Here is a 144,179-nt window from a genome sequence, read left to right as displayed (position 1 = left end):
ATCTTTGCAGATGAAATCAAGTTAGGATGAGGTCATCCTGGATGAGGGTGGGCTCTAATCCATTATGACTGAAGTCACTGTAAGAAGAGGAGAAGCGTTATAGACACAGGCAGGGAGAGCCATGCGAAGAAGGGGGCAGAGACTGAGGGTCTCCAGCAACAGCCAGAAGCCAAGAGAGATGCATGGAAAGGATTCTCTCTCTCAGAACCTCCAGAAGGGACCGATCCTGTGGACACCTGGATTTGGGACTTCTGACCTCAAGAACTGTGAGAGAATACACTCCTATCCCTTCAAGCCACCCAGTGTGGGGTCATTTTTTAGGGCTTCCCTAGGAAACGAATACACCAACCTATGACAAAAGTCAATGTTTCATTCTTCTGAATTTCCCAAGAGTCTAGGGCTCTTAGGCTGTGTGCTTCTGAGACCCTTACTGCAGGGGTCCACATCGTGCCTGCAGAGGGGTCAGACCGGGATGACGGGAGGGATCAGGCCGAAAGGATGAGAGGAGGCAAATGGACTCTCCTGGAGTCCTCCTGGGTGGTGAAAATAACAGTGTGGCCAGATTTAACAAACAGGAGGGAATGGAAATGCCTGACGCTTCGGTAACATTTACAGATCTTTTCTACACACACCCGCAAAACCCGGCACTTACGTGAAACTGAGCTTGCACAGCTTTTAAATGCTAAGGTGTGCTGTTCGCCATCTTTAGATGAATCATGGCACGAATTAAATAGTGACAGGGAGTTCATAGAACTTTAAAATCTGTTTATGTCAAACTATACATTCCAAATCTCTTGACTGTTTACATTTCTATTCTATTTCCAAGAAACAGAAGGAAGGAAGGAAGGGGAAAAGGAGAAAAATCATTGAGCTCTCTTGGAAATTATCTTAATCCCTTATCAAAACCCAATTCCAGTTTTCAAACCTTCAACTGTTTCTGTCTCCTTTTATCCACCTTTATTGAGCAGTTGCCTCTTCTCTAACTTGGGTTCAGTCTTTTTCTGTAAGAAATAAATCTGTTTTTAAGTGTTTGACCTTGAGCCCAGAAGACGGAGGAAGGACGGAGGGAAGTCAGCACAGCCTGATAAAGACGCTGCAAACTCACTCCTGTGGCCGGAGGGAGGCTTCATTCCTGTCTTGCCACCTCGGAGTTTCCCTCCTGGCTTTTCATCCCTTAGCCCAGAGTTGGCGGATAGGTACCCAAGACAAAAACCCATTGTGGGCCTGTGGCTGGAAGTGGCCACAGCAATTTGGAGTCTCTTTTAAGGATTCCCTCCCGCCATTCTGCAGACAAGCGTTGCCATGGTAACTCTCCAGGGGCATTTTCAACCCAACAGAGGCATTCCAACGCACCCACTGAGAAGGTTGGTTAAGAAAATCTATCTTGACAAATAGTTGGCGTTTTAATTTGAGGCAGAGTCAGAAACTCTGCCCACAGCGCTGAGTGACCCTTTGAGCAGGAGAATGAAAGTGATCAAAGTAATCTGAAATGTCTGTAATCAGACTTCCAACTGGGGTGAGCAGGGCCCAGAAGCCCTTTTTTGGGAGGTCTCTCCATAAAAAAGAGGCCCAGTTAGCAAAAGACCCTGTGAGTGCGGTTAAGAGCAGAAGTCAATGGTGCTGATTCCTTCTGGAAAGGGAGACTAGCACTCTTTTCTTTTACTCTCTTACTCACGCATTGACCCTCCCCAAGTCCCTCCTAGAAGCTTCCTGCCTTTCCAGGTTCCATTTCCCTTAGGCCACACACCATATTGGATTTTGGATTCATTTGAACATGGAGTTCAATCCCTGCTGTGTGACCTTGTTCCTTAACCTCTCTGGGCCCCAGTTTCCTCATCTGTTAAATGGAGATAGTAGGGTGGAGGATAGCTGGGAACAGTAAACGGGAGGACGTCCATCCCTGTCTCAGCACAAAAGGCGCACAGAGCTATCCAATAAACATCGGTTCCTTCCCTTCTTATAACTTTCCTTTTTCTTTGTGGTCTTTGTGTGAAGAAGAATGACCACAAACTAGAAAGAGAGATGTCATCCCTCAGTTCTGTGGATGTTTGGCTGAAGTGAAAGCACTTGATGGGAGTTACTGTTTAAATGAGGGGAAGAGATCACAGGATAAAGGCACGATATCCCAAGAGAGTCAGAACAGGATGAACAGAAATCAACAAAATCTAGCTCAGCCACTTCTAGCGAGTCCAGACTGCTGAGGGTGGGGGCAGGAGGAAGTACAAAACTGTCCCCAGGAGCCCAATGTGAATGTACTTAATGCCACTAAACTGCACACTTAAAAAATATTTCATGTTATTGGATTTTACCATAATTAAAAAAAAAGTCATTAGTGATTTCCTGAGGATTTTATTCCAGATGGGAAAAAATTAATAATGCAATGAATGCATTAAACGAAGAAATAAATCCGTTTAGGTTTTTCGTTAATAATATGCATGGCACCCGTAACCAGGATGAACTCTGCAAAGAGAAAAGGCACTATACATTTTCAAGGGCCAGGGATAGAATGAAGAGTTGTTACATCCGAAAGATCACAAACCACCTCTCAGATCCCCTTGAACTAGGATCTGAGGCACATAAAACACTGGGAAGTCTTTAGGCTACCTTTAAAACACACATTTAGTTTTCTCTCCAAACAGCCCCATAGTCTACCCCTGAAGGTACACTGATCTGCGGAATTGCAGTCGTTAAACAGCTGTGTCTGTGATGTAGTTGGTTTTTGTCAGGGCTGGAAAACCTGAGGGCATCCGCTTCTTCTGCTACCCAGGCACCCAGTCCAGGGAACTCCCCCGCCGCCCCCCCGCCCCAGAAGGCTGCTTCTTACCTACCGGATGGGCTCCAGTGAGGGGCTGGGAAAAGTTCTGCCGTAAAGGTGGCTTGAAGGATTGTATTAAATCACCACTTAGAAAGGCAAGTGCAGTCAATTATTTAATGAATCTTCCACGGCATGGTTTGGGCTTTAGTTTTCTTCAAATTAAAAATGAAAAAAAAAAAAAGCAATTTCAGGGAGACTCCGCTTGACAGTTTTTCAAGTCTGTGGAGTTTCATTTCCAGCTCTACCCCTAGAAAAAAGCCTGTCAATCATGGAACTCTGAGCTGAAAGGAAGAAAAGCTTTCCAGGGGAGCTCTGATCCGAGGTACCGTGACAGGCACCGCAATCACTGCCATCACGAAGGGGCTTCTGCTGTTCTGGGAGTGACCGTGGCCAGAGATGTGAGACCACTCATCCCATAGAAAGGGACAGTGAACACTGGCCTTGCGGGGCAAGGACGAGCCTGCTCCGGCCTCAGACTCAAGGGCTCCTTTGAAGGGGGAAGGAAATGGTATCTCTCAAAGTCCTTATACATGACAAGTGCTTTATATACCTTATCTGAGTTCCTCACATCCAACCTGCAAGGTAGGTACAACCCTGGGCATCTCACACAAGTGGAAAAAGGCTCAGATGGAGTAAATAACTCACCGAAGTTAACCCAGATGGTAAATGGGGCTCCAGAAGGACTCCAGGGCCCTCCCTGCCTCCACCAAACCATGAGCTCCTCTCAGCACCCTCGGAGGAGAGACCACAGCTGCCCGGGAGGGAGGAGGTTTTCAGTTTGAGTGGAGTAAAGAGGGGCTGGAAAGAAGCTACAAAATGCTGTGCTGCTAAACAAACAAAAACAAAAACAAAACACCAGCAAAAACCCAGTCATAGCCGAGTCCTAGGGGTGAGGCTCACTGCCTATGTTGAGTCTTTAAAAGGGAGCCATTGAGGATCTGTGAGGAAGGGCATGCCAACACCAGACCTTTAATAAGGTTCCTCCAGCTGCACTCGGGGGGACATGGGCAGTGATGCCGGCTTCAGGGTTAGACTTTCTCCCTTTCTGCGTACAACTCCGCGTGGGAGGCGGCAGCAGAGCGAGCTGGTCAAGAGCTCTGCCAAGCTTTGCCTCTTTGTAGCTGTGTGTTTGGGGCAAAATACTTTCCCTCTCTGAGTTTCTATAAAATGGGTTAAGTATATGTACCTCAGAGGGTTATTGTGAAAGATACAGGAGAAAAAGGGTACTCACCACTCAGCAGAGTATTACATACCTGTAAGTGACAGCCATTATTACCAAGATTAGGAATTCATTCAAGTGCTGTACTTCCTCAGGACACATTGGCAAGCAGGTCTGACCAGAATCAAAGCTGTAAAGAAAGGGAAATTAATCTCTGGTCTCCTTTCACCTCTACCCACCATTCTTAGCTCCCAAACTCATGTGGCAGCAAAGCCTGCCTTGAAGTCAAGGGAGCCTAGTGATAGACTGTATCTTACTTAGTGTGAGACACACACGTTTTAGGGCTGCCGTGTCCGTGTGTTGGACGATGCGGGGCTTGGCCATGGTGCTCACTTGTTTGGGCAAACAGTAGTCTAGCACTTGCTGTGAGGGTATTTTTAAGATCTGCTATCAGCGGACTTTAAATAAAGAAGATTACCCTCAACTGTGGGTGGGTCTCCCTGTTAGTTTGTCCAGGATGCCATACAAAATACTGCAGACTGGGGGACTTAGACATTTATTTCTCATAGTTCTGGAGGCTGGAAGTCCAAGCTCAAGGGGCTATTAGGCTTGGGTTTTTTGGTGGTTTTTTTTTTTTTTTTTTTTTTTTTGAGCTCTCTCTCCTTGGCTTGCAGACAGCTGCCTTCTCTCTGTGTCCTCACATGACTTCTCTGTGTGCCCCTCCCCGGTGTCACTTCCTCTTCTTATAAGGACCAGTCTTCTTGGATTAGGGCCCCACTCTGTGACCTCATTTAACCTTTGTGACCTCATTTGACCTCTTTAGAGACCCTATCTCCAAATATAATCTCATTGGAGATTAGGATTTTAACATATGCATTTGGGGAGGACATTATTCAGTCCATAACCATCTCATCCAATGAAATGAAGGCCTTAGGAGCCAAAACTGAGGTTTCCTGGGGGAGAAGAAATTTTGCCTCAAGACTGACACAGGAATCCTGCCTGAGTTCCCAGCCTTCTGTCCTGCCCTATTGATTTGGGGCTTGCCAGTCCTACAATCATGTAAAACAATCCCTTGAATCAAATCTCTTTTTTAAAAATGTTTTTAAATTTAATTAATTAATTATTTTTTGTGAGTGGGGGTTAATTAGTTTTTTTTTAAACAGAGAAAGTGCAGATTGAACCAGGACCAGGACCCTGTGCATGCCAAGCACCCACTCTACCACTAAGCTATACCCTCCCCCCAAATCAAATCTCTTTATACAGAGCATATATATGTGGTATGTAATATGTGGTCTGTAATAGGACACACAGATCATAGACGGTACATAAAGGATCAGCGCTGTGCTCTCCTGACTTCTGGCCTCTCCATCAGGGTTCTTCGGGCCATGCTGTGCAGCAGCTGAAGGTTCAGGACCTGAGGACTCAGGACACACTTCTGGAATGGAGTGGGATTGAAGAGAATATGGGGACAATGCCAGTTCTCCAGAGCAGTTCGCTGAATAGAAGGCCTTATTCAGTGGGGACTGGCCCTCTGAAAGTGAGTTCCATTTGATTAAGTGGAAACTCTTTCATTTTATTTCCCTAGATAACATGTTTTCTCAGTCTTTAGTGATGGCTCCCTCCTGCCACCTCATCTTGTCCATTTTCCTTATAAATGATCTCAGTTGTGACCCAGAGCTACTAATTAAGTCAGTTAAACACTGTGAGGTTTCTGCCTCCAGCAGTGCTATAGAAATCGAGGGTTTTGCTGGCAAGTGACTCAACCGTCTGAATATATTAATTACTGCATGAACTGTTAGAGCTTTGAGAACATCCTAAGAACATTCTAAGAATACCTTGATAATGAACCGTCTCCACCATGATTCACCTCTTCATGGTCAGGAGAACGTCTCATTCCAAAAGAAGCCTCCATTTGTGTTAAGTCACTCAACTAAGCTCTCAGAACAAGCACTCAAAAACAGACCACGTAAATGTGCTCACACATCCGTACCGGTGAGGACTGGCTAGGTTCCACTGCAGTGGAACAGCTCCCCAAACTCTGCAGCTTGAAACAACAAAAGTTTCTCTCTTGTTCACACTCTGTATCCCCAGGGGCTCTGTTCTGGGTCATCTGCAGATTGGGAGGAATTCACTGGACTGAATGGTGCTACCTCACAGTGGCATCAGGGTAGCTATAGGTCAAGGTCACATGCCAGTGAGGCAGGGGGGCCGGGACACCTGGAAGAGCAGCTAAGGTGGGGAAAGTGGTCGGGCTTTGGGGACAGACAGGCCTGGTTCAAGTTCCAGCTCCAGCACGTCCCTTGCATGTGACCTTGGATATATTCTTTATTTTCTCTGAACCTTAGCCCTTCTATCCAGTGTGATTAACCACATCTCCTAAAGCTGATGTGAAGATTTGGGACACGATACTTGGAAAGCGGAAAAGCATTGAGCTCTGGGCATGATAGGGAACAAGTGCTCAATAAATGTGAACAGTCTTTTATCCTCTCTGCTGCTCCAGTGTCCTCCAATCCCACACACACAGACACACACACACAGGGCAATGAGAAAATCCTGAGTTTTATAAAAGTACCATTCTTTTCTTAGGAGTCTTTAGACTTGTGTTTCCAACTTTTTGGGTCACAACCCACAGTCAAGAAAAACATTTGAATAAAACCATGTGTGTGCTGGAGGAGACAATGGGTACAAGCACTGAACTGCACCTCACCAGGCAGAACGTGCAGGGATCACAAACCCAACATCCCTCTCCTGTGTGTCCAGAGAAACTCCTTTGCAGATGGGCCAAGGAGATGACCGAGAAGGTTTGTAGCAGCACTGTTTGCAAACACCCAGTCTGGAACCATCACCATGTCCGCCAGTCCTGGGGCAGAACATGTATCATGATGCAGTCATAGGAAGAAACATGTGCAGCAGTGAAAATGAATGAACTACGCCAACGGGAATAAATCTCACAAATATAACATTGAGTGGAAGAAGCAAATCCCAGAAGAACTGTCATGAGGACCTCAAAGACAGGTCACACTAAAATCTATTTTTTCCTGATGACAAATGGGTGGTGAAGTTATAGTGAATGCAAGGGAGTGAGTATCATAAATGTCAGGATAGTGGCTGCCCTGGGGCGGTGGGGGGTGGGGGAGGAAAAAAAGCGAGGGAGGTCATTCGGATGGTTTCTAAGAAGTACCAGCTCGGCCTTAGTTCTTAACCATGGTGATGGGGATTCAGGATTTTGCTTTATTAGTCTTTAAAATACATCAGTTATATACACTGCTGGGAGTTTAATATATTTCACAATAAAAATAAAGGTTAAAAAAAAACCAGAAATACATTTTAGGTCCTACCCCAGTGCACACATTTATAGATCCATGTGTGTGTATTTATACTGAAACAAAAATTTCACAAAGAAATCTGCCTTCATTATAAGAGGTGTATTCATATGTTTATTTTATTTTATTTGGTTCAGTTCTATTTTTTAATGCTAGTTGTAAACTACTCAACTGATTTCAGAACCCCCTAGTGGATCATGACCTATAGTTTAAGAACACTGCCTTAGACTAAAGATAAATACCAACATCCCGCCTTGCTTAGATCAGAAAGGCTATTTGAAATACTTGAAAAAGCCCAATGTGGCAAAACCAGATCTTGTTCTTGCAAGGGATTTACTGCTTTTCATCAGCAATTTGCATTTCAACAGCAAGGCTTTTCCTCCAGGGAGCCAGTCCAGTAAGTGGTTGCTGCTTACTGTACTGCACAACCAGGCACCCTCATCATCTGATTCAAACAGCTGAGAAAAAAAGAAGGCTAGAAGCAACAGTTTGGGGGCTGTATTTCTAGGGTGGAACAACAATGTTTCCAAGAGACAAACCAAAGTGTATCATCAGGGAATAGGCAATGGAAGCAACTGACGGCTGCAGCAGGAGTGGGAATGGCAGCAGGCACATCTAAAGGATGAGGGGTGCTGAGATGAAAATGGCGCTCTGACACAGCCTCCCACGGAAGAGCGTTTTGTTCAGGCGCTGTCCTGTTGTGGTTGGCACATTATGTGGAGGGAGCGGCTTGGGGTGAAAGACTGCTGGCTGGCCAGGTAACAGAGCAACAGGAGGAAATCAATAGACAGCCAGCCAACAGTGTCTAAATTACTCAGAACGTTCGTCTCCAGCGCTTCCAAGTTAGCACTGCTTTTACTGGTTGAACAGGACCCCAGGCAGAACAAGCCAATCCCACAACTCAGATCCATGTGAACTGCACATTCGCTCTAAGGCGCCCAGGTACCTGCTTGAGTGGTCTCCTGCCTTTCGGGATCCTGCCTTTCGGGATCCCTGTTGCCCTCTGGCTTTCCTGTAACTCCAAGTTCAGAAGTGGTGACTCCATCAAAGGCCAGAGGGGGAGCTTACGAAATGCTATCTCCAGGGACCCCAGCCCATCTAGCAAAACCCCATATGAACTATTTCAGATGGTCTCTCCCTCGAGCTGGTCCCTGGTCCTCCTCCAGAGAGTGACCAGAGGACAGCTGGCTATGGCTGCTTGTAAGTACTTCGGGACACGTTCTCTTCAAGCCATGAGAAGGTAAGTGGATGAAGCATCCAGGAGTCCCTGCCAGGAGAGGTCAGAGCTACCTGCTGCCCTGTTCCCACACGAAACCACAAGAAGATGGAGCACAGATTCTGATAGGTCAGGACCTTTGACATGAGGGGGCAAAAAACCCATCTGAGCTCCAGACAGTCCTGTAGTGATGCCAGGGCACCTGACCATAGAGGTGCCCCTCCTAATCGTTGGGGTGGGTTGGGCTAAGACAACAGCAGGAATGAGAGAAAATGAGAAAGAAGAAATGACAGAACTCTCACGTTCCCCTGTGTTCTTGATAATCACTGAAACTTCATAGCCAGCATAATAAAACTTGGGTTCCCAGATCCCTTTCATTCCAGCATTCCTCTTCCTAAGCAGGAAGGAGAAATGTTTGGCATTATTGGCACTCTACGAATCCGTTATCTTACGTGTAGAGGAGCAGACCCGCCACAGGTGCAGTCAGTCTATATTCTCAGGGTGTTCCTTTTGCACCAGAGTTTACAGCAAGGCAGAATACTAGGAACCTTCTGTCCTTGGAAAGAATCCACAAGGGAGGTCTGCTGCAATGACATGTTCCCTTCATCTCCAGGAACCTGTTAATGCTTCTTGTGTTGTGGACAGGAGGCTGCAATATTGCAGCGATGTGTGCGTGTGTCTGTGTGTGTGCTTGCGTGCATATGTGTTTGTCCACATACTGAAGACAGAGAACAAACTTCCAAGAAAGACCAGAAAGGTATGGAAACACAGTCTGTGACGCAAATGTGCACATGGTCAGGAGCCGGGTACCACTTTCGGGGGCAGGTTTGAACTCACGAGGTCCTCTACCCTACAGCTGGGGCCCTTGGCTCTGAGTCCAGCCTCTTGCTCAGTAACGCCTACTTCTAACCTACTTTGTGTAAAAGATACATTGATACGTTTTAGGTAGCCCCTAAAAGGAAAATCAAAATTTGAGAAGATAAAGATGCCATAAAAGCTTTATGAAACAAAGACGATGTTTCACAGTGAGTACACACTTCTTGGTAATAACAGAAATTAAGCTGCTGTGGGTTTTTCCTATCCTACTTGTAAATGTGCCCAGAGGGTAACAAGCCACGAGCACATCCAATCACTCTGATAATTGAATAATAAATAAGCATCGAGTCAAGACAGACTGTGCGAGGCAGCAATGCCAACAGGCTGGAGCAGCACCTCCCCAAGTGGCCCAAAGGCAGCCTGAGACAGATCAAAGAGGAAATACGAGGACAGCTCTCTATACATCTCCCGACCTTGGTGTTTGTCCAAGACATGTGGTGCAAACAAACTCCTGAATGCACACCTCCGCCCTCCCTGAAGCGCTAAGTGAGCTGCTGAAAACATGCTTGTCTCAGTGTGGGCTTCAGAGAGGCAGCAGCGGGCAACTGCCTGGATGGAGTACTCAGACCATTGGAAAATTGGATGGATTCTGACTTCAGCATCAATCAGCTGCTTCCCCAAGGGAAAAAAAAATGTGTGTGTGGTGGGGGGCAGGGAATTAGGTTACTGAGTTCGAAGAATTAACATAATGGAAGGAAATAAGGAGCTACAGAAAGTGTATGAATTCACTGCCATCTATAACTCACTCCTAGAAAATTTTTTTTTTGCTTTCTGATTCCTGGAGGATTTGGCCCAATGATTCAGGGCACTTGTGAGGCTCCATTTAAATCTGGGGTAAGGAGAGTGGAGCTCTTTCACTGAAGCCAGACCCAGAGTTGACATGTGAGTAAGGAAGTAATGGCTGGTACATGTTATCAAATTCATGGCTTTCACTTTTTGGGGGAGCTCAAGTAGGAGACGCTGCCTAATTACAGGGGCAGCCTCCCTCTCCCAAGGGCTCCTATCAGGGAGGCCACGACCACCTTTAACAGAAACGCCCAGAGCTCACCTGTCATCATGCTCCTTTGGACCCTGGGAGACAGGGAGGGGCTTGGGGCCAGCAAACTGATGTACGTTCTACTAATGTTATTAGCATGTCCTTCAAAGAAGTGGCAAAGTGCTAGGATATCACTAGAAATAGAAGACATAGTCTCTGTTTCAGCCCACAATGTAAAACTACACCGTGAACAACAGTTCTGTGAATACTCACAGATTGATCCAATGGTTCTCGTACCCATTTTACGCATTTAGCACTGTACTCTGTACACGGAGCCTTCAGTAAAGGTTGTGGCTGATGAATGGAGGAGGAGAAGGAGGAGGAGGAGAAGATGATGATGATGACGCTTTGGAATGACTTGGTGCAATCTTTTCTGTAAAAGGGATGGATTAAGTGATCAATACTACTCCTTGTAATCTATAAAAAACCACTTTACTTTCCTATTCAACCAAAAATTCTATAAATGTGACTATCGTACCTTTCAAGGTTGTGCATGTAATAGCTGAATAATAAATACCTATGGACTTGTAAATCAACTGTAAGTCAAAAAAAATAAAAATAAAATTTAAAAAAGCAAATACCTATGGACTGATTTTATGAATCCACTTAGGGAAATTGGCCAGGCCTCGTCCCAGACAGAGGATAGGCCCTTAAATAACGAGCCCTTTGGGTTGCTTTGCTACATGCACCTTCCTGCTGGGAGGAGAAGCCTAAGGAAGCAGCAGAGCGGTGACGTCAGGGGTATCGGAGCCAGCTCCTTTCTTGAGAAGGGAGACTCACACATCCGTTGAACCATTAGGAGAGTGAAAAATCAGCTTTTGTTTTTCCTAAAGAGCTTTGACTTCCTGTTTCCTCTGTCAGTGAAAGTGAGTAAATTTTGAGGGCTACTGTTCATTCATTTATTCAGTTTCTTTTTTAACTGAACATCTGCTAGGTACAGCAGCACCACCAAGCCGATTTAGACACTGTCAGGGCCTCGGGGAGCTTGCAGTCTAGTAAGTCCAGGAAGTCTTCATATTTTACTACAACTCAAGGCAGGGTAAGGTAAATGCCCTCACAGAAATGCAAATAAAGGCTAGTAGGTGTTTGGAGGTGGCAGAGATAGAGAAAACTATCCTCTCCGTGGCTGCATGGGGACGGGGAGAGGCAAGAGGCCCGTTAGAACGCTGCTCGCCTGGGCTCCTGGCGCCCATGTGACACTGTGTATACGGGCAGTGTGTTGGCCTTCCTACTGGCAAACCCCTCTCCCTCCAGCGTGACTCACTATTTGCTGCCTCTTTAAGAAACAGAATGACTTTTGGCCTTTCTGCTTGGTGTTTCAGGCTTTTAGATCACAAGTGGTCACAACGTACATGCAGTCAGGAGGCTAAATCTCTGATTACGGGTCAACGGTGCAAAAGGAGAACAGGGTGGCATGATTATATGCTGCATGTCTGCAGTGTCTAACCTGGAAAGTGCTGGTTCTTTTCTAGGTCATCTCCTTTGAACACTCAGGGTGAAATGTCCCAGTGATATCAAGAAACAGCATCATTTCAAGCCCTGCCATTACACATGCTGAAAGTATCAGCTATCACGTTGGCCAAGAGCAAGAAAAACATCAGCCCTCCTCACAGAAACACACACGCATACAGACCTGGCGAGGTTTCTCAGTGTCACACCTTTGTGTACATTCCTGACTTCTGGTTTTTGCCATTAACCCCAGAACCTTCTTGATGAAATTTTGTTAACAAACCTCAAAGAACTGCCTTCTTTACAGCAGTATGGGTGCCAGGGTCTCTTCCGGAATTAAACGGCTGCTTTACCTGACAATGGTTCATCACCTAGACTTGTTAGAAGGAGCTATCTGGTGTTGGATTTTCTTTTTTATAGGAGAGAGAAAATCAACCTGAAAGGTTACTATCACCATTGATGTTAAAATGCCAGTGGAGGGTGAAAAATAACAAACAATGCCAAGAACAATTTTCCTCCCCAGATGTCCTGAATGAACCCCAAGAATACAGAGCACTCACCCTTCTAGTCAAGGATGGGCAGATCATATGGCGATAAATAATATCTAGGAGAGGCATTTTCTCCTTTATTTTCTTAATTATGTAAGTAATTAGATACTCAACGTAGAAAAATAGAAAATACAGATAGTGAAGAGTTAATCAACCAACCAAAAGTCAGACCCAGAGAAGATCACTGTAAATATTCTGGTGTATATCCATCTCTATGGACTGAATGTTTGTGTCCCCCCCAACCCCCACCAGTCATATGTTGAAACCCTAACCTCCAATGCGATGGTAATAAGACGTGGGGCCTTTGGGAAGTGATTAGGTTTTGAGGGCAGAGCCCTCAGATTAGTGCCCTTAGGAAAGAGAGAATCAGGAAGTGGGTTCTCACCAGATACCACACCTTGACCTTGGACTTTCCGGCCCCCAGAACAATGAGAAAGAAATTTCTATAATTATAAGTCACCATGTCTATGTTATTCTGTTACAGCAGCCCAAACGAACTGAGACATCATCAAAACTTTTTCACATATCTGTGTTTATTTTTAATGGAATTAAATCTATATTTAATATTGTGTGACTGCTCTTCCCCATAACATACCATGAATATCTTTATATATTTATATATGTGCATGCACACACATGCACATCATCATTTTGTTATTTTTAATGGTTAAATAATATTCCATTCTCAAGATGGATTGCACTTCATCTATTCAGCCCTGGATATCACTGGACATTTAGGCTGCTTACAGCTTTTCCCTATTGAAAAAAGACCCTAATGAGTATCCCTGTACATATAGTTGCATATTTGTCTGTTAATTTCTTAAAGATAAAGTCCTTAGAATGGAACTGCTAGGTACATGCACATTTTTGAGGCATTTGCTAAATATTTCCAAACTGTACTCCAGGATTTGTACTGATTTACACTTTTAGCAAGTGTCTAAGAGAGTCTTTTTCCCTAGATGCACAAGAGGTACCTTTTAAAATCCTGTGTATCATCTTTGCCCTTGAACTCCCAACCAGGACACACTCCTCTTCTGGCAGCAGCTTACAGAAAGAGCTCTGTACCACTTGTGGGCACCAAACAAAGAAAGATGGGCGGGCAGCCATAAGCTAGAGAACAGCTGAAATTGGCTGTCAGGACATAGTGAAATTTTGCTCAAGAGAAAGAGAGAAAAGAGGGAGCTGTCAGCCTCAGAGATATTTGGCTTGGTTCTTTTTCCTTCCTTTCTGCTTTAAAAGCAGCAATACTTCTGTTTATAAAGCAAGGTTTCAGCTTCCAACCTTTCTCCAGATTCAAAGATAATTGATATCTGTGCGTTTTCACATAGATAATCGGAGCAAGTCCTCCTCCCTACCTGATTTTGTGCAGATGTGATTATCCGCCTGGCTACGGATTAGGACACTTTCCTCAACAGCAAGGTAGAGTGTTGGACCTCTGATCCTCAGTCTCAAGCTCCCTTTAAATATTTCCCTCTTTCACTTAATATTTAAGAGATTGGAATAAATATGTATTAACCCCAGGACCTTTGGTAGAAATTGCCTTTTTGACATAATTCCTCCTATCAACTTTCGCTGTGCCTTGTTTGGTTTTCTCCTAAAGGAGGATGCAGCACAAATGAAAAAAAACTGAAATGTGGTCCCAGCTATTCTGCAGATGCCATGAAATTAGCTGCATTAACGGAACCATGTTTATTGTGTGAGTGACTCTGGGGTCACAGTTGCTGACTCGTGAGGAGGTACCGACGTTTGGATGGTACTCTACAGGGCTCTGTCATGGTCAATTTGATCTGTCAACTTGGCTAGGCCACGGTACTCAGATACTAGGTCAAACATAACTCTAGATATTTCTGTGAAAGTTTTTTTTTTAATAAGTTTACCATTTAAATCAGCAGACTTTGAGTAAAGCAAATTACCCTCTGTAATGCAGGCAGGACTCATCCGATTAGTTGAAGGCCTTAATAGAAAAACTGATCCCTGAAGAGGAAATTCTGCCTCCAGACTGCCTGCGGACTGCAGCATCGGCTCTTCCCTGAGTCTCCAGTCGGCTGGCCTGCTCTGCAGATTTTGAACTTGCCAACGTCCACAAATTGTGTGAGCCAATTCCTTAAAATAGCCCCCATCCAAAAATATACAGAGAGAAAGAGAGAATATAGAACACATAGAAGATTTTATACATATAAAACTTCCTGTTGGTTCTGTTTCTCTAGTGAACCCTCATGCAGGTCCATTGCCAGCTTGTGACAGACCTTTCTGGTCAGGGTTTCCACCTCTTCTGACATCACTCTCAGAGCCAAGAAGCAAGCACAGCTGAACACCATTCTCTCCCACTTGTCAAAGACATATTCAAAGACAAATGAGAATGCTAATAGCAGCAATGCCCCAGGTACTGTGCCAAGCTCACCGCCCAACACTAGGAGCTTGGCCTAAGGGCCCTCGTCGACAGAGAGGAGGCCGCGGCCCGGGGAGGCTGGGCCACCTGCCTCTCACCTGGTAAATGGGACTCCAACGAGCAGCTGTAAGTGGCAGGCCTGGGGGTGGGAGCCAGGCTCCCCTGACTTGCCTGATTCTCAAGTTCAGGAGGTCATCTTGCCTTGTTGTAAAAGCAGTTTGGCATCTGAAAAAACATTGAGTCCCAACTGGGCATGAGCAGAGCTCTAAATTCTCTTTATTTCCGAGCAAGTGAAAACTACCCAGAGACCAAACACGCGGAATGAGATTCAGGTGGGAAAGAGAATCTTCCTGAGCCAGGGCATCAGAGCTGTGAGTTCCTCCAGTTCGAGGACAATTTTGATGCTCAACATCTCCCACAGATTGTCTCTGCAGCTGTCTTTATCTCCAGCTCCGATCCCTCTCTAAGGCCATTACTTGCCGAGCTGGGCTCCCGACCTGCTTAAATAGGCCCAGACTCAGCTCTTCCCAGGCTCCCAGTGTCCCTGTAGGGGTTGCACTGTGGCTGGGGAACCTGTTGTCTGTTCTGCCCCTTGGCTAAAGATATCTCTATTCTCCCCACTCCTGCTGCTCCCTTTCCCTCCTCACTGTCACAGTCTCCTGGCTTCATCCTCTCCTTTCCAGGTAAAAAGATGTGGAGACAGGAGCCAAGGTGAGGAGATTAGGAGGAGGAAGACCAAAGCTACTCCTTTCCTCTCTCCTTCCCTCGCAAGTCCAGACACAGTCAAAACATAACAGCATCTTTCAGCCACGTGAACAGATGCTGCAGTAACTGTCACAAGAAAGCATCAATGTGTTTTAACACTCATGGGGGAAGAGCTATAATAAAGCCCTGTCCGCCGCTGTTCGGAGTCACAGAAGGGAAAATGACAATATGACAAGAGGCCCTGGGCTCCTACTGGATTTGAGGCAGATTATAATATGAAAAACACCATTGGCCTTTCACAGATGACACTCTAAGTGTTATGGAAGCATGTTCACCCAGAAAAATGGTCAATATTTTACAACATTCTTTCCTATTTTCCTAGGAGAGATGTACAGAATTATTCCGCCTCTTTTATTTCTACTGTTTCCCCCTCCCCCTACCTCCTGCGATGCCAGAAGCAGCTGCTGTTGCCTTGGCAACATTACAGAATAAACTTGTTGCTTTTGAACCATCTGTATCAACCTGGGCTATGGTGAGGCTGTTTGTTTCCTTTTCCTACTTGTCATTTACCGAAAGCCAGACTTTATCATTCAGACTCTGACCTTCCTGAACAGTTACATGAGGGCCAACTTTCATACTCATCTCAAAGTTAGGAGGGCTGACGCATTCTTTGGGAGTCAGGTCTTTCCCAAAGAACCCTTAATAAAATATACACCTGTTATTAGGGAGACGGGACCCACCAGCACACTACAATCCAACGGGATTAATCAGCGTTCTTGGAGAAAACAGAATCCCACGAAAAAACAAGTGTATTAAAGTAATATGCTTTTTCCCCTCACTATAGACATATTTTTATTATCTATTTGTCCTTATTCCAAAAGGGATACAATACAGTGATTATAAAAATAATATTTGCATCTTAAAACAGATTTGGCAAATACAAAGCAATATTTAAAAATTACCAATAACCCTGCTACCCACACACCGTTACTATTTTTGTACGTTTTTTTGTGTGTGTGCTATGTTATTTTAAAAAATAAGATGGATTTGTTTTGTAAATACAATTCTACATTCTGATTTTCCTAATTTAATATACATTGGGCATTTTTGCATGTTACATAAATTATTTGAAATATGACCTCTCTCTCTCCCTCTTTCTCTCTCTCTCTTGCCTCTCCCTAATCACTCTCTCTCTAAGCACTGTTTTATTTCTTTGTTAAAGAACCTGGTCATATTTCCTGTAGAGTTTCCTACAACCTGGATTTTGCTAATTGGTTCCTCAGGTTGTCATTTATCACATTCCTCTGGCCCCTATGTTTCCTAAGAATGGGTAGCTAAATCTCAAAGATTCTTGTTTGTTACTTTGATAAAGATGCTTTGTAAGCAGCGCTGTGACCTCCCAGGAGGCACCCAATACCTGGCTGTCTTTCTGTGATGTCAGCAGCCATTGATGATCACTGCCCAGATCCATTATTTCATTAGGAATTTCCAAGAGGTGATATTCTCATTTGACCATTATTTCTTCATTTGCTAATTGGAGTACTTCTCCAAAGAGAAACTTCTCCCCCTTGACTACTTAATTATACTGAGATATAGTTCATAGAAGAAAGGCAGGATAAATGCCTAATTTATTCCCTTTATTTGCCAGTTATCAAAATTATGAATTAAGTGCCAAACATCATCCAAAGGGAACTAATTAGTTTCTCTAGTATCATTATGAATGGACAGATTTAAACATATTTGATGTGTTTCAACCCACTGCAGTTATTATTCTTAATCATGCTCCAAGTGCCCCATCTTCAGCCAAAGGGCGCGTCTTCACACTGCTTTCTGAATCCTTATGAAGATCCTAGCATTTGTTTCTAGCACTTTTTTTTAAAATGCATCCTTACTTTCTGTTGTGATGAGATGTTCCAGGTTCACGTTAAACATGTTCTGCTCCAGCTCTAGAACCAGTCATTTCTTCAAAGAGATCTACTTTCTTTGCTTTTAAGTGGGGAAATTTATATAGAAACTACAATCTAGGTTTTAAGTTATTCAGTTTTCAGCGTCTTTTCTGTGGATAGAAATAAGAAACTGCTTTTGCTCTCCCCCTACCTTCCCATTCTGCTCCACCCACTCCTTAACATAATACCATTGCAATTGCTGCCATTTGAATTCAAGATTACAGTATTTTTATTTAACCTCATCAATCTTATACCTGTGGCTCCTTTCTCTTACACCAGTGACACCAATGTAGTTACTCATTTGCTTCATCAACAATATATACACATCGATGGCCAAAAAGCACATGAAAAGATGCTGAACATCACTAATTGTCAGAGAAATGCAAATCAAAACTACAATGAGATATCACCTCACACCAGTCAGAATGGTCATCATTAAAAAGTCTTCAAACAATAAATGATGAAGACGGCATAGAAAAAATGGAACCCTGCTACATTGTTGGTGGGAATGTAAACTGGTGTAGCCACTATGGACGACAGTATAGAGGTTCCTTAAAAAACTAAAAATAGACTTACCATATGATCCAACAATTCCACTCCTGAGCATATATCCAGATTAAAATATAATTAAAAAGACACATGCACCCCAATGTTCACAGCGGCACTATTTACAATACCCAAGACATGGAAACAAACCAAATGTCCATTGACAGATGACTGGACAAAGAAGATGTGGTATATATACACAATGGAATACTACTCAGCCATAAAAAAGAATAAAATAATGCCATTTGCAGCAACATGGATGGACCTGGAGATTGTAATTCTAAGTGAAGTAAGCCAGAAAGAAAAAAAAATGCCGTATGATATCACTTATATGTGGAATCTAAAAAAAGGACACAAATGAACTTACCTACAGAACAGAAACAGACTCACAGACATAGAGATCAAACTTACAGTTACCAAGGGTTAAATGGGGTGGGAAGGGATAAATTGGGAATTTGAAAATTGCACCTTTTGGGAAGTGATGGAAATGTTAGCTATCTTGATTGTGGTAGTGGTTTCATTGGTATATACATCTATCAAAATTCATCACATTGTACAATTTGAAATATGTGTAGTTTACTGTATAGGGAACATATCACGATAAAGGTGTTTGAAAAAATACACACATCAAATTACCCCAAAATTTAACAGTTCAAAGCAACCATAAACACTAATTATTTCACAGTTTCTATGGATCAGCAAATCAGAAGCAGCTTAGCTGCACAATCTGGGTCTGAGTCTCTCATGAGTCTACAGACAGAACATTAGCCAGAGCTGCAGTCATCTGAAGGTATGAGTGGGGCTGGGAGATCTGCTTCTAAGGGGGCCTACTTACATGACTACCAAAGAGATGCTGGATTTGACAAGAGACTTCAGTGGCTCTCAGAGGGCTGCTGGAGGGTCCTGACAGCATGATTTCTGGCTTCCCCCAAAGTGAGTTATTCAAGAATGCAAGGTGTAAATGGCAATGCCTTTGGTAGTCTAGCCTCAAAAATCACACTTTGTTTTGTCTATCTCTGTTGTTGTAAGTGAATCACGGTTGTTATAAGTGAATCACTATGTCTGGTTCATATTCAAAGGGAGAAGACTTACTCTCTAGCCACTGAGAGGGGAATATCAAAGAATTTGCAGGCATATTTCTTTCCGCTCTCTGGTTGCAACTTACTTACATCATAAATGTAAAACATACTCACCCCTTCCAAAGACTCCTCAGATGTCTTATTCTTTTACAGCATCAGCTTGAAGTCCAGGATCCTGTTACTAAACCAAGTACAGGGGTGGGGGAGACATCTATGGTGTCCTAGAGTATAGCTCCTTGAGTACAGTTCTGCACAATCTGAAGATCTATGATCTAAAAAGAAACGTTAATTGCCATCTACACACACACACACACACACACACACACACACACACACACACACATATACACAGAGACACAGCTCAGCTAGGCAGTTCTGTTGGGGAGTTTCTCATAAAGTTGCAGTAAAGAATTTGACCAGGTGGCAGTTATCTGAAGGCTAGACTAAGGCTGAGGGATCTGCTTCCAAGGTGTCTCATTGCATGGTTGGCAAGTTGGTACCAGCTGTTAGCAGGAGATGTTAGTTCCTTCCCATATGGGCCTTTCCAGAGGGCTAATGGAATGTCATCACGGCATGAAGTCTGGTCCCAGAGCAACTGATCCAAGAGAACAATGGGGGAACTGCAATTCCTTTGATGATCGAGCTTCAGAAATCCCATATCTTTATTTCCACGCTTTTCATCAGGAGAAAGTCATCAAATCTCGCTCACATTCAAGGGGAGAGAGTTTGGGTTTCACCTTCTGAAAGTAGTGATATATTTTTAAACCACAACAAACGCTACCACCAGCAATAAAATTGCTAAAAGGGCTTAAATATTTTGAACTTCTTTCTGCCTTTAGAGCATATTTAGTAATGATATATGGTCATTTTACTATGTTCCAAAGTCAGTTAAAATTGTCCTCTCTGTGTGCATATGCCACCAACTTGAAAAAGTTGATTTGTTTTTTGTTTTTTTACTTTGGGGGATTTTTTTTTTATTTCTGTTTTATAATTTTATAAAATAATTTCAAACTTTCAAAGTCCAACTACAGAACAAGGTATATTCAGAGAAGTCTAGCTTCATTTCTGTCCCCACCACCCTCTTCCCTTCTGTCCCCTATAAGTAACTTATAGTTTTAAATTTATTCTTCCATTATTAAAACATAAACAAATAAATACATATCCCTCATTCTAAGATAAATATTTATATATTATACATGTGATTCTACATATTTCATTTTTTATCTACCAATATAACCTGAATTCATTTCTTAGCAGTTTTTGGAGATAACTGTCATTTCTTTTTATGGCTAATGGCCACCATTATATAAATATAGTTTATTCAATCAGTACCCTATGGAGAAATAATCTGGAAGTTTCTAGTCTTCTATTACTACAAATAGGCCTGCAATGAATAGCTTTATGCCTATGTCTTCCTATATTTTTTCCAGAAACATTTTTTTTACATTTTTCTCCAATTTTATTTATGAAACTAAAATTGGTGGTTTAAAATTTTAACTTTATTGAAGTGTGGTTTCTAAAACATGCTTTTTAAAATTGAAGTATAGTCAGTTTACAATGTTGTATCAATTTCTGATGTACAGCATAATGTTTCAGTCATACATATACATACATATATTCATTTTCTAGGAACGTATTTTTATACCTATAATTTATTCCATGTTGTGGATAGATGTACCTTAAATTATTTAAGGCTACTTCTACTGTGGACACATAGATTCTTTCTATTTTTCAGGTAGTGTATGTGATACAACAATGAACATCCTCACACTTAAATCTTTGATGACATTTCTGGTTATAAGATCTATATTCCTAGAAATTTAGTTAGTAGGTCAAAGTTTATGAATCTTTTTGGCAGTTGATGCGTATTGTCAAATTGTTTTCAAGAAAAGGGTACAACAATATAACTCTCAGAGGCAGGAAATCCCAGTATCTGGCACTGGAGATATCTGGGTCAAATCCTACCTTTACTATTTACTAGTTGAGTGACCCTAGACAACTTAATTTTCCTGAGCCACAGCTTCTTTGTCTGGAAATGAGAACGAATATCTGATGAGGCTGCTGTATAGAGGAAAATAAGATCTTTGATTATAGATGAACTGGACTGCATAGGCCAAGTATTTAGCACAATGCCTGACATCCACCAAGCATTCACATGTGTGTTATTCTTCTTCTTATCACCAGCAGATGAGAATGTCAGTCTCAGTGAAGATTCAAGAGCCCTGGATAGTATTGTTCAAAAATAAAAATGTGCCAATTTGACATGTAAAAGATGCTGTCTTGTTTTAATGCCTGTCTTTGATTTCCAGTTCTGTTGAACATTTATCATTCATTTTTGAATTTTTAAATTCCTTCTTCTGTGTACTCTGTTTATATTCTTTGTCTATTTTTTCCTATATATCTTTAGTTTTTTAAAATGCATATCCAAAAGTTCTTTATTAGGAATACAAATCTTTTGTTGTCGTAATTCCTGCAAATATATCCATTAATATTTTGGGTTTTTCCAATGTCAGTTCTTAGACATTACTTTGACATAGAGTTTAACACTTTACGTAATCAAGTATTTTCCTTTTGAGGATTACTTCAGTAGAGTTTTTAAATCTTTATGAATACTTCACTATTTCAAAATTCAATTGTGTGCTCATCCATGTCATTTTAGTATACTGGGGGCATATATCTTACAGATAGAAAAGTGCACTGATTGTAAGTTCACAGCTCGAAGAATTTCCACAAAATGGATATATGCACTGTATTGTTTGCTAGGGCTTCCATAACAAAGTACCACGAACTACACAGAAACCTATTGTCTGACATTCTAGAGATTTTTGAGAAGCCTAGTGTCAAAGCGTCAGCAGGGCTGGCTCCTGCTGGAGGCTGTGAGGGGGAATCCGTCTCCCTGGCTTCTGGTGGTTGCTGGTCATCTTTGGTCTTCCTGAGCCTGCAGATGTATTGCCTCATCTCTGCCTTCGTGTTCACATGGCATTCTCCCTGTGTGTATGTCTATATCAAAACTCTCCCTTTGTAAATGAACACTAGCCATGTTGGACTAGAGCTCACACTAATGACCTTGTTTTAACTTGATGACCTCTGTAATGACCCTATTTCCAAATAAGGTCACATTCAGAGGCACTGGCAGTTAGGGCTTCAACGTAACTGCTTCTAGGGAAACAATTCAACCAGCAACATTCATGAAACTAGAACACAGATCAGGAAACAATCCATCTACCTGACGTCCCCATTCGGCTATAACCCCTTGGCAAGGTTACCGCTCTTCTGATCTCACACACCATCGATAACCTTTTCTGTGTTCTTGAACTTCATGTAGATGGAATCACACAAGATGTATTCTCTTGTGTCTGGCTGCTCTACCTCAAAGCTGTATCAGTGAGATCCATCCACGGTCTTGCATTGTTGTACGTAGCATTAGTTCATTCTTTTTTATTTTCATGTAATATTTAACAAGAGGAAAAATCATGTAATTTTTCCATTTTATTGTTGATGGATACTCAGGTTGTTTCCAGTTTTTACCTATTGTGAGTACAGTTGCTATGAAACTATACTCTGAATATGTTGCAATGAACATCCTGGTGGGCACATGCACACCACCTCCTTTGAGCATATGGAGTGGACTTTCTGGGTCATAGGGTAGCCACATGTTTGGCTTTAGTAGATGCTTCCAAACAGTTTTCCAAAGCGGTTTCCAGCAGTGTATGAAAATTTTGGTTGTTCCATGTCCTCATCAGCACTTTGGGTTGACTTGGACATAATTTTTGTTGATGAGATGATAATGATGATGATAACAGTTTCTCATTAAAGTCATTATGAAAAGCACTCATTGGGCTGGTTATTTTACTTATATTATCTCACTTAATCTTTAAACTACTTTTCTAGGGAGCTATTAGCTTCATTTGACAGACAAACACAATTAAGCATCAGTGAGAGTACATAATTTGCCCAGAGTAACTTTAAGTAGCAATGTAAGCTTTGAATCCAAATTGGTCTGATCACCCATGTTGGAGACTTTGTAGTCCAGATAAAACGTAAATCTGGTGGCTATGGAGGTGAAGGGAAGCCCTGGGCATCACATGCAGCAGGAGGGGATTGGCATGGCTACTGCAGAGGGGCACACCTAGCAGCAAGAGGCGAAACACAGCCCTAAATCTCTACCTGAAGGTTAGTTGGTGCCACCCTATTTTGGGGACATTAAACTTGAGCATCTGTTACTAGGGTCAGCTTCAGACATTTCCCAATGGATGATTATTTTGAGGACTGATTCTGAGAAGAGATGGGTATGCTTAATATTTTTAAATAGAGTGATGTAAACCAGTTTTAGAATAGACAGTTAGAGCAAGAGATCAGGTCTGGGATTAAGGAAAAGCATCCCTAATAGCAGGTCTGTGGCACTGCTCTCACCACTGGTGACTCCTAAACCCTTCAGCCCTCATTCCCAGCCCAGTGTCCAGGTAATACCAGGGATACCTACCCTCAAGAACACAGTAGTCCACTATTATCTTGCTCTGCTTTGAGTCAAGCACTGTGCTGGTTTCTTCCAGATGTATCAGGTAGTCTTCACAGTTACCTTGAGAGAGAAATAAATTTCTATTATCCCCAAGTTACAGGTGTGGGAACTGAGCTCAGTGGGGTTTTAAGAAACCTGTCTGAGGTTACTCAAAGGGAGAAACAAACAGCACAGAAGTCCCATTCTAACAGAGGATGGAGAAAGGGGAAGTCTGGTCCCTCCTGAATTATGAATTGTGTCTTTAAGGAATCTATGGAAGTATATGCTCACTTGAAAAGAAAATAAAGATGGCAATAAAAGAACACTGAATGTTTTCCTGCTGAACTGGTGAAAGCATGTTCTGGAAAATGAAAACTTTAGAAAGAAAACTCTGGTATTGTGGGCCAGCAATTCTTATCAATGAACCATACAATGAGTGGGTCCAGGGACTCATCTCCTATAAAAGTATCACATTTGTAAGGTTCTAATCAATTCCAATATTGCCATCTTCAAGTTTTGTGACTGTGCAATTATTTTAGAAAGTACAAAGTTTCCACTTTAATTGGCACTTGGCTTATCTGTTTCTTATTGGTTTGGTTTTAAACTCAAGTTAAAATAAACAGCTGGTTTAAATTCAAGGTAAAACTCTGTCCTGGTTTCAGGAAACCTGTGCATTTTTTCCCTCTATATTTTAATCAGTAGTTGGTTTAACTGACTGAGCAGGTACAGACACAGGTGTCCCAGGTGTGTGTATGCTTTGCCTACATTACAACCTAAGCACTGTAGCCAGAGCGGAGCGGGAGCCAATTAGGAAAGAGCAATGGGCTCACACTCTGGGCGTAATTCACACCCAAGGCTGATGCTCACCCAGATTCACTGGGTCTGGGCTGACTTCCCATCGGAGAAACAACCAAAGAGGACGGGAAACATAACACATGCAACTCCCTGCTTCCATTACAAGGACTCACTAAGCAATCAGAGCTCGTCCCCCAACACCCTAAGGCTCTTCAAGTACTACTACGCAGGGGCCAGTCTTCCAGAACCGGTGGGCGTGCTCAGCACCCACACCAGCCCATTCTGGAGAGAGAGGGAGTGCAGTCTGAGGACTGGAATGCCCTCTGCCTGCTCCAGCACAGAAATGTGCTGCTGGCATTCGCAGAGACAAGCAAATGATGTGGTATGTGTGTTCTTAATCTCTATTTTAATGTCTCCAACAATCTAGTGGTTAATTAGCAATTTGCTGCCCACCAATATGCAAATGAATGACAAGCATAAGCCCTCCGCATCTGTAATTATTTTGCTGATTTACAAGCCACTCTCCTCTCTGTGTAGGTTTTTCTGTGTGTGCATTCATGCATCAGGGATTTCATTATTTTTAGAAGCATACTCTGTACATTTTTATGCTTTAATATTTTCAGGCTTCAGTAATTACAGTATTATGGATATAGATACATGTTTTCCCCCCTCAGCTCCAAATGCATTTATTTGTCAGGAATTCTTTTTCTTTGATAAAGAGTGGAGAGTAAGATTTATCAAGGGGCTGAAATCCAAATTGCAAAGAGAGAGCACAAGATTGAAAGATGCATGTTTCTGCTGCTGCCAAATCCTTATCTGGAATCGGAGGAGTCTTGTAATATTTGATTTTCTCCCAAGCAGCTCTGATGAATCGAGCCACGATCTGCGTTATCCATCTGCCTACTTTGGAGCAGGGTATTTTACTATTTGGCAGTTTAAATGCTTTACGTTTTTGCCAGCGCATTAAGAAAGGCTCTCATGTTAAATTAAGTCAATTAATAAATGGAGACACATTAAGCAATCAATTTTGTCAGCCTATCTCCCCAGCATTATGTATGGTTGGCTGTAATCACAAGATAAATGCAATGTGCTGATCTATGGTAATGTTCAATAATACATTCTCCGCCAGGCTCAATTCATCAGGGAGTTTCGGTAGGGGAGGTATTTGTTATTGGCTGTCTCTGCACCTCAAGGATAACATTTCTGTCCTTTTGATTGGCCGCCTCACTGCTGCAAGATTCTAACCGTCTTATTTTGATGATGAATATGAAGGCACGCTAAGCCGGGCTGGAGCATAGTGTCTCAGATTCTGCGCTCCTTCCAGAGCCCAAGGACTTACAGCTTCCTCTGCTGCCTTCCTGTGCCAACAACCCCCCAAAAAGTTGTGATGCTTTTCTTCACCCAGTGCTTTGGGGCTGTGTTAGATCTCATTCACCTCCGCTTTCAGCACTACAAGGCTAAACGGGTGTTCTCCGCCGCTGGGCAACTGGTCTGCGTTGTAAACCCCACACACAACCTAAAGGTGAGTCGCTCTCTATCCTTTGATGTGCACGCGGCTGGGGATCAAGTCCTTCCTCCAGGGGCGTCAGTGACCCTGACCCTCCTGCAAGCCAATGGAGCTCAGGGCAAAGGCTTGCTGGCAGGTGCCAGGACAGTAGGATACCCAGAGCCAGTGCCTTGCTCATTCTCTTGGTGGCTGGACGCTCTCGGTGACAGTGTGATGTTTCCCTGCCTGGCAACTAGAGTGAGAGTGTTGTTTCTTTTCCCTAAGCTGTCAGCCTAGCAGTGGGGTGGGGGTCAGAAGCGAGGGTGGTGGAGGGAGTAGGGATGTCCCCCTCTCTCTCCCAAATATTTGTGAGCAAGTGTTTAGGAGACAGGATTTGAAAAGTTACCCAAACTGCAGTCTGTCCATGTGCTGGAAAGGCAGGCAAGCACATGGATTTAGGACGCCCCTCTGGCTGCACTGAAGCAGCTGCGGTCGGTCGGGGGTGGGGGGCCAGAAACCCCGAGGCAGGGATCTGGGAGGTGGGGAGGGGGCTTCTTCTGCAAAGTGTTTTTCCTTGTGCTCAGACTCCCAGTGAGTGTGGGGGTTGGGGATGGGTGAGGAGGAGTTTGTCATTCTTTCCTTCCTGCGAGCTAGATGCGCCCGGTGCTCTGAGGACAGGAGGAGGCAGAGCTGCTTCTATGGTATCATAATGAAACTGGCTCGGAGCGGCTGCTGCCTGAAACACTCACCGCGGGCGCTGCGGGTGCCTTGCTGCTGGGGCCACTGGGCTACGCGTCTGGCGCCGCTGCCTCTGCGTTTGTGCCTTCAGGTCAATGCCCTTTCAGAGAACAGCCAAAACAGGGGATGGGGGACCACTGTACATCACAGCCAGGACTGAAGGGGAAGTGAATGAAGAGTCACTGGCTTGGGGTGGTGGAGAAGACGGGAAGGCAGGGTGGTAGAGGGAGGTGGGAAGGTGCAGCTGAAATCCCCCAATGTGAAAGTCTGAGCCGACTGGCTCTGTCCCAAAATAAAGGATGGACTCCTTGAGAGTTGCATTCCTGTCCTCATCATCCCCAAGGCTGAGTGACGGGGGAAGGGCACGTCTGCTGCTGAGCAACGGAACAGCCTCTGCAAGAATAGATTTTTCATTCTGACCACTGCTGTTGGGCAGGAAGTGTTGCTTGTTGGTCATCACTTTATAAACTCCTAGAGTCAGACTCTCTTCAGCTGGAGCCCTGCAGGCCAGTGCTGATGGGTGACTCCACCACCCCCTCAATTCCTGGAAGTCCCCAGGGGGGACAGCTGCCTGGAGCCCCTGGGGCCATTCACCAAGGCCAGTCCTGAGTGGAGGGCTGAGGGACGACCCGGGGATCACTATGGTGCTCCTGATCTAGGACCTGGCTTTCTGTGGTACCCAAGCTGTGATAACACCATCTCACTCAACCGCTCCCCTCTCCCCCCCCCTCTCTTTCTCCCCTCATTCCCTCATTTCTTTTTCCTTTCATGGCTTAGTTTTATAAATGAGAATTCCCCTCCCCGCCCCAGTCATCCTTGGTAAAGCAAGTGTATGATGTACATATTAAAATACGATTCTGAATTCCATTTTATGGCCACTTTTGAAACCACATTCAAACTCCCATTATTTTGTCACTTTACATTAGTTAGTTCCCTGTGGCAAGAAATTTTGTTTATTCCTGTTTTGCATTTTAAAATCTTTCCATGTTGTTTGTGAGGCTTAGCATTTTCAAAGTTTGAAAGTATATGGTTCATGGGCTGCAGCTGATGATGGCAGCGGAGACCGGGTGCTAAGATCTAGCTGTGGGGGGGAGTGAAAAGCATCTATCTGTGTGCATGTTTCAGTGATGTCAGCCTGGATGCTGATAGGCAGTCCTGCCACCCAGACCCAGGAGTCCAAAGTCAGTGTTGGAGTCTTTGGGTCGGCACTGACCAGCTGCGTGACCTTGAATGACTCAGCCTCTCTGAGCCCTCTCTTCCTGACCTTCCAAATGGACGTATGAATCTCTATCCTGCCTCCTCCATGGCTCTGTGAGGCTGAAAAGAGATACTCGAGGTAGCTGTGCCTTTTAACAGCCTCCTTCAAAACAAATTATGTTATGCACAGAATTTGTAGGGTTCCAGTAGGAACTTCAAAAGTTATCACTTAAAGCCTTCAGCCAACTGAGAAACCATATAAGAAGTAACACAAAAATAAGTGACATATGTTCAAAGGGGCTATTTTCCATGGCTCACTTTTTCACACACATCCTCATTTGACTTTCCATTTCCCATAAAAAGCCACTTAGAGATTTTGCTCAGATGAGTGTCACTGCAGGTAAACAAATCAAATCGAGTGCTGCTATTATTACCAGCAGGACACTCAGGATTTACAGAGGCTGTGCCAGGCAGGGAGAGACCTCTGCAGCCCAGGTTGCCTCTGGAGGGCTCATCCAGGCTCCAAGTGGCCCATCAGGTGAGTCTGACCTGCTTCTCAAACCTGAGGGCCAACAGCCACTTGCAGAACTCTTAAAGGAACCATCCTATAGAGGCACTGCTGCCCCATTACTTACATGAAAAAGGGCATAAAACCTCAAAAGAAAAGCACTCCTTCTAAGCATTTCTTTCCATAGACAGATCACGGAAATATGCCTTGAATGTAATGAGCTGTGATCCACACAAGGGAGAAAATGTCTTTTTTTAAAGGAAAAAAAAAAAAGAAAAGCCACGGCAATGTTAACCCAGAATAGCTATTGATCTGTGGTGCTTCCCCGCATGATGACAGGCTAGTACATGAAATGGTGACCTGAGGACAGAGCGACTGCAACCTTACTTTCAATTTCCCAGGTTGCATGTAGCTACAAAGAAGGCTGGGAAGCCTGTGTTTTCCTTTGTGGAAGCATTTTTGCACTTCGTCCTTTCCTGGGCTTTCCTGAGAATGCTAGCAGTACTTCAGGACCTGAGGCAAGTGCTGAGTTATAATCAAAATTCACTTACTGAGCAGAGAAAACCATGTATTTACCATGCTTCTGGAGGTCACCTTCATTCTCAATCTTATTATGGCGATTACCCAGTAACCTGGGATTCCTTCAAGCAAGCTGATGCCTGTCCTTCTAAATGGCAGGCAGGGGCTTTCCCGGGAATGCAGACACCCTGGGTAAAGCTGCCGCACTCCTTGAGCCCACCCTAATTAAACGGGGCATTTAGACTAGCTGGCCTGGAACAGGAGAGACTTCTGCTTCCCAGAGAGGAAGAATCTGTATCGGAGCCATCTCTGTGGATGTCAAGTGGCATGCTGTGTTGTCCTGTGTGTGTCTGTCTCTACCTGTAGGATGGCTCCTTGAAGGGATTAGGGTTCTGCCCCCCTAATCTTCTGATGCCCCCCACTTCTTCTTCCCACCCTGCAAAAAGGGACCAGAAAGGAGCTGGTGATCTTGGCTGGCTGCCCTCTGCTTCCTCGTTCATGGAGGTCACTGAAGTGGGGCCCGTGGGTTTCAGGCTGGCACCAGGAGGGCTCCGGCTCCTGGTCCTGATTTAGCACTGCTTTCTCCCTCGTGTCTTTTGCTTGGTTCCAAACCAAGAAAGACTTTCTCTCCTGGCTTCTCTCCCATCGACACTAGCTACTTGTCCAATGTCCTGCCCCGGGCAGCCCTCTTTTCTTCTTCCCCATCTTTGAGGGTGGACTAGCCAGTCTCGGCACCCAGGCCTCTTGGGGAAAGGGTCTGCAGTGACAGCCAGAGCCCACATGGGGCCAGTCCTCAGCGCTTCCCAAGCAGACATCACTAAGATGAAATTGGCTGGGCCACTTCCTCCCTTAACCACTAGCACTTGATAAACCAGTTTTTGAAAGAAGTCTAGCAAAACGCTTTCTGGCAAACTTCTGAAAGGCCCTTAGCAAGGCCAGCATCATTGCTGAGACTCCCAGTGCCCTCCCTCGCATCCAGACCTGAGAATGTAACCTCCCCACCTCTGCTGGGAGGCTATCCATGCCTCCATCCAGCCGGACCAATCCCCGGAGCTCTTTTCTATTGTAACCCATTAACCTTGAGTTGACAAACAGACAGACATGCGCATACACATCATGCACATACACACAGTGGGAGGGGCGTATGGGACAAACATGGCTTTAAGTGACTGACAGATCCTAAATCTAAAATTAGTGCATTTTAGTACCATTACTTGAAGCATCCACATGCCTGTCATTCTAAGACCAACCTGTGAGGATGAATGTGTTGAGTGATGGTGGGGGTGGGGGTGGAACTGCATGGGGGAGGACGGAGATTATCAAAGGAGGGAACCCAGGAGAGACGGGTGGCAAAGGCAAACATCGCCTCTAGGTTCATGTGGTGATCTTTGGAAATCCTGTGCCCGCCCCAGGGCTTTCCTAACTCTGCTGGACACAGCGCAGCAGGCAGCTGAAGACCTGAAGGTTGTTCTTAGAGATTTAGAAGTGGCCTTGGAGTGTTCAGCCTGAATACGTATTTTAAGGCAGTTAAAGTCTTCAAGATTGTTGAATAGATCAGGTGTGGGTTACTCAGCTCTTCTCAGCAACGCCACCTCGGAGGGTCCCATCCCCAATCCTCTGGACATTTCACCATCTTCCTTCGCTGCACAGGCTGAAGGCTCCTCACAGCTAAATTAGCACCTCAGATGGAGCCAGGGAAAGAATGAGGGAGGGGCCGGAGCTGGTGGTGCTCCCTCTCCGAGTTCTAGTCTACAGGCTTCCCCTTGCCGCCTCCTTCAGCCCTTTGGTTTCCGTGAATACTGAATGATGCTTGACTCTGCAGGCACAGAGCAGTCATGCGGCTTTTCTGGTTAATGGTGATTGCAAATGAGGCTCCCGAGTCACATAACTCGGGGCAGAGTCCCAAGCAGTCATTTGGTGAGCGGTGTGCTGGTGATGAAATCACAGAGGAGGCTGAAGCTGGCGCGGAGACGAGGCGAGTCCATTACCTCCTGAATCCAGCGGCCCCAGAGCACATTTTGTGGAACTCCCTTCACCACTGTCCCTCCAGCTGAAGGGACTGATCCGAAGAAATGAGAAAACCGGGACTCAAAGCTTTCGTTGAAACCCACAGAGAGATCTGAGTTACTTGGACGGCTTCCCCGGGGGGAAGGCAGAATATTTTTCTAGCAATTAACAATAAGAAAAAAATTAACCGTCTGGGGTGGTATTTTACCCCTAGCAATTGATCTTGACTCACCCAGCTCTGTTCCCCAGAGGGGAACGCTAACCTGTTGAAACACTAAGAGTCACGTGGAAGGGGTCAGCCTGGAGAATGGAGCCCACCCTTCCTGGGGGTCGGCGACTCAGAGCGTGATGGGGAGAATGTCAGAGCTGGGGGGCTGAACCTTCTAAGTTCACAGTCGAGGAAACTGAGGCCAGAGATGGGGAGCAACTTGAACTCCTTTCCCGTGGCTGCTGTAACAGATTACCATAAAAGGGGTAGCTTAAAATCAGAGAACTCTATTCTGTCACAGTTCAAGAGGCTGGAAGTCCATAGTCAAGGTGTTAGCAGGGCCAGGCTCCCTCCAAGGCTCCAGTCAAGAATCTGTTCCTTGCCTCATCTGGCTTCTGAGGGCTCCATGTGTTCTTTGGCTTGTGGCCCCATCCCTCCAATCTCTGCCTCTGTGGTCACGCTGCCACCTTCTTTTCTCTGTGTGTCTATCTTGTAAGGTGACTGCATTCAAGCCCTGCCTGGATAATCCAGGATAAGCTTCTCATTGCAAGATGCTTACTTTAATCACATCTTTAGTCATATAACATTCACTCCTTTGCTATTTAAGGTAATATTCACAGGTTCCAGGCATTACGATGTGAATGTATCTTTTCAACCCACTACTTGACTTTTGCAGAGTCAACCTACTTAGTGACAGAACTGGAACAAGAAGGTAGGTCTCCTAATGTCAGACCTACAGCCCCTGCACCGCCCCAGGCTGCCTGTCAATTTGCCCAAACTAAATATCCGTTGCTTGGGTGCAAGCTAGGAGTGTGAAAATTGCAGGGGCCCCCTTCCTGGGCCAGCAGCATGACCCCAAGGGCTGCACCACACACCCTACCATCTCCCCCTCACCAGACCCACAGTCCCCTAGATGGAGCTTCTTCATCCTCCTCCTCCCTTATTCTGCTATCCTCTCCATAAATCTTCTTTCCTCTTCCTTTTTGAATTCTTTTAAAATAACATAATTAACACAGAGGCATATGCATCATATTTAAAAAAATCAAACGATAGAGATACATCATCGAAGGCATTGAGCGTTATATTTTGCCCTTGATGCTGATTTTGTAAACCCACCAGATCGACATGGGGAGAGACCATGGGTGTAGGGAAAAATCACGGGCTTTGGCGGAGACGGGCCCGAATGCAAATCCCGGCGGTGCCATTTGCTGATGCGTGACTTTGAAGAAATGACTTAGCCTCTCAGAGGCTCCGTTTTCTCCTCTATAAAAAGGGGAGAAAAACACCCACCTTCCATGGTGGCTGTGAGGAGTGAAGGAGCTCACAGAAGGAAACTGTCTGCCCTGGAGGAGACGGTCGGTAGTCGGTAAACAGCGGCAGTCATTGTCCACAAGGTCATTACGATAAAACCTAAAAGCAGCTCCTTCGAAGCTGGAGTCCACTCCCCACAAGCCCGCCTTCTGTCTTTCTCCACCGTCCCTCCCTCCCTGCAGGCCTTGCTGTTCCTTAGTATTCAGGCAATTGCCCTTGGCCTTGAAGAGAATTTTGAATAGAACAAAATTCTTGCCTTCTGTAAAACTCAGATTTGTCCTGAATGCCTAACTTCAAAGAAAGCCTTGAACCCCGCTTGGGTTCTGAGCCCCAAAGTCCAGTGGGAGAGGGGCCAGGTCTCGGGAGGACATGGGCCCTTGGTGGGACAGGGGCTGAAGAGCTGGTGCCCCTCATTGGTGGAGCCGTGTGGATAAGGCCCCTTCCCCACCCACCCGAGGCTGCCCCTCATGACTTATGCGTGCCTTCTTTTCATGAGCAGCAGCTGAGTAAGCTATCTGTGAGGGACACCTGATGCAGAAGAGGGGGTGGGTCTGAGGTGAGTGACAGCACCGAGAGATGCAGTGGGGCAGGCAGAGGTAGGGGGCAGAGACTGCACGCTCCCTGGGAGATCGGACACTTTCTCTCTGCCCTTCGGTTCATCCTACCTTGAGGAAGCGGCTTCCCCCTGAGCGGGGCGTGGATGAAGCGGTCTGATGCTGAAGGGAGGCTGCAGCCCCTGGAATTAAGGGAGGGCCAGGGACGCTCTGATCTTTCTGAGCCAAGAAAGAATGTCTGGATCCCACTGTCATCAGACAATTTAAAAAAAAACACCAAGCTAGGCCATGGGGCTAAGTCCCCCTTTACTCCAATCTACACACACACACACGCACACACACACACACAAAAGAGATGGCAATTCTGAGATGCCAACCTGTTTGGACTCTGAGTGGTCTCTGAATATCCACGCAAGATCACAGGATGCAAAGCCCGGTGGATGGGTGAAACCTGGTCCCCAGCACTGGTGGTGAAAGAACGGAGATGAACAAGATCTTTCTCCCCATCCAACCAGCCTCAGGAAAGAGGTAAAGGGAGAAAGTAGTGATGGGAAAGAAAAGAGTAACATTCCAGTTGAGGTTCTAGAGTATGGGCTTTGGAGTCAGATTAATCTGGGTATGAATCCAATGCTGTCACTTTCCTTGAGTAATCTCCCTGACCTCCCTGAGACTGCATTTCCTCAACTACAAAATGACTATAAAATATTATGATGTACACAGCACCCAGCACCTAACACACATTCCACAAATCACTGCTAATAAATGGAGTCCCTTAGAGATGTTACCTGATGAGCAGATTCTTTTGCTCAACTTGTAAGAGTGATCAAACTTCTCCTACTCAAACTGGATGCTGGGGGAAAGATGGGGAAGGGTCAACAGTAAAAGGACCTGTCTGCTGAGTGACCAAGATTTTGAAGCATGGTAGGTTCAAGCTAAGAGAACCAGAGCGGTGCTCCAGTTCCAGGTCCTGTTCTAAAAGATGAGGCCCAAATGGGTGATACCCAAGGTAACAGCCGATGAGGGGCACAGTCCACTGTTCTATCTGTGCCACCACACTACTGGGGGACCAGGGCGTTGGATAAGGACACTGCCTCTGTAATATGACTGGCCGCCAACACACACACACACACACACACACACACACACACACACACACTAGGCATCTTCCCAGGGAGCCCTTATCCTCAGGACCTTGCCAGGGTGTAAACCAGCCAGGCAACAGTGGGGCATTAAAAAGGCAATGATCCTCATATCGCTAGTGCTGGCACAAATACACAGCGAGGGACCCGAGTGAAATCACCTAAGCCAAGAAGCCATAAACCCAGACTTTCAAATAGCAGGGTGGATCAAGTTCTGCACAAAGGGCTACATTTTCATCTTGACCGTGGGCCCAGGATAAAAGCACCATCAGAAAACAGATCTGACACCAACGTAGTATTTTTAGCAGAAGAACAGGGTCCTTATGGATACTTTAGAATTGAGGTCTAACAGGAAATGTCAGTTTACTTGCAAGATGCTGTGTCTCTTAATAATTTCTTGGTCTTTTAATGTATTTTTAATCATGAACCGGTGATCACGAGGGAGCTGTGGTTGCATGGCTGTCTCCACACAGCACCGGGAATTCCAGCCAGGAGAGAGGCCTGCAGAAGGGGCAGAGCCAGGCCCCCCACCCCCTCCAGGACAAAACTGGAGAGGGTCCTCTACGGAGGGGAAAGGCCATTACAGACCACGTTGGGAGTGGGAAGACAGGGTTAGCTTGGCACTAGGAAGGCTCCACAGAGATGGAACCAAATCCAGATCAATACCAGATTTGACAAAAGACTAGCCAGCAAGTCTAGCCATCTACTCAGCTTTGTAGCCAGACGCCATGGTCCCTCAGATCTAACTTCTACAACTTGGCCAAGGATGTGCCAGGAAGTCTGAGGCAAGTAGCCACTCAGAACCTCAGGTTCCTTTTCTATAAATTAGAGGTATATTGTGACTTAGGCTAAGTTGGCTACATATCCTGAAACCCTCAGACGGTAGTTTTTTTCCCTGTCTCAGTGATCCACAATAATAACAGTAATGATAAGAACAAGCACAAAATAGCTACCATTTACTGACAGCACACTCCGCCCAGGAACTGTGTTAAATTAAATGCCATGCATTTAATTCTCCCTAGGAAGTACTAGACTATTATCAGCCTCCATTATACAGAATATCAAAGCAGAGGAAAATGAAAGAGTTTGCTCAACATTACACGACTCTCTGTGGTGGAACCCTTTAAAATTAAAATCCTGTGCTTTTAAGCGCTTCTTGATATGTCATCCCTCAGTGTTCTCTTTTCACAACAAACAACTGGCCATAGGACTAATGTTGAGTATATTATGTTTCTTTTTTGTTTGTTTTTTGTTTTTTTAATAGAGGTACTGGGGATTGAACCCAGGACCTTGTGCTTGCTAAGCACACACTCTACCACTGAGCTATTACCCCCCCACCCAAGTATATTATATTTCATTTAAAAATACTGAGCTGGGATCCTGCCTCATTCACCCTGTGTGTGCATACATCAAACACACACAGATGCTCCAGCTCTTGGTGGATGATCCTGTGAAGTATGTTCTAGGCTTCTCTGTGCTGCCCAGAGTCACCTCATCCAGCAGCCCTGACATCTGGGGAAAGTCCCAGAGGCTGCAGACGGCTCACAGGGGACACTGAAGTGAAGGAACTAAAGGAATTCTGTGAGGAAAGTGCCTTAGACTTGAGGAATGTGTCATCACCACCATTTCCAGCCCCCAGGACTCCTGATGCTCCCAGGGCCCCTCAGGGTGTTGGCGTGGAGGACCAGGGAAGGGGCGCTGACATTGCAGGTACCTCTACCACCCCTAGCCCTGCTTGGTCTCCCCGTAAGCAGGAGGGCTGACGAGTACGTTAAGAAGCTGCCTCATTGAAAAGACAGTCTCTTCAGCAAGTAGTGTTGGGAAAGCTGAACAGCTGCATGTAAATTACTGCATGTAAATTACTCCCTCACATCATGCACAAAATACACAAAAATAAACTCAAAATGGCTTAAAGGATTAAATATAAGACAGGACACCATAAAACTCCTGGAAGAGAACATAGGCAAAACTTTCTTTGATATAAATCATGGCAATATTTTCTTAGATCAGTCTCCCAAGGCAAAAGAAATAAAAGCAAAAATAAACAAATGGGACCTAATCAAACTTAAAAGCATTTGCACAGCAAAGGAAACCAAAAACAAAATGAAAAGACATGATGGACTAAGATAAAATATTTGCATACTATGTAACCAACAAGAGGTTAATTTCCAAAATATACAAATAGTGTATATAACTCAATAGCAAAAAACAACCCAATCAAAAAATGGACAGAAGACCTAAATAGACATTTCTCAAAGAAGACATACAGATGGCCAACAGGCACATGAAAAGATGCTCAGCACCACTAGTCATTAGAGAAATGCAAATCAAAACTAAAATGAGGTACCACCTCACACCAGTCAGAATGGCCATCATCAAAAAGTCAACAAATAATAAATGCTGGAGAGAATGTGGAGAAAAGGGAACCCCCTTACACTGTTGGTGGGAATGTGAATTGGTGCAGCCACTGTGGAAAACAGTATAGAGGTTCCTTAAAAAACTAAAAATAGAACTAACTACCTTATGATCCAGCAATCCCACTCCTGAGCATACATTCAGAAAAGATGAAAACTCGAATTTGAAAAGATACGTGCACCTCAATGTTCATAGCAGCATGATTTACAATAGCCAAGACATGAGAACAACCTAAGTGTCCATTAACTGATGAACAGATAAAGAAGATGTGGTATATACAGACAATGGACTATTACTCAGCCATAAAAAAGAGTGAGATACTATCATTGGCAGCAACATGGATGGACTTCACTTCATACTAAGTGAAGTAAGTCAGACAAAGACAAATATTATATGATATCACATATATGTGGAACCTAAAAAATAATACAAATGAACTTATTTATAAAACAAAAACAGACTCACAGACATAGAAAACAAACTATGGTTACCAAAGGGGAAAACAGGAAGAGGAGGGAAAAATTAGGAGTATGGGATTAACAGATACACACCTCTTTGTATAAAATAGAAAAACAACAAGGTCCTACTGTACAGCACAGGGAATTATAGTCAATATCTTGTAATAACCTATAATGGAAAAGAATCTAAAAAAGAATATATGTATATAACTGAATCACTTTGCTGTGCATCAGAAACTAACACAATATTGTAAATCAACTATAGTTCAATTAAATTAATATGTAAAAAACAAAAGACCAAAAAAACAAGAAAAAAAGTGGCCTCATTGAAGCCCAAGTAATATATCTGTTTGTCGTAATTAAATAAATGCCAGTTGGACCCTTCTCAGCGTGCTTACTGAAGCAAGTGCCAGACACATGAGGCTCTCCAAGAACCTGAGAGAAATTAGAGCGGAAAGGTGAGCTCCCAGGCACTTATCACCGCTCCAGGAAAACACCCAGCGGAGGTTTCCTTAGAACCAAGAGGCTGAGCTTCTATCTGCAGTCTGGCTCCGTTCCCGTGGGGCCTTGAGCAAGTCATTTAACCTTGGCTTCTCCATCTGTCAGGTGAGAGGTGACACTTGCTCTGTGCCTCCCTCCAAGGTGACCTTGGTGTGCACAGACGGCTCTTCATTGCTGACCTCATCCACATGCAGCCTCTTTTCAAAAGGGGTTTGAGACAATTCCCGCCAAATGGTGGAATGAACAGGTGAATAAAATGGAAGTAAATGCACATAGTTAATTGTACAAGCTTAACCCACTTATCCTGGGTGACAGAAACTTCGTAGAAAAGTGAAATTCTACAGATGTATTTTAAACACTTCTTGGTGTACTGGAAAGATCAGTGGCCTTTGGACTCAGATGTGACTTCAAGTTTAGTTCCCATATTCATAGCTGTATGACCCTTGGCAAATGACTTAACCCCTCTGAGCTTCATTTTCCTTGTCTATAATGAGATAAACAGTGTGAAGCTGGTGGAGGAATAAATATGACAAATACATGCAAAAGCACCTAGATTGGTGCCCAGCAAAAAGCAGTGCCCTCATAAATGTTGATTTCTTTTTGCCTTCCTTCCTTCCTTCCTTCTTCTTTTCATTTTTTCCACGTTAAATGAGGAAGTCTCCAGGAAACACTTCTGACATTATTTGATTAGTGGGTTAGAGGGGGCTCTCTGGGAATGAGAAAGAGCTTGATATTTTGAGAGGACGAGAGCCTCGTCAGGCAGGGAAGGGGCAAATTTTCAAGATGAGTGACTCAGTTAACTTATCCAAAGTTACCAGATGAGTCTTTTGCATTCTCTGTGTCCTGTTTTTGTTATCTGGGTGTGGAATCAATAAGAGGGGTTCTCTCTCTACCTCAGATCCCCCGAGGGCATCTGGGAGTAGAACAGAGAATGCTAGGAGGATGTTTTCTCCACGTGAAGCTAGGAAGAGCAGGGGCAGCGCCAGGGGCACAACTCCGGACAGCCACGACGCTTCGCAACACTAGGATCAGGGGACGCTAGGACCTGCCGTTCCCCTGTTCCCAGAGCAGGTGCTGGGACAGCAGATGTCTTAGAAAATAAAGATGACAAATGCAATTCCTTCTTACTCTCTGAGCTCATGTGAGTGTGTCCAGGCCAGCAAAGAGACAGCCAGCAAAATTCCAGGTAACTGGTTGGCACCAGCATCAGGGACATGTGGCAGCAGGAAGCAGCCCGTACCGCCTCCTCTGTGAAGCCTTTCCTGATAACCCCTCTCCCCAGGGCCGAATCAATTCTGCCTTTCCGCCTCACTGATCTCTGAATTGATGCCATCACAGCTCTCAGACTTTTTCAGTCTACGCAACCATTTGCACATCTGTTTCCCTGTCACACAGTGAGTCCCCCAAGGGCTCTGTATCCCCAGGTCTAGCGTAAATGACCGGCACGCGGTAGGTGCTAGTGAATGTTGGTCTAATTAATAAACAAAAGGCTCGGAACTATAAGAACATGGCAAAGCAGAACTGAGCAGGTTAGCAAGACGGAGCCTCAAGAGCAGGGGAAGAGACAGAGTCTCTCTCCCGAAGCCTACACTAAGCTCGAAACTCATATGAGTGGCACAGCCAGGTTATAAGGCCACAGCTAGACCAGCAGTGACACTTGGCTGAGTCCCCCAGATCCCTCCCACCTCAGGACAGTGTTGGGTTTCTGAGCCCGGATGGGGCCTGGGTTCATAGTTGGGGTCAAAGATAGAAGCAAATGTAGTATGATGCTGAGTGACAGACTTTGGGGCCACGCTGCCTGGGTTCAGCTACTGCTTCTGCAGCTATAAGCCATGCAACTTCGGACTTGCAACTTAGCTTTTTTATGCCTCAGTTTCTCCATCTGTAAAATGGGAATACTAATAGTAGTACTTGCATCCTAGGGTTGTTGTAAGGACTAAATGAGTTAATATAGCAAAGTGCTTGCCACAGAGTAAATGCTGCATGGGTGTTAACTACTACTACTGCTGCTGCTTGCTATTGTCATCACTCCCAGATGTTAGTCCATGGGTCCTGACGGTGATGCAGTGTAAGGAGAAAGAGGAACCCGGTGGGCTCTGGCTTCCATCCACACTATTATAACTGCTCTAACTTCAACTGGCTGGTTGATCGTCTGAAGGTCAGGGCCCTACATGCCGTAGAGAAGTGTTTTAAGTTCCACTTCATGAGAGCCGAGGACTCACTATTATGAATGTGCCACAGGTGCTTTTAAAAGAACATGGACTTGGGGTTGGTTTGCTGGTATACGCAAATGAACCAGAGGCCTTTGAGGTTTAGGCTTTCTGTCTTTATAGTCTATCTAAAGGTAACAAAAGAACATTAAAGTGCTCCTTTAGATGTTAAAGGGAAGTTCCTTTTTGTTTTTAAATACACCCTGAAAAATCATTTACTATGAGCCAGGCACACTTCTGATTATAAATATTAACTCACTTAATCCTCAAAATAACCCTATGAAATAGGGCGATAATTATCACTACCTTATAGATGAGGAATGAGGCACAGAGATGGTAAGCAATGTGCCCACAGCCACACAGCAGTGAGGGGTGGAGCCAGGATCATGAACTCAGGAGCCTGGCCCCTAAGCTGTTTCTGTGTCTCCTGTTACACCACTCTTCAGAAGACCTAAGTTTGCGTAAATGCACACGAAGGTAAGCGGGCCTCTCCCAGCCCAGGGTGGGCTGAGCCACCTGCTGGTCCCAGAGTCTCTCATCCAGAGAGTCCTGGCTTCCCTGCTGGAAGGAAAGACCCAGACTCCATCAGACTCCCTGGGCTGACTCCGGACTGCCCAGCTTGGGAAGGGAGGTTTCATGGTCCCCAGAAAATGAGCTGAGAACCCAAGGGACAGACCCCACAAGGTCAAGGACACTGTCTACCAGCTACGGGCTCTCGGCTCCCAGGGACCACAGCCCTGGAACCTGAGACTGCAGAGGTGGATCGCCTCTTCCCCTTGGTTTTCTGTTACCTCTCAGATGGTCCCAACTCAGACACAGGGCTTGGGGCCTGGGGGAACGTCCTCCCTCTTCTCAGCAAGTGGAGGAGCCCCAGGGAGCCCCACAGATGCCAGATACCAGTAAACAGGTCTATGTGATCACCAGGCCTTCACAACTGGACAGCCTTTCCCTTCCCCAGATAGAGATAAATGTTGATAACTCAATGATGATGAAAACATTGTAAAGCGCCAAGCACAGCATGTTTAGTTACAAACGCCAGGACTAATTGCTTCAGCCTTGCTGCTAAGAGAACCAGTTGTTGAGTCCAGGATAATTCTAGACAGAAATTGGCATTCGGGGATTAATTGTTTAGAATGTAATGACCGCTACAACCCAAACTAATGAGAACAGAAGGCCGTTTCTAATTTGAATCTCAGGAATGAAGCAGGCTTTGCCAGGCTGGCTGGTGCAGAAAAAGAGAATGGAGGGGCTTTTTTTTTTTTTTTTAAGCACCTCACTACTGATTGGGCGAAAAATCAGAAAGCATTTTGCAATAACAGCTTCTGAGAAGACTAGCCAGAAGTCTGTACAGATGCCTCAGGAAAACTCTTGATTGATGATTAAAAGCCTGGCTGAGCTCTTCCTAGAAGCCCTGAGCAAGTTTGGGGGCAGCAAGGTGGCAGGTGGTGGGGGGTGGGGGAGGTCATCACCACGCCGAGGGGAGGGGAGGCGGTGAGGCATGGAGTCAGACCCGCCCCTGACACTCCAGCTTGACCTTCAGCAGATCACCTCTCCTTTCTCAATCTGTCCCTTCCTGCAAAACTGGGATGGACTGCAGCACATACCCTGACAACCTCAATGGCTTGTTGTGGGGATCAAACGAGAAAACATCTGGCAAAGTGCTTTGTGATCTTTAAATCGCACTGTGAGGGGAGAGTGTTATTTGGATAAATTACCCCCTGTCTCATGCTTTTATTTGTTTGCTTAGCCCTCCTTGTTCTAAAAGGGACTCAAGGCAACCTGCCTATTATTTTCTATTTTCTTGCAGAGCTCTAAGCACCCTGTAGAATGACTGCCATGGTGAGCAGTGTTTAGTACCAGAAAAGACCTAGGATGGTTTGCTGGGTCCACTGGACAGGAGCCTGAGGGCCCCGGTGGGAGCTGAACTTTTGTCTGGTCTTCAGAGCATGAAACTATAGATAATGGGTGAGGGGGAAAGAGATGGGGTAACCCATTTGTTCATGTGTCTGTTTACTGAGCTAATGCTATGAGCGTAGGTTTTTATTAAGCATCTCTATGGGAAGCAGCTCTATCATGGAGAGAGTAAAAAGACTCTTATAAGATACCCTACTTCACAAATACCTCTTGGGAGAAGTCCCAAATTCTTCCCCATTTCCCAATTCTTATCCATTTTCCCCCCATCTCCATCCCGGCTTTTAACTGACATTAGTAATAGAGATGATGGACAGAATTCCTCCGAATTCTTTCAACTCCCTGGAAGACACGCTCAAAGGCCCACCACACATGAGGACTCCCCAGATTGCCTGCCAGACTTGAGTGGTCAGAGTAGGTTCTAGGAGAGGGTGTAGACCTGACGTTCTTAGGATAAAGACAAAGTCAACAGAAAATCACAAGTGCCAGTCGAGGACGTGGAGAAACTGGAAACCTTGTGCACAATGGTGAGCATATGAAATGGTACAGCTGCTGTAAAAAAACAGTATGGAGGGTTCTCAAAAATTTTAGCATAGAATTACCATCTGACCCAGCAATCGCACTCCTGGGTATATACCACTAAGAACTGGAAATGGACTCAGGTATTTTTTGTACACCAATGTTCATGGCAGCATTTCACAACAGCCAAGAGGTAGAAACAACCCAAGTGTCCATCAACAGATGAATGGATTAGCAAAATGTGGTCTATCCATGTAGCAGAATATTGTTTAGCCATAAAAAGGAATGAAATTCTGATACATGCCGCAATATGGATGAAGCTTGAAAATGTGAGGCTCAGTGAAATAAGCCAGTCACAGAAGGACAGATACTGTATGATTCTACTTATATGAAATATCTCAAATAGGCAAGCTCACAGAGACAAGTAGATTGGAGGTTACCAGGGGCTGAGGGGAAGGGGAAAGGGAGACATTGCTTAATGGCCACAGTTTCTGCTTGGGGTGGTTTTTTAAAAGTTCTGCAAAGAGACAGTGGTGGCGGTTGCACAACAGTGTGGGTGTAATTAATGTCACTGGATTGCACACTTAGAAATACTAAACATGGCAAATTCTGTGCTATATATTTTTAACCATATCAAAAGATATACTTCACTTAAAAAAAAAAAAAAAAAGGACAAGTCCCTGAACTTGCTGGTCATGGTCATGGTCATGGCCATGGCAGGCCCCTTACCTGGGTAGCTTCACTCCCTGCCTCTCATCCCCTCACTCTCCAGCCTCCTGGGGCTGGTTCAGGCTTCCTGTTCATCTCACTCCCTCCCACCACTGGGCCACCGGTGCAAAACACGACATTTCAGACACCAGGCTAGGTCAGGCTCCTTGGTTAGATGCTCTCAGCGCCCATGCTCCTTCTCTTCAAGGTACCACCTCCAGCGGTGGGATATCTGAATAATGTCTGACTCCCTCTGACTCCTCCGGGGACTGTTTAGTGTTTGTTTAGTCTCTGAACCGTAGCACCATTGCCCATAGCAGGCCCTCGGTAAATAAATACATGCTGGATGAAGAAGCACATGAACAAGTGAGATATTCCACCTTGTTCTCCCCACCTCCTCCATCATTGCTGTCCCATTCGTCATTATCCATATCACCTATGTCTGTCTCATATCATCTGAAAAATTTATTTATGTGCCTATGGTGTCCCTGCCTTCTCATCAGAATGTAAACCCCTCGAGAGCCTTGTCCACTGCAGTACCCCCAATATGGAACCATGCCTGCCATCCTGTAGGGCTCAATAGACATCAATTCAGTCAAGGAATAAGCAGACTTTTCATTACCTCCTGCCTGGATTATCTTCTATTCATTTCATGGCCTCTGTACCAGTGCCAGAGTCACACATCTACAGACATTGATTTGTCCCTGTCCCACTTCTGCTTTAAGCCTTCAGTATGTGCCCAGGGCCCGGAGGTAAGGTCCCCATTCCTGTTAGGCCAGACAGTGGCCTCTCCCGACAGTCCCCATGTCACTGCTCAAATCCTCCCATGCTGGACAGCTCTGAGCTCACTGCCTAGACGGTTCTTAACTCATGCTGTGCTCTCTCCCCAGAATACCCTTCCCTGCTTCTTTGTCTGGTTAGTACTTTATCATCCATCAAGATTGCTCAGATGTCATCTCCTTCCAGGAGCCCTCCCTCAGACCTCCTGTGTGTATTCCTAACATGATACAAAATTATTACCCTTTGGGCTCTCCCACTAGACTTGAGGCCTGGACAGCTGGGAGCAAGTTGCGTTCATCTGGGTCCATGGCTCACTACCTGGCATCTGGCGAGCCCTCAGCAAAGAAGGGCTTCACCAAACCCTATTCTTCAGAGTGAACTTGAGAATGATAAGAACTGTCTCTTGATTGAGATAGATGACCTCCATTCTGTCGAACCACCTTTGGACCAGGTAAAAGGACATCTGAAGCCCTGAGTTCTGCAGGTCCCCCCGGCCCTCCTCAGGCTGTGCCCCAACATGTGGGGTGAGAAACCTGCAGCCCCAAGTGCATGTTCCTGCCTGGAGCTCGCACCTTCTTGTCCAGGCCTCTCTCTGGATATCCAGAGCTTGTCTTTTGCACCTTCCAAGGGGGCCCCGTGCCACCAGCGAGCATGGTTCTAGGCCAGGTGGTTGGCCAAAGCTTCCTTTTCATGGAGACTGTGGATGTACTTAGATGTACAGGTTGGGGGGGGGGCCACAAACATACATTGGGAATGGGATGGACCCCAAAACGGGAACAAAAGTGGGGGCAGGCTGCCCAGTCTAGAGCCAACTCTCTCTCTGTCACCATGTTCCAGAATTCCAAGGAGTCTGAGAGCTCTCAGTTTCAGCTTTGTCTTCTAATGTGTTATGAAGACAGGAGAAAAACAGAAGTACTTCATTTAACAGTCTATTGGCTCAGTTGTAACCCTGAAACATCTAGGCAAATGGTCGGTGGGCCTCTATCTGACCCTTGGCGGGGGTCTCTCTAGTGTTAAGGACAGGCCTGCACCTCAGCCAGACAGGAGGGAAGTCCTCACCACCAGGAGGGGGACATCATGGGGTATAGGTCCCGTGTCTTAAACACAGAAGCCTCAAGAAATGCAAGGTAATTTTTACTCGAAATAGAAATCTGATACACAAATGAATACATACGATGCACCTAGGATTTACTAGCAGGCCTGAACGAGAGAAGCAGCTCTTGGTCGTCTCTGAGGAAAAAGCATGCAGGAAGGGAAACAAGCAAGATTGTTCTGCCTCAAACTGACTGATGTCAGAAGAGGAATTACCTGGGGGAGGCAGGAGGGAAGGGAGCGGGGGGCTGCCCGGAAAGGGCCTGAGAGAAGCTTCTAGAATGCTGGAAGTGTTCCACATTTTGACCTGAGTGGCAGTTACTGGGTCACACGCATGTTAAAATTCACCAAGCTGCACACTTGAGATTAATGCGCTTTACAAACCAGCAGTTTTTGGAGTCAGTCAGCTGGGGCTGGCCAGCTCCATGCCCTCAAGCAAGTTACTTCTCTTGTTAAAGCTCAGTTTACTCCCGGCCCCGCAGTGGGTGAGACCAGCTCCCCACCTCACAGAGCTGCGGGAGAGGCAGAAGGAGCAAGAGCTTCATCACCCTGGCTCTGCACTCTGTTCTATCAGCTACATGAACTCCTAGTGTATTCACTCTGCAAGCTGGTGCTTACTAACACGCTCGAAACTTTGAAAGGTATGGATTTGTTTAAGGGACAGTTTTTCTGAACACAACAAAATGAGTTAGTTCTGGCCAGAACTCCCCTCCATCTAACTATTTTGTCAGTACCACTCATTTTCACTGACTGATTTCTTTGAAACCACACTTGGGTCTAGATGTCTTTTCTGCACAGTAAGCAGGTTTCCCTTCGGCCATCAGGCGTTGCCACGTGACTGGAATTCAATCCAGGGAAAGTCAAGCACGCCGTGCACACTGGCTTATTGAAAAAGACCTTTATTGCTCTTGGGGTGGACTTCACCTTGGGCCCCCCAAAGAGGCCTGGTCCTGGCTGCTTTTGACTCCCTACGGTAATGTCTCAGCTCTAATCTAATTCATCAGGAAGCTCAGAGGAGGTGGAGAGATTTTTGTGACAGTCTCAGGTAAGCTGGGTTAGTGGTTTTCGGGTCTCACAAAATAGTGACCATGCCTTCTTTGTTACACTGCTGCTAAATTATGCTGTCCTCTGACTTCAACTTCTAAAGGAGAAGTGGGCTTCTCCTAGAGTCCAGAAGACTCAAGAGCAGCATCCATATACACCAACTTTACGTGACGCCGCCAATTACAAGGGACCATCCCAGGTACCAGGTGAGGACATAAAGAGGGTACCGGCCCTCGAAGGGCTTTACCAGCAATCGACGCCCTAAGTGAAGTATCAGGAGTGTGAGTTTCAGCCACGGAGATGGACTTGCTGCACCTAACTGCAGCAGGAGTCAGGCTGGACACTTACTCAAGAGAAGGGAGGGGGAAGGAACCCGAGCAGGGCACACCCTCGGCCCAGGCATGGGGGCACTGCTTCGCTTTACGTCTCGTTCAGTGCCCCCTACAGTTGAGCAAAGCTGTTAGGATTAGTCTCATTTTACAGATGAAGAAGCTGAGGTTCAGAGAAACTAAGACATGGACAAAAGTCAAAGTCTGTTAAGCAGAGGCACGACCGACTACATCATTTGTGAGACACAAAGTGAAAATATAGGGCCCTCTCTTTAAAAATTAAGAATGTTACAGCAGTGGCAGTGGCGCACAGGAGCATTCTAAGTGCAGCGTCCTGCACAGCGTGTGCCCGTGAAGCCAGCCTTGAGTGGAGCCACTAGAAAGAATTACGGAAGGAAGGAGGGACTAATCTTGGTTGGAAAGATTGATAAAATGAAAGGCTTTATTGGTAGAGATGGCAATGAACTGGAAGGGGAATGTCACTTTGGTTTCATACAGTCAGACACAAGTCTACACTGGTGGTGCTTTTTAACCAGAGCAAGATGTAGCCAGGAGCTTAAGTAACTCCTGGAGGCAATGAGACTTATGAGTCTGTCCTGGGAGCAAGCTGCCAGTTTTTGGTTTCATTCTTTGCTGTCTGGAACATTCCCAATTCCTCTGAGAATTCTGTGACCTTCTAGACCAGCTCCAGGTTTGGACAGGACATGTCTGCCTAGTTCCCTATTAGTTAAAAATAAGATAAGTTGCAAATAACAGAATAATCAAGCATCAATGGCTTGAACAAGTGAAGTTTTATTTTTCTCACAAAACAAAGTCTAAGAGTAGACAGTTTCCAAAATTAGTTCAGGTTCTCAAAATGTCAGTATTGGCCTCTCTGTGAGTCTCTTGCCCTTTTTCTTCAGGGCATCACCTCATAGTTGCAATATGTTTGCTGTAGCTCCAGCCATCCTGACTGCATTCAAGATAAATAGAAGGGGAAATGGTGACTATATGCCCAGAAGGGAAAGCAAAACCTTTCTCAGAATTCCACCTCCAAACTGTGGCCCTTGAGTTTCACTGATCAAAGCTGGGTCACACAGCCACCCAGAATTTCCAAGAAGGGCAGGGAAACAAAGAACAGAGATGGAAATGGCCACTAAGCTGCCATGAACAAAACCAAAGTATTATTAACCATGAAAAAAGAGAGCTGGTGTTGAGCAGGACTGAAGACGACCGGTTACTCTATGGACTAATCTAGTGCCCTGAGTTCATCCCAGTCCACACGCATGTCTCCCAGAAACAGCCCAAAGGAATCCAGAAGTTGTGATTGGCCTGGGTATCAATCTAGGGGTGCCTGTTACCCCAGAACTGTGGGGAGCTAGGCAGCCTTCGCAACCTGGGCCTGCGGCCCCATGTCACCTCACCTCTCATCTTTACAACTCACATAGAGGGTTTCAGTCTTCCTGAGCATGCCCTGCCTTTCCTGTGGGACAGTGAACTCCTAGAGGGCAAGTCCATGTTCAGTTTGAAGAAATGTATTTAAGGATGTCAACTGTCAGAAGCAGTGATTTTGCTGCAATCTACTAATGCTTACTAAAGGCTGCAACACAGACATGAGGAAAGTGATAAGAAAAAGCACAGCATTCCTGTAATAAGGTAACTTGGAGAGTCAGGGGCTTGCAGAGAAGGCTGTTGATTGATTCATCCATCCATCCATCCATCCATCCATCCATCCATCCATCCATTTCTGCCAAGCACTGTCCTAGGCTCTGGGAATATATTAATAAAATAAACAGGTCCCTGATCTCATGGGGCTGATCTCAATCTAGTGCAGGGATGAAGAAAAAAAAAAAACTTAAGCAAATACACAAATATACAGGTAATATTAAATGGTTTACAGAGTGTTACAACAGGCTTCTATGGATTGGGTCATTCAGAAGTCTTCTCTTAACAAATGGCACCTGAGCTCAAATCTGAATGGAGGGGATGTTTCCAGAACCAGCCCTGCAAGGCGCAGGGGAAAAAAACATTTCAGGCAGAGCCTAAGGAGAAATCAAGAAACAAAGCTTCAGGGCTGGGGTGTTGGGGGCCAGAGGGAGGAAGACAGGGACCTTTGAGTGCTGAGGGGCCCTGGCTCTGTCTGTGTGTGTGTGTGGGAGGGAGCCTCTGGAGGAAAGCTGAGTCTCAGAGGATGAGTACAGAGAGCGAGGAGGGAGCAGGGGGAAGGGCCATCCTATGGACAAAGCAGGATAAGGACAAAGCCCAGAGACTGTGGGTGGCTAAAGCGGTGTGATGCGGGAGGAGGGGAAGGTCCTCTGAGACACAAGGGGTCTTTGACAAGGGTCCCTACCCTATACCCTTGGGAACTCCCTGGCTGGGGAGTGAGTGGGGAGAGGTGTCTTCCACCTGGGGGAGAGACTGCCAGCCAGAGACCCTCTAGAGGCGTCAAAATACCCAGAAATGACAAGGACACACATCACGGAGGGGTCTGGGTGGCGGGAAACACAGAGTCAATCTGGGAAGTAGAAACATGGCCAGGCTTTCGTCTCTGGTACTTTACCTATTACAGGTGTGCACTGACGGCAGTGGAATGAATGAACAGATGGTGAGAGGCTCTGAAGCTCAGGAAAAGTAGCAAGAGGGAATTTCGTTGCAGTCACTTTTTGTTCACCAAGATGTTTCATAAAAAGACACTGACTTTTTAATTTTCCCCTACCATGACCTTCAGCAGGAGAAGTTGTCTGGAGCACTAATTTACAAAGGTGTGAAAAGGTCAATTCAGATTTGACACCCTCCACCACGAGGTGATGCTGAGCACATTACCCTGACTTGGCTGGGAGTGGGGCTCCTGGCTTTGGTGAAATCTATTTCCCTTCCCGGGTTTTACAGTGAGCAGTGTTGGGGGAAGCTCTAGAGCGGAGGCTGCAATCCCTTCTCTGCCTTTTCTCCATCGTCTCCCTTCCCATTTATTAATGCAATACTCTCGGAGTCGAGATAATGATTTAAAAGCTCTAATTTTGTTGTTCTGCAGCCTGTCTGCCATCAAGGCTGATTGTAATGAGATTTGGGAAGGAGCTGGGCTCTTAGCTGGGGTCAATTCATCTCTGGGAGAAAGTGCTACCATCAAAACACCCAGGAATTATTAGCACTTAGAGGACAGCTGAAGAGCCCTATTAATGCGAGATGCCTGGGGAGTCCTGAAGTGTGAGGTGCAATTATATTTCTTATTTATTTCTCCTGGCTTCATATTTAAGGGTGAAGAAAAGATGGGTAGGTAAAATCGCATGAAAATCACTAAATATTTAGTAAGCCTCTGCGATGCTGTCCCAGTGCCTTGCCCGGGCACCTCAAGCTGGCACTTGGGGACTCGTGCCCATCAGCACACGCTGGGTCTCACGTTCACTTCTCAGCCCAGCCCTGCAGACAGGAGAGGACAGCCTGTTTTAATAAGGAATCTGAAGTTCTGAGAAAATCAGTCCCTTTCTCTAATAAGTGGCAGCAGGGGGTTGAAAGCTGGATCTTCCAATTCTGTTTTTGCTGTTTTTACAAGGCTATCACACCACTTTCTTTATAAGCCAGGCTCTGGGTGACGCAGTCTGGGGGTCTGGAGAGATTTTAGCACACGGTCTCTTTCCTAGCAGTGCTTCCCAACCCTGCCTGCACGTTAGACTGAGCTAGGAAGCTTTAAAGGAAGAAAAAATGCCAAAACCTGGGTGTCACCCTGAGAGATTCTGCTTTAATAAGATGAGGTCAAGCCCAGACCCTTTGAGTTTATGGGGATGAGAGAGAAGGAAGACTATGGGAGAGGCAGTGAGTGGTACGAGGGCCGTGGTTACTGTTACTGTTTTTATTAATAACAATGCTTTAGTGACAGCAATAACAGGCAGATGCCCTGCCGGCCACCAGGCCTTACCACACGCAATCCCACTACACGAGGTAGAGAACACTACTGACACTTTTAGGGAACTTAATACGGCAGAGTGAGACGAATTAAGGGCTTGGAACTAATAGGAATTGACTTCAAAACCAGGTTCTGCTGGTTTCTATTTGTGTGATTTTGAACAAGTCACTTAAACCTCTTGAAATCAAATTTGCCTGGTGTGTAAAAGGGGATGTAAAAATTGCCCTAAGTTATAGGGTGTGTAGATCAAACGGAAGAAAGCGGGTCTTTGAACTTTGTAGGATTGACTATGTAGCCATCAAAACAACATCCTGATGATGCTACAGAGACAAAAACTGAGGCTCAGAGCAGGAAGGAATTTGCCCAAGGTCACAGGTGGGACAGACACACGCCTGCTACAAATCAGCGTCACCCCCTCTACTGTGGGCCTAGAGGATTAAACCACCAGATGAATATTTTCACGGCACCTGCTTGCCCTGAAAGCATTTGCATCTTTGGACCTCTGTCTTAAAGGAGGGGTAAGATAATGTGTGTGGAGAGGAGTAGGAAGGGGTTCCTAATGCCTTTGGATAGTGAAGGTCCGAGACCAAAATGTTCCCAGTGCTGGGGGAAATCACAGAATAGACCACGCTCTCTAGGGCTGAGAGTTTACATTCAGATAATTGGAGAAGTTTAAAGCTGGAAGGCATAGCAACTGCAGGTTTCACGAGAGAAAAGAAAATTGGAAAACCTCCAGAGGTAGAATGAGACTTAAGGTTTCTAAAATAGTGGCTATAAAAAGACTTTGCTCAGAATCTGGGGCAGACTCGCCTTGCCTGTAGCGGTTCTGAGGATCAGCTGAAACAGTGGACGAGTGCTTTAAAAACTCGGAAGCAGCGGCTCTCAGCGCTGGCTGCATATCAGAATCGCCTGGGGAGCTTTCAGAAGACTGGAGAAGTGGGGGCCCCACCCCCAACCAATTAAGTCAGCAAGCTGGGGTGGGCCGTGCAGTAAAAGCTCCCCAGGCAAATCAATTGTGCAGTTAGACCTGAGAAACCAAGACTCTGAAGCATCATGCAAATATGAGTTGTAATTATGTTTAGAGCTGGGACTATTATGGAATATGGTGCCCACCTTCTACTGAGGTTCACATAGCAGCTAACAGCTTTAATCTACAACAGAAGGACCAGTTACACCTAAGGAGAGGCTGTCAGTCCTGAGGGGGGATTAAAAGCATCCCTCGTGCTTCTCTCTCTAGAGTGACACAAGCAGAGCTGTCCATGGAAGACCACATGGCCTCCAGCCTTCATTTGCTCTTTAATAAAGGAAGTAAACAGAAACACATATAATATTTAAGGCTGGGCTGGACCATAGGGGAGCAGGAGGTGGAGCTCAAGAACACAGCAGCTTTAAAACCAGCTCCTCCTGTTTCAGAATGAGGATGAGTTTCTATCTCCCAGGTCTGCACACATCTAGCTCTCCCACAATAAATATTTGTCATCTGTACTGAGGATATTGACACTTTTAAAAGTAACATTTTTCTGATTGTATAAAAAAATACATGTTTATTTTCAAAATTTGGAAATTAATATAAAAAAATTGAAGTCGCCCATAAATCCCACAGCCCAGAGGCAACTCTTATTAACATTAATTAATACTATTTTTGCCTTTTTTCCCATTCTCTGTCTGTCTATCTGTGTCTCTCTCTCTATATATATACACACATACTTAGTAATGAAAACTTCAGCTCACTTTTTCATGGCATTGGTCACTCTTCAGTAATAATTCAGACCTGAAGCTCAGATCAGAAAAGATTCAAATTCAAATGCAGTTTCATTTAATTACAAAATAAATCCTTTTAGCGCAGTGTGTTTTCACATGATCCAATATGCTGCCTACTCTACAGGCATACCTCGTTTTATTGTGTTTCACAAATATCGCATTGTTTACAAATTGAAGGTTTGAAGGCTTGTGGCAACCCTGCGTTGTCAGATGATGGTTAGCATTTTTTTTAGCAATAAATTATTTTTAAATTAAGATATGTACATTGTTTTTTAGGACATAAAGATATTGCATACTTAATAGGCTATATTATAGTGTAAAGATAACTTTTATATGTACTGGGAAACCAAAAAATTCATGTGACTTGCTTTATTGCAGTGGTCTGGAACCGACACTGCAATCTCTCTGAGGTCTGCCTGTACTTTGAAAAAATGAGTGATTACTGAGGAAATATATTCACCTCTAAGAAATCAATACTAGAGTTGAAGGACAAACTCTCAAATCACATTCCAGAAAGAATGCATTTTTTCTGCTCATTTTCTCAAATTATAGGAGCAGGATAGCAGACAGGTCTGAGTTGAGACCCCAGTGTCTTCAGAAAGGGCCCTGTGAGTAGCTGAACTGGTCTCAGGGCTAACCCTGGGAGCTTGGACCGGGAGCTTCTTGGGTCCCACATGTCATTTGCAGTGGGAGACACATGCCCCAAGAGCAAAAGCATGTAATCCAAGCTAGGAACACACAGGTATGATGCATTCCCTGTCCCTGCTGCTGGTGGCCCTCATAAATCACTCCCAGCTCTTCCCCAGCCCTCCGCCCTGCTTCCCGGAAGGAGTGCTGAAAGATAAGAACCAGAAATCAATTTGGTACCTGAAGAAGACCTTCCATGTATCTCCTAGGGCACATGTGTTCTGTTGTCTCTTCCTACCCAGCTAGCTGAGCTGCAAATGCCCCCTTCACTGCCTTTCTGCCCCACTTCATTGATGATCAGCCCAGTAATTGAGAAGAGGTATTTCCTGGGGCCCTATCTAGGTGATGATATAATGAAGAGGGCCCGAGAGCCCTGTAAATAATGCTTGTTTGTAATCTGCATCTCTGTAAAGTTAATTAGGACAACAGTTAAAATTCTCTCTAGCAGTTCTCCACCTTGAAGTCTAATTATTCTTAGAGCACCGACCTTTTCTGACTGCCTACTAGGTGTCAGGCACTATGCTAGGCCCTGGAGGGAATATGGTCTGGGCCCTCAAGGAGCTGAGGTTTAGCTGGGGACACAAGAAGTCAAAAGGAACAGGCTGTGATTGGGCTATTAGTACCTGTGTTAGTTTCCAAAGGCTGCTATGACGACTTAGGGGGCTCCAGCAACAGAAATTGTCTCCCAGTTCTGGAAGCTTGAAGTTCAAAATCAAGGTAACAAGCAGGCTGGGAGGGAGAATTTGTCCCACACCTCACTCTGGGGCCTCAGGAGTTCTTTGGCCGGTAGATGGCGCTCTCCCTGTGCCTCCACGTCCTCCTTCCTCTGTATGTGTCTCTGTGCCTAAAAGTCCCTTTTGATAAGGACGCCAGTCATACTAGGTTAGGGCCCACCCTAACAACCTCATTTTAAGTCCCTAATCATCTACAAAGACCCTGTTTCCAAATAAGGTCACATTGACAGGTACTGGGGGTTAGGACCTCCACATTTTTGGGGGGGACACAATTCAACCCATAATGGTCCCCATATCTATGTACGAAGCACACAGGGGAGCACAGAGGAGGACCAACAGAGCCTGGTGAGGTCTGGGGATGAGAGGACTTTCCAGGGAGGCAGGTTATTATGTGCCAAGGCCCAGGGGCAGGGATAAGCCTCCTACAAAACAGTACCTGCGGTAGCAGGACAGGAACAACTCCCACAGCTGAGCTGTTCCCTGGTGAGGCAGCTCCAAGGACCCCAGGGTCTGGGGGAGGAAGGGAAAGAGAAGCCCCAGGAACTCAGAGACTCTCACAGCAGCAGCCCTGTGGGAGAGTCCATTCTCCCCAGGAGATGACTCAGGATGTCAAGGAAGGGAAGTTGCTGAGAAGAGGGGCAGTGGCTGCCCAGAAAGACCCTGGAATCCCAGGCACCGTCACCTTGAGTAGACCCACCCCTGATATTTGTGCGGCCTGGGGCAAGTGGAAGCCCCCATCGCATACGTCTGTACACTTTGAAGAGAACACCCCCACGAGCCTTCAGCATCTCGGTGAGGCGAGGCAGGCAAGTCAGCAGTGTGCCCCGTTACTGCCTCAAGCAAGTGTAATTATGGGGTGCGCCCAAGGGGGATGTTTCCTACGGGTTCTGTTGACATTTACATCCGGAGGAATGCCGTTCCTAAAGGGTTTTATAACTCAACTCTTCTAATCTATAACAACACTTTTAAAAATAGATGCAGACACGTAATTTTCCACTCTACATGTTAGTGGAAATAAATGGCTGTAAACACCTCTCTTCTTTTGCTGGGTTGTGAACACTAGATAAGCCTCACTTCGTCATCCTTATTCCAGTCTGGTCACCAGGATCCTAAGTTGAAGAAGCCAGCAAAGGCAGACAGGGCCAGCAGGTTGCCAGACCATGGTGCACCATTCCCGTGGCCTTTCCCCTGGAGACTGTGGGATGTGACAGAACAGAACACAAATCAGAGGAAGCTTCGACCTCCGCTCCTCTGTCTCAATCCATGTCTAGTGGGGCAGCTGCCTGGGCTTCGTTCCTGCCTGCAACCACCTGTGTGAACCTGGGTGATGCAACAAAGTTTCTCTGCGCCTCAGTTTCCTCATCTCCACAGCGGGGTTGGTGATGATTCCTAACGCATGGCTTTGCTGTGAGAATGAATTAGATGATGCATCTATGTGCATGATGTGAGGCCTGGCTCCTGCAGAACGTGGCATCAGTAGTATCTGTTGTCATTTCTATGATGAGGATCCCTAAACTGCCTTAACAGCTGCTGTTGGTTGCATGACAGAGGAAGAAACTGACTCCCAGGAAGTTAACTGACTCGTCTAAACTCTAGAGACTCATCAGCCTGGGGCACGAATGGAATTCGGGGTTGCTTTTTTTCTACCAATCCCTCTGAGATCATAGAGTGAACACCTGTAATCAGCAGGAAAAGGCCAGAAAGCATGGTCTTTCCTGGTGGAAAAGATGTAACACCTTCAAATGAATCAGGCAACCAACCTAAAGGTGTAAGGGTGTATCCAGTGTATTGGTCAAGGTTCTCCAGAGAAAAGGACCAACAGGATCTATCAATCTATTGATCTATCCATCTATGTATCTATCCATCCATCTATCAAAAGAGATTCATTTTAAGCAACTGGCTCACACAATTGTAGGGGCTGGCAAGTGCAGAACCTGCAGGGCAGGTGGCAGGTAGAGACCCAGGGGAGGGTGGATGTTGCAGCTTGAGTCTGAGGGCAGACTGCAGGCAGAATTCCTGCTTCCTCAGGGGATGTCAGTCTGTTCTCTCTCAAGGCCTTCAACTGATCAGATGAGGCCCACCCACACTGTGGAGACTCTACTCAGAGTCTACTAGTTTAAATGTTAATCTAAACCCCAAAATAGCTTCATAGCAACATCTGGATTGGTGTTTGACCAGATATCTGGGTACCGTAGCCTAGCTAAGCTGACACATAAAATTAACTACCACATCCAGAAAAATGAAATACAGCAGTACAGCCCCTCTCCAGAAAGCTCCCAGAGTGACTGATTTTTATTTCTGCCGGATCTTCACAGGCAAACAAACTTATGACTTCCCCCAGAGGTCCAGAAGGATCTGAGCAGCATGGGGTTGTGGTGAGGAGCCGAGATGAGAATGAAGCCTATAGACTGCATGTGCTGCTCTGTGCCAGCAAGCCTGCTCCCGTTTCTCTTTGCTTGCCTAGTTCTTACTCATTCCCTGAGAGGTCCTTTCTTCTGAGGAGCCTTCCCTGATACCCCGAGATGGTGCTGGTTTTCCTCTTAAATATCCCCCGACACCCAGTGACCACACCATGTCAGGGCACTTCTCCCGTGTAATGTCATGGCTGGTTACTTGTCAGTTTCTCCCACTCAACTGTCAGTGCCTTGGGGACAAGGCTTCAAAAACACTTCTTGAGTGGATGGATGAGTGCTATGGACTTCATGTGCATGTTCCCCCCCCAAATTCCTATATGGAAACCTTAGCCTCCAATGGGAAGATACTAAGAGGTGGAGCCTTTGGGGTAATTAGGTTTAGATGAGGGTATGAGGGTGGATCCCCCATGATGGGATTAATGTCTTCCTTCTAAGAAGAGGAAGAGCTAGAGCTCCGGCAAGAAGACGGTCATCTGCAAACCAGGAAGACGGCTCTCACCAGACACTGGAGCTGCCTGCACCTCCATCTTGGATTCCCAGCCTCCAGAACTGTGAGAAAGAAAGTGTCCCGTAAGCCACCCCATCCATAATATTCTGCTACAGCCTCCTGAACCTTTAGTTCAGACAGATGAGAGAATGAAGGAGTGACTGCAAGGCTGGGCAGAGGGCTTGTCATCACCAAGCTGGCTAAAGAGGCCTTGGACACAGGACCCCAAGAACAACCATCTCTGGTGTCTTAGTCCATTTGGGCTGCGGACACGAAGTACCACACACCAGGCATTTTCTAAACAACAGGAGTGTATGGCTCATGCCTGTGGAGGCTGGAAGCCTGAGATCAGGGTGACAGCATGATCATGTGAGGGCCCTCTTCTGGGTCACGTGTCCTCACATGGCTGAAGGAGCAAGGGAGCTCTTTGGAGCCTCTTTTTTTTTTTTTTTTTAACATTTTTTATTGATTTATAATCATTTTACAATGTTGTGTCAAATTCCAGTGTTCAGCACAATTTTTCAGTCATTCATGGACATATACACACTCATTGTCACATTTTTTTCTCTCTGAGCTACCATAACATTTTGTGTATATTTCCCTGTGCTATACAGTGTAATCTTGTTTATCTATTCTACAATTTTGAAATCCCAGTCTATCCCTTCCCACCCTCCACCCACCTGGTAACCATAAGTCTGTATTCTCTGTCTGTGAGTCTATTTCTGTCCTTTATTTACGCTTTGTTTTTGTTTGTTTGTTTGTTTTTGTTTTTGTTTTTTAGATTCCACATATGAGCGATCTCATATGGTATTTTTCTTTCTCTTTCTGGCTTACTTCACTTAGAATGACATTCTCCAGGAGCATCCATGTTGCTGCAAATGGCATTATGTTGTCGGTTTTTATGGCTGAGTAGTATTCCATTGTATAAATATACCACCTCTTCTTTATCCAGTCACCTGTTGATGGACATTTAGGCTGTTTCCATGTTTTGGCTATTGTAAATAGTGCTGCTATGAACATTGGGGTGCAGGTGTCATCCTGAAGTAGATTTCCTTCTGGATACAAGCCCAGGAGTGGGATTCCTGGGTCATATGGTAAGTCTATTCCTAGTCTTTTGAGGAATCTCCACACTGTTTTCCATAGTGGCTGCACCAAACTGCATTCCCACCAGCAGTGTAGGAGGGTTCCCCTTTCTCCACAGCCTCTCCAGCATTTGTCATTTGTGGATTTTTGAATGACGGCCATTCTGACTGGTGTGAGGTGATACCTCATTGTAGTTTTGATTTGCATTTCTCTGATAATTAGTGATATTGAGCATTTTTTTCATGTGCTTTTTGATCATTTGTATGTCTTCCTTGGAGAATTGCTTGTTTAGGTCTTCTGCCCATTTTTGGATTGGGTTGTTTATTTTTTTCTTATTGAGTCGTATGAGCTGCTTATATATTCTGGAGATCAAGCCTTTGTCGGTTTCACTTGCAAAAATTTTCTCCCATTCCGTAGGTTTTCTTCTTGTTTTACTTCTGGTTTCCTTTGCTGTGCAGAAGCTTGTAAGTTTCATTAGGTCCCATTTGTTTATTCTTGCTTTTATTTCTTCTAGGAGAAAATTTTTTAAATGTATGTCAGATAATGTTTTGCCTATGTTTTCCTCTAGGAGGTTTATTGTATCTTGTCTTATGTTTAAGTCTTTAATCCATTTTGAGTTGATTTTTGTATATGGTGTAAGGGAGTGTTCTAGCTTCATTGTTTTACATGCTGCTGTCCAGTTTTCCCAACACCATTTTGGAGCCTCTTTTAGAAGAGCACTAATCCCACTCATGTCGGTTCCATTCTTATGAGCACCTCCCAAAGGCCCCACCTACTAGTATCATCACACTGGGCTTTAGGATTCTGACATATGAATTTGAGGGGGACACAAACATTCAGATCATAGCATCCAGGTTCCCCAGCACTGGGGTTTTCTTCTTGTTCCTTCCGCTGTGGAAGCCAAACAGCTTCCTTCCCACCCTCGGCCTCTCCCCTTCTCAGCTGCATGAGAGCCTCACATAGTAAAGAGCTGAGGCCAGCAGTGAACCAGGAGCTGGTCCTGGGGCAGACTCACCACCCTCCTGCTCAGTCTGGCCAACCTGCTTCCGGTCGTGGACGGTGCCAAGAGCAAGGGCTGGGTACCCCCTCACTTCCCAGCTGCCCCCGTGGGAGCCTGGAAGGCCTGGGTGGGCCTCGGCATGCTGGCTGCCTGCCTTCTGCTCCCGAAGCAGCCTGGCCTCATATCTCTGGCCAAAAGGGGCCCAGCACCCTTATTTGCGCCTGTAATTGAGCCCGTGAAGACACCCACAGCTTTCTCTAATTGTCTTAACTCCCTGTGCAGGTCATCCACAAAGGCTTTTGTGCCTCTAGATCATCAGAAAATCGTAGGGAATTCTGCTTACAAGTGCGGGGACTTCCGGCCACAGTCTCAGCTCTCAGCGAAAGCTGCCTCACCTGGACACTCGTGGGTATGGGGAGGTCTGATCTATCTATCAATCTACACACCCACACGTGTCACAGAAAAGCATGGCTTAAAGGAAGCTGTGCCTCAGGCTTCCGGTGACTCTATGTCATGATAACGATCATCATAATCATTATAATATTAGCCACCCGCTGCTCCAGAATGACTGTGAGGATTAATGGGAGGCTGTTAAAAAAAAGTCTTTGGGGAAGGCTCTTTAGCAGGCATTGTTTTTAACCTCTTTCAGGTGGAAAAGAAAAAAAGGCTGAACTAGGAGCAGGACTACATCTTATTCCTACATCCTGGCCATCACCCGGCCACATCCTAGCTGTGAGGATTTTGTCCAGTTGTGTCCCCTCTCTGACTCTGTTTCCTCATGCATCAAATGGGCTCATAGGGCTGGTCCATTCTCTCTCCTGGGGTTTGGGCGAGGACAAAAAGAGAACGCCCTGGGAGATTAACGCCCTGCGTTATCAACCCTCAGGCCACGTTTCTGCATCAAACAGCGTGGGCAGCCACTGGCACTCCTCCTCAGAAGTCCCTGGTCTGCTGGAGCCTAACTCATTTGTTTCCTCTCCATCTCCACCTGTGCTGGGAGGTGTCCTTTGGATGAATGGCTCTAGGCTAAAAGGAGGGCACAGGGAGGGCCTGGCTCCTGTGCTCTGAGTCCAGGCCTGGGCGATCCACCCCTCCTCAGTCGACAGCTGAGGAATCTGGAAGTTTGAGTGGAGGTTTCCCACAGGATTCCAGTGCGGAGTCCCTGAGCCCTCCTCACGTCACGACAGGACCAGGCTGAAAGCTCTCTGGTTCCCCCGTGACACCTGGCACCTCTCCTCTGGGGACTCCTTCCCCAAAACGACCTCTGAGGCCTAGGTCAGCAGAGGCTGCTGCACTCGAGGAGAACAAGGTAAATCAAGAGAAGCAAACTCCAGGATAGGACAGCCCTGGGCACCCTTGGAAGAAGCAACCGGAGCAGGTGACAACAAAATTGGTTGTCTCCTGTCTGCAAGAAACTTCAGGACAGGAAGTGTGCCAGGACCACAGTTTCATAGCCCTAAGACCCTAAAGTGGTTTCCTGAAATTAAAAAAAAAAAAAAAAAAGTCACCCATAAGAGGTGGCATTTAGAGGGCATTAAAAGTGCTTTTCAAGAACATCTATTTGTCCTATCAACAAAGCCTAATTACAGAATTTTCAAAATCTAGTTAGGCTGAAGACATCCATTTCCCTTAGGAAATGTTCATTTCCTCCCTCATGGGCAGAGTACCAACTACCACCACCCTTCACCCCCTCTGACTAGTCCTGCCCCGAAAATCATCATCATCATCATCATCATCATCATCATCATCATCATCATCATCATCATCATCATCATCACTGTCATCACTACCACCAACAGCGATTAGCAGTTCCTCTGTCCCAGACAATGGGCTAAGGTGTGTGAATCTCTCTTTTAATTCTTAAAATTATCCTAGGACAGAACTTTTCTTATTGTCCTAATTTTACATATGAAGCTCAGAGAGGTTAAGTTACTTTCCCCAGGTTGCACAGTGAATGAACAGCTGAATCAGGACTCAAATCCAGGTCTCCAAAATTCATGCTCTTAACTTCTTCCCTATTTTACCCCTCCTGGACATAACAGAATATTTCCTCCACCATACTCCCATAGAAGCCAGCCAGAAAGATATGTGCATGCAAGCTATGCAGTTTCTTTCTTTCTGACTCTATGCCTGATTTCTGGAAAGTCTGTCCCAGGCCCTTTCAGGCACTGTACATGCAGACCCTCATTCTAATTAAAGACAATGAACCAGAGGACCCAGGGGAAGTTGTACAGTTTGTTGCTTTGTATCTCCGGAGCTGCTTGTAACTGAATCGGAAGTGACAATGCATAGTTAAATTTTAGCAGCAGAATTTGTTCGAAATAATCGTTTTGGTAGAGTATCAATTTCAAACTCCTGTCAGTCACATGACTATAGCAGCACATTGTTTCTCAAAGGGTTTGAAGTGGAGAAACTGACTAGCTCCAGACAAACACTGAGCTAAAATTCCAGTCCTACATCGGTCCCTGTAGCAGCATTTTTCTATTTCCTGCGAGTGATTTGCTCCAATTCCAGGACACATCACTACCCCATGTCTAAGCCACCAAATACCAGCCACTGGTAGCAGAGTTTGAAAAATGCCTCCTGGATTTTAAGTATACAGAGTGGTTTGCAGCAGCACTACATCAGCCTGACAACATGTGCAAAAGTTGAGATATATGTGAGCTCCTGGTGAAAGCCATTCCTCACCCAGTACCCTGTGTGCAAGCTGACCCCATGGCGAAGCAGAAAAGCATCCATCCATTGAGCCAGCTAGCCACTGCGGAGCATCCCCCGTGCACTCGGGACAGGGCTGGACCTGCTTGTCTGAGTTTGGGTTGAGCAGCGGGAGGACCCTGGCACCTGCTAGGGGAGGACTGTGATCTAAGCTGACAGCTTTCAGTAACCCTTGCTGGACTGTGCCTTCAGCTCACTGCCCCAGGACTTTGTACTGGTTTAGGAACTTCACGCACTGTGGGTCAGGACTAGCTCAAATGGGGGCCGTTGGCTGAGCGACAGCCCTGGGCTTGGGCTGCTGACAGGAGGAAGTGTCTTTTTTTCTGTTTTTGCTTTGTTTGTTCCTCTCCTTCCCTTCGTCTTTCTTTCTCTCCTCTCCCCTCTACACACATTATTTTTAAAATAACATTTATTTTTCTAATGACCAAACCAGCACATGCTCTGTAAGGATGCTTATAAAATATAGAAAGCCACTAAGAAAAAATTGCCTATAATCAATCCCACCCAGAGATAATCACAACTAATATTCTGGTGTTTGCACTTCTAGTAGATTTTTAACACGATATGTTTGATTGTATTTTTTGTAAGAAGAGCATTAAATGGCATTATGCATATACAGTCTTCTCTTGCCTTTTAAAAAGCAATTTTACATTTTAACATTTTAAAAGGTCAGTATGAAGCTAGGACCTTCTTGGGTAAGCACTCTGGACACTTTTGAGCCCAGTGTTCCCTGACTTGAGTCTCAGCCCGACTAGAGGAAGACAGTCCAAATTACTGATACTCTTGGCTGAAACTTTCCTTGCAGTCACAAAGCAGCTGATTCTGCCCACGATCAGGAGTCAAGCCTAACAATTTCTCCATGAGACACAGCTCTCCATCTCCAGTGGGCACATGTGATTTATCTGGGGCATTCGTTATGACATCCAGAGATTCTCATTCCAATGATCTGCAGGCAAAAAAACATGTCTAGTACTTGTAATGATTTCCAAACCACAGTCTATAAATTTCCAGTGTAGCCTTAAGTGTGGAATGGAAATTATGGAGTCCATTTAAAGGGCTCAGTTCTATGGAGTCCCCAACATCCCCAATTCCCTCCACCCTAACTCCTTACAACTCAGCCAATTACCTGAAGGCAGAGGCTGCTGAAAGGTCAAAGGTGATGCAGGGCAGCCTTAGGATTTATGCCCGCTTCAGGACTCATTGACCCTCATCGACTTCTTTTATGTATCAGGACCGGGAAGGGACCATCAATATTGTTACAACAGGGTTGGAAGCCCAGTCATTCACCATGTGGGACATGATGCTGAAGGTGTAAACAGGGGGCACTCTGGTTTCAGAAGCTTCTTACTCAACTAAGCTCCTTCAGATGAGAAATTTTAAACATGTTCATAATCTGAGGAATGCAATAAATGCAACAATCTTTTCCCTATAACTGAATTTAATATATATTTTGGATTCCCTTTCCATCAAGAGTGGAAACTTAATCTTAGCCAAGCGGAAGATTCCCCACTTTTGCTCAGAGTTGTGTCCAAGCTTTGAGGGATCTGTGAAGTCATGTTCTGGTAGATGTTTAACAATCAGCTCTCTGGGGAGGTGGGTAGTATGTACATTCATGCGCACAAAAGTTTATTATAAATTTTACTGCTATAAGGGATGTGCAACACAATTTTTTCAAATAATAAAATATACAGTATTCTTAATTTTAAATTCCATATAGCTACACAGAATGCCTTCATTGGTTTTGCTGAATTCTTGTACCCAGAGTCAACCTACAGGTGCAATTCAAAATCATTTAACAAAATCAGATTGCAATGAGAAGTCACCACAACATTGATGAATGTGTGGGATTTCCCAGCTTGATTGTTTTAGGTTAACAAGATAAAAGTGAAACAGCAAAGGTAAATGTCAGAATATCACTCCTCAGTGATGTCAATGTCCCCTTGGCTGAATCAGGTAATAATTTTAGAATACTAAAAAAAAATGTCCTCAGTTTTTTGCACTATTTAACACAAAGTTACAGCTATATCCATTACACACTTTTAAATTTAATTTGCCTTATTAACATTTTCTCCATTACTTTCCTCAATCTACTCTATATAAAAAAAAAAAAACCAAACCCAGGAAATTAAGCCCTGATTTCCAGCATTTGCCAATTCCCTCAATACTCTCACCATGGCTAATTTCAAGCTACCTACATGACACTGTACATAAAGTCGGGAAGAGATGTTTACCATTATTTAGTATCTCTAACCACATACAGAAAGTTATAAACACAGATTTATAGATATATAAATAACCTTAAGAACACATATAATAGTAAAATGATTAGGAAGTGATGAATTTTGAGTATTTACTACCTTTGTTTTGAATGTAATTTATCTGTCAGTTTACATGATTTACTTTTAGTAATGGCTGGGTTTAACAATCAGTTCAAAAAATTCCTAAAACTTTTGACACTTAGCACGTGAGCTGATAGACACTGTCCTATGTGCTCTCAGTGGTTGAATTTGGTCATTCTTCCTAACCACTATCTGACTTTTCCATTTTAGCCATCCTAGTGGGTGTGAAGTGGTATCTCATTATGGTTTTGAATTGAATTTCCCTAAAAGCTGATGACATTGAACATGTTTTTCGTGTGCTTATTGGCTATGTATCTTCTTCTGAGAATTGCACATTCAAATCCTTAACCCATTTCTTAATTGGGTTATTTGTCTTTTTGTTGTTGAGTTGTAAGAGTTCTTTATATATTCTGGATACAAGCCGCTGATTGGATACATGATCTGCAGATAGTTTCTCTCATTTTTGCGCTTTATCAAACATCTTTTCAACATCTAAGAAGATGATTATGTAATTCTTTTTGATCTATTGATATGATAAGTCATATTAATAGCTTTCTAAATAGTGAATCATAATTGCATTCCTAATATGAACCCTTCTTAGCCAAGGCATACTATTCTCTCAACATGCTGCTGCCACACTCTGTACCATTTTATTTAGAATTTTACATCAGGATTCATAAGTGAGATCAGTCTAACTTCTCTTTTTATGTTATTTCCATTAAATTTTATTGTTAATATTTTGATGATTTTCTAAAAATCAGACTTCCTTTTGGTCTGCTTAACAATTTAAATAAGATAAGGATCATCTGTTTGGTAAAGATGGAATTCCTCTGTGGAACCATCTGGGCCTGGTGGTTGCATCCTGGGAGGGTGTGAGTGAGGAGCAATAGCTATTGCTTCTTAGCAGTGAATCTGTTTAGATTTTCCATCTCTTCTGAGATGACTTTTGATAACTTATCTCTTCTAGGGAAAGTGTACATATATTTGCATAGGCTGACGTAAAAGAGTGTTTTATAATTTCTACGAATTTCCTCTCTGAGCTTATTCTCATTTCATACTTGTACACTGTCCTTTAATAATGACTCAAGTTGTTCTCTGGGGGAAAGGAGAACCCTCTGTGTGTTCCACCTTGGCACACTAGCCCCGGTGGATCAATTCAAATGTGAAACAAGAAGTTAGATTCTGCTCACTCAACCCAGGTTCTGCATACAGGACACTTGGTGTACGTTCCACCAAGGCAATGGCCATTTTCTTCTTAGTCTTGTCATGTTCCAGCTGAGTGATTCCCTGAATGAACATACAGTAATCAAGAATCAAGCTACTCAGGAAGTAGCTTATTTCTAAATTTGAAGAAGATCTGTAATTAGTTAAGAGCATTGTACCAATTTTATTTTCCTGATTTTGATCATTGCAAGATGGTTGTATAAGATGTTAGCATTAGATGAAGTGAGATTCACAGTACATGGGAAATCTCTGTATGTACTCTTTTTTGCAATTTTTCTCTAACATGAGTTCAAAAATATAATTTTTAAAAAATCTGATATTGTACACAAAACTTGAATGTATGAGTTTACAGTAAAAGATAAGAGTATTTGCAATGTAAAAGGACTCTTTGCTTTTTAAAAATAGATTTGTTTTAATTCATATGTATTTATATCTATGTATTAACAATAGGAACAGTAATAATGAACTCACCTAAATAACATATAAAATGATTATGATTCTGTTTTTTTAATGTAATGTGTAAAAGCATTCTATTTGTAAAACTTCCAACCACAATTTATTTTTTAGCAATCAGTCTGTTTTCAGCATACAACATAACGCATCTCTAAAAAGGGGTAAATGTAATTGAGTAAAAATATACATTTTAACTGCTACTAATTTTACATCCCACCACAGTTACCTGGCAAATGTTTAGTAAGAAATTTGTTTACATCAACCTCTTTCCCCTCCCACCTAAAATCCTTTAGTGGCCCCACCAGAGCCTCCACGACAAGACCCAAACTCCTTATCTAGGGCATCCTTAGCTCAGTGGCCTCCTCTGTGTCACTTCTCATCATTCTCACTTCGACCTTGACCAACTTGACATCCCAGGCTGGCTGAACCATTTGTAGCTTTCAACTCTGTTGACATGTCCTTGCTTTTTGTCTACCTAAATGTCCTTTCCTTCTCCCCACAACCTGCCCTTTGCCAAAATAGTCCCCCCTAGTTCTTCAAGGCTCAGCTCAGCTATCACCTCCATCCTGAGCCTTTCCTGTGGCAGGTTTATCTCTTTGTCTCTCCTCTGCTCCCACCGCACCCTGGGCTAATTTCTACCATAGCACTGACCACACCTGTATGACAGTTGTCTGTTTTTCAGCGTGTCCCACCATCAGACTGTCCTCTCTTTAGGGGGCAGATCCTAGGTCTTATTTATCATTTTATCATCAGAATATATCACAGTTTCTGGCACAAGGAAGATCACTGATAAAATGTGATAAGTGAATGAAAGAATGAATGAATGGGGGGAGGGTATAGCTCAAGTGGTAGAGCATATGCCTAGCATGCACGAGGCCCTGGGTTCAATCCCCAGTACCTCCTCCAAAAATAAATAAACCTAATTAATAAAAATTTAAAAATAAAAAAGAATGAATGAATGAATAAAACGAAACTCATGCATCCCAGCTTTAGGCAAATCAACAGACACTACTCAATCACCTCTACACACCCACCACTGACCAGAGCAGGTCAGAGTTGGATACAGTGCAGCTCCCACTTTCAAACTACTTAGACAGTAAGTCACTCCTGCCCGCACTCTACTGAGCAGGCTTTATGGTCCATGGTGGCTTCAACCCAGAACCCCTGGTTCTGCCTTCTTTAGCTCACCTAGTGCATATTAATTAGGGATGGCAACCTGCTGAATGCAGAACTGGAGCTAGCTGGGCACTTTCACAAAGCTCACCCAGGCCTCTGATCTCTGCTTTAAAATTCTGCATCACCCCAGAGCATCCCCAGTCCCTACACATGAACTGTGGCTCATAGTGACAGCAAGTGTGACTCCCCCGTCTAGTGGATGAGTATCTTGGTGGACAATTATGCTCATCATCCAGAAGCTCTTCCCACTCTCCCTTCTGCTCAGGACCTTCCTCCAAGATGCAAAAGACGGATTAACTCAACAGTTCCTTCCCTGGCTCACCCTCCTTCACGCTAGAACCTCGCCAACCTGATCATCAGGTCAGGGCTCAGTGGTTGGGAAAAAACTGGATTCCTGTCATTCTGCCACTTTATTGAATTTTAAACTCTTTTTACCAATTTTCTGGTTGATTCTATTACATAATGTCCCAGTCTCCATGAAAAGCATTTTCCCCTCCTGCTACCCATGTCTTCCAGAGTCAGCATGGACAGGTGAAACCACCACAAAAACTCAGCCTCCCTGCCACTCAGTGTCTTTTTCTCCAGGCCTCGACCAATGCCTGGATTGGGGCTATCAGCAAATGTCATCGACTGGGTGACAAGGGCACCTGACCTTCCCTATATTTGGGATTACATGAGACACTGGGTAGGAAAACACTTTTAAAAATGCTAAAGTGATGGTTCAGGGACTGAAAAGATGGCAAAATAATGAATAATGTAACATGTTATTCAATATCGGTTGAGCCCCAGGCTGTGCGAAAAGCTCTACAGACATTTATTTCCATTACAATTTTTAGTCACTAGTATTAGAAGGTATGTCATATTCAATACATCCTGTGTATCATGATCATATAGCTAGTATATGGAGCAATCCAAAGTGAACCCCCGTGCCATCCCCCCCACCCCTCATCTTCCTTTCAAAGCTCTTGGGCACACGGTCGCACCTTTCCAACCCGGAGCCATGCGCAACCTGTCCCCCATCCTCTGGGAGCACTCTCTTCGCCCTTCCACCACCCAGCTTTCATCCACTGTTTCTGGCCTGTTTCAAGGGTTACCTCCTGTACAAGCCTTTTCCTACAACTCAAGACATTTGATACTGAATAGAACGCAGCCTGAATCACTCCACACACCCTTACACCACAGAAGCATATGGCTTCACATATGGCCTGTGTTGGCGAAACCTCTGATGGCCAAAATAGCAATGCCTATGACCACACTCCCTCCAACGCATCACGAAGAGGCCAGCATATTTTAGTTGCTCCTCAGGCATATGCTGGTTGATAAGAACCCTGGGGGGAAATGGCCCTGAGCCTACAGTCAAAAGCGGACACAGGCAGAGCCGGCCCTTCTCGTGGGATAGTCGTGGCAGTGCGGCCCCCTCCCCCTCCCCGCTGTGAACATGGTACCAGCAGAGGTCACCCACAAAGACAATGTTCTACCTCATTACCAATTCAGTCCCTGTGGAAACCCTTCCCAGGGCCCTTAATTTCTTGTGTTAAAACAACAAACGAGGTGACCCCAGCACAATCTCTAATAGGTAGCATGGGTCAACAATTATTCATTTGTACTAGAGCTTTTCGCATGACGGGCTGAGATGAAAATTTGTCCTCTTCCTGGCAAGAGCTATAAATTAGTTTTATGCTACTGTTAAACCCAGAGGCAAAAAAAAAAGGAAGGGATTGGAAGTGGGGGAGGGTCTGTGAATAAGGCCTGGCTGCTTCCAGTGACAAAGCTACGTCTTGGACGATGAGGATGAGGGAGGAGGGGGCCACGGAGGACAATGAGATTGTGCCACAAAAGAAATTGATGCAGAGTCTCTGAAACAAGACACAGAACTCTTTGAAGATCTGAACTGAATCTTAGTTTTCTTTTTATGCCCAATATCTGGCAGGTCTGCTGAAGGAAGGAACTAATAAATGATCGGATGCATGTGGTGACAGTGTCTCTCCTAGTCAGATCTGAATGAAACCAATTATGTCAGTTCCATATGAGTTCTCCCTGAGTTCTCTGAGGCCAATGGAGCCAATAAAAATGATGGTGTTAATCAACATTTTTTACATGTATTGTTCCATAAGCTATTAAACGGAAAAAACAGCTTAAAAGACAATGTATATAATATTTAGATATTCATCTGTAAAAGGCATTGAAGAAAGTATACATCAAAACATCACTAGTTGGTATGGACAGGACAGTGGCCTTCTGAGTTTTCTGTTTCTTTCTTTAGGATATGCAGAATTTCTGAAATTTCTTTGACCAGAATACATTCCCTTCTAGTCAGAAAAAAAAAAAAATGTTTAAAACAAACTCCTCCATCAACCCACAGTTATCTGTGCTAGAAAAAGAGAACAGTCGTGCAGATCATCTCAAAGACGGGAAAAATCACCCATGCTTGACTTTGGAATATGTTACATATGTTTTTCCCCCAGAAGATTTATCTTCCTAATTATGCTTTGCTCTTTACTTAATATTAGGATTAGTTCTAAGTCCCTGAGCTCCCCTTGCAACTAATGAGCTGAACTGGATGGCAGGAAAAAGTCAGCTCGGAATGAAATGAAAAATGAGGTGCAGATAATCCACAGGCAGATAACTGAGCTTTGGCGGCACACAGAGAGGGGGCAGGGAGTCCTGGGGGCCTCGGTTCCTGTGCTTAGAAGCCAGACTCCTGAGGATGGAAACCGAGCTTCACTACTGCTAACCCTGGAGTCTTGGGAAATACCCTCTCCTTTCTGTGCTCTAGTTTCCCTGGATGCAAATTGCTAGAGATAATGGTCCCCACCTCCTGCAGCCCAGAGGAGGATTAGATGAGATGATGCATGTAATGCACTTAGCACAGGTCCTCAGCAGGCGTCAGCCATGAACGACAAGGATGTTGGGGGCACACCCTTCCATGATTTGCATCTATATAATACTTTCTTCCAAATACATTTCACCATTTAAAACACATTTTAACATCTCCTTCATATCCTCTGGTTGAGGGGTGGGCACTATCGTTCTCATCTTACAGCCATGGAAATAAAGGCCTAGAAAAGTGAAAAGAGCTGCTTTTGGTTTTGTAAGGAGCGGAAGAATTGGGACCACATCTCATCTCCTCATGAGCCTTCACTGCCAGGTGCCCTGGCCCACTCCCCATCACACACGGTGGTGGGGAAGGGGGTTTGACTCAACGCCTCAGTTTCTTTCTTAGCCAACACAAGGAAATTTAAGTTTCACCCTGTGGCCGGTCCATAAAGACGTGAGAAGATTAGTCAGGAAATTACCGTTAAAGTGCTTGGCCGAGATCAAATGCTGTAGAAATGCCGAGTTACAGTAACATTAGGGGAGAAACTAAGAGACTTCTGTTCTCTGACTCTGTCGTGTGCCTGGCACTTTAGCAGGGCCAGGATCGAGGACTTGCCATTTCTGTGTTTTACAGAGGAAGGCTTTTGTGCCATTATCAACTTATCTTCCTTTCGAAATATCCCTCAATATTAGGTTCGCGGAAGAATTTTTTGGCCGCGGTGGAATGGGGGATGGGACCTGGGCAGGGGTGGTAGAGGATAAGGTCCTTACAAACTCTACTTCTTGGAAAGTAGTTCACACAGAGATCAGACCCTTAGATTCTAGAGTGGTTTCCAGCTCTTTCCTCACCTCCCATCCAAGGCACTTTCTCCTCCCTCTTAACTTCCCTCCCCTCCTGTTGGGTTCAACATTAAGAGAGAAGAAAGCAGAAAAGGACAGGATAGTTTGCACCCAGACCTCTCTCTGCAAGACCTTGACAAGGCACAGCCTTGATCATTCTCCTACAAAGCCCTCCCTGACCCCTGCGAGCATCTGCCTCCCCTGCTAGGAAGGTCGGCTCCATGAAGACAGAGACCACATTTGTCCTGTTCACCATTTTATCCCCGGCATCTCTCATGGCACATGGTAACTGAACAAATGAGTGAGTGAGTGAATGAATGAATGAATGAATGGATCACTATGTGGCAGCAAAAGGGCATGGAAGTCAATGGACACTGCTAAAGCGGGTGATGTTTATTTATGTTTTACTACTGAAAACTCAGAGAAGGAAGCTGCTTCTAAATTCCAAACATGAAAACCCAATTAGACTAAATAGTAGGAAATTGTAGGCAACCGTAATAAAATGAAGAATTTATTAATTAAAGCTAAGTTCTGTCCTTAAAAAATGATTTTAAATACTATGAAAAGAAAGACAATAAACCAACTTTCACCCTGTGTGTAAAAATTCCCTCAGAGCTGTGCTTTTCCCCTGCCCCTCCTGTGAAACGGATCTGTGTTTCCAGGCACTGCCTGGGCACCGGGGACCCTGTATGACTGAAAAATCAAGCTGTGAGTCTGTGAATAGGGTAGACCTGTTGCCTCCATCATGAAAATACCCTTGAATGTTGTCAAAGAATCAGAGTTGAGAGGACTATCTGAGGTCATTAAGAATCATCTATTTCATTCCAAAAGGGATGCCCAGCAGGATACAAGCAGGCGAGGAAGAGTGGGTCTAGCCCCTTGCTCCTCTCCAAGTGTGCTCTGTGACCCAGCAGCTCTGGCACCCGGGAGCTGGTTAGGAACGCAGAACCTCAGCCCGGCGCACACCTGCTGATTCAGAGTCTGTTTTCACAAGGGGCCCAGTGATTCGCACGCACACCATGGTGTCTGAGGATGAGGGGCTATCCCACTTGGAGCAGAGTAGTGAGAGTTTCGCTGCTTGTGAAACTGCAATGGATGCTGTGGGAGATCCACACAAGTGTAGGTCCTGTGACTTCCCCTCTACATCTCCTGAGAGCAAGGGAATAGCAGCGAGAGAGGAAGCCAGCCTCCCCCCACCCCCAAAGTGACCCTAGAGGCAGCTGAGCTAGAGCCTGGGGACCTGCCCTCCTTCCTCTGGGGCCAGCTGGAGAGTTAGGGGCTCTTGTAGAAAGTGAAATGGGGGAAATGGGAACAAAACAGGACCAATGCTGAAACGCAGCCATGGTGAATCCTGGAAATAAATACACTGACGGGGACAATTTCAATTGCCTTGAAGTATGTTGGACTAATTATCTTAGCGGACACTAATAAACGTGTACCTTAGAGACACTCAGTGACTGTAATAACTCAAAGATGAATATTGGATGAATGCGTTATTAGGGACTGGCCAGACTGCTAACCTCCCAAGCCCAGGGGGCAGCAATTCTCCATTCTGCCTCCCTGTGTCTTCCCCCTTAAGCCTAAGATTTTTATTAGATATGTACCCAGCTACTGGGAAATCTTTCAAGTCAATAAAACACCTGCCCCCACCTCGCTTATGGGGATTTACTTGGAGCCGTTAGCAGCTTTCCCTAGCGGTCATCTCCCCGCCTGGGGTGTGCACAGCCTCGCTGTGCTGCCGAGAGGAGATGTCGATTCGGCCAGGCCTTGACCCAAAGCCGGGGATTAGTCTCCTCTAATCCTTGCTCACACTGTGGTACCAGCTTCAGTCCTTACCCCTAATCCAGTCTGAGGGAGAAGCCTTCTGCCCCCAGGACCAAAGGGCTGGGCCTGCCCCACTCCAGGCACAGCTGCGCGTAATTTCAGCCCTTCCCTCGGGTTTCCAGTCTCCCTGAGAGTGTTGGCCACAACCCCACCTTCTAAGTCCAAGAGATGCTCACTCTCCCTGGATACCCAGGGCTGGTCCCAGCTGTGACTCCCATCCTCATCCTCCAGTCCCCCTAGTTATTAGCATCACAGGCAGCCAGAGCAACAGAGGGTCAAATGAACACATGGGAAGATGAAAGAAAAGGTTTTCTGGCTTCTGCCGTAAGCCCTGTACAATATGCCCTTTAACAGTGACCTGGAGACAATGGCCACCCACACCCATCTCTCCCCACCCCCTGCTACCCCATGCTCTCTTCCTTTCTTCTTTTTTGTTTGTTGTTTGTTTTTGTTTTCATGTATAGCATGCAGTGAATTACACAAATCTTTCGTATATAGCCCAACGGATGTTTATCTATATATGCAATCATCTAACCATCACCTACATCATGAGTTAAAGTATTTCCAGCCCCCCCAGAGGTGCCCTCATGTCCCTTCCCAGTCAATGTGCCCCCACACAAGGTAACTGGTGTTCAAGCTTCTGTCATCATAGGTTAGTGTTGCATGTTTTTGAACTTTACACGCGTAGAATCATCAAGTATGTCCTCTTCTCTGTCTAGCTTCTCTTTATTCAACAAGTTTCTGAAATGCATCCATATGTGTAGCAGTCTTTCATCGTCTTGTGATAGCTGGGTAGCGTTCCATTTGGGAATACACCACAGTGCATCCATTGAAAGGACATTCCAGTGGATTTTAGATTTGGGGCTATTACGAATCAATCCTTCTATAAATACCCATGCGTCTGTTTTTCTGATCACATAATGTTCATTTCTGTCAGGTGTTGAATGTAACCATAAAGGATCTGAGATTTTACTCAACTTGCAGGCTCACAAAGTAGCCTGCCCATTTCATGGATGCTGGTGGAAGACACAACACTCCTGGGTCAGAGATAAAGGGAGTGTTGTCTCACCCTTTGCAATAGCAGTAGCCAGAGTGCATTTTTGCACCAGTTCCTTGAGACCTAATTCCCACAGGGTAATTAAAGTAGAGAGGGGCAGAGGATGCCTACACACACAGTAGGACACATTGTAAATGCTTGGGGAAACCAGGTTTTTTTAATAAGAGATGGTCAGCATGCCTGCCCTTAGCTCTGGAGGGAGATACAAGCTCTATGTCCCCAGGCTGTAAACAAATCTGCTTTTTGCTCCAGAGGGAGACACTATCTCTGTATCTCAAGGCTGTTCAGTACACAGACATCCTTGAGAACATAGACTGGAAAAAAGGACAGTCAATGCCTTGCTTGCAAGATGTACAGAAATGCAAAGGGCCAACGGAGAATTGTTTCCTAACAGGTAAATGCCCAGGAGTGGAACTGCTGAGTCAAAGGGGCTGATCTATCTTTAGCTTTAGCAGATGCTGCCAAAAATGTGTCCCAAAGTGATTGTACCAGTTTATACTCCCATTAGCAGTGTCTGAGGTTTCAACTGTTCCACATCCTTGCCAAGACTTGGTATTTTTGATCTGTTTCATTTAAGCCATCCTGGTATGACCAATACCTTTGTTTTTGTTTTTTTTTTTCAGGAATCCTTCCACATGGCAGAGTATTTAGATGTTATTTATCATGATGGCTCAGAGCCACATGAATATTATTGCCTTTACCAAATTTTCATTTGTCAACTATGTTTTAAGAGCCATATGCCAACTGAGCAGGGGGCAGTGCAGATGTGAGGCTCTGGGGAAGCAGAAGGACACACAGGGCAACTTTCTCTCAGGGGACACATTTTAAAGACACAGAAAGTAGGAGGTGGTTCCCAAGCAACGAGAGCTGATCTTAAGGGTAGGCATTGCCCGGGCAATGCCGTTCAGGCCCAGCCACCGTGTGTGAGGGGCCTGAGGAGGGATGCTCGCTCAGTGGAAGAGAAAGGGGTGCACTGGGGGGAGGGCAGGAGGACCAGTGACCAGATCTGCTTTCAGGATCACCTGAACTTTCTAGCAGGGCTGCACTGACCAAAACGCCAGTAGTGATGATGACAATGATGATGACGAAGATGATAGTGATCAGTTACTGAGTATCTCCTATGTTCCAGGCACTACGCTAGGCCCTTTACATGTATTAAATTACCCTCTACACTGCAGCCATTGGCCAATGATGAGACGAAAATATTTAGTAAAAGGCTTGTTGCTGGTGAGAACATTGGTCTTGGGTGAGAGCTGTCAGAGAGGTTTAAGGGAGATTTGGAAGGGCTTTGATGTTTTTGTGATTCCATCCAATTCAGTTATGAGTCTAGAAATTATGGAGGGTGAATTTCCTTAGCTTACATCTCAAGCAGCTAGCTCTTCAATAACAACAATAATAGTAGTGCTGGTGGGGATAATGACAACAATAGTATCTTCTTACTCTGGGCCGTGCACTATACAATGTACTTTGTATCTCATTCAATCCTCACTTCCACCCAATGAGATATTACAATTCCCACTGTATAGAGGGAGAAACTGAAGTATGGAGAGGGTAATTAATGAGCCCATGGTCTCGCAGCTTTTAGTAGCCAAGCCAGGATTCATCCCCCAGTGGGTCTGACTTCAATAATGTTTTCTTTCTACTCTGTAGCACTGTCTTTCCATCTTCTCTTGGTCAAATGACACACTTCCTATCTTAGGGATGGGCTTATAAGAAGGCCTAATTTGCTAAAGATGATTGTTGGGAATTAAGCCTGCTGTTGGAAGTGTTTGTGTGTGTGTAGTGACCTGGTTCTCTGCTCTGGATTTGTGCAGCTCTGGTATTAGCACATGGGTACTGAGTTGACATCGTCCTGGGTGTAGACCGGGTGTTTCCTGACCATGAGGCCGTTCCCCGTCCCAATCCTCCAGGCCAGAGGCAAGTCCTCAGGAAGGAAACCAGAATTCTGAGCAGAAGTCCTAGGCAGACAGAGAGGGACCCCCTGCTTCTTCCACAGCCTTGCTGTCTTGGGCCTAGAAGATTTAGAGGAATACAGGTGTGTAGGCAGGAATTCATCAGTGCAGGGAGATTTGAAGACAGCCAGGAAGGGGAAGGACTGAAAGTCCTAGACGGCAGGCCTGATATTTACCCAGTAAGCCAGGCCTGAACCTAAGCACTGGCCCCGGGTTCAAGTCTGGCCAGGATTGCTTCTGCTGCGTCTTACTCTGAATCTGCAAATGATAAGGTCAAAGATACACCCAGGATCAGGGACACACATGAGTGAACACTGTTCTCCAGTGCCGCCCTGGTTCCCCACGGACACCAGAAGTTCCTGGTCTCAGCAACCACAGGCCATGAGAAATCAGCCAGGTCAGAATTGGACAAAACTCTGATGGGAAGACATAGGGGCAGGTGGTGGAGGAAGGGGGAATGGGAAGACTCATAGTCACATCAACATCCAACATGGCATGTGCACTTTATCCAGGTCCTCTAAGATGGAAAAGTTTAAGACCCTAAAGGAATTTATCCACTCACTCAAAAAAACCGAACCAAAAAGACAGCCTCTTCAGTAAGTGGTGCTGGCAAAACTGGACAGCTACCTGTAAAAGACTGAAACTGGAACATTCGCTAACACCATATACAAAAATAAACTCAAAGTGAATTAAAGACTTAAATGTAAAACCAGATACCATAAAACTCCTCGAGGAAAACATAGGCAGAACGCTCTTGGACATAAATCACAGCAATATATTTTTTGAACCAGCTCCTGGAGTAATGGAAATAAAAGCAAAAATAAACAAATGGGATCTAATTAAACTTAAGAGCTTTTGCACAGCTAAGGATATCATCAACAAAACAAAAAGACAACCTACAGAATAGGAGAAAATATTTGCAAATGATGTGACTGACAAGGGATTAATTTCCAAAATATACAAACAGCTCATACATCTTAATATAAAAAAAAAAACAAGCAACCCAATTAAAAAATGGGCAGAAGACCTAAACAGATATCTCTCCAAAGAAGACATACAGGTGGCCAACAAGCACATGAAAAGATGCTCAGCATCACTAACTGTTAGAAAAATGCAAATCAAAACTACAATGAGGTATCACCTCACACCAGTCAGAATGGCCATCATTAAAAAGTCTTCAAACAATAAATGCTAGCGAGGGTGTGGAGAAAGGGGAACCCTCCTACACTGTTGGTGGGAATGTAAATGTCAGTGCAGCCACTATGGAGGACAGTATGGAGGTTCCTTTAAAAACTAAAGATAGACTTACCATAGGATCCAGCAATCCCACTCCTGAGCATATATCCAGAGAAAAATATAATTAAAAAAGATACATGCACCCCAATGATCACAGCAGCACTATTTACAATAGCCAAGACATAGAAACAACCCAAACATCCATCAACAGACAGAGATGTAGCTAGGGACCAGAGTATGTTGGTTGTTGAAGTTTGTGTTTCATTCTGTTATCAATGGAAACCATGAAAATATTTTTTGAAAAAAGTTATAGTCCGTATGAGGCCAAGAATGGATGCAGAAGGACTTGTGTATTCATTTCCTAGGGCCACCATACAAATGACCACAAAGTTAATGGCTCCAAATAACAGAAATCTATTTTCATGCAGTTCTGGAGGCCGAAATTCTAAAATCAAGTTGTTGGCAGGGCCATGCTCCTCTGAAGGCTCTAGGAGAGAAAACTTCCTTACTTCTGGTTCTGGTGGTTCCAGGCACTCCTTGACTTGGGGCTGTATCATTCCAATCTCCACCTCCATCTTCACATGGCCTCCTCTCCTGTGTCTGTGTCTTCTCCTCTGGCTCTTCTAAGAACACTTGTCATTGGACTGAGGGCCTATCTGGATAATCCAGGGTGATCTCATCTTGAAATCCTTAGTTTATTTATATCTGTAAAGAGCCTTTCCTCAAAGTGACAGTCACAGTTCCAAGGGTTGGGATGTGGACATACCTTTTGGAAGCCACCTTTCAACCCACCACAACTAGTTGGAAGGCTATCGCACTAGTCCTGAAAGGCAGTGAGGGTGTCTTGCCCTAGAATGGTGGCAGCCAGATGGTGAGAAGTGGTTGGACTGTGTTAGGGCAGCAGCTCAGTGGGAAGGAGCCATCCACTCACCATTTCCACAAACATTTCCTGGGTACCTACCATGTTCCAAGCACTGCTGGAGCTGGGGATACAGCAGGGAAGAAACAGATGCAACACTCACCCACCTAAGCTCACATCACAGTCCAACAGCAAAACTGGACATTCAATAAGTATTTGTGTATTTTAAAGGAACATGCAACAGACAGACCTGCCCTAGTCAGTACGAAATACCAGAAGGAAGAATACAATTAGCCCAGGCAAAGGGTGCCCTGAGGGGGAGGGGATGGGGAAGGTGAAGAGTTCTGGTAGAGAGAGCTGAATTTATGGAGTTCCCGGTCATGATGTCTTTAAAGAACCAGACAGACAACGGTGCTGTGTGGCCTTGGGACAGCCTGGCCATCAGGATGTCTCAGACCACCCAGGACACACCTCTGCCAACTCATAGCTGGCAGCCAGAAGCCCATCTGCTTCTGAAGTTTGCCTTTGCACGTGTAACCAGTTTTAGCAATCCACCCCCTGCCCAAGGTTACGACACTCGATCCTACCGTAGCAACACTAGGTACAGGAGCAAAACTGTTGCCCACAAACTGAGGTTCCAGATTGGCTGAGACTGTGCTCCCTGCAAGCCAGACACACCGCCCTGCAGCCACCCCCACCCACTGTGGCCCTGAAGTCATCCTATGGAGATGTTTGTAGTTAAGGGGTCTTGAGGTAATTAAATTTTAACCTTTAAACTGCTCACACAGGCCCTGGGTTTCCCTTGCCCATTGCAGACAGAAGAATCTGACTATACAAAAGGTTGCTTTTTAAGGAAAGGCCTTTCATCTACAGGATTCATAAAACTCATTAGCCTGCTCCAAACCTTGCAGATGAAAGGCGGAGCCAAAGAATAAATGGGTTGGAGGAATCCTCTGACTGTGTGGTTGGACTGCAGGCCCACCCCTAACGTTTGCGGGGCTCAAGGCAAAAGTGCAGATGGAGGCCCACACACTGTAAGTCTGAATACTCAAAAGTAAAGATCAAGGCAAGGGACTCTTAAAACATGTTCTGCCCTCCGACTTTAATCGTTATTCCTTCATAATGATCTGAATGGCCAGAGCCCCCAGCTGGCAACCTGTCTCACTTTCTTTCTAATGAGGCTTAATCCTGCACCATAATGAGTCCCAGGCAAAGGCAAGGAGACACCCAGCCCACACATCCAAGATCCAAATAGTCCCACACTGGCCACACCTCACGTCTAATGGTCCACTTTCTGGATAATGGATCCCAGAAATAGCACAGGCTCCTGGAAGCTGACCCAGAGCCATGGGGAGGGAATTCCAGGGTCCCAGATATCCAAGTGGGGTCTAGAAGGGCCAGTCCGGGGCTCTGGGTGGGCACAACCCAGCAGCACCTCATCTTATGGGGAAGTGTAAAGCTGGGGGAGGGCCAATAATCTCTGGCTAGACTGAAGTTACTTCCTGGTGACAGTTAACAGAAACTGGAAGTATGGGGACATCCAGGCTTTTGTTAGGTCACTGTTCCTGCTGACGTGCTGGAGGGGAAAGTGGGTCTAGATTTATCTAGGAGGTGGGCTGCTCTCCTGGGTTGACAGGAGACCATCCCTCCCAAACAGACTGTAAGAAACAGTCTGCTATAGATAAAGGGAATGACTGAGGCTCTGAGGAATCTCTGTAAAAAGTAAAAGCAAGGAAAGTACCTCACTGGCATGAGAAGTTTCTCCTTCACAGTTGTTATTTTACTTCCCATGATAGCAGCTGGGCACATCTCAGTGCTCTGCTCCTGGTCAGGTCCCATTGCAGATTCTGTGTCCCATCACCATCCAGTTCTGGGTGAGGAGCCACCAGGAGGCCTACCTGATGAGCCCACAGCTATGGACTCATGTGGACACACACACACACACACACACACACACACACACACACTACATATTGCTACAGCAAGGAAGGGTAGAGGACAGAGCCTCTGACTGAAGACAAACAGCATTCCCATGGACATGGTCCAGTACAGGATTCCATTTATGAATCATTCATTCGTTCATTCATTCAAGCAACAAATACTGTGAGTCCCCTAGATGCCACACACTGCAAAGTGCTCGCTTTGCCCATCACTGGACTAGGCATCAGGCAAACTAAACACAGTCCCTGCTCTCTCTGCCGTCCAACCTAGCTGAGGAGAGAAAGACAAGCACTAATGATTTTCAAAACAAGTTGAAATGAGCAGTGAATTGTATAGACAGATCTTAACCACTGTTTGACTTCACAGGTCAGGGAGAGAAGCAGCACCCCCATCTTATGGGGGCTGATGATTTCAAACAGACAACACCAGTTAGGACCCTGATTGACACACCTGAACGATATGAGGGACTAGAACCAGTGAGATCCTCACATATGAAGCTGTCACTAACGCATCAATGATGCTACAGCCCTGTGTCAAGCATCCATCACATGCTGGCACCGTGCTAGCAGTGAGGACCTGTGAACATGAGTCCCCATCCTGCAGGCAGGAAACCATTCACGTATAAATCAGCTAACACTGGGCGGCCACGGGCCAGGATCTGGGAACTAAAGAAGGGCCCTAAGAGCTTGAGGACTGAATCACATTTTTTTGTTTTCACAATGTTGGCTGTGTGAGAGGCTGCGAAGAAATATATGGATGATGTGAAAACAAAAAACTTGACATATATAGCTCAGGACTGAAGGCTTCTGAGTGTTTGCTACTCAACGTCTCCTTTCTCAATCTGCATAATTTTATCACCAGTGAAGAAAGTTTGTACGCAGTGATATATCAGAAGCAAGATTCTGATAGTCCTAGAGATGGCATCAGACCTCTGTAAGTCCGTGACTCAGTGGCCAGATACAGAAATAGTTAGGGAACAAGCTTCCGGGCTCAAACCGAAAGTGAAGAATCTCTCTGAAATATCCTAAACAATCTTCATAGATTGAAAATGACAAATTTCATCAAGGAGAGTCCGTTTCTAGCATCTATTACGCTGATGAACAAATTACTAATTTCACCAATGAAAACCTCTGTGGAAATGTTAATTAGCAGCATCTGGTGTGGATCACAAATACAGATACTAATTGAGGCAACTGCAGTCCTTATCTCTGGAGTGTGGCCTTTCCGATAAAATGCTAGATGATCACCTCGAAGTGTGAATTCCTGATTAGGGAACTGACAGCCCCTAGAGTGTAGGTTAAAAACGGACACATATCTATCACATTCTCTCTACTAAAGCATTTTAAAGAAAATTACAGACATTATCATGCTGCCCACATGAAGATCTCGTTCATCTGTGTTCTAAGTATAGCTAAGCCGGGGGGAAAAGGAACATGAAATACATTTTCTAAGGAAGACATTCTATCCCAGGCGGTAAAAACCCCGTTGTTGTTTTCTATCTCGGTGTAACTTATTTTGTAACTGTTTTGGTGGCAGCTTTCCAGAGTCCTCCCGGGTTTTGTGTGCATAGCACAGTCATGCTAGGTTTTGAGGAAGAAGGGTGGAGAGCCAGGGTGCCCCAGGAAAACAGAACAGGTGACACTAAATCTTCAGCCTTGACCATCCTTCCCAGAAACAGAGGGGATTTTTTTAAACACCACAGAGTGGGACTTGGGAGCGGGTCCAGTTACTCTCCCTTCTTTGCAGACCTGATTCCCAACTAGGTTCCGGCCTTAACTTTATCCCACTGCTCTGCAACCTGCCCTGAAATGTTAACCCCCGCCCCTGCTCCTCTCTCCAGTGTGTGAAATACATTGATAGCATAACTGCCTTTCCTCCTCCACCCAGTACTGAAAACTTCACTTCATTAATCTCACAAATAAAGGTATAAGCAAACTCAAAGCACATGCCTATCATTTGAAATTGGGTGCAAAACCCTCCTTCAGATGAAATGCATTAATTAGCTGGGCACTGTTCCTGGAATCAAGCAGAAACACAAAGCAGTCCCCCAAGGGAGCTTGCCGACCACGGGAAGCAGACGTTGGAGAAGGGGTCACATGATTTTTCCAGGGGGAGGGTTCCTCTTTGAAGGCCAGGATTTGGAGAGATAGCCATTACCAACCAGGGGAGTGTGGCTGATGAAATTAAGGAAGGCGGTTTTTAAATTCAATTACACCCTCAGTGGAAATGGTCTCACTAATGCTTGGGGAAAGAATTATACCCAGTCCATAAAGCCTAACATTTCTAAACCCAATTTTGAGAATTATTCTAAAGGTTAATTCAAGATCCTTCTTCCAAATGAGAAGTCAAATATAGCCAATGGAAGGAAGGCATCTGCTGACTGACTGAGGGGTTTATCAGTTTGTAAGAGTTCATTAGTTTTAATTAGTGTAATCACTAATGTTGCATTAACAGTTTAGTGAAGGAAAGTAATTACTCACACATCCACTGTATCAGATGGGAAGATTAGAATTCATTTTCCAAAACGATTAGCATTTTGCCAATTAAAAGAATCCCTTCTCCCTGCCAGCAGCCCTGTGACCTCGCTCACCCGAAGATTGTTTAAATGAAAGGTATTTTGCATCAGTAGATGGAGCAGGAAGAAATGAAGAATTAAGGCTGTGTTTATTCTTGGCGCCTTCTTGGGGCACAGCAAGTGCAGGAGTCTCGAGGAGTTTATAATGTCTCGCTTTATTTGAATATCATTCACTTGTCACTTGGGATTAAACTGCTGGCTGCTCTGTTACCCTGTAGCAATTAAAAAACAGAAAGACCAGTGGAAGATGAGGCCAAAAGGAAGCAAGGAGGAGAGTCTGGGTGGAATGACCATGAAGAGGGTCCAGAGTGCCACAACTTTCGACAAGTGCCAGGACTCACTGTGGCCCCATCCTGAGTGCCAGCTGGTATCAGCTCCCCTGGTGGGCTTGGGGCATCGCGCTGCCCACAGGAGCCCCTAAAGTATGAAGCTGTGTCTCTTAGGCCCTCTTACTGATTGCCCCTGGTCGCTGGGGTCACCTCCCTGCCTCAGCTGGGCTTCCGAGACTGGCAATAGGGTCCGACTGCTCTCCAGCACCACGGCCAGCTCCTGCCACCTCTGCCAGGTTCTTTAGCAACAGCCACTTGGAACGTCTCATTTCTTAAGCATCTCATGTTCTTCCAGACCCAGCTCCTTTGAACCCTAAATTCACCCCACTGGCAAGCCTTTCGCCTATTTCGTTAGAGCACTGACCCTTCCTGCTTCACCCAGTGTAAATGTCACTTCACGCTGACTAGAATAACTCCCGCCCCCACTGGATTCACAAAGCCCCTACTGCATACTGCGTGCTTGCATCGTGTTATATCATCCACAATCATGGCGAGGTACTGAGACAGGAACAGGGATCGTACGTACGTACTCTGTTCACGCTGAGGCAGTGCACGTGTCAGGTTGTGTATACATTTTTCTCGAATGGCTTAATGATCGTGGGCATAGATCAGCCCTCCCTGCCTCTCCATCAGCCTCATCAGAGCTCAGGCTAGGAGGCCCAGCCTGGTCAGATCGGTGAACATCACAAAGGAGGAAACAGATGTCTCCACACAGGTGCATCTCCTGGGCTTCCTTCTAGTACATCTCTGATTGGGTTTAGCCTGGTGGTGAGCGCCTGGCAAGGGGTTCTGGAACAGTGAGCCTAAAACAGGACAGACGTGTGCCTGGTGGGGCAAAGTCCTAGGAGTCACAGGTGCGGCTCCCTCCCTGGGGACTGTGGTCCAGCTGCACACAATCAGCTCTGTGTCCCATGGTGCCAGGAGAAGGGCACCCCAGAGAGCACAGCCCCTGGCAGGGCTGAGAGGACAAATGGGGATTTCCCGAAATTATATTTGTTCTAAAAATAATAGAAATGATAACATAGGGGGGAAATCCATTGACCTCCAGTGCCTGCACAAAAATATCAACGTTATCAAAAAAGCAAAAAAATTGATTTTTTTGTTCTTTATGACTAATGGCCATCATAATGCATGTTATTAGAAGAGGAAAATTGCCTATTTGTTTATCTCATTAAAGAATCAGAAAGGCATAAAAAGTGCATTTTCGTGGACTGTTTTCAGAATCTCAACCACCCAAGGATCCACTATGTCCTTTATTTTTTATTTTGGTACTAATATATTTGGAAAATCTCTTCTTTCAGGATGAATCTTTTGAAGGAGCTTCTATTTTTAATTGGGTAAATTTAGATCCTACACTAAAATGAAATGACATGGAGAAGACAGAATGTTTCAGCATCTAAATTTGGCAAAACATTCAAAACAAGGAATTCTGTCTCATAAAAATATTTGTCAAAACAGATAATAGCAAGTGTTGGCAAGGATGTGGAGAAATCGGAACTCTCTTACGTGGCTGATGGGAATGTAAAATGGTGCTGCCATTTTGGAAAACAGTCTGGAAGTTCTAATTTTTTTTTTTTAAGAAATAAAGCTTTCTCTGCCTATAGTGGAGAGTCTGCTTCCCACACTCTGAACACTGGAGGAGTCTCAGCCAGGCTGATCGCAGGGCCACTAACATTCTTCTCTTTCTCCTACAGTATGTGTCCAGCCGACGCGCCATCACTCAGAGCGCCCCAGAGCCGGGCAGCTTTCCCCCTCACCACGGCCCCCACCACCACTGCCATCACCGCCCCCACCACCACCTCCGCCACCACGCCCGCCCCCACCACCTCCACCACCAGGAGGCAGGGCTGCATGCCGCCCGGGTGATGCCCTGCATGTGCCCCTTGTTCTCCTGCCAGTGGGAAGGCCACCTGGAGGTGGTGGTGCCCCATCTGCGGCAGATGCACAGAGTGGACATACTTCAGGGAGCCGAGATCGTCTTCCTGGCCACAGACATGCACCTCCCGGCACCAGCCGACTGGATCATCATGCACTCCTGCCTTGGCCACCACTTTCTGCTGGTGCTTAGGAAACAGGAGAGGCATGCAGGGCACCCCCAGTTCTTTGCCACCATGATGCTGATTGGGACACCCACCCAGGCCGACTGCTTCACCTATCGCTTGGAGCTCAACAGAAATCATAGGCGTCTCAAATGGGAGGCCACCCCCCGGTCTGTCCTGGAGTGCGTGGACTCGGTGATCACCGACGGGGACTGCCTGGTCCTCAACACCTCACTGGCCCAGCTCTTCTCCGACAACGGCAGCCTTGCCATCGGAATCGCTATCACTGCGGCAACCGAGGTCTGCTCCTCGGAAGCTGAGATGTGAAGCAAGGGGCCACCGGACACTCACATGCAGCCACTCCTCCACCAAGAGACTGCCTGTGCCCCTCGGATCTCCAAATGCCAGGACTACAGGCTCCTTTTTATTCTCCTCCCACCTCCCCTCCTTTCTTCCTTTCCTTTTTGTCTCAGGTACTTTGTGGTATTTAGTATTTGTCTGCCATGGGCATTATATTATGTAAACATCCTGTGATTCAAGATCTTGGTGTGGTGTTTGTCCTGATCTGTTGGTACAGTTTTTTAGAACATTTTAAATCAGACTCAATCGGAATGGTTCTTTCTGGCCACCCCCAATTCCCTCCTCCGCTGCTTTTAAATTGAACAAAAGTCACCAAGGTCACGAAGCAGACTCTTAGGGTTGAAAGGAGACTTAGTGTCCAAATCATTTTTTCCTTCCCTTTTCAACCTGTTTCAGAGTTCGCTAATTCTGAAATACATGCAGATAGCAGATCAGGGCAGGGGACCCCACCAACTCAGAGATAAATATTTCAGACCAACTAGACACAACTCTGCCACCTTCCTAGGAACCTCAGGGGGCCACACCGCTTGGACAGGAGGAGATGGCATCTCCTTCGAAGGCCAGGGCACTGGGCTGGAGGCGCGATGCATCCTCTGGGTTGATCCCGGGGGCTCCGGGGAGCGGGCAGATGTTGAACCCTCCTTTGGTGGACTGCCGTGAGCTGGTGCTCAGCCAGGGCCATCTTTTCCTGCTCTGAAATCAAAGACTTCAAGGGTTTGGTGCTTCCCTGAAAAACTCCTTGCCCTCCACTGAGCAAGTCATAGAAACGGATGAGCAAGAGGCAGGGGACGAGAAGCAGCTGAAAACGCAACAGGTAAAATTCATCTCCCGCCCCTGGGAGGGCGTTCTCTCCTGAGACAGTTTTATTATCAAGTTATAAAATCCATCAATCCTTTCTCTAGGGTGGAGCACTTGTGTATCATGCAAAGAACCCTCTGTGCTCTTGATAGTTCATAAACCAGAACCAGGATTCAGCAGCATCAAACACAAGCAACTCGGAGGGTGCGCCCAGGTCCTCTGACCAGGAGGGCGTGGCCCCATCCCTCATACACCTGGGGGGGTCCTCTCGCCTTTCCTTGCTTCTAAAATGCTCCGTGGGCCTCATTCAGCACACAAACACTGTCACTGCTCAAGTAGGCATCCAGCACCCTGCTGCAGCAGGAATGAAAAGTCCACGAAAATCCATCTTGCCTTTAGGTAGACAGCTCTCTTCTCCTCAGCTGTCAGAACAATCCGCCAACCTCTTCTTGTGGAAGTCTCTTGTGGTTTTGAATCAAGGAAGCACGTTTAGTCAACTTTATCTCTTCTGATGGGAGCTGAGTACATGGAAGACTCCCCAGGAGGCCCTCTCCTCCCTTCTTTTTGTCGTTTTTGTTCTCCCCTGGCCTCTCTCCAGTCGCAGCACAAGCACAGCACCTAGACCCCACACAATGCTCGCTGGCGGGCTTCTCGCCAAGCAGACATCACTCACAGCCCCGTCCCCTCACCTCAGCCATCTTGGTCGGATCCTGGCAGGCCTCCCGATGAGTACTTAGTTTCAGGCAGCTTGCCCTGGCTGGCCATTAGCAATCTTTTCTCTGCCAAAAATAATTCATCCTGGAATGCAACACCCCTCCCCCCGCAACCAACCAGATAATCCTGTAGCCGCCTGTGTGGTCAACCTCCAGCTCAGGCTCCAGAAGGGCGATGCCTGGCAATAGATTTCATACCACAGTCCCCTCAAGTTCCACAGTAATTGCTGGGACCCTGGGGCTGAGGTTTTGTTTTGTTAGAGCCTTAAGCAGGCCGATAACCATCCTATCACTGATTGAGGTTAATGCCAGGTTCGTGGTCCCAAGAAAAGAACTGTAACCTCCTTTCTCTTAGCACTGTCAGAACATCTTACCAGGGCACCAACTCCCCTTGCCTTGAACCACACGGACAGTCCAGGAAGAAGCTGAGGCTGGCTGGCAAGTTTAGGGAGAGACTGGCTCACGGGGCTCCTTACTTTCCCCACAGGCCCTTCCCCAGAACCTAAGACTCCCCTTGGCTGCAAGTCTGATACCTCCGGATGCCGCATCCTTCCCCTGATTCCTGACACTTAATCACTTTGAAAACGTTTGTGTAGCATCACAGGTGCCCAGATAAACAAACAAAACCTCAGTAAGAATACAGTTACTGTCCTCCGGGCCTCAGTGCCTCCGCAAACATCACCCCTGCCTTCTTGTCGTGCCAAGTTATGTAAGCCAAACTGAGAATAACTTCAGGTTATTATTAGTGCCCATGAGGCTGCATTATGTATGTGATCTCAGATAGGAAATGACATCTCTGGTTCCTAAAACCCTTCAGAGAAAAGAGTAAAGACGCGTTATTTTCATCCATCTCTGATGCTCCCAAGAAGGCCTTCCTCTCTATAGCCGCATGTGAGGAAGAAAGAGCAAACTAAAATCAATGAACAGAGACTAGAAAATGGTACCAACCAAGCGTGCTGTGTTGAGCTCTATGGCCACAAAAGTCTCCCTCATTTGAGCCTTGGGGGAATCCTCAGCATCCTCAATATTCTAAAAAAAGAGAAGTTCAGAGACATGAAATGACCTTCCCAACATCACAGCCAAGGGGCTGCAACCACGACATGGACCTGGCCCACCGACTGCAAACGTACTGTTCTTGCCATGGGAAGACGGACCCAAGCATGTTCCCACTTCATCAGAAGGCCTCAGGGTCCACTGGCCTCAGGGTCCACTGGGTCTTGGTTCGGAGACATCACAGGAGCAGGGAGAGAGTCTGAGGTGGCTTTGCTTTTAAAGGCATCTCGGCTTGAAGAACTGATCAAACTGGAAGCAGGGGTTGGGCTGTGGGGGAACGACGGAGCTGGGTCTTCAGTGGCCCACGGCCAGTTTCTCATTCTCAGATTCCCAGGAGCCCACTCAATGCAGAGTCCTGGGATCCGACTGCCTCATGCATACCCAGGTGCTGATTTAATGCTCTCCTCTAAGGAGCACAGTCAGCCCTCAGTAGCAGCAGGGGGTTGGGTCCAGGATACCACCACCTGCTCACTAAGGATACCAAAATCTGAAGGTGCTCAAAGTCCTTATATAAAATAGCATAGTACAGTCAGAACCCAAGGATGTGAAAGGTCAACTGTATTTGCATTTTAAAAGCAGGCCAGGGGAGACAGCAGCCCTTCACAGCAAGAAATGAGTTACCAGCATGGGAACTTCAGGCAGGAGAGAAGGCACAAACTAAAAACAATTAACAATGGAGAGAAGGGCATTCCTGCCCCTGAGGCTGAGCCTGCAGAAATGGTCAAGGCGGAAGTGGAGGACGGCCATACAGAGAAGACTGCCGTTAATAATCCTTCTCTCTGCAGGAACTTGCATCTGGGATAGATTCCATCACTGCCTGTGGCTATTGCAGATGCTTTAGAAGTGGACCAGGTTAATAATAATAATAGTACTCATGGCTTCCACTTACTGAGTTGACTATGTGACCCAGTGGGCTAAGTGCTTTGAGTATATCATCTCTTTTAATCCCCATAACAACCTTATGAAAAGGTACCATTATTTCACCCATGAGAAACTGAAGCTAAGAGGGGTTAGACACCGTTCAAAGTCACACAGCTAGCGAATGGTAGAGCTGGGTCTGGAATTCAGTGTGTCTTGCTCCAAAGTCCAGGCTTACAACCAAAATCAACTATGTCACTTCTAGGAATTCATGGACCCAAGGCTTAGAAGGACCCGTCAATAAGTCTGAATGACATAGAGGCCTTTTAGTGCTTCAGTATTAAATGTGCCCTTTCATTTCTCCTTTTTTCTCCCTCTTTTCCCAGCCCAAGACAGAGTGGTGTGCTAGAGCTAGCTTGTGTAACGGCTGTTTAATTTTTTAGGAATTTTACAAAGTGATTGTTAAGCACGGCCACTATCAAAAATTAAATTATATAAATTTTACAATCAAATGTTATATTAAAAACAAAGGTAATAAATACTCAAAACTCGTCATTTCCTAATTATTTCACTGCTCTTTCATTTTCTATGCTCTTGAGATTATTCACCTCTCTCTAACCTATGTGTGTGGTGAACATACTGTATAATGATGTGCTACCAACTCCGTGTTTGGTGACTTCATGGTGATAGTTTAGAACTGGTCACGGAGGCAGTGTTCACACCATGGAAACTGGTAGTGCTCTAAGCCAGGGTGTTTCTCACTTGGAGAACTAGTTGTTCACCATTTACCAGTACACCACTGCCTGGACAGTTCAGATGCACACAGTAGGGTGGGGAGAGGGGACTTTGGAAGGAGAAACAAGCTCCTGGTGGCCACACTGATAGAGATAGAGATGACAGCCAAGCCAGACAAACAGCAAATTACTGGGGAAATGCAAACTGTTCTGGAGAAGGAAGTCTGAGGCTTCTAAGCATCTTCAAGGACATTCCCTGTCCTGATTCAGATCCTTCCCTATTGCTGTTAGTGTGGGAAATTCTATCTGACAACTTTCATAGAAAAATTATGGCTCCCCAAAACCAGCCTCTTGGTAATCCCAACCCAAAAAGTAAGACCAAACTCTACAAAATGAGACTCTCCTATTGCTTGTTCCTTAGGTCATCTTTCTTTCCTCTACCTGTAGACCAAAACCTAACCTAAAGAAATATTTTACTTTGAAATTAGAGATTGGAAATATCCAACATCTGAGAGTGACACAATGGGCAGTGTCATCAAATTAAATAAATAACAAAAATAAGACCCTTACATAGCACGAAGTTGAGGGACAGAAAAGGGAATAAGTCGGGGGACATTGTGTGAAGAATGGAGTCCAGTGCCTTCCTTTCCTAATCTGGTTACTTCACTGCATCTCAACAAGGACCCTGTTCATAATCCATAGCCTACCCAGACCAATACTCTCTCTAAATTAAGGGCATGGTTCCCACTCGGATAAAAGTCACAGGAAACTCCACGCTGAGTGCCTCGAAGGAGGCAGAACCACCAAGGTCATGAGTGAATCGGTTACTCAAGGTCAAGAGTGAAATCAGTGGCTTCAATGTAAGGGAAAGAGGTGAGGCTTATTGAAACTTCTGCTTGGATGCAATTTCTGGTAGAAGGGAAAGGAATTGTGGACTGGACATCAAAGAATTATGCTTTGATTAAAGTTTGGCTACAAACAGCATCAAGAGTAGAGTCCCCTAGTAGACTGTTGAACCTTCAGGTTATTTGTTCTGGAGATATCCTTTCAGAGTTGGTGAGATCTCCATTGCGTTAACCTGGAGAATGCTTAGCCAAGAAAAACTTCACTGAAAAGAGGTCCAAGAAATCTGTTGTAGATAAGCATTGATTTCCTTATCCCCCAAATTGGATTATCACATGGGTTACCTACATGGGTTAGAGTTTGTTTCTCCCAATAGTGTATGAAAATATTTTACCTTGAGTACTACACTATAAACACTCTTACCCCTTTTTAATCTTTTTTTAGGGTATTGAGACCAGACAGAAAGGAAATCAAGAATCATTTCACTTAACCTGAATTGATGTATTTACAATTTTCTAGGTTTTCTTATGCTATTAAAGACCACGAGAAGACGCAGACTTAGAATGCTACTTTATCTCTACCTTGTCTCCCATGAAAAATGTCATTAAATTGCATTTGATATTGTTTCCTTGAACCCTTCGGAATTGTTTGTTCTTGTTGTTCTTGGGTTTTTTTTTCTCCCCACAGGCTACTATGCAACATGAGGGAAAAGAAATGAAACGCTATAAGGGAAAGTGCAATTATCAGAAACTCACCAGCTGCCACATGTGACTTATGTTTCCTTATCTTCCTCCCCTTTTCGTTTTTGCCACCATTTTAAAGTCATAATTGGATGTAAGGAGGAAAGTACTGCTGAAGGAGAACAGAAGCCCTGGCAACTAATTTGCCCCTAGTCCTATTTCAGCATCCGGTGCTGTCCCGAGCAAAAGGACCAAAGCCTCCTGCACTGAATTGCAAAGAGACGGGCTTTGACTGCCCCCCCCTTCCCCCAGTGCCCCCATCTCAGCCCTCCCCTGCCTCTGCCTGACAACAGTGTCCCTGAAATTTACTTCTGGGCCTATCAGATCAGTTGTCAAGGGAGCCTTCACGGTTTAATTCTCTAATTTCAGGCCACCGTTAGTTACTCGAAAGATCAGGATTGACCAAGAGTTTTAATCCTATTGCCTGTCAATTCATTTTAACCTCTATCTTCTTCCCTACCTCCTTATTCCCAGAACCTGCTTCCTGCTCTCACAAAGGCCTAAAGAGAGTGCCTTGAACTGATCTGAGTGATTAAAACTGACCACAGGGCCAGCATGAATATTCATGAGCCAGTTTACTTTTCAGGCCACAGCCTCTCTTGGGAAAGCCGTGCACTCTGTGGTGTCCCAGATATTTGCCCTTTCCCTCAAAATACGCCCAAAGATGTGCTGTATGGCTGCTGAGTGCTGGAGAGAGACTTCACTAGAAGGGAGAAACCGACCCACCTGAAATTCAGCGGGGAGGGACCTCCAGCCCTGGGCCCACTTGTCATGCCGGGCTCCAGTTCCCAGACTTTAGTGCGCGTAAGAATGATCAACAGAACTTGATTTCTGGGCCCCAGAAACCATAGACGCTGATTCGGGAGGGCCAGAGTGGAGCCAAGGATTCTGATTTTGGACACCCGCCCCCTTCCACACACACACACAGGGTTCTCCTGGGGGCAGGTGGCTGATGACTGCATTCTCAAATCCAGAGCTGAGCACACTGGTGGTCACAGGCCACAGAAAACAAGAAGAGCAGGGCCTTCTGCAAGAGGAGGAAGGTGGGAAAGGAGGTGATGGGAAGTGACCAGTTACATTCAGATGGAGAAGCAGGAAACACTTAAATGGAGCCCAAAAAGGAGAGCAGAGGGGCATTAGGTAGGAGTTCACTGCAAGTAAGTGGTAGAGGGAACACTAGTCTCCTGTCACTTAGGGGAGGAGGTGGACGGTGGAGGGGACAGAGGGGTGAGAGAAGGCTGGGCAGGCAGGAGGCCGGAGCCACGAAGCACGACCCACGACCAGGGCTGGCAGACAAAAGCCAGTGTGGAAGGGTCCCCGGTGCTGAGTGTCACGCAGTGACAGCCCTGGCAGACTGGTGCTGATGAAAGGACTGTGTAAATCTTCCCTGTGAGCACAGAAGGGGCTCATCTTGTAAATCCCTGCCAAGTTGGGATGGTAATTCATATTTAAATCTCTACCCCCAGCCCTGACAGGGAGTTACCTCGCAAATCCCCAGGGAGGATTTATTTATCCTGCAAATCTCCCCAGGATGCCTGAACAGGGGTCACCATCTCAGGGCCCTCCGTGGGGGATGTGAATTATCAGGCTGCTTTCTGCAGCAGCTCAGAGCTAAGCCCCATGTAAGCCTTGCCTATGGGGTGAGAGAAAAGGAAATCACTGAACTAGTTTCTTACTAGCCTGGAGGTAGACAAGATATATTCTGTACACCCTGTGTAAGGGGGCCAGTGGGAAAAACATCTATTAAGGATCAAAGTTGGGGGCATGAATTACCACCCATCCAGGGGGTAACTGAATCTTCCTTTTGCCTCTTCCTAGATTCCAAATCAACTTTCGTTAATACACAGAGATAGACATTTCTTGATGTTTATATCTGACTTGACACATAATCCTGCGCAATGACAGATTTAAAAACAAAACACAAACAGGAAATCAAGCACCCCAGTATGTCAAAATGCTTCCAGATCATTCAAAAGGCGAGCCCGCCACCTACCTTACAGTCCTGCTTCCTGCAAACAATGACAGAAGGTTGAGGCCAGCCAGCAAAACTCAAGGAAGGTCTCCTGAAAGTCTGGGTCCATCCCCTAAACATTCAGATCTGCATCTTCATCAACCCAGGAAAGGTGCCCTATAAAAAATGAGAATTAGGAAAACCATGATCACCAGGCTGGTTTAGTGCTGCGGCTACGCCCTGAGTGTGGAGAATGGGCTCTAGAAAGCAGAGGGCAGAGAACAGGCCTGCTTAGTAAAATTAAGACAATTTTTATTTGCTAAATCTGGCAAACCCAGGAGGAAAGAGTTCATAACGTCTATTTGTTTTACTGTGAGTGCAAGTTACTATTCGCAGCAAGCCTTCAAGGAGAGTGTGTCCCCTTCTTGCTAATTTGGCCCCTAATCTGAGGAGCCAAGAGTGTGGCCAGTTTCCTCTGGCCACAGGACAGGTGGGGCTGTTTTCCTGAGGCCCTGCTGCCACATCCACAGTGGGCCTGTTCTCTGGGTGGGCACTGGGGGGCTGGAACTTGCCTCTGCTTCTTAACAAGGCCAGGATGGCTCAGATCCCAGAGTCTCAGGAGCACCTGGGCAGAGGGTAGCCATGGCAATTTAGAAGTAGTCCCATGTCTTCATGTGCCGTTGAGAAGAGCAGTTCAGAGTGGGATGTATGAGTGCCTTTAGCCTGAGCAACAAACTATTACTGAATGCCTGCTGTATGTTGGGCTTGCTGGAGGAGACAAAGGGAAGAGGTCTGGTCCCTGCCCTCAGGAATTTGGTAGTGTACTCAATGAGGCAAAATAAATGCATTTAAATGTGCATCAAGCAACTGTCAAATGGTCCAGCCGTTCCTTAGCAGCAGCTAAGCAGCAGTGGTTGGGCTGGACTACACGCATCCACAGACTTGGCCAGTAGGAGATGGAGAGCCCAAATGGATTTAGACAACTTATTATTTACAGCAATAAGAACACTTTAGCCCAGGTTCCTTGAGCCCCAGTAGGATGATGAACAGGTGTCCCCTGTGCACAGAGTGGAGGTACACTAGGGAGAGGAACCCTGAGATTAGGAGACTCTGATTTCATACGGGGTTGCTACCAAACCTGTCGATCCTCCTTTCTGGGGAGAAAGATTATTTTTATTAGTGTGGAATATAAGCAAATCTCTCTGCAGAGGGAACAGCTCTATTTTGACTACCCAGGAATGTAAATAAATTTGTTCTAGCACAGTCGCTGTCTCCATGCTCACATTAACATTCTTAAAAAGATGGTTCTAGAGCAGATTGGCTCTTCATGTCTAGACGTGTAGAAACATGAGCGACTCACGGACAACTGTTTCTCAACAGCAACACACAGCCTTATATAATAAAGAGTTAATGAAATGATCAAGATTTTAACTGGCATGGTTTGAGGAGGAACATGACAGAAGCTAATATGATTTTAAAATGTTTCATGAAGGAAGAACTTGAGGTTGTCCCTCAAGAACTTGTAAATAATGTCCAAGACTCCAGCCCATTCTATCTGCTAGGATAGGAGCTGGCCAGATAATAAATATTTTAGGTTTTGCAGACCACATGCCCTCCATGGCAACCATGTAATTCTGCTGCTGGGGCATGAGAGCAGTCACAGACAACCCATGAGTGGATGAGCATGGCTGTGCTCCAAAAAAACTTTATTTACAAAAGCAGGCAGCAGACTGGATTTGTCCAGTGGACTATAGTTCATCAACTCCCACACTAGCACACAACAATTGACTTTCACACAGATGCAACAGGATGGCCATGGGACGATCAAGTGTTGGAAATGGCAGAAGGGATGCATTCAACAAGAAGGGAGTTGGATGAAGAAGCAGTGAACAATGAAGAGAGTAATAGAGGAAATATCTAGACTAGTTAATTCCTAGGGTCCTCTGTCACTCTGAAATTTGTAATTATTTAGAGACTTGGTAGAGCAACTATAAACTATACAGGTATTTTGAGCTTTCTTCCAGATATAAGAAAGAAGAGAGTCCTGTTAGAATCTTAATCTATGTATTTGCCTTCAAAATTCTAGAAGGGTGAGGAGGGTATAGCTCCAATGGTAGAGTGCATGCTCAGCATATATGAGGTCCTGGGTTCAATTCCTAGTACCTCCTCTAAGAATAAATAAATAAACCTAATTACCTCCCCCTACCAAAAAAAAAAAAAAAAAAAAAAAAAAAAAAAAAAAAACTAGAAGAGCAGGGGATTCTAGAAGGCTACAGAGACCCATACTCATCATAGCTCCTAGGTTCTCTGAAATAAATGCTGTAGGGGACTTTGAGTCTAATGGTCAGTGACCTGTCCATAACACCAGGGTCATGGCTTCATTATAACAATGAGGGGCAGTGCATTGATGGGGAATTCTCCCAGTAACTTCCCTGAGGCAGAAGACAGTCAAAACACAAAGAGTTCTGTCTTGGGAAATATAGTTCATCATAAGAGATAAAGACTTTGGAATATGATACCATGTGGTGCTGCTCAAATACCTTCTTTCCCACCGTTTAAAGATACATCCAGGATTTGTTTTAATCAGATATGGTAAGATGACAGATTCAGAGACAACTATCTTTGAAAGAAAAGTTTATTATTTATAATTCCCAAGAGGAGGGGGTCCACCATGCCACACAGAGCCACACAAGGAAGCACCGGGGCTGATGAGGAGGCAGAAGGTGGGGAAAGCATCATGGGCAAAAGCCCTTATTGTAGTGTTCATGGAAAGGAATGGGTGAGGCAGAGTAAACAGCTGAGCAGGCTTAGGACTGGGTATTCGAATCATCTCAGCAGCCTCTTGTGTTCAAGGATGGTCTCTTAATTGTTGGACACTTGGCCCTGGGTGACTTGGGGCAGGGGGTAGGGTTCCGGACTACAGGAGCCTGATAAAAGGAGGAGGGTAGGGGTGTGGATTCAGGGTTGGTTGGTCTGCATATCAAAGGTGTGCTCTGAGGCAAGTTGTTTGCTATCTCTGAGAATGGCCTGTGAAACAAGAGCCTAAAAGAGTTTTAATCCCTCGGAGAAGGTCACGTGGGCTGAAAGAGTTGTCAATTTCGTAGAAAATTCTCCCTTCACACTTGAGTGGCTATTGTACTAGCTGTGGAATGAGGCCCAAACTAAGGCAGTAGGAGCAGCAGAGCTTAGAAACCAACAACAGCCTTGCAAGCAGGCAGCAGTTCAAAAGGAAGAGCTGTTCAGCCCATGTGAACGGTGTCCCCTGGCATTGTGCAGTGCACCACCTGCACAGCTGTACACTGTAGCCCTGAGTGTGAACCATCCAGGGAACATGGGAATGGGTGAGTATGTCAGTCAAAATTTTTAGTTGTGGACAATAAAATCTACTGTAGCTAGTTTAAACAGAAAATATATGAGGTAGTTCATAGGAGGACCACAGAGTCACACAGCCAGGGACAGAACCAGCAGAGAAAATACTCAGCTACAGCACAAAATTCTTCTAGCAGAAATACCACTGTATGGACTTCTGCTCCTTGCCACCTTGATGCTAGGGGACGTGATACCAGGGTCAGAAATTCTGCCATAACTGCTTCAGAAGAGTAAAGGATAGCAGAATATGGCACCCCAAAATGTTACTGTAGGACTTCAGGACGTGCCACCCCCAAAATATGCCCTAAGCACTTGGGAAATAGCAAATACAAGGAGAGACTTTCTCTGAACCCCCCTTATCTGCCTAAAGACAGATCCTGCAGAAGGAACTCAATTGTCATAAATCCCTTCCTGGGGGTTTCATCAACCAGGGAAGATGGACTCAGCACACGAGAGGAGATTAGAAGTCGGCACCACATTCAGACAAATTATGTCACAAACTGTCATACCTCCCATCTGTTCTTCTCAGGGCCCATTCATCTTTCCTAAAGGTCAATTTCTCCCCTCTAAGAGGCCTACATCCTCCACCCCTTTTCCTATAAAGACGGTACATAAGCCTGAATTCTTAGCCACCTCTTTGAGTTACTCATTTTTCCTGGGTATCTCCTGGGTATACATGAAGTGTACATGTTAATAAACTCCTGTTTGTGCTTCTCTTGTCAATCTGAGTTTTGTCACAGGGCTCTCAGTAAGAACTCAGAAGGGTGGAGGGAAGGTATTTTTCCTCCCCTATGAGAGTCAGATATCCCTGCCACTGTGCTTGTCTGAAGATCAAATCCTTAAATCACATGAAGAGTCCTAAATGCTAGGGACACTGGGCAGAATAGGTCTTAGCTTTCAGCCTCTATAGCTCTAGAAAGCAAACTGGAAAGCATTGGACTCTGTACCATATGAGCCAGCTTAGACTCTCTGTCACAATAAAGAATGAGAGACTTAGAGTTCCAGGAACAAAACTGGGGATCAGAAGCAGCTACCACTGGGATTGTCAGCCTGACTTCTGGATTGTCCCTGTGCTGGTGTGGACTGGGAAACAAGGGGTGAATAATCCCAAGTGAGAAGCCCTCAGATCCTCTAAGTAAATTGCATTTTGCCAAAGGACCTATTCCTGAAACAATGAACTAAATCACATGCTAAGTGCCACAGATAGTATTTATTACTTAAAGAATCCCACTGTGAATCCTTTTGCAAAGTGAATAACCGTCCTTCTTTATTTCTTTCACGTGAAGCTGGATTTAATATATTGAGCTTTCTTGAATCAAGGTATACTATTCCCTTGGAGCCTTTAAAAGAACGAAACGTCACAAATCTCATGAAAGGAGGCCATAAAAAGTCACAGTTTTGACATATAACGGGCATGACAGAACTGCAAATGGAAACCAGCAACTGGCGATGCCGTCGTTAAGCTCCCTGCCTTCCAAATTAAGAGCAGGAACTCATCAGCTTGGACATGGAGGGAAAGATCTGTGCGATCCTCATACCTGGCTGTGTCCACTTAGTAGCTAAAGTCCTCAGAGTATCAACTTGAACGTGGATCCCAGGTTCCACGTTCACATGCGTGCTATAAATACTCAGGTGCTGGGTGAGAGGCACAGGTACTTAACACTCTCATAAAAAGCAGCACGCAGATGGTAATTAACGCCTCACGTGCAAAGCAGATATGCTACAGTGGTGACAACTCTGATTTCTGATTTCTTTTTCTTTTTAAATTTTTGCCCAGAGAGCCAGAGGCCAAAAGCTGTACATTATGAAAGATTTCTCTGCCAGTTCACTCAAATATCAACGTATAATGGAGATTGGTTCTCCTTAATAGATTCATGTACTCTTTCCCTGGTGCCTTGTCAAATAACAGCACAGTCAAAGCAATAAGAGGAGTCCACACTCACACCCAGCTCACCAGTCCAACAGTGGGGAGGGGGTTTGTTTATTACCCCGTCTGGAGCAGAATCAAATTATTTATGGACCATTTAGATGCAAATGTATCATTCATTTAGCAAACACGCTGCATATGCAGACAATTTAGCCAAACAATGGATCTATAAGACATCCCCACTAATCTTTGAATATCAACTGTGCCTTTTCAAAGGGGATTTGGATTTTCTCTGAATTGATCAAACTTGACAAGTAATTTCTGTCTAATGTTCTGGCTAGCCTCTTCTCTCTTCTACCATCTGTAGGTGAGAAATCCTATTTTCTGCTAGTGATGAGCTAATGCAAAAGGCTACAGATGCAGGTTAAAGAAGAGGGGGAGATTTTGTGCCCAGGACTAAGTCGTTGCAGAAAGTAAAACCATTCTGAAGGATTTATTTTGTTTGAAAGTACAAAACGTTTCCATTCGACACCCTGCCCCATCCCCCAATCCATTTTTGCTTCCTGAGCTGTTGCAGGAGAAGAAGCCGTGAAGAAATCTCAGCCATCTTAGTACAAAGAGAGAGAATATTCCCGCACACCGGCTCCCAAGAACTTCCCAGTCCCTTTCCCGGGGACTGTCAAACAGCCGACCACTGTTCCAACAACTCTAGGAATCAATGAAAACCATATGAGGGAAAAAGATGCTAAATTTGAAAACTTGCCTCGTCCTGGAGTTTATTACCAAAATGTCAGCTTGATTCAGTTGTAGCAAAGAATTGGGTGAATAGGAGAAAAGTAAGGTAATAAACCCAGCAGGTCAGAGATGCAAAAAGGAATTAGACGAATTTTTCTATCCAGGGCTCAAAGGGCGGGGCGGAGGGTCTGTGTTGCCTTTGAGTGACCTGCAAAGATCAGCCCCTGCATATTCTAATCCCATGACTAAATTCTACATGACACAACATTATACACTGATTATACTTCAATCTAAAAACAAAAACAAACCAAAACAAAAAAGAAAACCTACATGGGTTTCTGTCCCAGTACCAGACAGGTGATCTTTAAAAGAAAATTGCATTTTTCTTTGTCCATGTCCACATGGAAAAAGTACCTGGGATCTGCCCACTGCCTCCTCAAGGAAGCCTTAGCCAAACAGAATCTTCTACCAATTCCAGGAGATCCTTTGGCCTGGTCATTAGAAAACAATAGTTAAATTGCCAAGTTGCCCTTTAACTAGATTACCCCCCTTTACTGGAAGGCCAGTCAACACCTAGATGCCTTTTAAATTTATTAAGAAAAAAAAACTTTTTTTTAATTAATTCAACAAATTTCATAAAATGTTGGTTAAGGTATAAATCTCCAAGTTCTGAATAGAATCCATGCCCAGTGAATTGTAATTCACCTTACTTATGCCTACCTCCATGTCCCTATCCACCTGTAGACTACACACACAGACACACACACAAACACACACACTCTGTATCCACACTCGTTTCCCACTCCCCACTCCTTATAACAATCTAGACTCCTGAAACCTGTGGCTTCTACTTCCATAACCTCTAATGTTTTCCTTTATCTGTGTTCCAGCTTCATCCCTCACAGCTGTACTATATAATTGGCTCTCTCATGTCACAAACTACTGCTTTACTGCCAAATTCAGTGGCCTCTTGTTTTACTCAAACTCTCTGCCACATTTGGCATCGTGATGCTCAGAGATTTCTGGGAAATTCCTGAGCCCTACACTGAGAGGTCCACTCTGCCTCTCAAACCCAGTTTTAGACACAGTCAATGCTGACCTGCTTCCTCTACCTGCACGGGAGCATCCCCACTGAACCTTCCATCCCGAGTTCCCAGCCTCTGGCAAGGCAGCACTCTCCTCTCCATCTCCAGGACTAGACACCTAGAGGCATCTGAACACCTTCCCTTATCCTCCCCTGGCTTTTTTGGTCCACCATGGCATCCTCTTGTTTCTCCCCTACATCACTGGCTTTCCAAGAATCGTCCTGCATTTCAGAAAATCATATCACAAAAGGCAGTATCACTCAAGGTATTCAAATTGCCAGCCTGCCTTCCCTTCCATCTCAGTCAGCTTTGTTCCCCTGGCCCCTCTGCTTTCTCCGTCACCCTCATTTCACCCATCCCCTCCTCATTCTGTTCCCCTGTGGTTCTGACCGTCTTTCAGGCTCTGGGACTTGCACGGTGCCACCTCTCTTCAAGAATTCACACTGTTGCCTCTGCCTGGAATGCTCTATCTCCTGCCCACTAGTCTCCATTTATCTGGATAATTCTCCCTCCTCCTTGAGCCACAGGGAGGCCTTTCCTGACACCTCTGATTTGACAGAAGGCCCACATTATGTAAAATTCCTCAGCTAGAGATCCCTGCATCCTGTGCTCCGTAACGCTCATCACGCTTGTAGTATTTTGTTTTGTATTTGTCTTCCCAGATCTGTATCTGTTCACCATAATGTCCCCAGGGCCCAAAACAGGGTCTGGCACACAACAGAAAGTCAATAACTGTTTGCTGAATTCAAGTGCGTTGCCTGACTGTGTGAGTCTGCAGATTTCACGTGGATGTCTACCACGTGCCAGACATTGTTCTCGAAGTGTTGGAGAACAGCCCTGCACAAGGCAGGCAGAATCTCTGCTGTCAAGGGTCTTACACTGCAATGGAAGAAGACAGATTCTTAAAAGACATAAACAAATGAAAAAGAGGTAAGATGATTTCCAACAGTGTTGTTTTTGAAAAACTAAAATCCTCCCTTTCTCTACTCACTTGTTCAGGTTGCCAAAGTTACATAAGTTCCAACTCCCTTGAAGGCCTGAACAATATTAGGGTGATGTTACTGGGGAAGAAGTAAGACTGATGGTCATGGGGTTGACAGCCAGGCTGTGGGCCACCTTCCCCCATGCTGGCCTCATTCCCTTCTGTCCTCTCTGTGTCTGTATCACAGGCTCCATCTCAGGTCCAGTTATTCACAAACGTCTCTGTCTCCATTTGTGAACAGGAAGGCAGGAACCATCACTTCTCCAGCCCTGCACACGGCCCAGTATATAGTAAGAGTTCAATTCAACATTTGCTACTTTTGATAAAGCTGAATTTGAAGGCTAGCATGCAAAAGGTTAAGTATGAAGAAATAGAGCAAAGAGCAACCTGACTTTTGCAAACTCTGAAAAAAATAACTCTACACAATTCACCTCTTGGCCTTGCTGATACTATCTCCTGGGTCCCTGTCTGCAGATTTGAGGATCGGCTGGTGCAGTCTGGCTGTCACTTAGTTTTCCTAGCTGTTTTGGTTCACCATGCTCCCTCTCCACGCATATCCCTAGACCCACCACCTGTGTCGACAGTATGTCCCCCAGGGCTCACCAGGGACACGTTCCCTACCCCGTGCGGGTTTGGGAATGCTGCCGTCACTGCAGACGCTGGAGACTGCTTCCACACAACCTGTCACCATTCCTATATGAGTCAGAGCCAAGTCTGGTGGACTGGGGACCTCGAGAATGTGAGGCAAGGAAGGAGCATCTCGAGAGCCTAGATTAGCAGGCAAGCAACTTATTAAGCATGTGGCATCAAGCCAGTCCTGTTTCTCTGCCCCATGTGGGAGGAGGGCATTGGAGGGAAAGGAAAGGGAGAAAGTGTCCCCACGGTTAACACTCAAAGCAGATAGGGGTGTGATGGAGAGATGGGAGAAGTGGGGGGTGGGGGAGGGAGAGGCAGAGCTGAGGATTAGACTAGATCTGGGCTTCTCAAGCTTTAGGATCCCCGGAATCACCCCAGGGGAACTTGTGAAAATGCAGGTTCTGATTCCACAGAATCTCAGATTTTGACAAGCCTGTGGGTAATGGCTGCACTGCTGGGCTTCAGACCACGTACTGTGTAATACAGACTGAGATGATTCTTCAGGCCCCGTCTGTGCTGGGATTGAGCTTATAATTCTCTGAAAGGTTGGAATTAGGGTGACCACACTCTCTCAGGGGTGCTGGGAAGAGGAATCTTTATTTGGTACAGCCATATATGCCCAGTAAAAATGGGAGGTTCTGATCTAGTACTATACAAAAAGAGGGGAACAGACTTTGGGGAATCACCCTGCCTCTGCCACACTGACACTGAGTCATCACGTACCATGTGCCAAGCACTGGCCGTGGTACTTCATTGACAAGCATGATCTATAAGACGGACACTTGTTATTCCCATTTAATAGCTGAGGAAACTGAGACTTACTTAAGGAGGCTTAAGTTATTTACCAAAAGTCACGCAGCTTGAAAATGGCCAAATTAGATTTTGAACCCCTTAGGGCTGAGTCCAGAGCCATAGTCAGTAATCACTTTGCCATGGCCAGGTGACTTGCATTTAAATGAGGACTCCTTCTCCTCCTGGCTGTGTTCTCTTGAGCATGCAGTAAGTGCTTGACAAATTATTAGCATTATTAAATTATTGAGACCATGGGGAAGGATGCCTGTGGGATTTAGAAGGCTGGGGGAGGAAGGGAGGATCACTGGGAGGCTTCTGAACCTCCAACCAGAACTAAACCTCTGCTCATGGAAAGCCCTGAACCAAGAAGTATGGCCCCGTTCTCTTGCCCTGAATTAGTCATTCCCTTTCCTGAAGCAGAAGACACCAGTAGGGAAGCAACACGTCGGGCAAAGATGACCTCAACCCTGAGCCATCATTTTCATCACTTGCATCTACAAGGAATAGGACACACATACAGTTGCAGAAAGAGGACCAGAGAGACAGCTGACTGCTCTGCTGCTGGTCACTCAGGCAGGACAACACATTCCAGTCCCTACACTGCAGCTGGCAGTCGACTGGAGAAGACCTTGAAACCTGGCACAGGGTAGGAATAGAGTGGGGAAAATGAGGCATTCACTTCAGGAGTAAAATTTAAGGGGGTGCCAGAAATCAGTAATCAAGATAAATACTATTTTAATGAAGTATTTTTTAAAATAGAAATTGATGCCCAAAAATCCATGATAAGAAAAAAATCAGTATTATAAATAAAGGCCAGATCTGACTCTATACTTTGCTCAACCCTGAGAATAAGTTCTTCACCTGGTCCAGCTTGATTAGCTGAACATGGACAGGAGACCTAGTCCCTGATATTTGGTGGAGGGACAAAAGGAGGAGGTGTGGTCCCCACCCTTCAGGAACTTACAGGTTTATCCTGGTGAACCTAGGGAGCCGTCATAATAATACAACTGCTTGCTGAGCCAAAGGAAGTCGGAGCAATATTTATGGAGGATAAAAATGTCAGTATTGGTCAAAACCCTTCAAAATACACATGCACTTTAACTCAGCAATCCTGCTTCTAAGAATTTATCTTAAGGAAATAACAACAGATTCATGCAGACATTCATCACAGCACAGTTTATATGAGGAAATCTTAGAGGCTTCTTAAGTGGTCCAAAATAAAAACATGGACTTTAAAACAATAACAAGATATCCATATAATAAAATACCGCTCTGCCATTTAAAACAATGCTATAGAAAAATTGTTAATGACATGAGAAAAAGCTCCTGGCCCACTGTCAGGTGAAGAAAATAACTGAATATGTATATATGAAAATCATCATTAAAGAGCCAAAATGATTACCTCTGGGGGCAGCAGGATATGTGGTGGTTTATATGATACTCTGTATTATCAACATTTTTCTAAAATGAATTGCTCTTATAATCAGAGCTCAGCATACTTTTTTTTTTTTTTTAAAGAAGCAAGTATCTGTTTACAGATTAGTAGAAAGGACGGAGACGCATCATTCCAGGGAAGTCAACGGGCACAGGGGCTGGCGGTAGCCAGGCTGGCTGGAGCAGGGGAGGTACCTGGCTGAGTTTGCTATCCTCAGCCACACCCATGGAGGGACAGTGGGGCACAGAGCCTGGAGCAGAGAAAACGTTCACTGGACTCAGAGCAGGAAACAGCTGACCACACAGCTGCCAATACCAGAAAGCCCTGATAATCCTAGATCTTGTGCACAAAGGATCCAGAGACCTATTTCATCAGAGAAGGAAGGAGGCATAATTCAGAGACCATGATGAAAGTTTCAGAAGCGTCTCTGATTAAAAGTGCAAATCCACAACTCTCCACCTAATCCCTTGGTGAAAAGAGAAGATTAGCACAAGTCGCAGCCCTGATAACTCCTTCTATCCCTTTAAATTGCACGTAAAATTTCAGGCATGTCCTTGGAGACCCCAAGCTGGGCTATTGCCATTGCTTTCGCACTAATTGGAAAACTATAATAAGAAAGTAAACATTGCTGATTCCATAATAACCTGATATAATAGAGCAGCCTGCCTTGTGCTCCCTGATTACTCTATTCGTTTACTAAACAGACTTGCAGGGCTTGAAAGGATGAATGATGGGGGCTATTGTAAGCCCTTGATGTCCCTGCATTTTTCATTATATTAAAACAATAACATCTATACTGGGGGAGATGTTTGGTCCAGAAAATCTTCGGACTCCTGCAGGCTGGGATGAAGAATTTGCAAATTTGAATGACTCCCTTTGGGGACATAAAGACATGCAGCTTTCTTTGCCCACAACTGAATCATTAAACCCCAGTGGGAGGAGGAGGCAGCGTGAGCACAGGTGCCTCGGTGAGGCTGTCGCTACTTCTTCTCTTTTTGTTCCAAACAACTTCACAGCTGGTGTCTGCAGTGTCTTAAGAGGCTGTAACTATGAGCAGAGAAGGCCGGGGGAGTCCATAGGGCAGGCAGGGGTTGCAGTAGACAATGCCACCATGGCTCCCAACTTGGTCACAAGGTCCAGAGAGCCGTGCGGGGGCTGTAGCCCACCTGCTCTTGAGGAAGACCCAGCCACCACCACCATGTCATCAAAGAAACTGCATTCCCAGCACTGGGTGGCTCTTATCAGTCAAAAGCCAACTCAGGGGCCCAAGGACCGCCAATGCAGAATCTGCCAACTAAATTCCCAGCATTATCTCTAAGGCTGCCCTGCTTTTATTATTGAGTTCTATAGAGTTAGAGTTGGAGTGGGACAGAGCACTGCAAAATACAAGGATGTTTACTCTTGTTCAGTTATTCGACATTGCTTCTTCTTGCCTTCACTGCACAAAGACATTAAAACATTCCAGGGCTATTAAAATAGTGGACAAAATTAATGGAAATATAATAGTGATATGCTTTTTAAAGTATCCAACTTAACACACTCAGGAAAGGCATTAATGTAGTTTTAATGAGAAGTCAGCTTGCAGCAATTTCACAAGTAATGATCACCTTCATTCCAAAAAACAGTATGAATGAACCGTCTCCACAGTGATGCAGGGAATTGGAGAGGTATGTATTACTAAAAGAACCAGTCCACAAACAGGCCACAATTGTTATTTTCGCATAAGAGTAGCAGAGGTGTTAACTGTCAGGCTGTCTAAGGCTTTACACCAAGGAGTACATTTTTTAATGGGTTGCTGGCTCGAGATAAAAGTACAGATGCACTTACAGTTGTAACAAAGGAAGATGCCTCTGACAAACGTAATGTAAGTTTCCACGGAATAGGATACCGCAGACGATACCATTTCCCTTTACCTGGAACACGTACTGGACAATGAACCATACCTGACCTGCAGAAAGAGATCAGGCCCAGGAATAAACCAGGAGCCACGTGGCAAGGCGTGTGTTAGCCTGAAAGCGAGAAGAGACGAAAGGCTGGAGAAGCATGGAGGATAGCGGGACAGGAGCAAGGGGGCGGGCAGGAAGACGATGCTGCAGGACAAGTGTGTGGCGGCCAATAGCACTGTCCTTCATTTGGCCTAATCTCCAAGGGCCATCTCATTTTGTAAAACCCTGCACAAAATTTTTAGGAAGATGTTTTCCCCGTGCAGGACAATTCTCTTCCACACCGTAATAACAGCTAAGGTTTATCAAAGCAGTCTTTCTCAAGTTTTAATCAGCTTATGAATCACCTGGGGATCTTGTTAAAAGGCAGATTCTGATTTGATCAGTTTGGGTTGGAACCCAAAATTCCTGCATTTCTAACAGGTTCATAGGTTGTGGTCCACAGACCACACGCTGAGAAGCAACATCACCGTGTTAATGTGAACCAGGCACTGTTACAGGTGGTTTATGCACAGTGTGTGCTCATCACAACAAACCTCTTAGGCAGGTACCGTTGATGGTCTCCCCTTTTGTAGACGGAGAAATGTCAGCACAGAGAGGCTACACACAACTTGGCTAAGGTCACACAGCCCACAGGGGACAGAGCCACGATTTGATCCCGGGCAGTCCAGTGATTGACTTTTAAATACCAGTTTTAATTCTTAGAGCTGTAATTCCCACACATTCCCTATCCCACAATGAAGCCATATATACAGGTTCTGCTTTCTGCCTGTAAACAGTCCTTCAACACATTTATCTGGCAATGTTTATCAAGTGAGTATTTTGAGACAGGCCCTGGGCTAAGCTCTAAGTTTGAAGGCAGTGGGTCCTGCCTAAAGGAGCTGGGGGAGGTAGGTGGGGCAGTGGGACCAGCGAGCCGACGGCTCTGGTGCAGAGTGACCCACCTGCGATGACAACACGCATTGGGCGTACTCGCATCCAACACGGGCACAGCTAGGTTACGTTGTTTTCTTCTTCCCAGGTAGAAGGGAAGGGAAGAAAAGGGAAACAAAGATTTTTTTTTTCAAAAGCCTAATAATACATGATAGGCCTGGTACATGTTATTACCTCATTTCATCCTCTCATCAACCTGAAACATATTTGATATTTTCCCCACTTTAAATCTGTATCAGACCCTGTCCAAGGTCCAGCCAAGAGCTAGCCAAGCAGGAGTTGGCACTTGAACTTATCTATAACTCACTCCAAAGTCGCTATTTCCCCACATGCCATCATTCCTGTTACGTGTGTATTAACAAAAAACTATCCCCAAAACCTAGCAGCATGAAAGAACATCCATGTGATTGTGCTCAAGGATTCTGTAGGATAAGAATTCAGAAAGGGCACAGCAGGGAAGGTTCTCTGCACCCTGGTGTCTTGAGGACCCACCTCCAAGGGGGTTTCTCAGCTCACAGGTCTGCTGCCAGGGACCGGAAGGCTTAAGGATGTTCAGCTGGGACTGTCGCTGGGAGTGCTTCCATGTGACTTCTCCAGCACGACAGTCTCAAGATAGTCAGACTCTACACAGTGGCTGGGGGCTCCAAAAGTGAGTGTGTCCACAAACAAGGTGGACGCTGCATGACATTTAATGACCTAACCTTAATGCAACCCACGTGGCATCACTTCACCTTTCTCCACTGGAACACCGTGGTCATAGAGCCCACCCAGATTCAAGAGCGGGGACATAGACCCCACCTCTTGATGGAGGAAGGTGTCAAAGAACTTGTGACCATGGATTAAAACCACTACCATCACTTTCAGCCAGGAGAATCACCCTCATTGGTAGCCCTTGCCTTTTTGAACCACATAGAAGATTTTTAATAACTTAACCCAACAGGTCTACTTGGACCCTACCCAAAAGAGTGAGTTACCGATGGCTGGAAGATATCAATGGGAGGAGCTCACCTTTCATGCTCCCTGTGGGAGTGCTCTAAGGACAGTATTTATGGGGAATCGTGGACCTGGCAATGGCCACAGACTGTCCCCCGTTAACACCCAGCACCACTGTTGGAAGCTAATACAGAGGGTACCACTGATGAGCAGTAATAGCTTCCCACCCATCCGCATCTTTTTTGGACCAGCCTCCCCACCACAGGCAGCAGAGGCTCCCAGGTCAGGTGTGATGGGACAAAAGCTCCCACATCAGGTTCACATAATCCACTAACCCCAAGAAGGCCTTGGCTTCCAGGGGACACTTACAGTGCAGACCCTTGGCCACCAATAAGGAGATTTTCTCTCAACCTCTCTTAGGGTATGGTCTCCTTCCACCCTCCTTGGAACTTCACAAAGCCCACAGCTCTGCAAGCCAGACAAGGAGCCAGACGGAGCTATTCACCATTCAACACAGCTGACAGGTGAGACCATAGCAAGTAACTGATGGGGAGCTGATTAGGCAGGAAGCCATTTAGTCAATCTCAGCAGGCACTGCAGACCACTCATACAGAGTTCAATCAGAAATAATCGGTGCGTGAGAAATACCTCCGTTACTAATAATTCGGTCCTTTTCTCCTATGCAACATGGACTTATATTGATTTTGGCGTAACAACCTCGATCTAATATTTAGGGCTTCTAACAAGATAGAGTCCTTTCCTTCCTTCCTCCCTCTCTTCTTTCCTTCCTTCCTTATTTCCTCCCCTCCTTCCTCCCCTCCTTCCTTAACAATTGACTGGATAATCCAGGCACTAGGAAAAGATTAGTGACCAAAACAGACAAAATTCCCTGCCCAGCTTTCAGTCTGGCTGGGAAAAGATAAGACCAGTAAGTAAAGTAAACAATTTATCCGTTATGCTAAAATGTGGTAAATGCTAGGGGGAAATTAAGATTACAGTACTGGTGGGATGAAGTGTTAGATTGAGAGGCGAGGGAGGGGATCACTGTGAAGACGGTGTCTGAGCAAGAATGTGAAGGAAGCAGGGGAGTGATCCATGGGGCACACTAAGGAAAAAGCATTCCAGGCAGAGAGAATGGCCACAACTTGGGGGCGGAGGGTGCCTGGCTTGACTGTGGAACAAGGGAGCCAGTGTCACTGGGGCAGATACAGAGAGAAGTAGTCGAAAATGAGGTCACAGAGGTATAGAAGGACCCAACTATGGATTTGGACTTTTATTTTGGGAGATATAGGAAAAGAAGGAATTGTACGGTTTTAGCAGCAGAGTCACATAATCTAACCTAAGTTTTCAGAGGATTGTATTGAGAATGGACTAGAGGGGTATGAGGGTGGAATCGAGGAGACCACGGATGAGGCCATTACAGAAATGCAGGAGAGAGGTGATGGCAGCCAAGACCAGAGTGGTATCCCTGCAGGAGCTGAGATGTGGGCAGATTCGGGATGCATTCTGTTGCATGAACAGAATTTACTGCAGATGGAGATGGGACACAAGAAGAAGAATGGTACAGAAGATGACGCTGAAGTTTTGGATCTGAGCATCTAGAAACATGTGGTTTTCATAACCCATGATGGGAAGAATGGGAACGGAGCAGAATGGAGAGGAGAAAATGAGGAGGTCTGTTAGGGGCATGTTGAGTTAGAGATGTCCACTGGACATCCAAGAGGAGATGTTGGGTAGGCAGTTAGATGGTAGTAGCATTCACTTTTGGAAGAACCACCCAGGAAACAGACGTTTCTAAAGTAATGCCTGAATGTTTACAGGTGGATGCCAGCAAGAGCAGCTTTTCTTAAAGATATGAAGGCATTGCCCAAAATAAGATAGCAAGTCTAAAGTCAATCAGTCAATCAGCATGCACTTTGTGGGCACCTGCCACATGGCAGCACTGTTCCAGGCACACGAGGGATGGAGCAGGAGACTCAGACATGGATATCTCCATCAAGGTATCTTTAACCCCTTCACTGAACTGACACTTGAGTTGCACCCATATCAACGCATTCATAGATCTCCATAGAGTGCAGATTGTATGTTGGGCACTGGAGGAAACACAAAGTGTCAAGACACAGCCAAGAGAGTCATCTCTAATTAGAAAGGAAAGACATAAGCTTACAAAAATGTAAGAAGAAACAGATGAAAAGTCACAAGTCAATGAACTAATGTAAAATAAAGGTAGAAAATCCCCAGCAAATGACCTCTTATTCTGGATGCTTATTGGGGGCTGAAGTATACAAATGGGAGATGCGGGTACCTGCTTGAATTTCAGGAAGCTCTCTGCCCATGGTCAAGCTCCACAACACTCCACCTCCTGTTTTCATAAGCCTTCAAAAGTGTGATGCTTCTCCCTGCTGATAATGGAGTTTAGGAATGATTTCACATGTGGACTCTGAGTCAATGGTTTTCAAACATCAGTGCTTGGGGAACTTACAAAAATTCAGAGTCCTGGACCACATCGCCAGGGATTTTGATTCATTAAGTTATCTTCAGTCAGGTGATCCCAGGCTCTAATAACCCACCACTGTAGCCATAGATGGAAATGATCAGGAAGACTGCCAGGTTCCCCAGTTTTCCCTGGGGAGGGAGCAGTCAACAGATTTTACAGGACCTTTGCCTTGATATCAGTCTGTGATTCCAGTAATTTATTGATTTACTCAGAACTCCTCAGAACTCATGAGTCTATTTCAACCATGTATTGTTATACTTTTCACTCTAATGAAACAGAAAATAAGAAATACGGTTTAAATCCATTTTCGGAAAAATGCAATGGAGTATATTCATCCAGCACTGCTGTGTGTTTCTTTTCAATAATGAAATAAAAGCAGCCACTTTGGTTGGACTTTTCTTCTTTTGATGCATTTGGCTGTTGTAGTTTTTCAAATCAGTCTGCTTACACTCAATAACATGAGGATATCATGCCCCCGAACCTCGGACTATTTTTACATCTCTCTCCTTGAAAGGCCTTTTCTCTAGTGATCTCTATTTTTTTGACCCCTAAATATGAACCACACATTGAAATATTTTAACTATAGTTCTTTGAAGGGGCGGGGGTGACAGGTTCATGTAAACTTGTGTCTCCTGGGCTCCATGTATTGGACCTAGGCAGAACCCAGTGGGTTCATTGCTGTGATAAGCCTGCTACAGTTCCTAACGCATCCGAATCAAAGACAAGGGCATGGCTACCTAGTGCTTTCCTTATCTTATGTCCGTTTAAAGAGATCAGTTGAATCTGAGGCTTTTAAGGATGAAGAAACAGATCTGCCCAAGATCACGGACTAAATAGGTGGCACCACTACTATTTCAACGCAGGTCCAAAATCAGCTCCCTTTCCTCTTTTTCCTTGTGTAGAACACACCCAGATCAACCACGTCTGCATTTCAGCCGTTCCCCACAATCATTAACTGAGACGTAGTGGCAGGTCTCTCACCTCCTCTGCTCTAGGTCAATCCAGAATCAAATTTGATGGCAAGTTTCTGTGTGCTGAAGAGCTGTTATCTCACAGACACCAAAAATAGTACAGACGAAATTAAATGACTGTCCCATGAGGGGTAGGGAAAGAGTCCCACAGAGCCCCCTCTGGTGAACACATAATCAGTGGATGGTACAAAAAATGTTTACAACTACGTTCTTGTTCTTCACCCTTCGTAATCAAAGTTTCATTCAACCTTTTAAGTCACTATGAATAAAATTTGCCCCCCTCCCCAAAGCCTTACCTTGGGCCAACTTAACGGCATCACTAGTACAATCTTAGAACCTGACAGGTGGATGGGGGAGGAGGGAAGGAGGGAGGCAGAGGAAAATGGATGGAGCAGACACTGAAATTAGGAAAGCAACCAGCTAAACTGAGTGCTTTCTAATCTAATGTACTTAAGTCAGACTCAATAAAGCTTGGCACTGATCCCTGTTCACTATGCTACCAAGATCTCAGCAGTTTCTGATCAGAATACTGGGTGCTTTCTGAAATCCCCTTTCCCCTGGCGGTTCAGACTGAGCCACGTGTGGAGGTCGTTAATACTATCTGCCAACAACTGTTTGTTCTCCCCTTTGGGCACCTGTAGGGATTGCACTTCCTGATCTCCTGTGGTTGAGGTCGGGGCGGGAGGCCATGAGCCTAGTTTTGGCCCATAAATTGTGTTTCTTCTAGGCAGAACCTTTAACTGCAGGTGCAAGAACTTCCAGAGCATTCTTTTTCTCTGGTGTGGCAACTGCCAGCTCCAAGATGGTGGCTGCTCTGTCATCCTGGGTTCTTGAATAATTGGCAACTTGGGTTAGGCATGTAACATTCGGGTATCTGGCTCCACGCCCATGACCTGTGGGCATGCATCATGCATAAAAAATACACCCTTATTGTTTCAAGCCACTGAGACTTGGGAGTTTTGTTACTGCAGCATACTCTAGCTTATCTTGATTAACTCAGCAACCAAGCTTTTGAACCAGGAACAAGCAAGCAAACTGGAAGCTTTGAGATTGTAGGAAGTCTTTGTTGGCATCACCTTCGAGGAATTATGGACCCTTAAGATGTCTGGTGTTCCAGGAAAACCTCTATTTCTGGAGAGCAGAAATATGATGATCTTAAAGCCCTACTGAAGCCTGCTGGAGTTACAAACCCTCTCATGATACTAGAGGGTAGGGCTTTCAATATGTGACATATACCACAGCCCTCAGTAGAGATTACTCAATAGACATGAATATGGACTGAAAAGGAAGTAACTAGCTGGGGCAAAGAGAGGCCTGCCCTCCAGTCTGTGCTCCCCACTTTAACACAGCGTCGGGATTGTAGAAATGCACTCAGGCTGAAATCCCAGCCCCATCATTTACTAGCTGCATAACCTGTGGGCAAATTGCTTAATCTCAGTTGTTGTCTTCTGCCAAGAGAAAATATTACGACTACCTACTTCATAGGGTTGTCGTAAGTAATTCATGCATCAGTGTAAGGGCTTGGAAGAACGCCTGGCACACAGTTAGCACTATATAAGTACCAGTTATTAATACTGTCAATTTATTATTATCCTTAGTCCATTTTTTCCAGCCAAATAGTCAGTGATTTTTTATTAGACAGGTAAATCTGAAAAGCACATAAAATTTTTCCTGGCTGTAAAAAAATATTTTAAAGTGAAAATACAGATTTGAAGAATCTTTTTTTCAGTCCCAAAGAATTTGCTAGCCATCAGCTGAAATCATTCAGATGGCCATGCCTTGGCAGGCCTCACTGTAAGCACTGTGCCACCATCAGTGGTGCACAAGCATCAGCTCGGGGGTTTCTACAATTCACAATGCCAACGTTCACTTATTGGCTTTTGGCCATAAGAGGCTATTCTTCTTGGCTCCGGATACCATCATTTTAAGAGTTCTCCTTGCTATACAGTATCCGCAGGTCCCCATGAATATTGGGACATATTGAAACATTCAGACCTTTTGAGATGGAGGCTTAATGTTTAACTTCTGATTGGACCAGTGTTCCATTTCGTTGAATGGCCATGGGTTTAAGAGGTGTAGGGAAGGAAGCTCAAGGGATAGCCAAATGGGGCACTGACTATTTTTCAGGTAACATTCAGTCCCACCTGACTTTCTGAGTATCTGTCACCAAAGCATATAATACACTTGGAGGAACTCCCAGAGCTCAGCGAGCTCACAAACACGGGCACTCAGAGAACATCAAGCTTCCCTTGCTGGCCTCCAGCAGCTCTCCGAGGTGCTAGGGACCAAGCACATGGCGATCAGAACACGGAGACCTGGCAGCCCATTCCCGCCGAGGAAATTTTGGCAGATAATCATGACTGCATCCTTAGTCCCACTCAACTCCTCCAGTTCTGGTCTCTCACTCAAATGTGAGTCTGCTCAGTGGGTTATAGTCAAAAAGAAGAAAATAAATTAACCCTTATTTTGTCCCTGAAAAGTCTAGGAGAGCTCTGTTTACTTATTTACTTTTTAAAGTCAGATGGATTGAGGTAAAACTCATATCCAGTACCCTTTACCCTATCCAGGGGTACACAGTTCTGTTGTTTTTAATCCAAAGATTCAGAATCTTCTCCTCCAGGCTCCTCCTGGGGATGCCAGGGAATCCGCTGCAGTAGCTCAGATACACAAATACAGTTTGGGATTCTCACTTCTAGACTTGCATTCTCACCCTTCAATCCCCCAGTCAAGTGATAAAAACCACTTCTGAAGACTTCCAAGCAAAGGGCATAGAAGCTCCAGTGTTCTATTAGGCCCTGGGAGACCTTTCAACTCCACAGAGTTATTTATCTGTGTATTAATCATGCCTTTTTATTTTCTGTATCTCTGATGCTTTGACATCTGGGGTCTTGCTAACCCTGGAAGAACTGCCCATTCCAGGGCTGGCGGTTCCTAGAGACAGTGAATGACTTGCCTGCAAGTGTGCCTTTTATAATGCAAACTCGTCAATCCAAAGCCCACACCCCCACCATCTCCTCTGCTGGGCTCTCACACACTGAGCCAAATCCCCTAGGACCAGGTACCAGACAACTAAAGACAGAACCTGCACCCCAGAATGCAATGAAATCATCCAAACTAGCCAACCCTAACCTGCTTACCCTGCCTTGCATTTCCTGCAAAAACCCCAATAAAGGCTTCTTGCCCACATTTTCCCCTCACACGTTCTGCTCCTAACCTACCACCTACCAGGTGCTCTCCCCCATGGCCCTGCATGGCAGGGCTTGCCCCGTCCTCCTGAGAGCTGTGGGTAGCAAGCTATCTTTTCAATGGTAATTACCCCCTGATCTGCTAGCCTCACCATATCTGAATAATAATAAAATCTACATTTAAAACAATATACATCTACATATTGCAGACATTTTACAAAGTACATATCTGACTACTGGAGGGGCTCTGACAAGAGGCAAGTCAATGACTATCTGGATGCTCTTCGATAATACCTGCACGGCTGGCACATGGGCCAATTCTAAGTCTCAGTTACAGCGGCATTAAAAATATAAGCAGCTCAGGAAATGGTTTTGTAAAAGTTAATGTAAAATGCATTCATTCAGATATGCACCAAGCATCTATAATGTACCAGGTAGTTCCAGAGATTCAGTAAGTTGTTGTCTAGACTGCCAAGAGCCTAGTATAAAAAAATTGGTACCCATAGGTCATCTTATACTCTACAGAGTACAGGAGACAGTCAATGTGCTCCTGGCCTCCTAGCTGTGGTGTCATGATTGGTGGGGGAGGGCTGCTCCAGGGCACCAGCAACAAGGCAGCCAGAAAGCAAGCTAAAGGTATTGGTAAATGGAAAGCATGAATAAAATCCATGAAACCTTCCCTTGCTTCCTGAAACTCTGGCCTTTGACCTGTCCAGTTACATCAGTCTTTAATATTTGCCTCAAACTTCCAAGAATCTCTTTTTTTTTTTTAATGTGAGCCTAGTAATGTCTTCTGGGTTACAGATGAAGATATGGCATATCTGCCTTCCACTCCTTAGCCAAGCAAGAAAGGAAGTCAAGCCAAAACAGACTGCTGGCCCAGAAGACTTTCATACCAGAGGAGGTACCACCGGATGGGATATCCCAACAAAGGGCAGTGATGGCCAAGGAGGGCTTGTTGGTCATAACCGCTGTGTATCAAACATTCCCACCTCTCTGTGTTAAGGCATAGGGAAGGATTGCCCTTGCTGGCTCCCTGTGGTTGGATGGAGCCATGGGACAAGTTTTACCCAATGAGTTGTAAGCAGAAGAGGTATGTGTTAATCACTTCTAGACTGAGTAATTATTGCAGGGAGGCCCTGGAGCTGCACTGCCCAATATGGCAGCGACTAGTCACGTGTGGTTACTGCACACTTGAAATGAGGCTGCTCCAAACTGAGATGTGCTACAAGCATAAAGTACACTCACATGAAAATTATAACACTGGGCTAAATAAAATACATTATCAGAATTAATTTCACTTCAATCACCTTCATTTTGCCTTTTTCATGTGGCTACTAGAAAATCTGAACTTGTATATGTAGCTTGTATTGTATTTCTATTGGACAGCGCTGCCCCTAGAGCTTTTCTCCCCTCTTCTACAGTGATTGGGAATGTGCCAGATAAGGTTATTTCTGATGACCAGGGAACTGGGGTGGGAATGACAGTGATGTGGAGAGAGCCCTCCAGCTACCCTCAAAGGGCATGCAGCATAAGCAAGAAATAAACCTGTTATTGGTCTAAGCAACAAAGACTGGGTTTGTTTGTTACCCCATCATGACCCAGGCTATTGTAACCGATACAAGAAGGATGAAGATAATCAGAGCCAGTCTGGGTGGAGGTAGGGCAAGACATACAGTAGGAAAGGGACACAGAGGAGATGCTTCTCATGTCATAGTCTTGCCTATAATCATCTCTGCACTTGCATGAACACACACACACATACACACACACACACACACACACACACACCTGTTTGTTTCCTATGGAAGAAGAGCCAGTGACACTTCAGACTCACCAGTGTCAGACAAGGCTCATGGGTCTGATAAAGAAGTTGGCTCATAGGGATGGTTGACACTGGGGTTTTTAGCTTGGCTGTGTAGCACCTACCTGTGCTGACATGTTTTTACCTCATTCCTGCTCATGGAACCACTTCTGATATTTTACTCCTAGGGCTAACGAACACCATAATACCTCATTCAACCTGCCTCCTTGATTCATTCAGGACCCACAGTGATAGTGTAGAAAAAAAAATAATACTGGGATGAACAACTCAAGAGAATTCTGAAAAGGGCACCATACCAAGGGCAGACTTAGACATGTGGCCTTCAGTGACCACTGAGGAAAAGGGATCATAAAGTCCTGTTGTAAAGGAGGTGTGAGTGGTGTTTCTGAAGATGAGCTTGCCAAGAATCAGAAATCCAGATTCCTCTACCATTCACCTATCTGCTACCTCCCTCATTCCCTGCATCCATTCCAGGTATTTTGGCTATAATGGAATATTTAATTAACAGTGGTTCAAAACAGGAAATTTCTTTCTCACATAACAAGAAGTTCAAGGATAGTCAGTCCAGAAGTCAAGGGATAGTCAGTCCAGGGCTCGTGTAGCAATTCAACAATAGCATTTAGGACCCAGACTCCACCCATCTTTCCTTTTGCCTTCCTAAGCTGGTTGGCACGTTGCCTCATGGTTGTGAGATGGCTGCTTTAAGCTCCAGCATCACATCTATCTTCAAGACAGGAAGAAGAAAAGAGGAGGAACTAGCTTCAGTCCCATCCCTGTGGTATAAAAGGTGGGGCAGATGCCCAGGCCTCACACTTGGGGAAGGGGCATACTTTAGAGAGGTGGATACAGGGGATATGTACCTTCTCCTGAATCTATGGGCCTTAAGGGCACTTTTTGGAAATTTTTCTGCTCATATGGGCCTCCTTTTTGCAATATGCACAAAAGCACTATTTATGCTGGTGAACTTGAACCTAGTAGCCTTGTTTGAAGAGCCTCTGTTTCACACCCTCCAAGGATGCCCCTAACCAGCTGTCACGGTCACTTTTCCTATAAAAGTGACCAACAGTTTGGCAACAGTTCCTTGGGGTTGGGTCATCCCTGAAATATCTCCAGTCTCATGCCAGTCCTAACCCCCACCTCTTTCCTGTACCATCACCACCACCACCACCACCAGCAGCATCCAGACACAAAACAGGTTCTTACCTGTCCTTATGGCAATTCATTCTCACCAAAATCTTAGCAGGTAATCACCAGGCATTATGTCTCTGGGAGCCCCTGATACTAACAGGCTATCATGGAAGTAGCAAAGCTTTTCCTAGAGCTCGAGGGCCAAGGGCAGTTATGGGGCTGGGAGAAGAGGGCAGCTCTCTGGAGGCAGGCTGTCTCACTCCCTGCAATCCTACTGCTGGCTCCAGGTCCAGTTGTAGTTCCCGTTCCGGTTCCAAAGACGGGGAGGATTTTCCTCCACCCCTGGCTCTGAGAGGGAAGATGCACCCATTCTGCAAAGACAACTCTTAGAAGTAGCATTTCTGGCTGGGAAAATTGCCCTGCAGCAAAAAGAGCTGCTGCTAATTTAGTGCTTCACTTCTCACCAGCTGAAATGTTTTTATTTTTGGAGAGAATTGGCGAGCCATAATTATTATTGATCTCTGGAACAGCAATCAGAGAAAGCTTTCGTGTACCCTCAAAAGAGCAGGACCAGAAATAGATGCAATGTTTCTCTCGGCCAATCAGAGCTGCTTCTTGCTCTAAATTGATTTTATAGCTGACTTGCCATTTAAAGAAAAATAATCATAATAAAGTTCTACACAGTGAATCTGGATGTCGTAATCCCTCCCCTGTCAGTATTTATGGAGCATTCACTGAGGTCCTAGCCATACAGTCGTGGAACTGTCTTACCTGACTTTCAACAGATGGATGTTAATGGGATATTTATTTACAGAGTAAAATTAAATTGGAGCTGCATCTTAATGCACAATTTACATAATCGGCTTTGTTCTGAACTGATGAGCTGTTTTCAATAGCACTTGGGACCCTTCAGTCACAGCTGCCTCAAAGCCACAGCCATGGAGGACGGAGATTAAACAATTTCCTAAAGCCAGAAGTCTTGATGAGGATCTCTTATCCCATCCTGGAGACCTCATAGTTTCTCCAGACACTGGCAAAGGATCAAAGATCCACGTTCACTCCTTGCCACCGTTCAGGATCAAAAGAAAGACGTTCAATTTGCATTTGGAAACCATTACAGTCATGGATAATCTCCATGCTCACCCTCACTTTGATAAAGTTTATGGCATTTCCATTCCTTAATGCCTCACACTCCAAACAACACACATAATTACCAACATGCTACACCATGTGCCTGGGGAGCCTGAAGGGAATCTTTCTAATGAATTTCATTGTAATACCTGTGTACATAAAGCTGGTTTCCAGGGAAAGTTGATCATAGGGAAGACAGGTTCAGAGCCTGGAGGCGTACAGGGAGTAAATACTCAAGGGGAGAGCCAGGTTGGCAAAACTGAGTCCTTAATAAAGAACAGTTATCTCCTTAACCTAACCCCAGCCCAGAGGGCAGTGCACTGACCAAATACTTCCTGCCCTTCCAGCCCATCTGATCTTGGACAGCTCCCTGGTGAACAGCATTGCTCCTTAGAGAAGTCACAATAAGGAACACTTCCTGAAAACTCAAGCTCTTTAAGTTTGCTTTGTTTGATCTTCCCGACAGCCTTAAAAGATAACAACTGTCACTGGCCCCCACCACCCTTTATAGATGAGAAAACTGGGTCCTACAGGAGTCAAGTAATTAGCCCCAAATCCCCCAGCATATTAAATGGAGTAACCAGAATTTGAACCCATTCTGCCTGGCTCCAGAACACAGAGTGCCCACCCACTCTGCTCTACATGGTCTCACGGTGCAAACAGCACCAAGAGTTCTATTAGCAGACCTGAGGTTCCCATGTATTAACAGAAATAAGAAGAGGCTTAAAATGAGACTTCCATTACCCAGGACTATATTTGCTAACCTTGGTTCTTACAGTGGGCAAATATAAAATCATGAAAGGGAAGGTTGACTTAAATTATTTATTCACCATTCATTCATTTATTCATTACAATGTGGCTTGTAAGCTATAGTTAAGATATCAGAGAAAGGTCAAAGCCATACCCCGTGGGGAGTAAGCAGCGGACACCTCTGGGATCTCTACAAATTTGGAATTTTGTAATGTCAACTGATTATCTAAATAAACGCCAATTCTACCAGAAAGGTTTGTATATATGAAACATACTCCTAAAATCCACTGAGCTCATTAGAGACAACCAAATTTTGTAGGGGAAGCACTCACCTGAAGTGGGGGTATCTACTGATTCCTTCACTCACTAGGCATGTGACCCTCAGTTCGTGGACCTGTATTTCATGACGGGGTAAGGGGTTATCGACATTCTGTTCATGCTTGAACAGCTAACTCATTCCCACTGCAGACGCCACACTTGCTCTGGGATGATCCAGGAACAAACAGATGAGAGCAGGAAGGTGGCCAGTTTCCCTATGACGTCCAGAAAGGTGAGCCCAGCATATATAAGAAGCAAAATGAGGAATGGTCAAACTCTGACTTCTCACTCGGGGTGACCTGTCATGGGTTCAGTCGGCCAGGGGTCCAAGGTCTTCAACTAAACATAATCCAGTCCTCCCCCTGTAGTGCTCCATGTACCAGATCATTCCTGCCTTTTATTGCTTTACTAAAAGTGGCCTCATCTGTCCCCTTCCCCCAGGATCCCGCTCTCTCTCCCTTGCTAATGAGCACTAAGCGTTCAGGTGGCCTTTTACTTTTGAATCAGAGCCCTCTAGAGGTACAGTACTTAGATTTCAGTTGTGTTTCTAAATGGTGGTGATTTCAGGCCAAGGCAGCAAGGTGAGACAGAGAGAGAGAGAGAAAGAGAGAGAGAGGTGACCACTGTAGTAGGTTGAATGGTGGCCCCAAAATATATGTCCATGTTCTAACCCTGAGAAACTGTGAAAGTGGCATTATTTGGAAAAAGGGTCTTTGTAAATGTAATTAAGTTAGCATCCCAGGGTAAGATCGTCCTGGATGACCCAGTTGGGCTTTACATCCAATAAGTCCTTATAAGAAACAGAAGAGGAGACACAGACACAGAGAAGAACACCACGTGAAGATGAAGGCAGAGATAGGAGTGATAAAGCCACAAGCCAAGAAGCACTCAGAGCCACTAGAAGCTGGAAGAGGCAAGGAAGGATGCTCCCTCTTAAGCCTTCAGAGTTTAGACATGCTCTCGGAGAGCTGTCTCCCAGGTTGCAGCCAGTAATCTTCGTGGCATGCTGCCCCATCAACCCTACATGCCTACACTGGGGAGAAGGCGGCGAGCAAACGCCAGCATTCTTGAGACCCCAGGTTGGGAGGGTAGACGAGGAGGAATAAAATCTACAGCACCAGAACATGCTTAAGAGAGAATTTTATGATTTCCTAAAATTTTGGAGAAAGCTTCAACATAAAAAAGGGGAGTGATGGAATAAAGAAAATAATGGAATTAAAATGAGAAAAGAAATACTTAGACAAGCTCATGACTGCAAGAACTAAAATTAGACTGCAAAGTGATTTCTATAGGTAGATGATGGAAGACTTGTCACTCAGAACACTTAAAACTAAATCAGTCTGCAGGAGACAAAGAGGAGAAGTGAGATGCATCACCCCCGCCACTATTCAAACGATTCAGAAAGAAAAAGAAAACTGCTCTTCAGGAGTAAAACTGTTCTCTCATCTGAAAAAAATCTGCATTTGATCTTCATGCAGATCAAAATTACCTGGAAACTGCTTGTCTCCTTGTTTGTATAAGCCCAGATTTTTAAATCCATTTGACTTTCTTAGGAGTACCTACTTGAGGTTAGGAAAACATCATCAGCCAGCAAGACAATCAAGTTACTGTAAAGACAATTTCAACAGATTCCAAGATCTCACTACCAGAGACCAAAGGTCTCCATCTAGGTGCTCTGAGAGGTGAAACGCAAGGGGAGTTTGTGGGCAGGTCCTGTGGCTCCCCTGCAGCCCCATTGCTAGCCTGAAGCTTCCTCTCCCTCCATGCTCCTCACCCACACAACAGGGCACATTATTCTGAGGGCGGTGATGTCATTGCTTGATGGAGCCCATCCCTGTGCAGTCACCTAAGCAACCTCTTGGGGCCACAGCGGGCTCCTCTGTATGGTTGGGGAGAGGCAGGAGAGGGTGCTCTCTGTGCTCCCAGAACTCAATCCCAGTTACCCTGGCAGATAATGCTTACTTAGCCAGGGAACACACTTTGCCTTCCTCAAAAACTAGATTTTACCCAAGCTTTGTGTAAGCTCCTTTACTAGAGTGAGAGATTCCCATCAGCAATGAGTCCTCTTCCATTCTGCTTGTTCAGGTCATATGTTAGCATGCCAGGAGACCATGCAAAAATGAAATGACGTGGGAATTTCTACTGTAAATTTTATATCTCTATAGTGTGTGTAGAAGCAATCAGGAGTGTGCCATTTCATCTTTTTTTGCTTATATTCCCAAGACAAATAAGTTTCCATTTACAAAGTAAGACCTTCCAGTCTTCCCACGTGGCCTTGCAGCTCCCCCATGATCTACCCCTGCCTCCATCCTGAACCCGCTTCCTCTCACCTTCTGCCTTGATGCTCAGTTCAGCCATACTGGCCTCCACACCAGGTTGGTCCTGCCTCAGGGCCTTTGAATGTGCCATTCCCCTCTTCCTGGAAAAGTTCCTCCACCCCCATTCCTCACTCAGCAGCTCCTTCTCTCCATTCAGATCTTAGCTGAGACGTCTCAAAGGGGCCTTTCACCTCTGATGGCCCTCCAGCATGCCAGGACATTGGAAGTCATTCCTGTCCATCCTCACAAGAAAAACTTTACAAACTGAAAATCAGAAATTCCTCTTAGATCTGTCAGAGAACTGAGGTCACAGGGAAAACCACTGCCCCCGAAACTGGAGAGACAACAAAAGGATACCAGAGAATCACAACTTACTGGAGCAGAAGCTTCCGTAAGAACGAGCGCTGAGTTAGGAAAATCTGAACTGTAACTGATGAATCGCTGGAGGCTCTGAGTGGACAACTCTGAGAAGGACCCCGCCACGGGGGAACACTCATGCTCTTGTGAGTTTCAAGAGCCCAGCAGATTCTCCTAGGGAAGATCAGAGACAAATCCCCTCATGCCTCCAGCAGGGGGAGGGGAAAGCAGCCACTGTGAAATACACCAGAGCACCAGGTTCTTCCTGACAAAGCCCACCCGCAGGAGAAGCTGTCTCACCAGAACCTAACCTGCTGGGATTGCATCAGAGCCCAGCCTACCTTGGGGAAGGGAGATACCCAACTCCAGCCCCCTCTAACCATCCTGTCCCACCAAAAGAGGGGGAAGACTGAGAAGCACCTGTAAATCACCAAAAGGCTGGCACTATAGGACAATTGAATGCTTCCCTTCCCCTATACCTTCACATCATATCATAGCTTCACCCATCACATCACATCACATATCACATCACATCTTCACCCATCACATCACACATCACATCACACATCACATCACATCTTCCCAACACATCAGTACACATTCCGTATAATAACAGTGGAATACAATAAAGAACTTCACATCTCAGACCTTATTTAAGAAGTCTCAAAGAGGCCTTTCTGACAATGCTGTCTCAAACCATACATACCTTCCAGTCCAGTAGCTCATTTCCCATGTCTGTCTTCACAGCATTTAGCATTACCTAAGATCATCTTGCTTATATGATTACTTGTTTATTATTTGCTTCTCCTACTGGAATATAAAATCCATGTCTGCCCTCCTCCTCAATGAAACTCCAGTTCCTTTAACAAAGCTGGAACAGAGTTAGGTGTTCAGAAAATATCTGATAAATTACTGAATTAACTGAATAAACACAAGCTTATTGGTATATGTCTCATTAGCATGCCTTTCTCACTCATAATAAATATTTTGCTCCATTCCTCTTCTTTGTTTTGGATATTCTTTTTTTTAAACATTTTTTATTGATTTATAATCATTTTACAATGTTGTGTCAAATTCCAGTGTTCAGCACAATTTTTCAGTCATTCATGGACATATACACACTCATTGTCACATTTTTTTCTCTCTGAGCTACCATAACATTTTGTGTATATTTCCCTGTGCTATACAGTGTAATCTTGTTTATCTATTCTACAATTTTGAAATCCCAGTCTATCCCTTCCCACCCTCCACCCCCCTGGTAACCACAAGTCTGTATTCTCTGTCTGTGAGTCTATTTCTGTCCTGTATTTATGCTTTGTTTTTGTTTGTTTGTTTGTTTTTGTTTTTGTTTTTTAGATTCCACATATGAGCGATCTCATATGGTATTTTTCTTTCTCTTTCTGGCTTACTTCACTTAGAATGACATTCTCCAGGAGCATCCATGTTGCTGCAAATGGCATTATGTTGTCAGTTTTTATGGCTGAGTAGTATTCCATTGTATAAATATACCACCTCTTCTTTATCCAGTCACCTGTTGACAGACATTTAGGCTGTTTCCATGTTTTGGCTATTGTAAATAGTGCTGCTATGAACATTGGGGTGCAGGTGTCATCCTGAAGTAGATTTCCTTCTGGATACAAGCCCAGGAGTGGGATTCCTGGGTCATATGGTAAGTCTATTCCTAGTCTTTTGAGGAATCTTCACACTGTTTTCCATAGTGGCTGCACCAAACTGCATTCCCACCAGCAGTGTAGGAGAGTTCCCCTTTCTCCACAGCCTCTCCAGCATTTGTCATTTGTGGATTTTTGAATGACGGCCATTCTGACTGGTGTGAGGTGATACCTCATTGTAGTTTTGATTTGCATTTCTCTGATAATTAGTGATATTGAGCATTTTTTTCATGTGCTTTTTGATCATTTGTATGTCTTCCTTGGAGAATTGCTTGTTTAGGTCTTCTGCCCATTTTTGGATTGGGTTGTTTATTTTTTTCTTATTGAGTCGTATGAGCTGCTTATATATTCTGGAGATCAAGCCTTTGTCGGTTTCACTTGCAAAAATTTTCTCCCATTCCGTAGGTTTTCTTCTTGTTTTATTTCTGGTTTCCTTTGCTGTGCAGAAGCTTGTAAGTTTCATTAGGTCCCATATGTTTATTCTTGCTTTTATTTCTTCTAGGAGAAAATTTTTTAAATGTATGTCAGATAATGTTTTGCCTATGTTTTCCTCTAGGAGGTTTATTGTATCTTGTCTTATGTTTAAGTCTTTAATCCATTTTGAGTTGATTTTTGCATATGGTGTAAGGGAGTGTTCTAGCTTCATTGTTTTACATGCTGCTGTCCAGTTTTCCCAACACCATTTGCTGAAGAGACTGTCTTTATTCCAATGTATATTCTTGCCTCCTTTGTCAAAGATGAGTTGACCAAAAGTTTGTGGGTTCATTTCTGGGCTCTCTATTCTGTTCCATTGGTCTATATGTCTGTTTTGGTACCAATACCATGCTGTCTTGATGACTGTAGCTCTATAGTATTGTCTGAAGTCTGGGAGCCTCTTTCTTTCTCTTCAGTAATGCTTTGGCAATTCTAGGTCTTTGATGGTTCCATATGAATTTTATTATGATTTTTTCTAGTTCTGTGAAATATGTCCTGGGTAATTGGATAGGGATTGCATGTTTTGGATATTCTTAAGATGCTTTTTATTTGCCTTGAAAAAATACATATACACACCTACATATATATATGTATATTTATATACATATAATGTGTGCATATATGTATATATTTTATGTATACACTGTAGTCCAGCTCTTTATGATGAATGATAACTTAATACAACTATGAGTACACATATCATCAAAACTGTCTCCATATTGAAAGATGTAAGCCAGGGCCATTGAGCAGTCTCTGTCTGTTTCACAGACATGTAGAAAGCAGAATGTTGGCAGCTTGGGGTAAGATTTAGGGTTAGAATGGGATTTCAGGTCATTTCCCCCCTCAAATCCATAATAATATTTTCTGTCACAGTGCCACTTGCTCTATTTAAGACAGTTTTTTCTTCACTACATTATAGTATATTAGTTCTTGGATAATAAAATTTGTTAATGTTGGAGAATGCCTAGCTAGTTTAAACATTAGCAAACCCCTAGGGCCCCCAAGATGAAGAAAATGAGTTAGGCTGTGACGATCACGTCTTCCCTTGCTGACACTGTAAGGATCTGCTGAACCTAGCAGACGGTGTAGACATGCCCCCTGATTATACCCTTGCCTAGTATGTAACACTCATCGAGGCACAGCTAATTCCTCCATACCAAGAGGGCCCTTTTATCAAAAATTATTGCTGTACCATCTCTGTCCTCTTTCTTACTCAAAGATGCAGAAACATCACTGCCTCCCTCCCTGACCGTTGCTCCACCAAGAATGATCAGGGAGGTGAAGAGGCCACTGTGACCTAACCATGGTGTTCTATTAAGGACATCAATGGAGGACACCGCCATTTTGAAGACCTCGGGACATAGAGCCCTGGGTGAACACTTCTGCAGCTCTCCAGCTCCACACATCAGATCTCTAGAGGGAGCACATCCTCCAAACTCATGTGTGTGTTTGTGTGTGTGTGTTTTCATGATCAAGATGTGATATTTTTACAAACTTTCGGCCTCTCCAGCTAGCAGCATCATTCTCTAATCTTGACTCTGTACCAGGAAGTGCTTATTTTCTATCAACCAATAGTCTACAAACCCTAGCAACTAAAATGACACTAAATCCTCAGGGCTGCAGAGGTGATGACATACACCACGGTGCATCTCAGTATGGGCCAATTTCCTTCTAACATAGCAGTTCTCACTTCTCTGTCTCCCCACTTGGGGTGACTTGTTTCTCCTCATCTGCTGCTGTTAAAACACATACGACTGCTAGGATTAGAGAGCAGTGTTCAAATATATGTTTTCGATGACACTGACTTCAGCATTACGATATTTTTGACTTAACTCCCCATAATCCAGGGCTGGTGGACAATTTAAATCAGACTTCATTATCAAAGGACAGGAAAGCATTGTTTTTTTAGCTAAACTGTCAGCAGATGAATGAGTGTTGTAGCTCTCCTCCACATTTTTTGTTGACTTTCTTATTTACTGAGCACCTACTACATGCCACGCACTGAGCCAGGCAGTAGGAATTTCTAGATGATTAACTGTGTCTTGAAGGAACTCTCAGGCTGGGAGGAGGGAGAGATACAAAACCAAACTACTTCTGGGTAGTATGAGGGTGACCTAGTAAACAGGACACCCATGGTCAGGGGTTGGTGGAAAAGAAACAAAAGAGGGGAACTTGGCCTAACCTTGAGTTTCCGGGAAGCCTTCCTGAAACAGATGATTCTTGAACTGAGTCTTGGAGGATGAATAAGAATCTCAAGACACAAAAGGGTTCAAAGAATGTTTCAGACACAGAGAACTGCATGGGCAAAGAATGATACCACGAGGGCTGAAGACAGTTCCGTATTGTAAATGCACGAGGCGGGGAGTAGCAGGAGGTAGAGCCTGGAAGCAGAGGGTGGTCTGAAAGCTCGGATTTTATTCTATAAGCCTTTTTGCATCATGGTATATGTAGTAAATGATACCTGCGTGGACAGAATACAGGGGTAAATAAATGAGGCTACTCACAACTGGGCTACTCTTTGAGCCAAAGGCATCACTACTTCTGCACACCTGTAATGCAACTCAGCACACTGGGGGAAGGCCCACTAAAAGAAATAAGGACCCATTAAAAGCTCTGAAGGAGGGATATGATATAGTCAGAATTGTATTTTAAATGGCTCCCTCTGGCTGCAGCACAGAAACTGGATTTACTTAGGATTTGACCCCAATAGACTAGGCAAAGGCTGATGAGGACTGGAACTGGGTTAGTGGTTGTGTGGATAAAGAGAAAGGGACAAGTTCAAGAAACCCTGAGGAAGAAAAATTGGCCCAATTTGGTGATTTATTACATGGAGGAAGTAAGGGAGGAAACATAGTCTAGAGCAGCTTTTCTGGTTTCTAGCCTGGATATTGAATGAATGTGTAAACACATAAATCTATTTTGTCCAAAAGATTAAGATCTTTCCCCATTAATCACACCATACACAGAGAACTAGAGGGTTTGCTTATTTGTTTTTTAAGACTTCCTACTTCAGACAAGCAAAGAAAACACTGAGGGCTTTTGACATCCTCTCTTCTTTCCCCAAGTCCTATCTGACTACGGGAGCCAAAACCCCTAAAGGGATACAATCTTTTTTTAATTTTTAAAGAAATCCAGTTTCCTGTGTGACAGCCTGATATTAAATTCTCTTTAGCTTGGGGCCACCTTGTCATCTGTCAGATCTTAGAACACTGCAGAGGGCCTTCCTCAATATAAACAGCACTTTTGCTTCCGTTCTTCCCAAGACTTCAGGTCTCAGGATAATGGTGTGGGTCTCAAATCTTTCAGATGACCTGGAGATTAATAAAACTAGCCATTGGGCATTACTGGTTCATCACATTATAGCTCTAGGGAGCACATTTCTTAAGAGTTCTAAAGCAGTGTGACTTTAAACACACCAAACAGCAACAACAATGTTTCCTGGGAGATTCAGAAGAAAGTTCAGAAAATCACGTTGGTACCTCTACCCTGAGCCTCAGGCCTGTCTCTTGTCCCTGGCAGGCTGGACCTCAAATAACACTAGCCAATTCTGGATGCCCTGAGAACTGCACAAAATTCTCCTCCTATAAAACAAATTTGTTTCTTACATAACAATAAATGCAATGTATGGATCTTGTTTGGATCAGACAGACAATGGGAGAAATTTTATTATGGACTGGGTATTAGTTGATGTTCAGTTAATTTGGGTAGGTGTGACAATACGGTGGTTATATTTAAAAACAATTCTATCAGTGATACACCCTGAAACATTTGTGTGATATCTGGAATTTGCTTTAAAAACTCTACCCACAGCCCACCAAAACTGAATCAAGAAGAAAGAGATCATTTCTATTAAAATTTAAAAACTGATCATTAGAAGTGAAATCGAATCTGCAATTTAAAAAAACCCCTGCAAAGAAAAGTCCAGGACCAGAAGGCTTTACTGGGGAATTCTACCAAACATACAAAGAAGAACTCATATCAGTTCTTCTCAAACTCTTCCAAAAAACTGAAGAAGGAACACTCCCAAAGTCATTCTATGAAGCCATCATCACCCTGATACCAAAACCAGACAAAGACACCACCAACAAAAAAAACTACAGGTCAGTATCTTTGACGAATATAGATGCAAAATTTCTCAACAAAATATTAGCAAACTGAATCCAATAACACATAAGAAAAGATCATACACCACGATCAAGCTGGATTCATCCCAGGGTCACAAGGATGGTTCAACATATACAAATCAATCAACATGATACACCCCATCAACAAAAGAAAAGACAAAAACCATGATCATCTCAATAGATGCAGTAAAAGCATTTGATAAAATTCAATATCCATTCATGATTTAAAAAAAAAAAAAAACTCATTACCAAAGAGGGTATAGAGGAGTGGGGGGAGGGTATAGTTCAGTGGTAGAACACGTGCTTAGCATGCACAAGGTCCTGGGTTCAATTTCCAATACCACCAATAAATAAATAAATACCTAATTACCTACAAAAAAACCAAGTGGATATAGAGGGAACACATCTCTACGTAATAAAGGCTATTTATGACAAACCCACAGCCAACGTAACACTCAACAGTGAAAGGCTGAAAGCCTTCCTGGCTAAAAGCTGGCATAAGACAAGGATGCCCACTCTCACCACTTCTGCTTGACATAGTATTGGAAGGCCCAGCCACAGCAATCAGAAAAGAAAAAGAAATAAAAGGGATTCACATTGGAAGAGAAGAGATAAAATTATCATTATACGCAGATGACATACTACATATACAAAACCCTAAAGACTCCACACAAAAGCTACTAGAACTGATAAATGAATTCAGTAAGGTAGCAGGATACAAGATTAACATACAGAAATCTGTTGCATTTCTTTACACTAACAATGAAATATCAGAAAGGGAAAGTTTTAAAAATCCCTTTTTAAATTGCATTAAAAAATAAAATACTTAGGAATAAACTTGACCAAGGAGGTGAAAGAATTATTTGCTGAGAACTATGAGACACTGATAAAGGAAACTGAAAATTATTCAAAGAAATGGAAAGATGTCTCATGCTCTTGGATTGAAAGAATTAATATCATTTAAAATGGACATACTACCTAAAGCAATCTACATATTTAATGTGATCCCTATCAAGTTACCTCTAACATTTGTCACAGAACTAGAAAAATCCTAAAATTTACATGGAACCATAAGAGACCCAGAATTGCCAAAGCAATTTCCTATCCATTGAATCTGGGCTGGCCTTGTGACTTGCTTTCGTCTACAATATGTGGTCGCATAAGTAAGGGTGGACCAGTTCCAAGCTTAGATCTCAAGAGGTCTTGCACAAGGCTGCTTTCTCTCTCTTGGGCCTCTGCTGTGAGACGATGCTTGGGGTAACGCTGGAGGATGAGGGACCACATGGAGGAGAGCCAGAGGACCCTAACTGACCATCGGAAGCAGAACTACCTAGCAACCTGCCAGCCGACCATGGGTGCATGAGTGGGCCCAGCTGCAGCCAGAAATGCCTAGCTGAAGCCAGACTACTAAGCAGTTCAGAAGCCACTACATTTTGGAATGGGTTTATGATGCAACAAGAGTTAACTCATATAGCGGGTGTCACTGTTTTCTCTAGAAGAAGAAACTACAGAGAGGTTAAGTGGTTTGCCCAAAATCACACACTACGTGGGGGAGCTGAGACAGATACCCAGACGTCTGACTCTGAAGTCCTTGGTGCACAGCTGTTCAGAGCAGATGATCTTCACTAAAGACAAGGAGCAAAGTGAAGGGGTGACTGTGCTTTGACACCCACTGGCCCAATCATGACCAGGAAAGATTCATTAAAACCACCTAGCAACACAGTGTCTCCATCCTTCCTCAATACTCCAAGTACATCTTCCCTACAGCTCTGCCTGCTTTTCCCAGAAGGCATCTCTCCTTTCTGTATGTAACCTCCCAAAGACAAGGAGGACATTTGATTAAATTATGTTGAATTCTGAAGGAGCCCAGTGGGGATCCTGAGAAGCAGTGATGTGTTCACTGAATTCAGAATATTCAGAAGAATATAAAGTAGCATCCACACTGAAGCTAGGGACCCAAGGTAAAGTTTATCGTATCCTAGAGACCATGGAAAGCTAGTGATGAATGTTAAATAAGGAAATATGATGACATTCACATACATAAGAAAATCAGTAGCTGCAACATGGAGGATGGGCTGAAAGTAACCTTGGCGTTATGGAGACCAACTCAAGAGCTGGAGCAGTCACCCAGGAGATGACAACGACCAGGACTAGGGTTACACCCCTGGGAACAGAGAGAAGTAGGATTCCAAGGGCTATTTAGGAGACAGCATCAAGAGGACCTGGTGATTGGCTGGATGAGTGAAGGAAAGGGACAAGGTGAAGGCAACCCAAACATAGGTCCACTGAAATGTAACTGACAACCAGGAAGTTCTATTCCATCCCACACAGTGACAACTGACCGACTTCTTAAAAGTTTAGGACTTAGTGTTCCCATGGCTCAAGCATTTCTGATGGAGAGCTCTGAGTCACTCTATCTGCAAAGAATAAAGGCAGGCTCGGAGAGAAAGAACGGTCATAAATTAAACAGCCATTTTTCTTGACAGCGTTAAAAATAATCCGTCACCTGCTCCTAACTTTGTTCTTGGTTACAAAGGCCATTATTGGAATGAACAAAGAGGGTAAGGGATCTGGGAAGAACTGTTTACCCAGAGAAACTTTTAAGAGCTCAAGCTGGAGAAGACTGGCATGTGTATGAGGAGGGCGGTGGGCAGCTCCCAGCACACACATTCTGTCTGCTGCAAACTCCCCAGGGGCTCAAAATTATGAATGGAAAGAATGCAGTTTCCAGCAGCTGCTCTTGGAATAGCCAGAATATTCTAAACTTGATCTGGTTTCTCAGTGGAAGCCATTTCCCATCTAATGAATCAGAAATTCAACTCAGAGGACAGTATAATGATGGTTATTGATAAGGGTCTCCAACTTCCTCCATCAGACACCTTGTCCCAACATACCCAGCTCCCGGCTGCTTCCCCTGCTACCCAGCCAACACGGGACTCCCGCAAGCAGTCCCAACATGTGGGTGGAGGGCACTCCATTTTAGGAAAAGTCTTTAGAAAAGGGAAGAGTTCAGGAACAGAATCTGAGCCTACAAAAGCCTACCAGATTTTCATCAGAATTGTTTGGGTTCTGGTTCCTATTGTTGGCACTCTGCTCAACTCAAGATGACTATTCTTCCATAGATGATTTTCCTATTGCAAAAATTAGTTCTAATTCTTTAGTTTCCATTAACTAATTAGTGGTTTTAGGTTGAGTGTTCTCTAGTTGACCTGACCCTCAACTAATGGGCACCAGATAGGCCTATGGCCAGGATTTGGGCAATTCAGTAGGAGGATTACAGTTGACTCCAGCAACCCAGAGTGCCAGCCAGTGAGCCAAGGACCACATGGGAAGAGGCTAGGAAAGGTAGACCACTTGACTCTCTAAAGGCAAACCCTAGAGGCTTGGAGCCAAGACTTGACCTGCAAAGAGAAAACAGCCTTGGCCATTAGAGAAAGACGTAAGGTTGGACCAGGAGGCAGACACAGAAAAACAGAAAAAGTTGAATAAGGAGCAGAGATGCTTCAAGGAAGCTCTCCACAAAGACTGAAATTTCACTTTGTTCTACAAGATGCTGGCTGCCACTGAACGTTAGCTAACCTATGACAGATTGCACTACACAATGAAACATTGTTTTGATGTAAATCTCCCGGCCCCATAAAATCGACATTTTATGGTTTGTCTTGCTAATTTTTCACCCATTTAGAGTCTGTATGACATGGGAATGTTGACAGTGTTAAATAGCATTAAGTCCTCCGAGCTTCCTCAGCTTATAAGAAAGCTTCCAACTGCCGTTACGTAGCTTAATCCAAGTTAAATATTTGTAACACAGATATGGCGAGCGTGTGCCTTTTGCCTTCCAGTTGTCCAGAATCACAGAAAACAATTTGGTTTAATCAGAAAAGCGAAACTGAAAAAGGCCCCACACCCTGGGGTTAGTACATTGACGTAAACAAAGTACGGTATTTCATGATGTCCTGCATGATGCACTTACCAAATTCAGAAGGAAAAAACTGCAAAGGGCCAGAGGCCCATTAGCAACAACTTCCTATTTATCAGATTTTAGTGGCAACAGATAATAAATTACTCAGCCTCTGCATGCCCATCAGTCACCTTCCACCCTTGTGTACAGATCAGACGTGTTGTCACCACCCAGAGAGAGGAAGTAATCTCAGTGTTCTTCCTCATTTGGAATTTCTGATGCTATTTTGGATAAGACTTAAGTTCCTAAATCTGGAAAACAGGCATCAAAACCATTTTTAACCTCCTTTTTTGGAGACCAGGTTGGCAATGTAATCTAATAGGAATTAGAGATCCACCATCGTTAGGTCTGTGTTGAAGTCCCAGGTTGGCTCCTCCTAACTGGCTAACCTCTGGCAAATTACTTAACATGTTAGTTTCCAGAGCTGTAGAAGGAACGATGATGCCTACCTTTCAGGTGCGAGGATCACGGGAGTCACAAGTGAAAAGAGATGGGAAAAGAACTCTGCAGGTGTGGGCTGCTGTCTTTGGCTCACCTTCTGGATCTTGCTCAGAGCTCAGAAATCGGGCCAGTATGAACCAAGGGTTAGGAATCAGGGTATTCCAGTCTCAAACTCACATCTGTTATGATTAGTTTTCCATCAACAAAGTAAGTAAACTCCTTTCCCCCACCTATCTACTCACTCACAGCCATGACCAGTGAGTGGAGCATTATATTGAGGATCAGGTGGCTTAACACACCTCACCACGGTGATTCCTCAGCTTGGCTGCATACTGGAACCACCTGGAGAGCTTTTAACCTTCCAACGTCCAGTCCTACCTAAGACCAATTAAGTCAGAACGCCTGGGGGTGGAGTCCAGGCATGAGAATTTTTCAAAGACCTTGAGGGTACTCTACTATACAGCAAAGTTTGGGAACCTCTGTCCAACTCCCTCCTGTAGTCCCCTGAGGGTACCTTTCAACCTCTTGCTTCTAAAGTATGTCTAACTTTGAAATGGGAATCAAAGCCCAGGACATCAAATCTTGAGCCTCTATACTTCCTGCCAGTGAGCACATTAGCCACCTGCCCCACCTCTTACATCCAATGGGAACTGTGAATTATGAGTAAGCAGAGGGCACCTGGAAGGTAGGGAGGTGAGCCTAGGGTCAGTAGAGCACAGAGTACCCCTTCCCAAACTGGGTGATCAGCAGGGTCACATAAGATATTTCAAGATCAGATAAAACTGGGCAATCTTTGGTTCACCAAAGATAAGGAGATTTCTTCACTGCAGGAGTTCTCAGACCCTTTAAGTTGGGGTGAGATTATGAATCTGCCTGAGAGGACTGTTAACAGGATTTCCCCCCATGGAAATCCTAATTTTCTCTGAGCATTTCAAGGACTAGTGTTTCAAGGAATATATTCTGAGAAACCTAGAGCAATGTTAGGGGTGGAGCAGGGGTTTTGTCCTCTGGGAGACATGTGACAAATGTCTGGAGACACTTGGTTGTCACAGCTGGGGGTCAGGTGGCTGTTACTGGCATCCAGTGGGCTGCTAAGCATCCTACAACACACAGGACAGCCCCGGACAGAGGGCTGTCCAGCCCAGTGTCACTAGCAGTGCAGGTGAAAAGCCCTGACTTTGAATGAGCTCTTCTCCCACAGAACATCCACACACAATGGCCTCAGAAATTGAAGATGGTAAGACAGCAAGAAAGATGGGAGAAAGAAAAGAAGAAGAGGGGGAAAGGAAGAAAAAAAGAGAGGAAATGAATGAGAAATACAGACAATAATGAAGGTTGAGGTAAGGAAGAGGCTGGAGAAAAAAGAAAAAGCAGCCAGATTCATAATTACCAAAACGTGGAAGGAGCCAAGATGTCCTTCAGTAGGTGAATGAATAAACAAACTCATACATCCAGACAATGGAACAGCATTCAGCACTAAAAAGTGAGCTCTCAAGCCACAAAAAGACATGGAGGAAACTTAAATGCATGCTGCTACGTGAAAGAAGTCAATCTGAAAAGCCTGCCTACTATTTGACATTCCAGAAAAAACAAAACTATCGTGATAGTAAAAAGTGAAAAGATCAGCGGCTGCCAGGGGTGGAAGGTCGGGAAGGGTAAATAGGCAGAGCACAGGGGATTTTTAGGGCATTGACTACACTATGGATGATACCATCGTGGTGGATACATGTCCTTATACATTTGTCCAAACCCACAGAATGTACAGCACCAAGAGTGAACTGTGATGTAAACCATGGCCTTAGGGTGGTCTTCTGTATCAATGTAGGTTCATCAATTGTAACAAATGTATCCTCTGGTTGGGGGTGTCCATAGCCGGGGAGGCTCTGGGTGGATGTGTAGGGCCAGGGGTATATGGGGAATCTGTACTTTCTGCTCCATTTTGCTGTGAACCTACAAGTGCTCAAAAAAAAAGAAAAAAGAGAAAGAAGGCAGAGCAGCACACAGGGGTCAGCGGCCCCAGCCTCCTCACAGCCTTTATTACTTCTGTGAGTTCTGCAGGCCGCTCATTCTGCTCTTGTGCAGGGCGCGAACTGGTGGCCGCAGGGAGAGGCGACCACAGGAAGGCGGGCGATGTTGTTTGGCACCTTGAACTCGGTGCCCCTGTGCGCCTCGTTGGGGGGGGGGGGGTGCTCAGACCCTGCTGGGCTTCTTGGGATCCTTGTTCTTGGCCGGCATGAAGGCATACAGCTCTTCGATGAGCATCTCCATCCGGGCAGTGACCTCAGTCACCGTGTCGATGACCAGCTTCTGCTGCAGCTTCAGCTTGTTGTTCTCCCACAGCGCCTTGTTCTCCTCCTGGAAGATCCGATGCTCCTCGCGCAGCACGTGCAGGGCCCGGTTCTCCTCCTGCAGCAGCCGGTTCTCCTCGCGGAGGACCTGCAGGTTCTGGTTCTCCTCCCGCAGGGCCTGCAGCGCCTGGTTCATCTCCCTCAGCAGCTCCAGGGACTGGCTGCCGTCGGGCAGGCCCGGGCCCGCCTTGCCCGCCTCCTCCCCGGGCGGCCCCGACAGATTGCTGACCATCTCGCGCAGGGCCCGGAGCGTCTTGGAGTCCTCCTGCGGGGCCAGGGGGCCCTTGGGCTCCTCGAAGGGGGAGGAGAGGCCTGCACCCTGGTCCGGCAGCAGCCCATGGGGCTCCTCGTGGGGCGAGGGGACCTGCTTGATCTCCTAGGCCGAGGCCGCCTTCTCGTCCGGCTGCGCCCAGTAGGCCTTTCTCTGCTCCAGCAGCTGCTGCAGGGCGCGGTTCTCCTCCCGCAGGAGCTGGAGGGTGCTGCTCTCCCGGCCGCGGTGCACCTGCAGAGCCAGGTCCTTCTTCACCGCCTCCAGAGAAGAGGCGTTGTCCTTGTGCAGCAGCGGGGAGGAGGCCCTGCTGTCCTCGCGGCCCAGCGCCGCCTGGTGCTCCTCCCAGAAGACCTGCAGGATCTTGTTCTCCTTGCGGAGGGTTCGGTTCTCCTCGCGCAGCGCCCTGTTCTCCTCCCGCAGGGACTTGTTCTCCTCCTGCAGCAGGCACTCCTTGGCCAGCCTCTTGTGGTGCAGCTTGTGGTGGAAGGACGAGGAAGGGGAGAAGTAGGGGGACTGCAGGCGGCAGTTCTCGCTCACCCACCGCCCGTCCTGAAAGACGAACATCTCGTCACTGAGTTGCACCCGGGGAGGGTTGTAGTCCAGCTCCAGGTCCGCCTGGGAGGTGGGGCGGCTCCATGGGGTCCAAGGGCACAGAGGAGAAGCGGTTCAGCGGGTAGGAGTGCTGGCTGACCACCCGGCGGCTCAGCCTGGGCAGGGCGGCCTGCCTGGCGCAGCGTGGGGTGGGGTACAAGTTGTGGAGCCTCAGGAAGGGCTCGGCTGTGCCCCTCTGCGGGAGAGAACAGGGAAAGCCCAGAGTTAGAGAAGGAGCTGATGCACCGGGGCCAGCTGACCAGATGAGAGCCCACGAGAAGCCCAGTCTGGGAGTCTGGACAACACCACGGGCAGTTGTGCACTTGGCCTCTTGGATTCCTCACAAGGAAATACACTGATACTCATTATTCACGGCAGTTCTATTCCATAAAGTCCCATGAACACAGAATTAGCGAATACTGAACCATTGCTCCGAGGAGAGACACACTGTTAGGTTCCTGCCAGCCTCTGGTCACACTGTCAACCAATCAATACATAACTTTGTTTTCTGTTGAAAGAGCTTATTTAAAATGTATTGTTGATTCTTTACCATTGAACTCGGCCAACAGCACTGTAACTCATCCCTGAAGAAAGCTTACCTAACACAAGTGTTTCCTCTGTAAGGCACACCACAGCCTTCTTGCACTAGGCGACACTAGACAGCACTTCAGCACTGTGCTTGAGAGCCATATGAGACAGTGAAGTCACCAACAAAAGCACAAAAGTGTGAAAACAGTGACACTACATAAACTGTGAAAAGGACACACTATTTTACAGTCTGAGAGCTGAAACAAGAAGGACACCGCGATTGGAAACGTGTATCTGGTAACTCAAATTCTTCATCATTCTGTGCATGTCGGTGAATGATGACAAAAGTGCCACCAGTATTGATTTTGGGATTGCAAACCAATTTCAGTGAAAAAAATTTAGGCAAATTCACAAATATGGAATCCATGAATATGAGAGTCAACAATATACCATGGAAGTTAAAGGCATTGACATTGGAGTCAACCAACTATTTTGAGTCCTGGCCCCATTATTTGGTCAGTTACAAGAACATGGACAAATTATGTGAGCTTTAGTTACCAGCATATTCAAATTGGGATCATTGCACCTACTGCCTTTGCCTCATAGAAATATTTTAGGGTTAAAAGTAATGGATGAAAGCACTGAGCATGGGCTCGGGCACACTTCTGTCACCCTAGAGGAAGAATAAACACTGTCCTCCAGCTACCCAAACTGTAGATGTGAACCCACAATTGACGTCACCTATACAGCCACTCAAATTGTCCAAAATGGCAGTGCTATTAATGTCCCACCTTCTTCCTTGCCCCATTCTGGCTCATCCTCCACTCTTAGCCACCCTGAGTTTGTCCTGACAGCAGCCCCTTTAACAACCACCGACATCATTCTCAAAACAGTCCAGCTGATAATTTTGGAAAGGAAGGGCACCATCACAGACATATCACTGAGCAATGAGAGTTAACATGTGGATAAGGAAGACATCAAAGGATAGTAAGGAATTCGTAAAGAAGAATTCATGATGGTGGCCATGCACCTCAAGACCAGCACATAAAAGGGGGAACAGAGCTTAAATCCAACAAGCCAGTAGCTCTCACACTTCAGTACAGAAGAATCATCTGAGTGAGTTTTCAGTGCAGATTTTAGAGCCTCCTACTTGCAAGAGTGATTCACTCATTCATTCATCCTTCTGCATTTTTAAGCCAGCTCCCTCAGGTGATTCTGGCTTTGGGTGGTCAGAACTGCTCTAAGCCAAGTAGAATGCAGTTTTTCCAGTCACCTGGGCTTATACCAGGGCTAAAGTCCGAGGGGTCAAGAGCGGGGTCACACAGATTCTCATCCTGGTTCAATTGCTGATGGGCAGTGTGAAACCAGAGAGCTCTCTCAAACTCTCTGAGACCCAGATATTCACTAGTAAAAAGAAGGAGTCAGACTCTGTGATCCTAAAAGTGCCTTCCAATATTGAAAGTCAGCGAATTGTACCTGTAAAATGGAAATAATAACATGTGCCCTGCTTAGTTCATAACACTGTTGTCAGGACTGAATGAGATTAACGAATGCAAAAGTGTATTTAAAACTGCCAGGTGCCATAGAAATGTAAGGTATTGTTATCAAGAAAAGGAGATTTCACTAACTAGAGGAATTCTGAGATGAATTCAAAAAGCGTTGAACAGGTGGACTGAGTCCTGAAGAAGAGGCAACAATTGCAGAATGAATTTAAATAAAAATAAGATAGTGAGAGCTACTTTTAAATACACCAAAGGCATTTCATCCAAGTACATCACAATGCTCTCCAAATAGTAATTCCTCAACTATATTCAGTATCTTGTAATAAACTTTAATGAAAAAGAATATGAAAACAAACATATGTATGTATATGCATGACTGGGATATTGTGCTGTACACCAGAAATTGACATATTGTAACTGACTGTACTTCAATGTAAAAAAAATATTAATTCCTCATTTCTTAGGGTTTTTTTTCACAATTTTACAGACAGAGAAGACAGAAAACAAGTCAAGTTATCCACATGTTATATATATATATGTCATATATGTATGCATATGTAGATATAATTTGCATGGTATATAAATTGGTTAGACTTCTTTAAGACCCAAAGAGCTAGATAAATAGAAGACACAGTTCTATGCTGTTAACTTTGCAATAAGCACATGTCATTAACTTTGCAAAGATGTGCTTAATCTTCCAGAGAGTGAGGGTGCAGGGACATTCTGCAATCAAAACCTTATTTACTTTAAATAAATCCAGCCTCTGTGGTTTTCATCTTTCTCAAACTGGGAAAGCACATTGGCTCTTAGGGCTGAAACTGTGATCAGAATGAAACCCAGTGGGAAGGACCCAGACCGTTTCCTAGTAAATTTAAGGGGCCTTGATCCCAGACTGGGAGGATTAGCTAAGGTCAATAAGGAGTGACTCTTGAGAGGTCCTCTTCATCCTCAAAGGATGAAGCAAGGCAGGTCTTCATTGCAGCAGTAACATCATGCTCTAGAAGATATTACTATGGAAAATGTAGTTTTAGTCAGTGATGTGTATTTCTATCATGAGAAGGAAAGGAAAGAAGAAAAGTATTGAACCCCAGTTCTGTGCATTCCACCCACTGAATCCATTTAATCCTCACAACACTGACTTAATAAGGTGTTGTTATTATTCCCATTTTAGAAATGGAAACTCAGAGAAGTTTAATAACCAGTCCTAGTTCACTCACTAAATCACAAACCCACTTCTGGCTCCTTGAACTTATACGTGTGAAGCACACACGTGGAAAATGATTGAGCAAAGAACTTTCAGTACTTGGGGGATCAAGTTAACTTTTTATTATGGAAAATTCCAAACATATGAAAAGAGAGGGGACAGTCTAGTCAATTTCCATGTACCCATCACCCAGCTTCAGCAGTTATCAAATCAAGACCACACTTGCTTCATCTATAGCTTCTCCCAATTCTAAAACCACTCCCCTGTCACTGGCTTATTTCAAATCAAGTGTAGACATCATGTTATTCTATTTGTAAATACATCAATGTGTATTTTTTTAACAAAACCACAATACTGTTATCCATCCCTTTAAAATTTAACAATGATCCCTTATTATCAACAAACACCGGTTCAAATTTCCCTGGCTGTCTCATTTCTTTTTTATGATTGGTTCCTATCAGAAAGATACTCTTCCTGATCCAACTGAACATGCGAAGAGGAATCACTAGCACTTTATACCTGTTCAGAGTACCTTTGATGGCCTTTAAATCATCCTCCTCAGTCAGTTGCCTTTAATTCTATATATCCACATTCTGAACTGGGTACCCAAGGAATTTTCAACTGTCCCATCAACATAAAGTCCCCAAATAAAAACTTAACATGTGGGTGGCAGATCCCTAGCTATGGACAATATGGGTATTTGGGCCTTTGCCCTTATGCAGTCCACTGGTGACCTCTGCACGTCTTCTCACCCCCTGACCTTGGTGTCTGCTTCTGTATAATGAAAGATTGGTGGCATTATCTCTGCATGCCCTCTTGTCTAACCTTCTCTGGTCCAAGGGATCCATGTTTGTAAACAGGCACCACTATGGCCCCAGCAGCTCTCTTTTATCAACCTAGTTGACATTGTGTTCCCTCCCTTAAATGGTCAACATGTCCCAAGCAAACTCTGTACCTTCTCTGTTCCATGACTGTAGCACCTAATCCAGAAAGTATTGATGGATCAATAATTCTCCTTCACCTCCTTAACCAAGAGACCAAATCCTCCTCTTATGACAAAGTCTTTCCATCCTTCCTCCTACCCTCAGACAGGACACATATGGTGGCCAAGTCCAGCATGGCCTCATGGCCTAATATTTTAGAACACTTAAATATTTTTAAAATTTTAATAGTCATGTATTTATTTTAATGGATAATAGGAAAATACACCTATTTTATCAAACCCTCAATCCTATGGATAGTATTTAGATGAGGCAAAAGAGCAGCACCTTTTCTCCTTCTGAAAAGGAGATTTAAGGAAAGAATAATATATACACGGCACTTCAGATATGCCAAGAATCATGCTTAAACTTTGGGAAGATGTTGAGTTACAACAAATTTTTTCCTTCCCATATTTTCCCAATTCCAATCAGACCTAGCTGGACTTAGTGCCCAAAGGAAAGCTCTTTCTTGGCCTTGTGAACACTCCTCACCCTAATCCAGTCCCACTTTAAACGTTCTTGCACCAATTTTCCACATTCACATCAATGAATCAACTAACATTCATTTGGTATCTGTTCTCAGATCACTGTCCTCAGGGAGCGTCCAGTCAATCTGAAAATCAGTGAATAGTGCCAATTATTTCTTAGTGCAAATGAGAGAGGTTGAAGGGCAGCAAGCATTAATTCTGGCAGTAAAGTATGGAGAACAAGAGACCAGACATCATAAAACTGAAGAGAGTCCTGGCTCTGTACTGTATGAGTGCACAGCCTTTACAAAATCACCTATTCTCTACCTCAGTTCCTATAGCTAGAAAATGTGGATGCTAGCATGATTCAGAGCCATGCCATATATTTGTGCAGGCTGTACAATGCCCAACTCTAGGGAGTGCCAGTCACAATTGCTGTTGCAGTGCATAACCTATACAACCATCCACAGCAGTTTTACTAATATCTGCCCTATTTATCTCAGAGTCTGTTGTAGAGTTCAAAAATAAAAGGAGAAGATGTGACATCTTTGTTTATAGAGAGCTACATACATGCAAAAATGGTGACTGTGGATTCAGAAAAGAAGTTGCTAAGCATTTCCTTAGATTGTATAGAACAAGGGAAATGAAGTGACATTGAATGATTATTATGTGATGATAAGCTAACTGACTTCCATTTTCAGATGTAATATCTTACTGAAAAGAGCTACCATGGTTCTAATATCACATAGCCAGCGAGGGTTTAAAACCAGGATATCTGACTGCTCTTCACAATGCCCAGATATTTGATTTTGTATATGCATTGATATCATTACTTTGTGGTGGTTCACTTATGTCCTGTCCCCTCTTCTCCCCAGAAGAATAAATTGCAATTCTCTAATGGCAGTGACCCATCCTTACTTTTTTGACATCCCTAATCCTGGAAATCAGAACAACACATTTCACAGACAGTGGAAGTATAATGAGTCCCTGCCAATGAATTTATCAACCAAAGTACACTGAAAGGTAAGGAGGAGACTTTAGGTTGAACTACATGAAACGGTTAACATCATACTATTTTTGGCATACAAAACTAGTGATTTCATTTGTCTTAATATATTTATTTAGTCTATTTGATAAAGCTATCTTTGCATTTCAATTCATATTTTAAAACTGCAGACCTGTTACATCATGGGGTTTTCCCCATGTCCATCTATGTAGCCTCTAAAGGAAGCTGCTGTCTGCACACAAGCACGTTGGCTGTCCACATCACCATCCAGAACCTATAGTCCAATGAGTGTAGAGGCCTCAAATTCCCAGTAGCTTTAGGCTACAAAGTCCCATCTTTGCTCTCAAGAAAGTCACTTAGCTTCTCTGAATGTTGCCTCTAAAAGGAACCTAAATGTAGCTGCTCTGCCTACTCCCTGGGGTTACTGTGAGAGGCCAAGAAAGTAGTAGGCAAGCTGTCATAAAGACCAAACAGTTGGCCAGTTCTACTGGTAAAGCTTAAACATTCCTGGTGTAAAACACTATAGCAAATGCTGAATATAGTTCTTTTCAAAAGGGCTTTCCAAAAAGTGAGCATCTGAGCTAAGCAAACACTTGAGGTACTCGAGGTACAAAATCCCAGGCCCCCTTAGCCTCTGTTTGAAACCAGCTCCTCAGTAGGGCTCCTCATCCAGTGGTATCACTGGTTTGGTTTCATGGGCTAAAGTAATCTGCACTTGGTGTCCCTGAATGCTGACAAGAGGTCTGGGCCAATAAAAAGCCCCTGGAAAATCACCTACACTTCAGTAAAAAAAATAATAATAAGGGGGAAGGGTATAGCTCAGTGGTAGAGAGAACGCTCAGCATGCATGAGGTCCTGGGTTCAATCCCCAGTACCTCCATTAAAAAAAAATTGTAAAAACCCTTGGGACACCCCAGAAAGTTCTCCTAAGTCTAGGAGGTGGAACCTATTGCAGCATGATCCAAGCCCCCAGAGCAGCCTGGCCCAAGTTTCCCAGGAGGGAAAGGATGGTCTCTTCCCTGATCGATGGGAAACGCCCTCACATGGGGATGCAGACCCAGTAAGTGGGAGGGGAAAAGGTGGGCTTCTTCATAAAGCATGGGATATGAGGAAGGACGCAGGAGGGGAATACAGTTGGCGCTGGGGCTCATCATACCTTTCCACAGGATTTATTAGAAGACTGCCCTTGGGAGCAATGTGCTCCCAGGTGTGACCTAAATAAGATGCTTTGGTACCGAGCATCCAGGAAGGGCCCTGGGCACCAGCACTCCCTCAGGTGCTTGAACCCCACCTATCGCTGGGAATCCATCCTTAGCATGAGGCTTGGCCTTCTCCCTGGCATCTCCTTTTTAAATGCATGTGGTCCTGAAAGGAAAATGCTTGAAATCATCAATTATATGCCTTTGGCAGATCACCGGCCTCATGCATGCCAAGTGGAAACCAGGGAGAAGAAGTGGCCAATGGAAGGGGGATGGGGCAAGGGGCAAAGGGCAAAGGGCAAAGGGGAGGTGATAAGGCCAAAGTCTCTTTCTGATGCTAAGGAGTGTCTAAGGAACAGGAGTGGGACCTTCTGGGGTGGAGTTCTGGGATTGCTAGCCTCCCATCTAGAGTTCGGGAAGAGGACTGGGCAGTCACTGAGCCAGGTTAAGCTGACATGCACTGAAGTTCTGTCCACTCCTGGAGAAGTATGGCTACCACAGAGCAGAAGAAGACGTCCAAGTACCCCAAATGTCCAAGCCTGTTGATCAAGTTTTTTAAAGCCCTACTTTAACAGCATCACTGAGGGTTACGATCAAAGAATATTCAGCTATCTGGGGTTACTTTCCAGACATGTGAAGCTGAGAGGCCCAGAATGCTGGAAGGAAAAGACAGATAGACCACCAATTTTCAGACCAGGTGACAAGGCTGGGTCTCATTATATTTTTAAATTAACTCGGCTCCTGTGTGCCATGAGAAAGTCAAAGTTGGTTTTAATAAAATGCCAACAGATAAGAGAATTCACAGGTCAATGTGATTGATTTTGATAGAATCATAACATTTACAGCAAAGAGGATAAAGATGTCATCTGTCATCATACGTGGTAGCTTTAGCTAATTGTTTAATGCTGAATCTTCTGAAATCCTCCTAACAGTTACTCAAATTCAAATTCAGACACAGGCATTTGCATTGTCAGTGGATTCCATAGCTTCTGAAGAACAAAACCAAACAAAGGGGATCGAGAAAAGGTAACAGAGAGGGATGAGGGGGGCACTGGAGGGTGCTGTCGGAGCTCATTCTGACCTGGTGTAGATCCTTCATTAATGACCTTGCAGTAAACAGTGTCTTTATGAAATTCACAGACAGCGCTCACTGGGGAAGTGGGAATGCCGGTGAGAACTGAATCATTATGTACAAAAGGAACCAGGAGGGCAGAAAGCTTGGGCAGGAAGTAACACTGATGGCTGGCAAGTTAATACGCTGGAGGGAAACAGATCAGAAAACATGAATATTTAATGTGAGAAAGAAAAACTGGAAATCAATAAGACCTGAAAAGACCTAAGGGTGATAACAAATAGTGAGTCATAAGCACGTGCAATGTAATTGAGAAGCGCTGGCATGACTGGGAGCCGGGAGGCCAGAAGCACTTTCTGAAGACACAGAGCTGCTGCTGCAATTCCCTCCTAAAATGAATGGACTCAGTCTCAGAAGGAGACAGGACATAGCAGATACATGCAGGGAGCTCAGGGGTAGGCAGTTAAGATGGGGGGAGAGGAGACACCATCTCCTAAAAGAAGGGAAGAGGCAGAGAGCTAAAACGTGACCTGGCCCAGCCAGGTGGCAGACACCTAGCCTGTGGCCTAGCAGAGAAAGTGGGCACTGACCTGGCTTCAAGCTTTTAACTCTAGCTCTGCCATCACCAGTGGGCATCCTAGGGTTCCCAGTTCCTGCTCCTCTCTTTCACACTTGCATGGCCCAGTGCCCTCCATGGGATCAAATCAGTGCTCAGCCAACCTCTCTTCTTCCCCCTGTTCACCATATCAGTCCTTCCCCCACCGCCAGCAGTGCACCACCTCATTTGGGGATGTCTGGTAAGCACACTGGTCCCTCTCACAGCCCTAGTGGTGGCACAGTTCAGATCATCCAAACTTACAGACGTACCCCTCCCCTAGAGTGCCAGCCTAGAGCATCCCTGGCGGTCTGGAACCTGGTGCATGACTTGTGCCCCTTTGGCAGGTATACCCATGAGGCCACATCTGCCCACATGGGGCACACGTGCCCAGGCAGCAGTGCTCCATGCCCTCCAAGACCCCAGGCTGCCTGCTGGTGATCAATCCTGTTCCTACACATTCCTGGAGAGAGCTTTCAGGTAAGTTACCTCTGCGTTGGACTCTTCCACCCTACATTTCAGCCCCTCTGGTTGCACCGCCATGATCTTCCAACAGGGCCTTAGGTGACTGTGGAGAAGCAATGCTGCCCCCTTTGTGACACAGCACTGGAAACAATCCAATCAGGAGGACACCTCCAAGGAAACGGCTGCTGAGCAGCAGAACTGAGAATTTCAAGCCTGTCATCCATTCACTGGCTCCATTCTGAATCTGTCCTGCCCATCCCCCTTAGACTTAATCTTTGGTTTATAGCAAGACTTAATTCTCTTGACACCTCCAGATGACCTTGTACCCCTTGGTCCACATACCAGGTTTTCTGCTTGTGGATTCAGTCATATGCTCTTGATTCCAAGACTTAGTTCTAACTCTCCCCTAGAAATCCAGAATAGTTACACAATACAAGCACCAAAAGATCTAATTTTGAAAAGAGGGGCTTATTTCAGAGAGCCACAGAAACTTCAAGTGGTAGGGCAAGAAGGTCTTCCCAGACCACCTAACCCACCCCCTAATTAGAAATCCTTCAAGACTCAGAGTGACCAGGCGGCACCACCCAAGGCACACAGCTGGTTGG

At 45.1% G+C, this 144,179-nt stretch overlaps 2 protein-coding genes across 2 annotated transcripts; one reads left to right on the top strand and one right to left on the bottom strand.

Moving 5' to 3' along the window:
- Positions 1-25,599: 25,599 nt before the first annotated feature.
- Positions 25,600-84,055, top strand: SIAH3 (siah E3 ubiquitin protein ligase family member 3). The gene is made up of 2 exons (XM_014561456.2): positions 25,600-25,902; positions 83,092-84,055. Exons 1-2 carry the CDS (start codon positions 25,768-25,770, stop codon positions 83,761-83,763), a joined length of 807 nt encoding a protein of 268 aa, XP_014416942.2. The 5' UTR covers positions 25,600-25,767; the 3' UTR covers positions 83,764-84,055.
- A 48,955-nt stretch (positions 84,056-133,010) lies between these two features.
- Positions 133,011-143,652, bottom strand: CBY2 (chibby family member 2). The gene is given in 3 exon segments (XM_032496127.1): positions 133,011-134,595; positions 134,597-134,752; positions 143,599-143,652. Coding segments are annotated over 3 exon segments (1,269 nt in total). The 3' UTR covers positions 133,011-133,536.
- Positions 143,653-144,179: the final 527 nt, after the last annotated feature.

This window comes from Camelus ferus, chromosome 14 (genome assembly GCF_009834535.1).
Source record: "Camelus ferus isolate YT-003-E chromosome 14, BCGSAC_Cfer_1.0, whole genome shotgun sequence".
Lineage (NCBI taxonomy): Eukaryota > Metazoa > Chordata > Mammalia > Artiodactyla > Camelidae > Camelus > Camelus ferus.
Note: the sequence above shows the minus strand (reverse complement) of the source record. Positions and strands in the feature narration are given on the sequence as shown.

What these genes read in the sequence shown, in the direction of transcription:
- SIAH3 (XM_014561456.2), top strand. Translation starts at nt 25,768, where the DNA reads ATGCTTTTCTTCACCCAGTGCTTTGGGGCTGTGTTAGATCTCATTCAC. An exon ending in ACCCCACACACAACCTAAAG is followed by an intron (nt 25,903 to 83,091) that starts GTGAGTCGCTCT and finishes TTTCTCCTACAG; the next exon opens with TATGTGTCCAGCCGACGCGC.